Source organism: Oncorhynchus masou, chromosome 1 (genome assembly GCF_036934945.1).
Source record: "Oncorhynchus masou masou isolate Uvic2021 chromosome 1, UVic_Omas_1.1, whole genome shotgun sequence".
Lineage (NCBI taxonomy): Eukaryota > Metazoa > Chordata > Actinopteri > Salmoniformes > Salmonidae > Oncorhynchus > Oncorhynchus masou.
In genome coordinates, this window is record NC_088212.1 from 47716977 (window position 1) to 47861155 (window position 144179).

General features: G+C 43.6%; 2 protein-coding genes across 4 annotated transcripts in view; both read left to right on the forward strand.

Moving 5' to 3' along the window:
- The first annotated feature begins 10759 nt into the window (after positions 1-10759).
- On the forward strand, positions 10760-117117 carry LOC135545638 (tight junction protein ZO-2-like). 3 transcript variants are annotated; one of them, XM_064973413.1, is made up of 23 exons: positions 10760-11080; positions 81814-81867; positions 87800-87924; positions 88086-88188; positions 88804-89437; positions 92659-92762; positions 93093-93246; positions 97771-97867; positions 98124-98272; positions 98520-98583; positions 99233-99383; positions 99666-99774; positions 102420-102639; positions 103448-103632; positions 104438-104533; positions 104624-104703; positions 106178-106388; positions 106993-107093; positions 111732-111956; positions 112681-112788; positions 113695-114069; positions 114297-114382; positions 114574-117117. In XM_064973413.1, the coding sequence occupies exons 1-23, from the start codon at positions 11021-11023 to the stop codon at positions 114740-114742; spliced, it is 3660 nt and encodes a 1219-aa protein (XP_064829485.1). In that variant the 5' UTR covers positions 10760-11020; the 3' UTR covers positions 114743-117117. The 3 variants fall into 3 exon arrangements, with proteins under 3 accessions (XP_064829485.1, XP_064829477.1, XP_064829470.1); XM_064973405.1 differs by lacking the exon at positions 10760-11080 and adding an exon at positions 63920-64045; XM_064973398.1 differs by lacking the exon at positions 10760-11080 and adding an exon at positions 64460-64602.
- A 9377-nt stretch (positions 117118-126494) lies between these two features.
- LOC135545675 (endosomal transmembrane epsin interactor 1-like) overlaps positions 126495-144179 on the forward strand; it is a 73620-nt gene continuing 55935 nt past the window's right edge. The window contains 2 exon segments of the mRNA XM_064973461.1: positions 126495-126791; positions 143127-143183. Of these exon segments, the coding sequence (XP_064829533.1) occupies positions 126495-126791; positions 143127-143183 (354 nt within the window).

The window sequence follows — 144179 nt, forward strand, 5'->3', positions numbered from 1 at the left end:
TGGTGAGAGGGGAGAAGAGGCCATAGTTAAGCCCACTGCAGGATGTTAGAGGAGACTAGAGGGCTGCGTCTCAAATTCCACCGATTCACCACATAGGGCGCTAATCAAAAGTAGTGCACTATATAGAGAATAGGGTACCATTTGGGACACAACCTACTGTAGGAGTTATGAGAAACCCTCCAACTGTCAATCAGAAATGGCTGCTATGCTCAGTGAAGAGGCCAGTCCTCCTCTTTCTGTGCTCTTTCAGGTCATAAAAGACACTAAAGAATGGTATTTAGCCAAACTGTTCTGTGTATGATCCCATCCTCCTGTGCTTTGAAAATAATTTACCTGAGGGGTGAGTTGTGCCAAATTGAGCAGCACCGTGACGGGTTGGATGTCATCATCTGTGACTGTTGATTAACAGTGTTTGTGTAATTACAGCAGAGTGTTGATTAATCATATCGTTTACATGATTCATCTTTTTTTTGTTCCTCTAACGCTCAACCCTCTCTACTCTGTGCCTCTGAATAACCTCTCTCTCTCATTCCCCCTCTCACTCCAGTAGAGATGAGATGAAGGGCAGGGCAGGGTGACTCGCTGATGGCTGCTCTGTGCTCCTCTACTCTTCCCTGGGATCACTCTGCCTTCTATTTATCTCCCTTAATTAGCATGTCCCAGAAAACCGACACCCCAAACTCCCTGTGCTACGTCTGTCGGACAGACAAAACACAGCAAAACACCCCAACTAACACAACGCGGCATTTACATTTGCTAATCAATAGAATGTTTATTGTACTGAGCGAGAACAGAAGACTAGGCTGTATTTGCATCGGGCTCTTCTGCTGCTGCAGTGTGGCATGGTTCTGTTTGTTAACTGTTTCAAAACACCTGACAGAACAAAAACACAACAATAATGTGGAGTAACTTCATCCTATTTTATCTGGGGCAGTATCTATTTATTTTACATACTGTAGACCAGGGATAATCAACGTGATTCAGCCACAAGGCAATTTCTTTCTTGAGCGGATGGTCGGGGGAGCCGGAACATAATTACCAATCATGTGTGGACTGAAAATTGCCTGATGGGAATACAGATTTCGCACTGATTTCCAAAATTAAAATCAATTGGAGTTGATTTCCTGGTGTTTTTACAGTCTTCTATGTCCAGCAATGAAAATGTCTAAAAATACACATTTTTTTCTCAGAAAACTTGTGGGGCCAAATAAAACCACCCGAGGGCCAAATTCGGCTAACAGGCCACCAGTTGTAAAAGCCTGCTGTAGACAGTGTCTCTCCATCACATGTTTATTTAACATGTCAGACAACCGCTCTCTCATGTAACATATTACCACCCATATTTATACATAACTATTTTCATCTATCAGTGTGTGTATTATATAAGGCTCTGCATATTAAATGCTCTCTAATGAATTTAAAAGGCATGATCCGTTAATGATGTGAGTCACACACACACACACATGCACACACATATACACACTTCCTCTCCTGTAATCAACTTACTGTTTGCTAAGGTAATAAGGGCTCATGATTACTCCTTCTCTGTCTTAAATCACAGAGAGATACATCTGTGTGTGTGTGTGTGTGTTGTGATGCATGATAACATGAAGGTGTAAATAACGTCCTTATGCTGATTTATAAACCAGCGTCTGTCAGCAGCTGTCTATCTACTACTATGACAGGCAGACATCTGGATCCTAAATTTGATTTTGAATCTTATAATGTATGCCTGAATATTCAAACGCTTCAAAGTTGTCTGGTATTGTTTTTCATCAGATGGATAAAGGAATGCATACAACGTTGCAGCACATTGAATGAATGATGCATTGACTGGACTGATAAGGGAGCCATTATAGCAGTTAATTTACAATTTTACCGGTGACATAAATACATTCTCACAATCTTGCAAATGTCTGTAATATCTTATCTATTTTTCCCACACAGATATTCTACACTGAGTGTACAAAACATTAAGAAGAGATTTTTCCATGACCTAAACTGACCAGGTGAATCCATGATCCCTTATTGATGTCACTTGTTAAATCCACTTGAAACAGTGTAGATGAAGGGGAGGACACAGGTTAAAGAAGGATTTTTAAGCCTTAAGAGAATTGAGACATGGATTGTGCATGTGTGCCACTCAGAGGGTGAATGGGCAAGACAAAAGATTTAAGTGTCTTTGATTGTGGTATGGTAGGCGGTGTCAGGCGTACCGGTTTGTGTCAAGAACTGCAACACTGCTGGGTATTTCACGCTCAACAGTTTCACGTGTGTATCAAGAATGGATCAACACCCAAATACGTCTAGCCAACTTGATACAACTGTGGGAAGCATGGGAATCATTACATTACATTTACATTTAAGTCATTTGGCAGACGCTCTTATCCAGAGCGACTTACAAATTGGTGAATTCACCTTATGACATCCAGTGGAACAGCCACTTTACAATAGTGCATCTAAATCATTTAAGGGGGGGGGGTGAGAAGGATTACTTTGTCCTATCCTAGGTATTCCTTAAAGAGGTGGGGTTTCAGGTGTCTCCGGAAGGTGGTGATTGACTCCGCTGTCCTGGCGTCGTGAGGGAGTTTGTTCCACCATTGGGGGCCAGAGCAGCGAACAGTTTTGACTGGGCTGAGCGGGAACTGTACTTCCTCAGTGGTAGGGAGGCGAGCAGGCCAGAGGTGGATGAACGCAGTGCCCTTGTTTGGGTGTAGGGCCTGATCAGAGCCTGGAGGTACTGCAGTGCCGTTCCCCTCACAGCTCCGTAGGCAAGCACCATGGTCTTGTAGCGGATGCGAGCTTCAACTGGAAGCCAGTGGAGAGAGCGGAGGAGCGGGGTGACGTGAGAGAACTTGGGAAGGTTGAACACCAGACGGGCTGCGGCGTTCTGGATGAGTTGTAGGGGTTTAATGGCACAGGCAGGGAGCCCAGCCAACAGCGAGTTGCAGTAATCCAGACGGGAGATGACAAGTGCCTGGATTAGGACCTGCGCCGCTTCCTGTGTGAGGCAGGGTCGTACTCTGCGGATGTTGTAGAGCATGAACCTACAGGAACGGGCCACCGCCTTGATGTTAGTTGAGAACAACAGGGTGTTGTCCAGGATCACGCCAAGGTTCTTGGCGCTCTGGGAGGAGGACACAATGGAGTTGTCAACCGTGATGGCGAGATCATGGAACGGGCAGTCCTTCCCCGGGAGGAAGAGCAGCTCCGTCTTGCCGAGGTTCAGCTTGAGGTGGTGATCCGTCATCCACACTGATATGTCTGCCAGACATGCAGAGATGCGATTCGCCACCTGGTCATCAGAAGGGGAAAGGAGAAGATTAATTGTGTGTCGTCTGCATAGCAATGATAGGAGAGACCATGTGAGGTTATGACAGAGCCAAGTGACTTGGTGTATAGCGAGAATAGGAGAGGGCCTAGAACAGAGCCCTGGGGGACACCAGTGGTGAGAGCGCGTGGTGAGGAGACAGATTCTCGCCACGCCACCTGGTAGGAGCGACCTGTCAGGTAGGACGCAATCCAAGCGTGGGCCGCGCCGGAGATGCCCAACTCGGAGAGGGTGGAGAGGAGGATCTGATGGTTCACAGTATCGAAGGCAGCCGATAGGTCTAGAAGGATGAGAGCAGAGGAGAGAGAGTTAGCTTTAGCAGTGCGGAGCGCCTCCGTGATACAGAGAAGAGCAGTCTCAGTTGAATGACTAGTCTTGAAACCTGACTGATTTGGATCAAGAAGGTCATTCTGAGAGAGATAGCGGGAGAGCTGGCCAAGGACGGCACGTTCAAGAGTTTTGGAGAGAAAAGAAAGAAGGGATACTGGTCTGTAGTTGTTGACATCGGAGGGATCGAGTGTAGGTTTTTTCAGAAGGGGTGCAACTCTCGCTCTCTTGAAGACGGAAGGGACGTAGCCAGCGGTCAGGGATGAGTTGATGAGCCAGGTGAGGTAAGGGAGAAGGTCTCTGGAAATGGTCTGGAGAAGAGAGGAGGGGATAGGGTCAAGCGGGCAGGTTGTTGGGCGGCCGGCCGTCACAAGAAGCGAGATTTCATCTGGAGAGAGAGGGGAGAAAGAGGTCAGAGCACAGGGTAGGGCAGTGTGAGCAGAACCAGCGGTGTCGTTTGACTTAGCAAACGAGGATCGGATGTCGTCGACCTTCTTTTCAAAATGGTTGACGAAGTCATCTGCAGAGAGGGAGGAGGGGGGGGGGGGAGGAGGATTCAGGAGGGAGGAGAAGGTGGCAAAGAGCTTCCTAGGGTTAGAGGCAGATGCTTGGAATTTAGAGTGGTAGAAAGTGGCTTTAGCAGCAGAGACAGAGGAGGAAAATGTAGAGAGGAGGGAGTGAAAGGATGCCAGGTCCGCCGGGAGGCGAGTTTTCCTCCATTTCCGCTCGGCTGCCCGGAGCCCTGTTCTGTGAGCTCGCAATGAGTCGTCGAGCCACGGAGCGGGAGGGGAGGACCGAGCCGGCCTGGAGGATAGGGGACATAGAGAGTCAAAGGATGCAGAAAGGGAAGAGAGGAGGGTTGAGGAGGCAGAATCAGGAGATAGGTTGGAGAAGATTTGAGCAAGAGGGAAGAGATGATAGGATGGAAGAGGAGAGAGTAGCGGGGGAGAGAGAGCGAAGGTTGGGACGGCGCGAATCCATCCGAGTAGGGGCAGTGTGGGAAGTGTTGGATGAGAGCGAGAGGGAAAAGGATACAAGGTAGTGGTCGGAGACTTGGAGGGGAGTTGCAATGAGGTTAGTGGAAGAACAGCATCTAGTAAAGATGAGGTCGAGCGTATTGCCTGCCTTGTGAGTAGGGGGAAGGTGAGAGGGTGAGGTCAAAAGAGGAGGGAGTGGAAAGAAGGAGGCAGAGAGGAATGAGTCAAAGGTAGACGTGGGGAGGTTAAGTCGCCCAGGACTGTGAGAGGTGAGCCGTCCTCAGGAAAGGAGCTTATCAAGGCATCAAGCTCATTGATGAACTCTCCGAGGGAACCTGGAGGGCGATAAATGATAAGGATGTTAAGCTTGAAAGGGCTGGTAACTGTGACAGCATGGAATTCAAAGGAGGCAATAGACAGATGGGTAAGGGGAGAAAGAGAGAATGACCACTTGGGAGAGATGAGGATCCCGGTGCCACCACCCCGCTGACCAGAAGCTCTCGGGTGTGCGAGAACACGTGGGCGGACGAAGAGAGAGCAGTAGGAGTAGCAGTGTTATCTGTGGTGATCCATGTTTCCGTCAGTGCCAAGAAGTCGAGGGACTGGAGGGAGGCATAGGCTGAGATGAACTCTGCCTTGTTGGCCGCAGATCGGCAGTTCCAGAGGCTACCGGAGACCTGGAACTCCACGTGGGTCGTGCGCGCTGGGACCACCAGATTAGGGTGGCCGCGGCCACGCGGTGTGGAGCGTTTGTATGGTCTGTGCAGAGAGGAGAGAACAGGGATAGATAGACACATAGTTGACAGGCTACAGAAGAGGCTACGCTAATGCAAAGGAGATTGGAATGACAAGTGGACTACACGTCTCGAATGTTCAGAAAGTTAAGCTTACGTAGCAAGAATCTTATTGACTAAAATGATTGAAATGATACAGTAGTGCTGGAGTAGGCTAGCTGGCAGTGGCTGCGTTGTTGACTTTGTAGGCTAGCTGGCAGTGGCTGCGTTGTTGACACTACACTAATCAAGTCGTTCCGTTGAGTGTAATAGTTTCTACAGTGCTGCTATTCGGGGGCTAGCTGGCTAGCTAGCAGTGTTGATTACGTTACGTTACGTTAAAAGAACGACAATAGCTGGCTAGCTAACCTAGAAAATCGCTCTAGACTACACAATTGTCTTTGATACAAAGACGGCTATGTAGCTAGCTAGCTACGATCAAACAAATCAAACCGTTGTACTGTAATGAAGTGAAATGAAAATGTGATACTACCTGTGGAGCGAAGCGGAATGTTGACCGGGTTGTTGACGTTCTATTCGGTAGACGTTGGCTAGCTGTTGGCTAGCTAGCTAGCAGTATCTCCTACGTTAAGGACGACAAATAGCTGGCTAGCTAACCTCGGTAAATTAAGATAATCACTCTAAGTCTACACACTCTAAACTACACAATTATCTTGGATACGAAGACAGCAAAGACAACTATGTAGCTAGCTAACACTACACTAATCAAGTCGTTCAGTTGAGTGTAATAGTTACTACAGTGCTGGTAATCGGTAGACGGTGGACGTTAGCTAGCTGCTGGGCAGATAGCAGTGTAGACTACGTTAGGACGACGAAATACGATAATTACGCAATTATCTTTGATACAAAGACGGCTATGTAGCTAGCTAAGAAGAAATTGCTAAGGTTAGACAAATCAAACCGTTGTACTATAATGAAATGTAATGAAAAGTTATACTACCTGCGGACCGAAGTGTAGATGCGACCGCTCACTCCAACCCGGAAGAGCTCAGCTCAGCATGGGCCAGCATCCCTGTGGAAAGCTTTCGATGTAGGGTAAGATTTGAATACCCCTGCCCTACAGCATGCTCTGTGAGCTCCCTTCAAGTCCTAACCTTTCCTCTAGAGGTCACTAACACAATAGACAAGCATGGCCAGTCAAGACTAGCTTATTACCACACACACACACACACACACACACACACACACACACACACACACACACACACACACACACACACACACACACACACACACACACACACACACACACACACACACAGTTCTGTGTGTATTGCAAGGGTGGAGAGCAGTGCATACTGAGACCATACACCACGTTGATAGAGCATGGCGCTTTGACGCTTGCAACGCCAGGATTGTGAGTTTGATTCCTGGGACCACCCATAAGTAAAATGTATGCACGCATGACTAAGTTGCTTTGGACAAAAGTGTATTATTTGAACTCTGTGAAGCATTTATTTGGGATGCAATTGGAGTGGCGGTGCTCATGAGAGCCAGTTTCATCATAGCGCTTGATGATTTTTGCGGCTGCACTTTCAATGTTCTTCAAATTTTCCGGATTGACTGACTTTCATGTCTTAAATTGATGATAACTGTCGTTTCTCTTTGTTTATTTCGCTGTTGTTGCCGTTCGGTAGCAGAGAGAACAGTCTATGACTAGGGTGGCTGGAGTCTTTGACAATGTTTAGAGCCTTCCTCTGACACCACCTGGTATAGAGGTCCTGGATGGCACGAAGCTTGGACCCGGTGATGTACTGGGCCATACGCACTACCCTCTGTAGTGACTTGTGGTCGGAGGCTGAGCAGTTGCCATATCAGGCAGTGATGAAACCCGAAACATGTCAAATCTTTTCAGTCTCCTGATGGGAAATAGGTTTTGTCGTGCCCTCTTCACGACTGTCTTGGTGTGCTTGGACCATGTTAGTGTGTTGGTGATGTGGACGACAAGGAACTTGAAGCTCTCAACCTGCTCCACTACAGTCCCATCAATGAGAATGGGGGTGTGCTCGGTCCTCCTTTTCTTGTATTCCACAATAATCTCCTTTGTCTTGATCACTTTGAGGGAGAGGTTGTTATCCTTGCACCACAGGTCTCTGACCTCCTCCCTATAAGCTGTCTCATCATTGTCTGTGATCAGGCCTACCACTGTTGTGTCATCAGCAAACTTAATGATGGTGTTGGAGTTGTGCCTGGTCATGCAGTCATGAGTGAACAGGGAGTACAGGAGGGGACTGAGCACGCATCCCTGAGGGGCCCCCGTGTTGAGGATCAGTGTGGCGGATGTGTTGTTACCTACCCTTACCACCTGGAGGTGGCCCGTCAGGAAGTCCAGGAACCAGTTACAGAGGGAGGTGTTTAGTCCCAGGGTCCTTAGCTTAGTGATGAGCTTTGAGGGCACTATGGTGTTGAACGCTGAGATATAGTCAATGAATAGCATTCTCACATAGGTGTTCATTTTGTCCAGGTGTGAAAGGGCAGTGTGGAGTGCAATAGAGATTGCATCATTTGTGGATCTGTTGGTGGGGTATACAAATTGGAGTAGGTCTGGGGTTTCTGGGATGATGGTATTGATGTGGGCCATGACCAGCCTTTCAAAGCATTTCATGGCTACAGACATGAGTGCTACGGGTTGGTAGTCATTTAGGCAGGTTACCTTAGTGTCCTTGGGCAAAGTGGCTCTGGTGGTCTCCTTAAAACATGTTGGTATTACAGACTCAGACAGGGAGGGGTTGAAAATGTCAGTCAAGACACTTCAAATCAAAGCTTATTTGTCACGTGTGCAGAATACAACTGACCTTACAGTAAATGCTTACTTACAGGCTCTAACCAATAGTGCAAAAATGTGTTATGTGAACAATGGGTAAGTAAAGAAATAAAACAACAGTAAAAAGACAGGCTATATACAGCAGTTAAGAACAAATTCTTATTTTCAATGACGGCCTAGGAACAGTGGGTTAACTGCCTTGTTCAGGGGAAGAACAACACATTTTTACCTTGTCAGCTCAGAGATTCAATCTTGCAACCTTTTGGTTACTAGTCCAACACTCTAACTACTAGGCTACCTGCTGCTCACTTAGTTGGTCAGCGTATGCTCAGAGTACACGTCTTGGTAATACGTCTGGCCCTGTGGCCTTGTGAATGTTGACCTGTTTAAAAGGTCTTACTCACATCGGCTGTGGAGAGCGTGATCACACAGTCGTCCGGAACAGTTGGTGCTCTCATGCATGTTTCAGTGTTATTTGCCTCGAAGCGAGCATAGAAGTTATTTAGCTCGTCTGGTAGGCTCGTGTCACTGGACAGCTCTCGGCTGTGCATCCCTTTGTAGTCTGTAATAGTTTGCAGGCCCTGCCACATCCGACGAGCGTCGGAGCCAGTGTAGTACGATTCAATTTTAGTCCTGTATTGATGCTTTGCCTGTTTGATGGTTCGTCGGAGGGCATGGCGGGATTTCTTATAAGCTTCCAGGTTAGAGTCCCGCTCCATGAAAGCTCCACCCTTTAGCTCAGTGCGAATGTTGCCTGTAATTCATGGCTTCTGGTTGGGGTATGTACGTGCAGTCACTGTGGGGATGATGTCCTCGATGCACTTATTGATAAAGCCAGTGACTGATGTGGTGTACTCCTCAATGCCATCGGAAGAATCCCTGAACATAATTCCAGTCTGTGCTAGCAAAAAAGTCCTGTAGTTTAGCATCTGTTTTATCTGATCACTTTTTTATAGACTGAGCCACTGGTGCTTCCTGCTTTAATTTTTGATTGTAAGCAGGAATCAGGAGGATACAATTAGGGTCAGATTTGCCACATGGAGGGCGAGGGAGAGCTTTGTACGCGTCTCTGTGTGCGGACTATCTAGAATTTATTTCCCCCTCTGGTTGCACATTTAACACGCTGATAGAAATGTTTTAAAATTTCCTGCATTAAAGTCCCTGGTCACTAGATATCGTGCACCAGGTGTTGTTTACATATATGCATAAGCCCCTCCCTCGTGTCTTACCAGAGGCTGCTGTTCTATCCTGCCAATAGAGTGTATAACCCTCCAGCTGTATGTTCTTAATGTCGTTGTTCAGCCACGACTCGGTGAAACATAAGATATTACAGTTTTCAATGTCCCGTTGGTAGGATACATGTGCTTTCAGTTCGTCACATTTATTTTCCAGCGATTGAACCTTAGCTGGCAGGACGGAAGGCAAAGGAAGATTAGCCACTCCTCGCCTGATCCTCACAAGGCATCCTGCTCTTTTTCCGTGAAATCTCTGTTTCCTTCTCCAGCGAATGACCAGGATCTGGGCCTGGTCGGGTGTCTGTAGTATATCCCTCCCGTCTGACTCATTGAAGAAAAGCTCTTTGTCTAATCTGAGTTGAGTAATCGCAGTTCTGATATCCAGAAGCTCTTTTTGGTCATAAGAGACGGTAGCAGCAACATTATGTACAAAACAAGTTACGAACAACGCGAAAAAACAAACAAAATAGCATGGTTGGTTAAGAGCTGATAAGATGGCAGCCATCCTCTCTGGCGCCATCACTGTAAATGGAGCTGTGGAGATAAATAACAGTTTTAGAATCAAATGCAGACTCCAGTTTGCTTAAAAGTATTGTCACAACCCTGCAGTCCAAAGATGCATGAATTGTGTAGGATATATTCTATTCATCCATTCTGGAGGGAAAATTAGAGTTCAATAAGACTGTCTGGCTTACAGGATTTAGTTGAACCTTTTTGAATGATATATTTTCATTATAATGCAGAAGCTTGCGATATTAACTATTCTCCTGTTGTGCTGTATTAGATAGACAGAGGACAGACCACTATGTTTTATCATAAAAAAATACGTATTTATTGAAACTCTACTATTAAACTAGGCTTTCAAGGCCCCCAATTAATTCTTAGAATTTGACTGTCTGTATGTAAATACCGTTTTTTTTCTGTTAACTTTTAGAGAACAGTTAAATCAATGTGTCCAATCCGGAAGAGTTCACTCTGGCAGAGGGGGTTGAATACAATATTATCGTACAAAATAGGTACAAAACGTTCCTATGTCGGAATATGATTACACAAAATAGCCCATTTAACATGTCAGTTATTCAATCCGTTTGTAGACGACCATTGAAATTGAAATAGAAATGGGCAACATTAGTAGAGCCCTCAATTTCATCTCGGTATTCATAAAGTAGGCTAACTGAGTTCAAAGTCTCCTCTGAGGTGCATTTATTCCGCCAAACAGTTGTAAAACGTTTCGTTTTGCAATTAAAACGAGAGTTTGTATAGGACAAATTCAGTTAGGTCCCTCCCCGTTTCGTTCCGTTTGCTTCCGTTTATGAAACATTGATGGATAGAATACGCCCCAGTTGTTGGTAAGAACGTTTCAGTTCCCATCGATATCACAGCAATAATTTTTAAGGATCTCGGGAGTTGACGCCGGAGGAATTGCAGCGAGCTAGGGAAGTCTTTTAGGACCGCAGTCACAAGCCATGTTCCATTTTAGAGACTAGGATAGGGTATATTTTAAGAGATACCAGTTCTACAAGCCATAATTAAGACACTTGTTTTACGGTTTAACATAAGGCCACAGTGTTTCACAACTTTTACAACGCAGAATGCCTGTGAAAGGAGGCGGAAGAGTGGCTGTGTATCCAGGCAAGGGCGAACATGTCGGAGTAAGTCAACTGTAGTTTGTTTTACCATTACAGACTGTAACTTTTAACATACCGTATCGCTGTATCTTAACCCGCTGCGTACCAATAATATGCTGTAGGTATTTGTAATACATATATATTTTTAGGAGTTTTACGGTCATGAGGGGGTGATCGGGTGGCTGTACCTTTGCTACGTATGGAGCAACCAACGTTTATAACCTTGTGAATTCACCTGTTGAGTTTTGCCCTCTCGGCCAATAAGAATGACGCCTGAATTATTCAAATATTGGCACTTGTTGTCAAGTAGTTGTGCATAATTTACACACAGTTTAGATTCCTGTGATATAGAATATTATTTGACTATTTTTATTCTGTCACTTTTAAATCTTTCAAGTTTAAATGTCTATTCATTTGAAAATAAGTGTGTGTGTAGCCTAATTTCATGTTAGGCCACATCAATGCAGACGTGTGTGTGTGGACAGACGCACCCCAAAGGCTCTCTGTACTTGGCTCAGTATTGTCTGTCTGTCTGGCCCCAGCAGGGGATAAGCTTAGGGTACACAGATTGCTATGATGAGGATCGCTGGAGCGGTCAACCATTACGCGTTGGGTGCGTGTGTGTGTGTATGTCGGTGAATATGTATGTATTTACAGTATAGGTGTGTGTGTGTGTAACGGGTTGATGATGATCACATTGCTGACCTCATAAAACCCAGTCCCCTCAACCCTCAATATGGCATTTGTTTACACGGCTACTGTATTAATTCAGTAATAACAGGCTAGTGCTGATGAATATCTTATTCATCAGTCTAGTATTAAATCCTGTCTTTTCAGCATGTGATTATCACTATACTCTAAATCCAATAAAACGTTTTACAGACCCACTTTAAAGAAACTACTTGTGCAGGCTTTATTGCACATTTGTTACGTCTTCACAAGCACTGTCACACATTTCTGAAGAATCCATAGCCTATATGCCTTATAGAGGCTTTTAAAGATGGAACAATTTAGCTATTGAGACAAATCTTGCTTGTTTGTTGAAATAGCTTGTGGTGAGTGGATAGTTGTTATACAGTCACTGTCAACCCTCCACACAGGCTCAATGGGTGCCACTGTTCTATCTGCCCAGCTGTATCGACAAGAACTATCGCTCTATTCTAGAGTGAGTAGCTGTTAAAGTACAGTAGTGTGTTTGTTACAGTAGTGTCTGTTACAGTAGTCACTCTCTATTGGGTGAGGACTTCAGTCATACAGTAGAACTTTATTTGAATTTCCAGGAGGTGATAATACATGTTAACTAGATGCACGTTGATTTTCAATGTGTCCTTCTGAGGGGAAGAGTGTGTGTTACAGTGTGTGTGTGAGTCTGTAGGAGGAGCATGTGAGAGCTTGTGAATGTTTGCACATGTGAGTACAGTATGTAGGCCTACTTTGTGTGTATGTATATATATATGTGTGTGTGTGTGTGTGTGTGTGTGTGTTGCTTCAAGGTCCCACATTTGAGAGATACGTGTTCAGAGCAGACCTAAGGATGGGTGTGTGTGTGTGTGCCAGGGGGGCTCGTGTCTTGCTGACCTCTGTAGCGTGGAGCAGGTGGTCCCAGCAGTAATCCCCCAGAAGGCCATAGGATAGAAACCACCGTGGCAGTTCTAATCTCCCAGGGAGCTGTTTGGCTTCAACCCCCCCCTTCACACACCACTGACCAACACACACACACAATCTGATCAGTCCCCCAGCACTCAATTAGGACTATAATTAGGATGCTCACAAACTGGAGTAGGGTTTCTAAAGGGACAGTTGAAGGAAGAAATTACTGTTGCAATAAATATTACCTGCTACACCGAGTATGTTAGAATGTATTCATGTTACTACATATTACTACCTTTCTAGAGGTTATCATGTAATCAGTGGTGGAAAAAGTACTCAATTGTCAAACTTGAGTAAAAGTAAAGATTAGTGATGCGCCGATATGACATTTTTGGCCGATTCCGATATTGTCCTTGCCAAAAAAAACGATACTGATACTGATGTTTTAGATCATTTTAATTATTGGTTAAGAATAATGAAAATGACTGCAGTTTCTACTGGTCATTGTTTTCAGGCTGGTTGTATTGGTGCTAGCGAGGTACCAAGCTAAAGCTAGCTACCCCATCAGAAGTTGTGGTCGAACAAATAATTCTTTATTACCAACGTGGTATTGTAAACACATTGTTCGTGGTCGGTATTTGCTTGTTTGCAGACTTTTTTTGTACAGCATTGACAGTGCTACAGATATTAGTGGTGACGCTTGGCTTGCACATGCAAATTCAGAACACACAACATTCTATAATAGAACTGTGTTATTTGACGTTCCAAATTAAAAGCCTATTTAATGCGTCAAAGTGTTTTTTTGACTTGTCAAATCGTGTTATTTGATGGATCTTTTTTGACATCCAAGGACCCAAACGGCGTTCCATTGTGTGTCGTAAAGCTAATAGCAGTGACACTATTACCATTACCGTGTAACTCCGGTAGGGCAACGTGTACCGGTGCTCGACCAGTCGGCGAAAGAAAACATCACCCATGACAGAGAGGTTGATTTGTCAAGGGCATTGAATTCCATTATCTTGGTGCTAATGGATTTTGCCTTTGAGTAGTCTCGCTGAAATTTTCTTACTCTTTCGAATGACTGCTCGACTTGGTGACTGCTCGATCCAACAGCAGACATTGTGGGCTAGGTTAAGATTGCTGTGTTGCACTTGTAGCACAACATTTTACATGCCGTCATTACGTTATATAGGTATGCACGTCAGCTTTGACATCGGTTTTGCACATCGGCGTTAAACTAGGCATCAGGTCAACACCACTGTTGGCATTTTTAGCTAATATCGGCCTATTCCGATATGTTGACCGATATATTGTGCATCCCTAGTAAAGATACCTTAATAGAAAATAACTCAAGTAAAAGTCACCCAGTAAAATAGTACTTGAGTAAAAGTTTTAAAGTATCCTGTTTTAAATGTACTTAAGTACAGGGATGGAAAAATTACTCAAGTGTCATAAGTAAAAGTAAATGCTATACATAAAATTCCTTACAATTATGCCGCATGGTTTGCTTAATATATGTTTGTTTTTTTGTTTTTTTTGCAGACAGACGGGCACACTCCAACACTCAGACATCCTTTACAAACGCAGTATGTGTTTAGTGAGTCCGACAGATCAGAGGCAGTAGGGATGACAATGCGTTAAATTGATATGTGCGTGAATTGGACCATATTGCTCTCCTGCCTGAGCATTCAAAATGTAACAAGGACTTTTGGGTGTCAGGGGAAATGTATGGCAGTAAAAAGTACATATTTTTATAGAAATGTAGTGGAGTAAAAGTTGTCAAATATAAATAGAAAAGTATAGATACCCCCAAAAACGACTTAAGTAGTACTTTTTAATTTACATGTGACAAATATAAACGCAACATGTAAAGTGTTGGTCCCATGTTTCATCAGCTGAAATAGAAGATCCCCGAATATTATTTCCCTCAAATTTTGTCAACAAATTTGTTTGCATCGCTGTTATGGAGAATTTCTCCTTTGCCAAGATAACCCATCCACCTGATAGGTGTGGCATATCAAGAAGCTGCTTAAACAGCATGATCATTACTCAGGTGCACCTTGTGCTGGGGACATTTAACGGCAATTCTAAAATATGCAGTTATGTCACACAACACAATGCCACCGATGTCTCAACTTTTGAGGGAGCGTGCAATTGGCATGCTGACTGCAGAAATGTCCACCAGAGCTGTTAATTGAATGTTAACCTCTCTACCATAAGCCACCTCCAACGTCGTTTTAGACAATTTGGCGGTATGTTCAACCGGCCTCACAACCGCAGACCATGGGTAACCACGCCAGCCCAGGACCTCCACATCCGGCTTCTTCACCTGTGGGATTGTCTGAGACCAACCACCTGGACAGCTGATGACACTGGGTTTGCACAACTGAAGAATGTCTGCAGCAACTGTCAGGAATCGTCTCGGGGAAGTGCACGTCATCCTCACCAGGGTCTTGACCTGACTGCATTTCAAGTTCAGCATCGTAACTGACTTCAGTGGGCAAATGCTCACCTTTGATGGCCACTGGAGAAGTGTGCTCTTCACGGACGAGTCCCGGTTTCAATTGGGCAGATGGCAGACAGCGTGTATGGCGTTGTGTGGGCTAGTGGTTTTCTGATGTCAACATTGTGAATAGGGTGTCCCATGGTGGCGGTGGGGTTATGGTATGGGCAGGCATAAACTATAAACAACGAACATAATTACATTTTATTAATGGAAATTTGAATGCACAGAGATACCTTGACGAGATCCATCACCTCATGTTTCAGCCTGATAATGCACGTCCTGATCATTACAAGGATCTTTACAGAATTCCTGGAAGCTGAAAATGTCCCAGTTCTGCATATTCACCAGACATGTCACCCATTGAGAATGTTTAGGATGCTCTGGGTTGACGTGTACCACAGCGTGTTCCAGTACCGGCCAATATCCAGCAACTTCGCATCGGCATTGAAAAATTATATATTTTTTCTGTGTATTTTTGCTTAAGTACATTAGACCACTGCATGTAGTCCAACTTGACACACCCTCCACCACATCATTTCATGGAGAGGGAGTGGACAGAGTTAAAGATTCCTCTGAGTACCAAATGGCACTCTATTCCCTATATAGTGCACTACTTTTGACCAGGGCCCATAGGCAATAGGGTGCTTTGTGGGACATTGCCCACATGTCCTCCCTCCTGTTGCCTTTCAACTCAACTCTCAGCTCCCTCCCTGCTAGGAGAGCTGTTCCTCTTATCTGTGTAAATAATCTGGTGGTGAGTGTATTTTGACTGGAGCTAGCACTCATATACGCTTACTGGTAAGCATTTCTCTTTGGTGAGGCAAAGGACATGGGACAGGGGGCCAAAGGCATGCTGGTGTTGAAATCAAACCCCTCGTGGGGAACACATTTGCACCAAATTGCTCGGAGCCATCTGATCTCTGATTGGCCGGATCTAGTGGTGGTGCAGAATTCTGATTGGATGGTCTGGGGTTGTTGCCATGAAGAGCAGTGCCGTGACTCTCTTATGCCTTAATCACACCGACAACGTCCATTGCATTTTTGTACACCAGAAGTATATTCATTTCCAATGAAACGTTGCGTTTGCCTTGCAGCATTGCGTTGCAGAGGGAGTTGCAGTGCGTTCTGTGTGGGGCATACGTTGGATTCATCTAGATGATGCTGCATACCATTTTGCGTAATGAGGTGTGTAGGTGTGATCGAGGCGTAACAGGATAACAGTTAGTGTCATACGCGCACACACACAGTCAGAGTTGACGGTGTGCCAAGATCAGCTGTTAGGTTTCCACTAACACTCATGGAACTGCCCTATACATACTGGGTGTGTGGGTGTGTCTGTCAGACAGAGTATGCAAGACATTATGAACACCTGCTTTATGAACACCATCATGACCGACTGACCAGGTGAATCCAGGTGAAAGCTATGATCACTTATTGATGTAACTTGTTAAATCCACTTCAGTCAGCTTAGATGGGGAGGAGACAGGTTTAAAGAAGGATTTTTAAGCCTTGAGACAATTGAGACATGGATTGTGTATACAATATGTGTCATTCAGAGGGGGAATGGGCAAGACAAAATATTTGTCTTTTAATGGGGTATGTTAGTTGGTGCCAGGCGCACCGGTTTGTCTCAAGAACTGCAACACTGCTGGGTTTTTCACGCTCAACAGTTTCCCGTCTGGATCAAGAATGGTCCACCACCCACAGGACATCCAGCCAACTTGACACAACTGTGGAAAGCATTGGAGTCAACATGTGCCAGCGTCTCTGTGGAACACTTTCAACACCTTGTAGTCCATGCCCCAATGAATTGAGGCTGTTCTGAGGGCAAAAGGGAGGGGGGTGCAACTCAATATTAGGAAGATGTTCTTCATGTTTACACAAAAGTATGTGGACACCTATTCGTATTAGTGGCTTTGACTACTTCAGCCACAACCGTTGCTGAAAGGTGTATAAAATTGAGCACACAGCCATGCAATCTCCATAGACAAACATTGACTTTCAGTATGGCACTGTCATAGGATGCCACCTTTCCAATATGAGTCAGTTTGTCAAATGTCAACTGTAAGTGCTGTTATTGTGAAGTGGAAACGTCTAAGGGCAACAATGGCCCAGACGCAAAGTGGTAGGCCACATAAGCTCACAGAACGGGACCGCCGAGTGCTGAAGCGCGTAGCGAGTAAAACTTGTCTGTCCTCGGTTGCAACACTCCCTACCAAGTGCCAAACTGCCTCTGGAAGCAACGTCAGCACAAAAACTGTTTGTCGGGAGCTTCATGAAATGGGTTTCCATAGCCGAGCAGCTACACACAAGCCTAAGATCACCATGCGCAATGCCAAGCTTTGGCTAGTTGTGTAAAGCTCGCCGCCATTGGAATCTGGAGCAGCGGAAACACTGAATCACACTTCACCATTTGGCAGTTCAACGGATTCATCTGGGTTTGTCAGATGCTAGGAGAACGCTACCTGCCCGACTGCATAGTGCCAACTATAAAGTTTGGTGGAGTAGGAATAATGGTTTGGGGCAGAAGTGTTGTGATTTTATTATTATGATGTATTTACCCTGACATCACTTCCTCCTAAGAGCAGCTAGAACAATAGACAGACCTAGTCTACTGATGGGGCAGAAGATAGGATCAGAGGATGTAGGCAGAGGAAGGATACAGAAGGGAGAGGAATAGAAGAAGAAAGATGGAGGGAAGGCCAGTGTCTGACGTGGTTGTTTACTGATTGACGATATCCCAGTGATCAAAAGCCTAATAATAATCAGTCTCTGCACTCTGCACTCCGATGCTCTGTCCTAGTTCTGCTCTGCCCTCTGCTACTTTCCGAATGCACTGTATATACACACACACACACACACACACGTGCGCCTTTACCACCCTTGCCCTCGTGCCAGGGATGAGAAGGTTCAATTTACATTGCAGTAGCAGATTATCTTGGACAACAACTGCACTTCTTCCCCCCTGCATTCCAACCCGAAGCTTCCCTCTCTTCCTCCTCCTCCTTCCACACGTTAGTTCACACACCTAAAATACCCTCAGAGAGGACAGGAATGACCAAATGGCGAGCCCAGCTCAAGACCTTTTTGCTCAACCTGTTGAGTAAGAACCCTGTAATTGGTTTACAGTAGCCATTGTTTGCATCACAAATTGCACCCTATTCACTAAATAGTGCACTGTAAAGGAAATAGGGTGCCATTTGGGACTCATTATTCTTACTTCCTGGTGGGACATTCAGGGACAGTGGAATTGTTAGTGGGTTGACTGGGTTTTGGGGGAAAGCCCCCCTTCGTCTATATGCCACTGAATACCATGGCATGCAGTTGGCCTATATGTGCAGCTGTGTTGAACGAATGTTGAACAAAGAAGTCCAAACTGGCACCTTATTTCCCAAATAGTGCACTACTTTTGAACATGGCTCTGATCAAAAGTAGTGCACTATATAGGCACATTTTGTTTTTCATTTAACCTTTATTTAACTAGTCAAGCTAGTTAAGAACAAAATCTTATTTACAATCACGGCCTACCCCAGCAAAACCCGGACAACACTGGGCCAATTGTGAGCCGCCCTATGGGACTCCCAATTATGGCTGGATGTGATGCAGCCTGGATTCGATCCAGGGACTGCAGTGACAACTCTTGCACTGAGATGCGGTGCCTGCTGCACCACTCGGGAGCCCAGAATATGGTGCCATTTGGGACTAATCTATTGTTTTCCAAATAGTGAATGGCTCTCTCTCTCTCTCTGTTCAGTTCAGCTATAATTACATGACATTAATTTCTGTGTTCAACCCATCACCATCCAACAGGAATAAGGGGCAGTTGGCTATTTTAGTGCCGGCACAGAGGATGCAGGCCCTGAACACACACACACACACACACACACTACCCCTGTAATTGTTACTCTGGCAACCACTAATTTTACTGTCTTTGTTTAGATTTCACAACGATGCTGGTGCTCCTTTGAAGGAAAAAACACCTAGCAGCTATTTTACAGCGTTTTCTTGGGGGAAAGAAAAAACACACAGGTTTTATTTGTATCTATAAGTGATTTGAGTGATTCTTTTTATCTGAAGTGTTCAAACACTTTTATTTATTTATGTTAAAGATCCAATACTGCCGTTTTTATCTCAGTATCAAATAATATCTGAGTAGCAATTAAGTCCCTTACTGGTCAAAAAGAAACAAAAATTGCTTCTTTGCAATACATTTCTCAATAACTAATTTCGCTAGGACTGTCTGGGAGTGGTCTGACTAGCAGGAGAAAACTGAACTAGCTGTTATTGGCAGAGGTATAGAACTCTTTCTTATTGGTCTATTAACTAATTAACTGCCTAGTGATGTCACCAGGCAGGCCAAAACTCCATCCCACCACAACTGGTATAAATTTGGGACTGTCTTTTCAAACAGCATAATTTTTTGTGATGCACCTATATGACATTTTTGGGCGATACAATATCCAATATTTTCCTGTGCAAAAACAAAAACGCTAACCGATATTAAAAATGTTTGCAGCCTTTTAAGCATTGTAGTACAGTTAAATAGTTAACACACACACACATGGATGCAGTGGTCTAAGGCACTGCATCACTACAGTCCCTGGTTTGAATCCAGGCTGTATCACATCTGGCCGTGATTGGTAGGCCCATTGGGCGGCGCACAATTGGCCCAGCCTCGTCCGGGTTTGGCTGGGGTAGGCCGTCATTGTAAACAAGAATTTGTTCTTATCTGACTTGCTGAGTTAAATAAAGGTTAGACACACACACCACACCACACGGAACAAAAGTTATTTAGTTGGTATATACATATGTCCCCATTACCAGTAACACATAATCAAAACATATTTATTTCACTTACTTGCTGTGCTGTTTCGTTCATTTGCTCAGTTTCATTCTCAACCAGGATGTCTATGAAACGGCGTTTGGGTCTTTGCTATGGGAACGCCGTTTGGGACGTGTCAATTAAGCTTGTTGACCAATCAAAACCTGAATATGACTGCGCGTCACATAATAATTCAACGCGTTCATGCATTTTTTCCGTAGTAATTACACATTAATTACACTATCACTCGTACTTCATATGTCACAACGATTCATCGGTATGTATGCTATGATGCTGGTAAAGTTGTCTCGCACACCTACAGTGCTGGTCATAAGCAAAAGCTAGATAGGTCATGGATGCTCATGTTCTTCCCCAAAAACATAGCAAAACAACAGTCTGTTTTAGTTGCAATAGTTAGCTAGCTAACTATATAGCTAGGTGTCCTCATTTAAAATAACCCTAATTTATAAGACATTTCTTATTTGGTTAATGCTGGTCAGACCCATCTATGTGAAGCTAGCCACAAATAGGCTTAGCCACAACAGTGGACTTTGTAGTTAGCCTTCAAAATACAAGTCTGGCATTATTCTACTATTTGTATTAATTTGAATCACTGTCAATAACACAGTTTTATTTTGAACGCAAACTGCAAATTCCACTATTGTGCCTAATTCTTATTGTGGTTAGCTTCACATAACCCGGTCCGGTCGAGCGTCACTAACCAGATGAAGCTAGCTGGCTGCTTATAATGTTAGCTTTGGGCAACATGGTTAAGTAGCTTGCTAGCTATTTATTTTCATGAACAACAAGTGCTAATACTAGCTAATACTTACTCACAAGGATTCCTAAATCATTGCTGAGAAAAATAAAAATGACTACAGTTTCTACTGGTCATTGGTTTCAGTCTGGTTGTATTGGTGCTATCTAGGTACCAAGCTAAAGCTAGCTACCCCAGAAGTTAAGGGCGAACAAAATATGCTTTATTACCAACGCGGTATTGAAAACACATCGTTCATAGCCGGTGTTTGCAGACTTTTGTTGTACAGCTTTGATAGTGCTACTGTATCTTTTTTGACACGCAAAGACCCAAATGGCGTTCCATAGTATGTATGTTGTAAAGCTATTACTGTGTAATGCCGGTAGGGCAATATCTGAAAAATAGTGCACTTGGTAGTGTGTACCGGTGCTCGACCAGTAGACGAAGTCAACATCACCCACGATAGAGAACAGTTGATTGTCACGGGCAATGAATTCCAGTATCTTGGCTTTAATAGATTTCACCTTTGCGATGTCTCACTGAAATGTTCTTACTCTTTCAAAAGACTGCTCGACTTGTTGACTGCTCGATCTACACAGCAGACATTGTGGGCTAGGTTAGGAATGCTCTGTAGCGCAACATTTTACGTGCCGTCATTACGTTATATAGGTATGCACCTCAGCTTTGACATCGGTTTTGCACATCGGTGTTAAACTAGACATCAGGCCGATACCGACATTGGCATTTGTAGCTAATATCGACCGATTCTGATATTGTTCACTGACATATCGTGCATCCTTAATAATTTTCACAATTCCGCAGTATTATTCCAACCTCAGTGTGGAATCGTATATAAACATTTGGAAAATGTTTGACTGCACTGCCTTTAATGCAATTTCAGGACTTTAATTTTGTTTTAGATATTAAACAGTAAATAAGTACACGTTTTTATGTTTACAATGATTTGGTCTAACTCCTCAAAGGGAAGAGAGAGAAAGATTTTAAGATATGTACCTAGGGGAGACTACAGTCGGTGTGTGTGTGCATGCGTACGTATGCATGACACCACTCTCCAGTCCCAGTTGTTTGCTACTCATTGGCTTGCTAGTCATTTAACAGTTTGACAAGATAATGTGCTAGCTCGCTGGTTGTGTAAGAATTAGTTTGTGGTTGTGCTAAACAGCTAGTTAGCGATCTTGTCAGATGACTGTTAGCTAGCCAATTATTTTGACATTTAAACGAATTTGCTAGAAAACATGTTCTCGTGAATTCTGTTTTGATCCAACAGCCCATGTCAATATTTTTAACGAAATGTGAATTTTTTTAATGAGCTAGCACGACTTACTACTGATATACGATAGAGTATGTCACAAAACGCAGGCAGAGGGACCGTTTACAGAACACTTCCTGCACGGCTGCTAGGCCGGCAGGCCTTTTTCTCTTTCCACATCACCACACCCCAGTCCACCAGTCCAGAGCACAGTCAGGCCAAGACTGCCAAGACCCAGGCTAACACTGACTGAGAGATGTAGACAATAGAGGACAGGCAGCCAAAACTCAGGTTAACTCCACTTGGCACGGTGAGATCACGGTTCTCTGTGCTCTAATTTCTCTGTTGATCAGAGAAATTAAACATACGTATTAATTAGTAATAGCAAGAAATGCCCTTTGGTAATTAAGGTTTTGTTGAACGGCAGCAGCAGCAGGAAATGGGAAATGTGTACAGTATGTGTCCAAGGAGAAGAGACTTTTTTGCATATTTCAGATCAAACACCCATACAGCCGCACCACATTTGTGGGTACAACTTTAAATAGTGTTGGGCTTCCTTCAAATACTTTGAGAGTTGGAAAGCAATGAATATGTGGTTGGTTTATTTTACCATAACTCATATTTGGGGCAATATGAATGAGGAAACCATTGGAGTGAAGTGTTTTACCATAGCAACCCCAGCGCTACAGTAAAAACAAGTGTGATATTATTATGTATTTACCCTGACATCACTTCCTCCTTAGAGCAGCTAGAACAATAGACGGACCTGGTCTACTGATGGGGCAGTAGATAGGCTCAGCGGATGTAGGGTGAGGAGAGGGGAAGCTGAAGGAGGAAGCAGAAGAGAGGGGGAGAGGAATATATGTAGAGGAAGAAAGATGGAGGGAGGGCCACTGTCTGAAGTGGTTGTTTACTAATTGATGATATCCCAGTGATCAAAAGCGTATTAATCAGTCTGCACTCTGCACTCCGCTGCTCTGGCCTAGTTCCGCTCTGTTCTCTGCTGCTCTGGTCTCTCAGATGTTCTGTACAAAGACACAATCCCAGGTGCTACACTGAAGGGAAAAGGATAGAAATAGAACCACAATTTATTATGAAGAAAAACAGAGATTTAATGACTCATGCCCATATGGCTGAGATTAACATTCTCTCATATGAAAACAAGACAAAGTGTTTTGTGTGAAGTGTTTTATTTTTTTACCCTCCAAAGCAGTCAAGCCTTCACTGTAGATTTATGGAATGTTTTTGGTATTTGTGATTACATTAAGACGAGGTCAATTTATGAATAATTTAGACTAACAATGCTAATGATGCTTATGTGATAATAACAACTTTATTTACAAACAGTAAACAGGCCTCCTAATAATACAATGAGGGATGAGGAATTCAGAATGTGTGAATAGAATGACTCACTAATGAGATGACATCACAATGGAGAGCTCAGACAGTATGGAGAATAGCTGGCACAGTGTAAAGGGAGAGAGAGAGGCGAGGGCGAGAGATTCGTGTGCAAATCCTGGTGCTCCAAAGCGGGCATTGTTTTATAAAACAAAATCAAACAACAAACTGAAACCCGTAGTTGAGGCTAGACCACTTGGCCTTTCTGTTTGGTGTGGAGTGCTGTCTCTAGTGCTCTCTTTGGGGCTGTGAAGAGCTACTGTATGTGTAGGAGAGCTGAGTTGGGTTATAGTCACTGATTAGTAATCACTGACCTCGCATGACTAGGATAGGTGAAAGATGCATACATAGGTTTAAGTGGAGGTTCTATCCAATCTTAAAATAAGGGCTTTGCTTACCCATGGAAAACCATACTGAATCAGACTAGAATGCTCAATCTAAGCTTCCTCAATGTAACATCAGTGATCACTTCAAGGAAAGATTGGTGGGAGGGATGGAAGAGATCCCGCTTACATTTGGTACCTCTTTAGTGTGAGACACAGGGAAGATCTCAATTGTATACTCGCGTCTCCTCCTCAAAACCCATTGGATGAGAAAGCTAGAGGTCCCTCCTCTCTGACCTTCTCCTCCAATGGTTTTTGAGAAGGAGACAAGGATAGAGGGTGGACACGAGGAGTATGCAATTGAGTTCTTCCCTCACTCTGTAGTGGAGCTGACCTTTTCATTCAGCCATCACCGGCCTGCCTGGTGCCCAGAGATGACATGACAGATATCCTGCTGTGACACTTAATAGTAGTGTGATGTCTGATCTTTAACACTTTAACACACAGCTCTGTGGATGGATTAGATAGGTCCGATCTACACTACTGAACATTATACAGAGAAGGAGGGAAAGAGAAGAGACAAAGAGAGTGATGGGGAAGATATTTAATGAGGAGAAGAAGGGGATTGTGAGAGAGGGGGAGAAAGAAAAAGAATGAAGCAGGAGAGGGTGAAAAAGAGGGAGGTGGATGAGGGAGGGTGAAAAAGAGTGGGGTAATGGGCAGCTTATAGTCTGATCGTTTAACAGGAAGTGAATTGTGCATCGCAAACTTGATAGCATCATTAATCATCTTCTGCTTGTCTGATGGACTCTAAAGACATTCATCCCTCCCTCTCTTAGGGGGAATGGGGTTGAGTGAGTCTGCAGGAAGGGTACCACATGGGGAAGGAGGATGTCTTCCCTGTAACGCACAGCATTGAGATTGCCTGCAATGACAACAATTCCGAGGATGCTGTGACACACCGCCCCAGACCATGACGGACCCTCCACCTCCAAATTGATCCCGCTTCAGATTACAGGCCTCGGTGTAAAGCTCATTCAGTTGACAATACACGCGAATCCGACCATCACCCCTGGTGAGACAAAACCACGACTCGTCAGTGAAGAGCACTTTTGGCCAGTCCTGTTTGGTCCAGCAATGGTGGGTTTGCCCATAGGCGACGTTGTTGCTGGTGATGTAAGGCAGGTCCTCACCAGACAACAGGCCTACAAACCCTCAGTCCAACCTCCTCTCAGCCTATTGAAAACAGTAACGATCACTGATGGAGGGATTGTGCATTCCTGGTATAACTTGGGCAGTTGTTGTTGCCATCCTGTACGTGTCCCGCAGGTGTGATGGATGAACCGATCCTGTGCAGGTATGGTTACAAGTGGTCTACCACAGAGAGGACGATCAGCTGTCCGTCCTGTCTCCCTGTAGCGCTGTCTTTGGCGTCTCACAGTACGGGCAATTTTTTGCCCTGGCCACATCTGCAGCCCTCATGCCTCCTTGCATCATGCCTAAGGCACGTTCACACAGATGAGCAGGGACCCTGGGCATCTTTCCTTTGGTGTTTTTCAGAGTCAGGAGAGAAAGGACTCTTTAGTGTCCTAAGTTTTCATAACTGTAACCTTAATTGCCTACCGTCTGTAAGCTGTTAGTGTCTAAACGACCGTTCCACAGGTGCTTGTTCATTAATTGTTTATGGTTCATTGAACAAGCATGGGAAACAGTGTTTAAACCCTTTACAATGAAGATCTGTGACGTTATTTGAATTTTTTTCGAATTATCTTTGAATGACAGTGTCCTGAAAAATGGGCGTTTCTTTTTTTGAAAAAAAAAAAAAAATTCCTCACCTTTTCTGACTGATGGTCTCATACTTGTTGAAGGTAAATAGGCTATTTCGCAAGTTAGGATAGGCTACCATTCCTCCCTTCTCTCTATGGCGCCGGAGAAGAAGGCAGACGTTTTACGTGCCCCCAGCCGATTGTGTTTTTTTGTTCATTTATTTGCATTGTTTGTTTATATTTTTACTTATTTTATACATAATGTTGCCCCTACCGTCTCTTATGACCGAAAATAACTTCTAGACATCAGGACTGCGATTACTCACCACGGACTAGCGGAATACTTTTTTTCCTTTCACAACTCTGACGACCCCGACGCGAAGGATATACTTCTTCCTCGGGAACAGGCCCCGATCCTCATGATCTGCGTGGAGAAAGAGGGGCCGAAGAGTGGTCTGCCTTCTGAGAATTCATAGGTGATCGAATAAACCTCCACTTCACTCCATTCTGCTAGCAAACGTGCAATCCTTGGAGAATAAAATCGACGAGTTACGCAGACATTTAAAAACTGTAACATCTTATGCTTCAAGAAGTCATGGCTGAAAGACGACAATATAAACATACAGCTGGCTGTTTATACAATGTACCGGCAGGATAGAACAGCGGCGGCGGACTGTATTTTTGTAAATAACAGCTGGTGAACGATATCTAAGGAAGTCTCGAGCTATTGCTCGCCAGAGGTAGAGTATCTCATGATAAGCTGTAGACCACACTATCTACAGTGCCTTGCGAAAGTATTCGGCCCCCTTGAACTTTGCGACCTTTTGCCACACTTCAGGCTTCAAACATAAAGATATAAACTGTATTTTTTTAAGCTGAGGTGGGAGACTCTGTCCATAGAACAACAATCAGTCGTATATTGCACAAATCTGGCCTTGATGGAAGAGTGGCAAGAAGAAAGCCATTTCTTAAAGATATCCATAAAAAGTGTTGTTTAAAGTTTGCCACAAGCCACCTGGGAGACACACCAAACATGTGGAAGAAGGTGCTCTGGTCAGATGAAACCAAAATTGAACTTTTTGGCAACAATGCAAAACGTTATGTTTGGCGTAAAAGCAACACAGCGCATCACCCTGAACACATCATCCCCACTGTCAAACATGGTGGTGGCAGCATCATGGTTTGGGCCTGCTTTTCTTCAGCAGGGACAGGGAAGATGGTTAAAATTGATGAGAAGATGGATGGAGCCAAATACAGGACCATTCTGGAAGAAAACCTGATGGAGTCTGCAAAAGACCTGAGACTGGGACGGAGATTTGTCTTCCAACAAGACAATGATCCAAAACATAAAGCAAAATCTACAATGGAATGGTACAAAAATAAACATATCCAGGTGTTAGAATGGCCAAGTCAAAGTCAAGACCTGAATCCAATCGAGAATCTGTGGAAAGAACTGAAAACTGCTGTTCACAAATGCTCTCCATCCAACCTCACTGAGCTCGAGCTGTTTTGCAAGGAGGAATGGGAAAAATTTTCAGTCTCTCGATGTGCAAAACTGATAGACATACCCCAAGCGACTTACAGCTGTAATCGCAGCAAAAGGTGGCGCTACAAAGTATTAACTTAAGGGGGCTGAATAATTTTGCACGCCCAATTTGTTAAAAATGTTTGAAATATCCAATAAATGTCGTTCCACTTCATGATTGTGTCCCACTTGTTGTTGATTCTTCACAAAAAAATACAGTTTTATATCTTTATGTTTGAAGCCTGGAATGTGGCAAAAGGTCGCAAAGTTCAAGGGGGCCGAATACTTTCGCAAGGCACTGTACCTAAAGAGTTTTTATCTGTATTCTTCGTAGATGTTTACATTCCACCACAGTCAGCGGCTGGCACTAATACAGCATTGAATGGAGCTGTATTCCACCATAAGCAAACAAGAAAACGCTCACCTCGAGGCGGCGCTCCTAGTAGCTGGGGACTTTAATTCAGGGAAAATTAAATATGTGCAACCAGAGGAAAAATAACTCTGGACCACCTTTACTCCACACACAGAGACGCATACAAAGCTCTCCCTCGACCTCCATTTGACAAATCTGACCATAATTATATCCTCCTGATTCCTGCTTACAAGCAAAAATTAAAGCAGGAATCACCAGTTACTAGATCAATTAAAAAAAAGAGGTCAGATGAAGCAAATGCTAAGCTACAGGACTGTTTTGTTAGCACATACTGGAATATGTTCAGGGATTCCTCCTATGACATTGAGGAGTACACCACATCAGTCATTGGCTTCATCAATGAGTGCATCAATGACGTCGTCCCCACAGTGACCGTACGTACATACCCTAACCAGAAGCCAAGGATTACAGGCAGCGTCCGCACTGAGCTAAAGGCTCGAGCTGCCACTTTCAAGGAGCGGGACTCTAACCCGGAAGCTTATAAGAAATTCCACTATGCCCTCCGACGAACCATCAAACAGGCAAAGCGTCAATACAGGACTAAGGGAAGCACAGGACAAAGGGAAGCACAGCCGAGAGCTTCCCAGTGACACGAGCTTACCTGACGAGCTAAATAACTTCTATGCTCGCTTCGAGGCAAATATCACTGAAACATGCATGAGAGCACAAGCTGTTTCGGAAGACTTTGTGATCACGCTCTCCGCAGCCGATGTGAGTAAGACCTTTAAACAGGTCAACATTCACAAGACCGCAGGGCCAGACGGATTACCAGGACGTGTACCACGAGCATGCGCTGACCAACTGGCAAGTGTCTTCACTGGCATTTTCAACCTCTCCCTGTCCGAGTCTGTAATACCAACATGTTTTAAGCAGACCACCATAGTCCCTGTGCCCAAGAACACTAAGGTAACCTGCCTAAATTACTACCGACCACTAGCACTCACGTCTGTAGCCATTAAGTGCTTTGAAAGGCTGGTCATGGATCACATCAACACCATCATCCCAGAAACTCTAGACCCACTCCAATTTGCATACCACCCCAACAGATCCACAGATGATGCAATCTCTATTGCCCTCCACACTGCCCTTTCCTACCTGGACAAAAGTAACACCTATGTGAGAACGCTATTCATTGACTACAGCTTAGCGTTCAACACCATAGTGCCCTCAAAGCTCATCAATAAGCTAAGGACCCTGGGACTAAACACCTCCCTCTGCAACTCGATCCTGGACCTCCTGACGGGCCGCCCCCAGCTGATAAGGGTAGGTAACAACACATCTGCCACGCTTATCCTCGACACAGGGGCCCCTCAGGTGTTCGGGCTCAGTCCCCTCCTGAACTCCCTGTTCACTCATGACTGCACAGCCAGGCACGACTCCAACACCATCATTAAGTTTGCCGATGACAACAGTGGTAGGCCTGATCACAGACAACGACGAGAGAGCCCATAGGGAGGAGGTTAGAGACCTGCCTGTGTGGTGCCAGGACAACAACCTCTCCCTCAACGTGATCAAGACAAAGGTGATGATTGTGTTCTACAGGGAAAAAATGACCGAGCACACCCCCATTCTCATCGACGGGCCTGCGGTGGAGCAGGTTGAGAGCTTCAAGTTCCTTGGTGTCCACATCACCAACAAACTAACATGGTCCAAACACACCAAGACAGTCCCAGTACCGGGGCCAAGCTTCCTGCCATCTAGGACCTCTATACCAGGCGGTATCAGAGGAAGGCCCTAAAAATTGTCCAAGTCTCTAGACACTCTTGTCATAGACTGTTCTCTCTGCTACCGCTCGGCAAGCGGTACCGGAGCGCCAAGTCTTGGTCTAGGAGGCTTCTAAACAGCTTCTACCCCCAAGCCATAGACTCCTTAACTTCTAGTCAAATGGCTACCCAGACTATTTGCATTGCCCCCCCCCTCTTTACGCCACTGCTTCTCTCTGTTGTCATCTGTACATAGTCACTTTAACTCTACCTACATGGACATACTACCATCATTTAACCGGTGCCCCCATCACATTGACTCTGTATTTGTACCCTCCTGTATATTGCTATTGTTGTTTTACTGCTGCTCTTTAATTACTTGTTACTTTTATTTCTTTTTTAACTGCATTGTTGGTTAGGGGCTCGTAAGTAAGCATTTCACTGTTTGATCTACACCTATTGTATTCGACGCATGTGACTAATAAAATTACGTTTTATTTGATTAACTATTTCAAATATTTTGTCCTATCCGAACCGAAGCGCAGTTTAACGCTAGAACAGACGGTTCACCTTTTCCATTGACGTTTGTAGGCTAGTCTATATTTGAATACTGTAATGCCAAATTTCTAGAGTAGACAATTCATTCATAGAGGAAGTGCATATACCCATCATATCCATTGCAGAATAAATTCCTCACCTTTTCTGATGAGTTCATATTCCAGAAGTACCAGAAGTACCATGTGCATGTCTCATTTACTTGGGCCCATTAGATAGGCTATTATATTTTTTAAACTTTTTAGTCTATGTATCCCGAAAGAGACCGCGGTTGATAACATACAGGTGAACAGACAGTTTGCATTTTTGAAGTGTGTACTGTAGTTTTCTTTCTTTCATAATCCGTGTGCTGTACAGCCTATTTAGTTTCTGGGAAAAGTTGATGCAAAACATTTATTGAATTCAAACATTCTGTTTATACTGTAGCTCCCCAATAATTTAATTGTTTTTGTCTTTCAGAATCAGTCAGATACAGCAAATGTCACTACGAAAGAGAACAACACCTCCAAAGATATTTGATCAAGTTCGCCATTGATATATTTTTTAGATACCGTCTTGGCCTAATTCCAATACTTCCAAAGTATACAGCAAATAAGGTCGTTATTGTCACCTCGTTCACACGCACACTGTTTTACATCATGTCTGCTTTTAATAATATTTAAGCATGTGTATGTGTGGCGTGCGCCAAGTTAATGAATCTTAATGTTTTTGTGCGTGTGCAGTCTTTTCAGAAATGGCACATGCAGATATTTAGTGTAAAATGTACGCAACGGTTAAATAGTAAATGAGACCCTAGATGTGCATAGATCTTAGACTTACCAAAAAGACTCACAGATCCCCGACCGAAGATGCTTCGACAAAATCTCGACTCAGGGGTTTGAATACTTACGTCAATTATTTCTATATTTCTTTTTTCATAAATCTGCAAACATTTTAAAATAACTAATATCTCACTTTGTCATTATGAAGTATTGTGTGTAGATGGGTGAGAATTCAGGCTGTTACACAATGTGGAATAAGTCGAGGGCTATGAATACTTGAAGGCGCTGTACATATATATTATTTTGTATGGGTTTGCCGGGCCCTAAAGCTTGGGGGGGTACATGCTACACCACTGCTTAACTTTCAACGAAATTGGGATCCTTTTACGTAGATGCAGAAAGTAAACAGCATAGTGGGTCAATTTACACAATAACTTAGAGCATTGAAGAGTAAGGAACATCTTCTTAACTGTTTTGGTGCCCTGGTTTGCTACCACTCTGTGAATACACATTGAGCATATACTGTGTTGCGTCTTGCTCCTCTCTGTATCCTAGCATATTCATTGATGATAGGCCCTGCATGACTGAAGTTGCGAGATATTGTAAGCCAAGAAATTGCAAGATCCAGTATTCCATTGCGAGATACAGCGTTTGATTGTTGATAGATAGACCGAGTGCACTGTTCTGACTGGTGGCCGACCTACCCTATACTGTGCCCCTCCCCTTTCTCTCCATCCCTCGCTAGCTCGCTGTGAAAGATGCTAGTGTTTGTTCTCAGAAGTATGGCAACTAATCAGTCTTCTCAGATCTAAAAATCACTGAATCCTAGGAGTTGAATCTTGACACTCAGAAATGGGTGTCGACACTGAGTTGACGTGCAAGGAGTCAAGGATGAATTATTTTGGAGTCGACTCCACCACTACATCATTGACATAACAATTGGGAAAAAGGCAAGCGACAGCAGTGGTCCTGTATAGCAGTACTTTGAGAAGTTAAATGAGAAGGAAATGCAAACTTTGCAAGGTGGAATTGAGGTACGGTAATGGTAGTACAGGTCCAATGCTTAACCATCTGAAAGGGATCCAAAGCATTGGTGGCAGCAGTACAGGTGCATTGTGAATATCACATGAAATTTTATGAATTTAATTGTAATTGTTTAATTGTAATTTAATTGTAAAATTGTCAATTTGTTTTTCCCCAAAAATGATTTCCTGCTCAGGGCTCCAGCTATGCATTTGCAAGATCAAGCTTCTTGGTGAAAGCAGGGACAATCTATCAAGATCCCTAAAAAAGGGATTAAAAAAATTAATTGGAAAGAAATAGAAACCCTTGTGTACCCTGTTGGTAATACCATATACCCCGGGATATGGTACAGGAACAGTATGAAAATCTGGATACTGCCCAACCCTAGGGTGTGTCTGGATGACTGGTTGAGAGGGTTTGAGGGGTCAGCTTTGTCTGTCTATGACCACAAAACCAGGCATCCACCCACACTGTCTATTTAAAGCACTGTTACCATACAGCACAGTAACAGTACACACGTCTGGCAGGAGAGATTCTGGATGTCTCAATTTCTTATGTGGTGGCTGGCTAGTGTGTCCTTTCTATGTCTCTAGTCCTCTGGTGGCTTGTGTGTCCATGACTGTGTCCAATAACAGGTGGAAGGGATTCTCACATTCACTGTGTGATATTCTGTTCTATCTTGCAAGATCAAGCTTCTTGGTTAAAGCAGAAACAATCAATCGACGTCAAGGTCCTTACTGCCTAAATGTGTTTTTTTTTGCGTCCAAAAAAAGTATACAAATAAAATATGTTTGGAAAGAAATGGCACCCCTTGTGTGGCATGTCGGTAATACCGTAGAGAAGACATGAGAGTAACTCTGTCAAGTAGAATAAAGTATAGTATCAGTATCTATACATTACAATTCTATTTTCTATGTTCTATTGAGTGAGGCCCTGCAGGTCTGAGGTACGTTGCTCTGCTGGTAGGCTCCAGTGACTGTACAGGTATTACCTTTCACACAGGTATGGAGGCTCCTCATTGGCTAGCCGCTAGGGTGGGAGATGCCCTATTTGCCAGCAGCAGTCAGCTGAATAAATGTTGGCGGGCCCAACACAAGCCCCTGGCCACTAGGCTTTTATCAGCAGGCAAAGCATCATGGAAGAGCTAGCTACAGGTATTGATGTAGTCTTTTGGCCAGTTTATATACCTTTTTTTCTCTATTTATTTTTGTATGTTAGCTAAGTCAAGGATATGTGTCTGTGAAAGGGATATACTGGACTAGTGAAATAGAGGTGTGTTGAGGAGAATGGTATTGGGCCTCTCTTTGTCAGCGGGTGTATTTACCTGGTGCGTGTAAACAGTTCTGCTGTATGCTTTGTATACACTCAACCTGAGATGGCAGTCAGATTTGAAGAGCAGGTAAGACGAGGCATCCAAGCTTTTCAACTATGCTAAATGTCCTATTTTCAGTGTTACCGGCCTTGCACAGTACATATCTGTTCCTCTCTCTGTTCTCTCTCTCTGTTCTCTCTCGCTGTTCTCTATGTCTCTGTCTGTAATGGGATGCAACTTGTCAAGGTCACAGGAATGCTACTGATATGTACAACTACCCAGAAGGAAGAACGGGGCTGCTCTTGTTTTGGCACAGTGTTTTGGAGCTGATGATAACTCTTATTACAACTCACATTATAGCATTATTTTTTTTTCTACAAACATAAAGGCCCAGTGCAGTCATAATTGTGATTGTCCTGTGTTGTGTGTGTACATATTTTCACACTGAGGTTTGAATAATACTGCGACATTGTGAATATGATGATTGATAATCTTTTTACTGTAAGATCTGTTTGAAAAGACTGCCTGAAATTTCAGCCTGTTTTGGTGGGATGGAGTTTATATAGTTAATAAAGAGTTCCAAACTTCTCTGCCAATAACACTCATTTTCAGTTTTCCCCTCCACACTCAGACCACTCCCAGGTAGTCCTAGCAAAATTATTTTTGTTTATTTTTGAATCTTTCAACCACCAAGGCTGAATTGTATACTATAATTGCATATTCTGACCATTTGAATTGAAAACATTCACAGTGAGGAAATGTAAGGTATGTTACCCAAAATTCATATATTGTAGTTAAAAACGGGTGCATTGGACCTTTTTAATAGTACTGTATGTCATCATTATGTAATCATCGGTATGTTATTCACATTCCTTTGATAACACTTTATTTTATGTAATAAAACAGTCTCCTACATGAGCAGTTTTCAAATTTATAAACCAAGTTGTTTATTTTAACTGACAGTGCATTCGGAAAGCATTCAGACCTCTTAACTTTTTCCACATTGTTACGTTACAGCCTTATTCTAAAATTGTTTTAATTTAATCTATTTCCCCATCACTCTACACACAATACCCCATAATGACAAAGCGAAAACAGGTTTTTAGAAATGTTAAAAAACTGAAATACCTTATTTACGTAAGTATTCAGACCCTTTGATCTGAGACTCGAAATTGAGCTCGGTGTGTCCTGCTTCCATTGCTCATCCTTGAGATGTTTCTACAACTTGATTGGAGTCCACTTGTGGTCAATTCAATTGATTTGACATGATTTGGAAAGGCAAATACCTGTCTATATAAGGTCCCACAGTGCATGTCAGAGCAAAAACCAAGCCACAAGGTCAAAGGAATGGTCCAAAACATTTCTGCAGCCTTGAAGGTCCCCACGAACACAGTGGCCTCCATCATTCTTAAATGGTAGAAGTTTGCAACCACCAAGACCCTTCCTAGGGCTGTCCGGCCGGCCAAACTGAGCAATTGGGGGAGAAGGGCCTTGGTCAGGGATGTGACAAAGAACCCGATGGTCACTCTGACAGAGCTCCAGAGTTCTTCTGTGGAGATGGGACAACCTTCCAGAAGGAGAACCATCTCTGCAGCACTCCACCAATCAGGCCTTTATGGTACTGTAGAGTGGACAGGCGGAAGCCACTCCTCAGTAAAAGGCACATGACAGCCTGCTTGAAGGACTCTGACCTTGAGAAACAAGACATTCTCTAGTCTGATGAAACCAAGATTGACCTCTTTGGCCTGAATGCCGAGCGTCACGTCTGAAGAAAACCTGGCACCATCCCTACGGTGAAGCATGGTGGCTGCAGCATCATACCGTGGGGATGTTTTTCAGCAGGGATTGGGAGATTAGTCAGGATCGAAGGAAAGATGAACGGAGCAAAGTACAGAGATCCTTGATGAAAACCTGCTCCGGAGCGCTCAGGACCTCCGACTGGGGCGACGGTTCATCTTCCAACAAGGACAACGACCCTAAGCACACAGCCAAGACAACGCAGGAGTGGCTTCGGGACACGTCTCTGAATGTCCTTGAGTGGCCCAGCCAGAGCCCAGACTTGAACCTGATCGAGCATCTCTGGAGAGACCTGAAAATGGCTGTGTATAGACGCCTTCCCATCCAAGCTGACGGGTCTTGAGAAGATCTGCAGAGAAGAATTGGAGAAACTCCAAAAATACAGGTGTATTCAACAAAATACTGAGTCAAGGGTCTGAATACTTATGTAATATTTCATTATTCTGAATACTTTCAGAATGCACTGTACGTGGGCTTAAAAGTTAATAATTTCCCCTCCGATAAAGTGTTAGTGTTATTGTGGATCTTCGCTATTGTGTAGGTTTGCAAAATTCTGGGAACTTTCAATAACTTCCCTATTTTTCCAAAAATACCCATTGGAGGATTCCCGGAATCAGGAGGGAATAAAGAAGGAAATCCCTATTCCTACAAAAAAAAATGTTTGCATCCCTAGTTGTGTGTTTGTGACAGGAGGTCAGTGTAAATTCAGACAGTGAGCGGACCGGTCAGTCCTGCCTGTGAACTGGAGAGAGGTACGTTAACAGTAAACATCAGATCTGTAGATGGTCACAGAACCCATACTACCCTCGGCGACAGCAGACTGGCACTTGGACTGCCTGAAATTTTCTGTCTTCTCACAGTGCAAGGGCTCTGTCTTTGATGTTATCACAATGGACAGAGCTCTGTTTGTGTTGTCACAATGTACTGTATGTGGAGAACATGGAATTCTGTTTTTGTTGGTGCCGAATTGTTATTCGAGGATATTGCTCTTTTTTTCACAATGTTCTTGAAGAGGAAATAATTCTGGGTATTTGTGATGTCACTGTTTGTGGAGGATATGGAATTTTTGTGTATTTGCATTATAAATGCTTTGTTAAGGAAACAAAAATGTTGTGTTTGTGATGTCAAAAAGACCACAGATTGGATGGAGCTGTGTATTTAGAAGATAGTGAGACTCTTTGTTTGTACAGCATGTAATCAGAATGTGTGTAATGCAGTTTGTGTGTGTGTGTGTGTTGTAATAATGGGTGGTGGTGCTGTAGGAGACACACACACACCATGTCACGTGTTATTGAGCGGTGCGTGCCAGTCTGCTGGGTAGTGATGATAAGACCACGAAGAGCAGACTGATTAGTAAAGACAACATTGGCATGTTTTTGTGTAAACAATCAATGGAATAAAAGAGAAATCTTAGTAAATTATTTTGAGAAATCAGGGGGTGGCAGGTAGCCTAGTGGTTAGAGCGTTGGGCCAGTAACTGAAAGGTTGCTCGATCGAATCACCGAGCTGACAAGGTAAACATTTGTCGTTCTGCCCCTGAACAAGGGCAGTTAATCCACTGTTCCTAGGCCATCATTGTAAATAAGAATTTGTTCTTAACTGCTTAGTTAAATAAATAACACTTTGTTGCCAGTGGGACCTCTCTCCCACATATACAGTAGAGCAGCATGGGTGGCAAAACAAGCTCCTTTTGTGGCATCTACAATTTGTTATTTTTTTATTCTTCTGTTCATTATGTGTCTGATTCACTCTGTTAAGAAAATGAAGGCCTGACCCATTTCACAAGTGTAAAGGGGTATTTCCATAGGAAGAGACGAGGTGGGCACAGTTGGTAATGAGCTAAGATGACAGCTGTAACCACAGTGTCATAACAGTCGTAGTCCCAGTATCCAGGGGGAACGTTAACATACAGTAGGACCATGAGCCACTGTCACGACCCCAGATACACCACAACTAAGTCATGGGAAATAAATACTTTGCATTCATATTTTGTGTCCTATTGTGCCAAGGCCACCTTCTTATGGTTATGTAGATGAGGGTAGTGTTGGGAAATGTTTAAATCACTGCATCTATCTAGTCTATATAAAAGGGGAAGTTTCCTTAATTGCTATGTTGCAAATTGTCTATAATGGGACACGAGGTGGGGAATTATGCTCGGTTAAATCATGTTTAAATAGCCTGTTTGAATGTAACTGTACATTTCCACATTACTATTTGAAACATGAATTCTTCATCTCCTTGTGCCTCGTTCAAGCTCGCTCTTTGTGTATCTGATCAGGGCAGGCCCAAGAGTAGCTACAGTAACAGAAGCCTCCAGCAGACAGACGAGCCAACGGGCCCAAACGGCTGGGTATCCCTGGGAGGGAATGCACTAAAAATAACGCCACTCCCTTTGCTCTGCTCCGTTCCCTTGCTGCCGGCGAGCGTACACACACACACACACACACACACACACACACACACACACACACACACACACACACACACACACACACACACACACACATCACAATCCTCCTCAGAATCAGCTCAGTCCCACTCCTCTTGTTCACCACAGACACCAGAGAGACCCCTTGATCCCAGCTCCACTCCCTCACAGAGAAGCAACATGTCTGTCTGAAACTTAAGACCGCTGCTGTGCTGTGTGGCCGAGGAACCGCTGCTGTGTAGCTTTTAAACAAGGTCTAATTTCATTCTCCTTTAGCAGTTGTCTGGAGCAGCAGCGGGTATCTGTTGCCGCGATTCACATCAGAAAACAATGTTCTAGTGACGTTATTCATCAGGAAAAACAACTTGTTTTTCTCCCTAACCTCTGACTGTGTGGTTAATTGCAGTCTACACGGTTAACCTGGGGACTAGTGAGTTGTTATTCATTCATGATTGTGGTGTGAGGCATTATACATGTGTCATAGCTGTGTACTGGATAAGGGTAGATTTGTGGTGGCCTTTGATCTATGGCAGCCTTACGTGACTGTGTTCCTGCCGCTGATTGTCCTCAATTATCCTATAAACACTCTACTGATACACTATACAGTGCATTCTGAAAGTATTCAGACCCATTTTAACTTTTTCCACATTGTTCCACACTGTTTTTCCCTCAATCTGCACACAATACCCCATAATGACAAAGCACAAACTGGTTTAGACATTTTTACAAATGTATTAAATAAATTAAAATTTATCACATTTACATACACTACTGTTCAAAAGTGTGGGGTCACTAAGAAATGTCCTTATTTTTACATTAAATAAGTTGCAAAATTATTAGGAAATATAGTCGACAAGGTTATATATAATAATTGTGTCCTTCAAACTATGCTTTCGTCAAAGAATCCTCCATTTGCAGAAATTACAACCTTGGAGACCTTTGCCATTCTAGTTATCAATTTGTTGAGGTAATCTGAAGAGATTTCACACCACACCATTCCTGAAGCATCTCCCACAAGTTGGATTGGCTTGATGGGCACTTCTTACCTGCTGCTTCCACAACAGCTCAATAGGGTTGAGATCCGGTGACTGTGCTGGCCACTCCATTAGACAGAATACCAGCTGACTGCTTCTTCCCTAAATAGTTATTGCATAGTTTGGAGCTGTGCTTTGGGTCATTGTCCTGTTGTAGGAGGAAATTGGTTCCAATTAAGCGCCGTCCACAGGGCATGGCGTTGCAAAATGGAGTGATAGTCTTCCTCCTTCAAGATCCCTTTTACCTTGTACAAATCTCCCACATTACCACCAATGGACCTCCAGATCATCACATTGCCTCCAAAATGCTTGAAAGATAGTGTCAAGCTCTCTTCCAGCATCTTTATTTTTTCTGCGTCTCACGAATGTTCGTCTGTCCATAACACTTTTTTCCCAATCTTCCTCTGTCCAGTGTCTGTGTTCTTTTACCCGTCTTAATATTTTCTTTTTATTGGCCAGTCTGAGATGTGGCTTTTTCTTTGCAACTCTGCCTAGAAGGCCAGCATCCCGGAGACGCCTCTTCACTGTTGACGTTGAGACTGGTGTTTTGCGGGTCCTATTTAATGAAGCTGCCAGTTGAGGACTTGTGAGGCGTCTGTTTCTCAAACTAGACAGTAATGTACTTGTCCTCTTGCTCAGTTGTGCACCAGGGCCTCCCACTCCTCTTTCTATTCTGGTTAGAGACAGTTTGCGCTGTTCTGTGAAGGGAGTAGTACACAGTGTTGTATCGAGATCTTCATTTCTTGGTCATTTCTTGCATGGAATGGCATTAATTCTTCCGAACAAGAATAGACTGACGAGTTTCAGGGGAAAGTTGTTAGTCCTTTTCTGGCCTTTTTGAGCCTGTAATCAAACCCACAAATGCTGATGATCTAGTCTAAAGGCCAGTTTTATTGCTTCTTTAATCAGAACAACAGTTTTCAGCTGTGCTAACATAATTGCAAAATGGTTTTCTATTGATCAATTAGCCTTTTAAAATTATAAACTTGGATTAGCTAACACAACCTGCCATTAGAACACCAGAGTGATGGTTTCTGATAATGGGCCTCTGTAGACCTATGTACATATTCCATAAAAAATCTGCCGTATTCAGACCCTTTACTCAGTACTTTTGTTGAAGCACCTTTGGCAGTGATTACAGCCTCGAATCTTCTTGAGTATGACGCTACAAGCTTGGCACACCTGTATTTGGGGAGTTTCTCCCATTCTTCTCTGCAGATCCTCTCAAGCTCTGTCGGGTTGGATGGGGAGCGTCGCTGCAATCTGTCCAGAGAAGTTCAATTGGGTTCAAGTCCGGGCTCTGGCTTGGCCACTCTTTCCCTCGATCCTGACTAGTCTCCCAGTCCCTGCCGCTGAAAAACATCCCCACAGTATGATGCTGCCACCAACATTCTTCACCGTAGGGATGGTACCAGGTTTCTTCCAGACGTGACGCTTGGCATTCAGGCCAATGGTCTGAGAGTCTTTACGTGCCTTTTGTCAAACTCCAAGCAGGCTGTCATATCCCTTTTACTGAGGAGTGGCCTCCGTCTGACCCCTCTACCATAAATGCTGATTTGTTGGAGTGCTTCAGAGATGGTTCTCCTTCTGGAAGCTTATCCCATCTCCACACAGGAACTCTGGAGGTCTGTCGGAGTGACCATCGGGATCTTGATCACCTCCCTGACCAAGGAAGGCCCTTCTCCCCTGATTGCTCAGTTTGGCCAGCCGGACAGCTCTAGGAAGCTGGTGGTTCCACACTAATTCAATTTAAGAATGATGGAGGCCACTGTGTTCTTGGGGACCTTCAATGCTGCAGAAATGTTTTGTTACGCTTCCCCAGATCTGTGCATCGACACAATCCTGTCTTGGAGCTAAATGGACTATTCCTTCGACCTTATAGCTTGGTTTTTCCTCTGACATTGACTGTCAACTGTGGGAACTTATAAAGACAGGTGTGTGCCTTTCCAAATCAATTGAATTTACCACAGGTGGACTCCAATCAAGTTGTAGAAACAGCTCAAGGATGATCAATGGAAACAATGTACCTGAGTCTCATAGCAAAGGGTCTGAATACTTATGTAAATAAGGTATTTCTGTTTTTTAATTTTCAATAAATGTGCAAACACTTCTGAAAGCCTGTTTTTAATTTGTCATTATGGGATATTGTGTGTAGATTGAAGGGGGGGGTTGTAATACTTTTTAGAATAAGGCTGTGACGTAACAACGTGTAAAAAGTCAAGAGGTCTGAATACTTACCGAATGCACTGTATATACAGTGCATATGTGAACACCCCTTCAAATTAGTGGATTAAGCTTTTCAGACACACCTGTTGCTGACAGGTATATAAAATCTTTAGGCAAACATTGGTAGCAGAATGGCCTTACTGAAGAGTTCAGTGACTTTCAACATGGCACCATCATAGGATGCAACCTTTGCAACAAGTCAGTTCAGCAAATTTCTGCCCAGCTAGAGTTGCCCCGGTCAACTAAGTGCTGTTATTGTGAAGTAGAAACATCTAGGAGCAACAATGGCTCAGCCGCAAAGTCGTAGGCCACACAAGCTCACAGAACGGGATCACCGAGTGCTGAAGCGTGTAGCACGTTAAAAGCTTCCATCTTCGGTTCAACACTCACTACCGATTTCCAGACTGCCTCTGGCAGCCGCACACAAACCTAAGATCACCATGCGCAATGCCACTCTGGAGCAGTGGAAACTTGTTCTCTGGAGTGATTTTATTTATTTAACCTTTATTTCTCTAGGCATCACACTTCACCACCTGGCAGTCCGACAGACCAATCTGGATTTGGCGGATGCCAGGAGATAGCTACTTGCCTGAATGCATAGTGCGAACTGTAACGTTTGGAAGAGGACTAATGGTCTGGGGCTGTTTTTCATGGTTCAGGCTAGGCCCCTTAGTTCTAGTGAAGGGAAATCTTAATGCTACAGCATACAATGACATTCTAGATGATTCTGTGCTTCCAACTTTGTGGCAACAGTTTGGGAAAGGCCCTTTCCTGCTTCAGCTTGACAATGCCCATGTGCACAAAGCGAGGTCCATGCGGAAGTGGTTTGTCGAGATTGGTGTTGGAAGAACTTGATTGTCCTGCACAGAGCCCTGACCTCAACTCTATCAAACACCTTTGGGATGAACTGGAATGCCGTCTGCAAGCCAGGCCTAATCGCCCAACATCAGTGCCCAACCTCTCTAATGCTCTTGTGCTGAATGGAAGCAAGTCCCCGAAGCAATGTTCCAACATCTAGTGGAACACTTTCCCAGAAGAGTGGAGACTGTGTAGCAGCAGAGGGTGGACCAACTCTATATTAATACCCATGAGTTTGGAATGAGATATTCGAGCAGGTCATGTAGTATATCACCTGCCATGGGGGTGCAGAACTCTGAGGCCAGGGTGGTGTGGGTGGGAAGAGAAACTCTGGATCTCTACTCTCTCTGGTCCTCTGGTGTTGTGGAATAAACTAGGAAGTTGTTTGGGAGGATAGTTGTACTGTAGAATATTTTGGTGGTAGAATAGAATGTGTCTCAGGGTGTCTTTGGAGGCTGAGAAGCAGTGGTTCTAGTTTTAAGGTAGCTCTAGCGGGCTAGATGTGTGGGTGTGTTGTTTTGTGAATAGACTGCTGAAACTGAGGTATCGACATGAACAGCCTGGGGTCCTTAGGGCTAGCTACTAACACTGGAGAAGGATGGGGGAGGCAGAAAACAAGTTCTCTCATCCAGTTTTCACTTTCTCTGTATATCTCTCGCTGGGAATCTTTGTTTTCTACCTCTTCAGGTGCGTGCGTGCATCAAATAAAATACTGTATTTGTCAAATGCTTCATTATACAACAGGTGTGGACTAAAAGTGAAAGGCTTACTTACGGGCCCCTCCCAACAATGCAGAAAGAGAAAAAATTGAAATAATATAAAAATAATAACACAAGAAATATATACACAAAGAGTAACGATAACTTGGCTATATACACGGGGTAGCAGTACTAGTCGATGTGCAGTGTACGAGGTAATTGAGGTAGATATGTACAGTGCCTTGCGAAAGTATTCGGCCCCCTTGAACTTTGCGACCTTTTGCCACATTTCAGGCTTCAAACATAAAGATATAAAACTGTATTTTTTTGTGAAGAATCACCAACAAGTGGGACACAATCATGAAGTGGAACGACATTTATTGGATATTTCAAACTTTTTTAACAAATCAAAAACTGAAAAATTGGGTGTGCAAAATTATTCAGCCCCCTTAAGTTAATACTTTGTAGCGCCACCTTTTGCTGCGATTACAGCTGTAAGTCGCTTGGGGTATGTCTCTATCAGTTTTGCACATCGAGAGACTGAATTTGTTTCCCATTCCTCCTTGCAAAACAGCTCGAGTTCAGTGAGGTTGGATGGAGAGCATTTGTGAACAGCAGTTTTCAGTTCTTTCCACAGATTCTCGATTGGATTCAGGTCTGGACTTTGACTTGGCCATTCTAACACCTGGATATGTTTATTTTTGAACCATTCCATTGTAGATTTTGCCTTATGTTTTGGATCATTGTCTTGTTGGAAGACAAATCTCCGTCCCAGTCTCAGGTCTTTTGCAGACTCCATCAGGTTTTCTTCCAGAATGGTCCTGTATTTGGCTCCATCCATCTTCTCATCAATTTTAACCATCTTCCCTGTCCCTGCTGAAGAAAAGCAGGCCCAAACCATGATGCTGCCACCACCATGTTTGACAGTGGGTATGGTGTGTTCAGGGTGATGAGCTGTGTTGCTTTTACGCCAAACATAACGTTTTGCATTGTTGCCAAAAAGTTCAATTTTGGTTTCATCTGACCAGAGCACCTTCTTCCACGTGTTTGGTGAGTCTCCCAGGTGGCTTGTGGCAAACTTTAAACGACACTTTTTATGGATATCTTTAAGAAATGGCTTTCTTCTTGCCACTCTTCCATAAAGGCCAGATTTGAGCAATATACGACTGATTGTTGTTCTATGGACAGAGTCTCCCACCTCAGCTGTAGATCTCTGCAGTTCATCCAGAGTGATCATGGGCCTCTTGGCTGCATCTCTGATCAGTCTTCTCCTTGTATGAGCTGAAAGTTTAGAGGGACGGCCAGGTCTTGGTAGATTTGCAGTGGTCTGATACTCCTTCCATTTCAATATTATCGCTTGCACGGTGATGTTTAAAGCTTGGGAAATATTTTTGTATCCAAATCCGGCTTTAAACTTCTTCACAACAGTATCTCGGACCTGCCTGGTGTGTTCCTTGTTCGTCATGATGCTCTCTGCGCTTTTAACGGACCTCTGAGACTATCACAGTGCAGATGCATTTATACGGAGACTTGATTACACACAGGTGGATTGTATTTATCATCATTAGTCATTTAGGTCAACATTGGATCATTCAGAGATCCTCACTGAACTTCTGGAGAGAGTTTTCTGCACTGAAAGTAAAGGGGCTGAATAATTTTGCACGCCCAATTTTTCAGTTTTTGATTTGTTAAAAAAGTTTGAAATATCCAATAAATGTCGTTCCACTTCATGATTGTGTCCCACTTGTTGTTGATTCTTCACAAAAAAATGCAGTTTTATATCTTTATGTTTGAAGCCTGAAATGTGGCAAAAGGTCGCAAAGTTCAAGGGGGCCGAATACTTTCGCAAGGCACTGTACATATAGGTATGGATAAAGTGACTAGGTAACAGGATATATAATAAACAGTAACAGCAGCATATGTGAGGAGTCAAGAGTTAGTGCAAAAAGGGTCAATGAAGTCCGGGTAGCTATTGGTTAACTATTTAGCAGTCTTATGGCTTAAAGGCGCTGCATGGTCAATTCGACGTCTGCGTTGGCGATGCAACATTTACGGTGATACGGCATCTGCAGAAGTCAAGGCATTCATACTTCTTGCACTTTGCGGAGCAGCGCAGAGCTGTTGTCAAGGAAGTGAGTTTGTGTTTTATACAGGATCTCCCGCCCCAACCTACCATAAACCAATCATATCAATGCGGAGCCCTCCGCATTTTTTACAACATATTGGATAGAACAAATATTATGGCTGAACTCAAATGTACTGGTTGATAAAATACCTGTTTTTATGGGAAAGGGTTTGAAAAGGGTATTTTGTTTTTAAATGATATTGTACATTTGAATGGCAGAGTTATGTCTTTCATTGAGTTATCAGAATTGTATGGGAAGGTCTGCTCAATCGAAGATTACAACCAATTGATTACAGCATTACCCCAAAAATGGAGGTGGCAGAGGGAGGAGGCAGGGAACTGTTCTGTATGCCCAATATTTAAAGGATCAAAACTGCTGGTGGAATAAAAATGCATAAATAGGAAAGTATACCAGTTCCAATTGAGGACCAGGATGTTGACTGGGGAAGAGATTTTTGATGTACCGATTACATGGTACAGGGTGTATTAGTTGTTGATATATAAAATGACGCAGCGCATGCGCTGAGTGTGCATCCTGTTAATACGTTTGGCCCTTCGGCCTTGTGAATGTTAACCTGTTTTGAAGGTCTTGCTCACATCTGCTACGGAAAGGGTAATCACACAGTTGTCCGGAACAGCTGGTGCTATCATGCATGGTTCAGTGTTGTTTGCCTCGAAGCGAGCATAGAAGGTATTTCACTAATTTGATAGGCTAGTGTCACTGGACAGCTCCCGGCTGGGTATCCCTTTGTAAATCCATGACAGTTTGCAAGCACTACAACATCAGCATCAGAGCTGGTATAGTAGGATTTGATATAGGTCTTGTATTGACGCTTTTCCTGTTTGATGGTTCGTCGGAGGGCATAGCGGGATTTATTATAAGCATCCGGATTAGTGACCCACTCCTTGGAAGGGGCAGCCTTAGCATTTGGCCGCCTTTCAATCCAGTTCTCTGCTGCCAATGACTGGAACGAATAGCAAAAATCTGTGAAGTTGGAGATTTATATCTCCCTCACTAACTTTAAGCGTCAGCTGTCAGAGCAGCTTACTGATCGCTGCAGCTGTACACAGCCCATCTGTAAATAGCCCATCCAACCAACTACCTACCTCATCCCAATATTTGTTTTTTGCTCTTTTACACACCTTTATTTCTACTTGCACATCCTCATCTGCACATATCACTCCAGTGTAAACATTTTAATTACTTCGCCACTATGGCCTATTTATTGCCTTTCCTCCCTTATCTTACCTCATTTGCACACACTGTATATATACTTTTATATTGTGTTATTGACTGTATGTTTGTTTATTCCATGTGTAACTCTGTTGTTTGTGTCACACTGCTTTGCTCTATCTTGGCCAGGTCGCTGTTGTAAATGAGAACCTTGTTAAATAAAGGTGAAATAAATGAAACAAATTTAGCTCAGTGCCGATGTTGCCTGTAATCCATGGCTTCTGGTTGGGATACATATACGGTCACTGTGTACATACATACGGTCACTGTGGGATGTTGTCTATGCACTTATTTATGAAGCTTGTGACTAATGTGGTAAACTCCCCAATGCCATCGAATGAATCCCGGAACATATTTCAGTCTGTCCTAGCGAAACAGTCAGGTAGCTTAGCAACCTCTAGTCACTGCTATTTCCTGTTTTTGAGTTTTTGCTTGTAAGCAGGAATCGGGAGGATAGAGTTATGGTCAGATTTGCCAAATGGAGGGTGAGGGAGAGCTTTGTATGCCTCTCTGTGTGTGGAGTAAAGGTGATCTAGAGTATGTCGCTTATAGTTGCACAGGTGACACTGGTAGGAATTCTGTCAAATACATTTGTTTTCCTGCATTAAAGTCACTGGCCACCTGGAGCACCGCATCTGGATCAACATTTTCTTATTCGTTTATGACCTTATACAGCTTGTTGAGTGTGGTCTTAGTGCCAGCACCAGTGTGTGGTGGTAAATAGACAGCTACAGTACGAAAAATATAGATGAAAACTCTTGGGAAATAGTATGGTCTACAGCTTATGAGGTATTCTAACTCAGGGGAGCAGAACCTCGAGACTTCCTCAATATTAGAGATTGTGCACCAGTTGTTGTTAACAGAGACACACCACCTCCCCTGAGCTTCCCCTAAGCCACTGTTCTGTCCTGCCGATGTATCGAAAAATCTACCCAATTTACATTTACCATATCCTTGTTCAGCCACGACTCGGAGAATCATAGGGTGTTACAGTTCTTTAGACAACGTTGATAGGATAGTCTCCAACAGAGCTCATCCAGTGTTTGCACTATCGCCAATAGGATAGAGGCGATATATCCACTCTCCGATGTGGTCTCGTCAGGTATCCCGTGAGCCGTCTCCTCCGCTTTCGAGTGTCTAGGATTTTTGCCTGGTCCAGGATAATCAGTATGTCTTTCGCCTCCGACTCATTGAAGTAGAAGTCCTCATCCAAGTCGAGACAAGTGATAGCTGTTCTGATGTCCAGAAGCTATTTTCGGTCATAGGAAACAATGGCGGAAACATTATGTAGCAAAAAAATACACAAAATAGCACAATTGGTCAGGATCCTTTAAAATCGTATACATCGCATCTTCTTTCTGAATTGACACTCAGCCGTTCCAGTTTGCTGTAGTGTGTGTGTCATCTCTATTTGATGTTAAGGATATATCGTTGTAATCTTAAGAGTTATAAGAGCGCTAACTGGTATTATTAGCCAGGCTGGTAGTATAGGTGGAATGTGGGACTGCTGCTGTTTACTGTGCAGGAGATGGATGGGAATTAGACATATGCACACACACACACACGCACACGCGCGCACACACACTGCCGCTGTCCAGAGTAATCAGAGTCTCTACAGCAACCTCTCACTGTCACAATATTGGGAGTGTTCAGTGTGAGCTGGTTTCAGGCCACGTCAGTCTCATGAATCGATGTGGAAGGAGAGATATGAGTGTTAGGACATGGGTCAGCTATATCTGCCCTCGTCTCTGCTTCCCTGTCCACCATCGTTCCACTTCCACATTCTCAAATCTTACCTTCAACACCTCTTCTACTTCTCCTTATATCCCCACTAGTCCCTCACCGTCTCTACGCCCCACCTTCCTTGCTCCCTCCCTCCCTCTCCAGTATAAATATCTTCTCTATAGATCAGTCCCTCCATGGACATCTATCCAGTGCTATAGATCTCCTCCCTGCTGTAATCAGGTGGTGGGGCTACATCTGTCATGTCCACTGTGGCCTGATCTCTTCACTTCAGATACTCCTCTCTTCTCTTCACCCCTTCAAACTGGCTTCACTCTGGGGCTGGCCTGGCAGATGTTGCAGCCCTATGGGCATCTTGTCAAAAGTAGTGCACTATAAAAGGGATAGAGTGTCATTTGGGTAACCGACAATGTTTGGGAAGCAGAGACTGTGTTGAGAGATGAACTGGGAGGAGCCGTCAAGTCGATTCAAAGACGTTGCAGTGGTCAAAAAAACTGTGTCAAACACGAGAATAAATCAGTGTTTTGGTATTATCACAGAAGCACAGGGATAGCATGGTGCTAATGGTGAGGAAGGAACATAGAGGAGCTTTCAACCCCTAGAGCAGTCCAAGAGATGTGTTTAGATTCTCAGAAGTCAAGTATAACTCTTGACATACTGAAATATCAAGTCAATGGTCAAAACCTTGTCAGGCGTTTTAGACTAAATCAGTTTGCTGGTATTCCTTATGCATTAAACATATCAGACAATAGGTCTTATTTTTCTCAGCACTAGCATATATCTATGGGTATAGCAGCATGGAATGCATTGACCCAGTCGTAGGATGTGTCGCTTGTCACAGGTTAAGGCAAATACAGGACTCACAGACCGGTCCAGTGAACTCCGACCACATCCAACATGACACACCTACCTACAGTGGCTTGCGAAAATATTTATCCCCCTTGGTATTTTTCCTATATTGTTGCCTTAGAAACTGGAATTAAAATATTTTTTGGGGGGTTGCATCATTTGATTTACACATCATGCCTACTACTTTGAAGATGCAAATACTTTTTTATTGTGAACAAACCAGAAATAAGATGACAAAAACAGAACTTGAGCGTGCATAACTATTCCCAAAGTCAATACTTTGTAGAGCTACCTTTTGCAGCAATTACAGCTGCAAGTCTCTTGGGATAAGCTTGGCATATCTAGCCACTGGGATTTTAATTAGCAAATAAATTCATTAAAAATCCTACAATGTGATTTTCTGGATTTTTTTTCCTCATTTTGTCTGTCATATTTGAAGTGTACCTATGATGAAAATTACAGGCCTCATCTTTTTAAGTGGGAGAACTTGCACAATTGGTGGCTGACTAAATACTTTTTTGCCCCAACATGGAGGGGGTAATGTTTAATTTTTATCAAAGGTACACACACACAGTACTTTCACATGGTTTTATGGGAATTAAGGCAATTGACTTCAATGTCTATATTTCCCTGAACAGGGGGATTACATAGTAAGAAGAAGCAATAATCCAAGTCGCAGCTCCATACTACTTGTCAGACATAGTGAACTGATACTGTATGCTAGTTGTTTGGTTAGGATTATAGTGGGGTCCGTGGGTGACCTTTTGATAATTTCGGGGGGTATAACTCATGTCTTACTCATTGATAATGTTGTGTCTTTGGCTATGCCGGATTAAGTGATATGACATGCTATTCTATAAAATAATTTCTCCGTAATTAATATTACCTGATTGAGCTAGTCATGTAAATGTAATTAACTCGAGAGTCGGGGCACTACGAAATAATATTTATAGAGCTGTTATCTTACGAATAAACTCTTAAAGACCTAGTAATATTTTACATCAATAGCAGTCAATATTAATCGTCACCTTAATTCAGTCTCATCTGAAAGTTGTAAATTCTTTGGTTATCTTCACGAACAAGTTGAATCAGTAATACAAAATTGGGTTTAATTATTTATTTACTAAATAACTAATTAATCACACAGAATTACACATACACATAATTAATCTAAACTTGATTACAAATTATGTCATAAAGGAAAATGTCCCTAGCGGGCGGAACAGATATGACAGCTTGTTACACAAAAGAAAAGGGCTGGGAAGACTGTGGGAAGACTGAGGAACAAAGGGCGAAGCTGTGCTATCGTAAATACAGTATCTTATGCATTCTAAATTACCACCCATTTGGAAAAGGAAAATGCGATAAATATTTACTCTGAGCTACACTTCGGTAGGTTGGTGGTAGATGGAAGGCCGTGTTGCCAAACCGAGTCCTTTTGAAGAATGTCTCTGGTGGTCAATTGTATACGTTGTAGTAACGTTGTTGTGTGATAGACGGGATACTCTGTCTGTTCCTTCCTAACCCTCGTTTGCAGCTGCGGTTGCTAACTCAACTGCTAGGAGGTATCACTTCTGTAGTGAATAATAGTTCAAAGTTCTTACCATTCGCAACCAAAGCTCACGCTGATGTTGGCATCGTTCTGTAGTTATTATCTGAACCATTCTGACATCGGACTGTCGTCCTCACATCCTCGGAACAGGAGGTTATATTGTCGTCAAGGCTTTATATAGGAAGGGAGAAAAGGGGTGTGTTTCATAGTTTACAACCTATGTCTCTTCACGTGGGCGGGCCACTAAGTCAGGCCTAATTCACTCAACCCAAATCTCACATTTTAGAAGCTAAAATCACATTTCATCCCATCACAAATAATTTCAAATTGAACAACAATTCCATGTGATTGCGATAACTCGGATGTGTAGAGTTTGTCATCTTATCATTGATGAGAAGGTCTCAGATGACAACCGAACTTACATCATATTCATTAAGTACCACCGCATATGTTCAATTGGTCGGATTACCAGAATATAGTTAATTTCCCCCCACCTTCTGATGTTCCCAGAATCAACATCAGTAGGGTAGAGAGAGGAAAAATGGGGGGAAGAGGTATTTATGACTGTCATAAACCTAACCCCAGGCCAACGTCATGACCGTAGGTAGAAGTGTGGTCCAAATCAGATTTTGGATACTATATTTATTGAATATTATATGAATCCTATAAATTCAAATGGCCAATTTGGATGCAATCAAATTAGCTGAATTTCTCTGAAGTATTATTTCATAAATTAAGGTTGCAGGCAGGCTTATCTTTTCTGTTTCTAACTGCATAAACCATTTCAGAATAATCTGAGATAGGTGTCATGGCTTGCTGCAATTACATCAGTAATTGTTAGTGGGCTTGTGAGAACACTGTCCGGACTCCTGTCTCATGTGTATCTCTGTTCTGTTAACTATTATACTAGTCTAGTCCTATCCCAGCTCTGCTCTGCTTCCTGCTCTCAAATGCTGTTGGACACATTCTTTATTAATGAGGGAAAGATGATGTCTAAAATATTTACAACAGAAGAGCAGGAAAGAAGGACTTTCAATAAGACATGAGATGCCACAATCAAGAAGTTCCAACTTCCTCACAGCTTTTAAGGATAGGGATCCTTGGAACCTGTCTGGGCCGACTGGTTGAAGTGCCTGCTAAGAAGTGGTCCCAATTTAGACTGAACAATAGTGGATTAACCACAGCTATCAGACCCATATAGACAAGGCCAATTCACGTGGTCACTCCAAGCCCCTCACAGAATAGGATTATGTAAGGAAAATACATATATTCATCTCCATATCCAAGCTACAGTTTGGGATTTGGGAAGCTATTCAATGGTCATTTCAACTCAAGAACACTGCTCATTTTACTGTGTACTATAAAGGTAATTACACATTTTATTCCCTGTCGGTTTATGGCGATTCTGTTATGTAAAGTGTAGTCTCTTCCTACAGAGGCTTACCTCTTAGTCGGGGAAGAGAAACTGTATAGTGTTTCTGTATACAGTGCATTCAAAAAGTATTCAGACCCCTTGACTCTTTCCACATTGTTACGTTACAGCCTTAGTCTAAAATTGATGAGGATTCATTTTTTTTATCCATCTACACACAATAACCCATAATGACAAAGCGAAAAAAGGTTTAGAAATGATTGCACATTTATAAACGATTAACAACAGAAATACCCTATTTAAGTATTCAGGCCTATTGTTATGAGAATCAAAATTAACTATGGTGTTGAACGCTTGAGCTGAAGTCAATGAATAGCGTTCTCACATAAGTGTTCCCTTTGTCCAGGTGGGAAAGGGCAGTGTGGAGTGCAATTGCATCATCGGTGGATCTGTTGGGGCAGTATGCAAATTGGAGTGGGTCTAGGGTTTCTGGGATAATTGTGTTGTGAGCCATAACCAGCCTTTCAAAGCATTTCATGGCTACAGACGTGAGTGCTACGGATCGGTAGTCATTTAGGCAGGTTACCTTACTGTTCTTGGGCACAAGCACTATGGTGGTCTGCTTAAAACATGTTGGTATTACAGACTCGGACAGGGAGAGATTGAAAATGTCAGTGAAGACACTTGCCAGTTGGTCAACGCATGCTTCCAGTACACGTCCTGGTAATCCGTCTGGCCCTGCGGTCTTGTGAATGTTGACCTGTTTAAAGGTCTTACGTCGACTGCGGAGAGCGTGATCACACATTCTTTCGAAACAGCTGGTGCTCTCATGCATGTTTCAGTGTTATTTGCCTCGAAGCGAGCATAGAAGTAGTTTAGCTCGTCTGGTAGGCTCGTGTCACTGGGCAGCTTTGTCACTGTGCTTCACTTTGTAGATTGTAATAGTTTGCAAGCCCTTCCACATCCGACGATCATCAGAGCCGGTGTAGTACGAGTCGATCTTAGCCCTGTATTGACGCTTTGCCTGTTTGATGGTTCGTTGGAGGACATATCAGGATTTCTTATAAGCTTCCGGGTTAGAGTCTCGCTCCTTGAAAGTGGTAACTCTACCCATGGCTTCTGGTTGGGGTATGTACAGTTGAATGTACAGTTGAATTCGGATGTTTACATACACCTTAGCCAAATACATTTAAAAACTCAGTTTTTCACAATTCCTGACATTTAATCCTAGTAAAAATGCCACGTTTTAGGTCAGTTAGGATCACCACTTTATTTTAAGAATGTGAAATGTCAGAATAATAGTAGAGAGAATGATTTCAGCTGTCATTTCTTTCATCACATTCCCAGTGCGTCAGAAGTTTACATACACTCAATTAGTATTTGGTAGCATTGCCTTTAAATTGTTTAACTTGGGTAAAATGTTTTGGGTAGCCTTCCACAAGCTTCCTACAATAAGTTGGGTGAATTTTGTGCCATTCCTCCTGACAGAGCTGGTGTAACCGAGTCAAGTTTGTCGGCCTCCTTGCTCGCACACGCTTTTTCAGTTCTGCCCACAAATTTCCTCTAGGATTGAGGTCAGGGCTTTGTGATGGCCACTCCAAACATGACCATAGTCATTATGGACAAACAGTTATATTTTTGTTTCATCAGATGGTTCGTTGGAGGACATAGCAGGATTTCTCCAAAAAGTACGATCTTTGTCCCCATGTGCAGTTGCAAACCGTAGTCTGGCTTTTTTATGATGGTTTTGGAGCAGTGGCTTCTTCCTTGCTGTGAGGCCTTTCAGGTTATGTGGATATAGATAGTTTTGTACCTGTTTCCTCCAGCATCTTCACAAGATCCTTCGCTGCTGTTCCGGGATAGATTTGCACTTTTCGCACCAAAGTACGTTCATCTCTAGAAGACAGAACGCGTCTCCTTCCTGAGCGGTATGACGGCTGCGTGGTCCCATGGTCTTTAAAATTGTGTACTATTGTTTGTACAGATGAACTTGGTACTTTCAGGCATTTGAAAATTGCTCCCAAGGATGAACCGGACTTGTGGAGGCCTACATTTTTTTTAGGTTTAGTACTCAATGCCGTCGGAGGTATCCGGGAACATATTCCAGTCTGTGCTAGCAAAACAGTCCTGTAGCTTAGCATCTGTTTCATCTGACCACTTTCTTATTATTATCTATTATTATCTAGTCACTGGTGCTTCCTGCTTTAATTTTTGCTTGTAATCGGGAATCAGGAGGATATAATTATGGTCAGATTTGCCAAATGGAGGGCGAGGGAGAGATTTGTATGCGTCTCGGTGTGTGGAGTAAAGGTGGTCAAGGGTTTTTCTCTCTGGTTGCACATTTAACATGCTGATAGAAACTTGGTAAAAACGGATTTAAGTATCCCTGCATTAAAGTCCTTGGCTACTTGGAGCGCCGCCTCTGGGTGAGCATTTTCTTGTTTGCTTATGGCGGAATACAGCTCATTCAATGCTGTCTTAGTGCCAGCCTCTGACTGTGGTGGTATGTAAACAGATACAAAAAAATACAGATGAAAACACTTTAGGTAGATGGTGTGGTCTACAGTTTATCATGAGGTGAGCAATGGTTCGAAACTTCCTTAGATATCATGCACCAGCTGTTATTTCCAAAATACATAGTCTGCCTCCCCTTGTCTTACCAGACGCCGCTGTTCTATTCTGCCGGTGCAGCTTATATATATATAACCAACCTGCTGTATGTTGACAGTGTCGTCCTTCAGCCACGACTCCACTAAGCATAAGATATTATAGTTATGAATGTCCCGTTGGTAGCTTAATCTTCCCCGTAGGTCATCTTTTTTATTGTCCAAAGATTGCTCGTTTGCTAGCAGAATGGGAGGAAGATCTTCCTTTGACTTCGCCTGGTATAGAGGTCCTGGATGGCAGGAAGCTTGGCCCCAGTGTTGTACTGGGCCGTACGCGCTACCCTCTGTAGTGCCTTGCGGTGGGAGGCCGAGCAGTTGCCTTACCAGGAAGTGATGCAACCAGTCAGTATGCTGTTGATGGTGCAGCTGTAGAAATGTTTGAGGATCTGATGACCAATGCCAAATCTTTTCAGTCTCCTGAGGTTGGGAATAGGCTTTGTTGTGCCCTCTTCATGACTGTCTTGGTGTGTTTGGACCATGATAGTTTGTTGGTGATGTGGACACCAAGGAACTTGACACTATCAACTGGCTCCACTACAGCCCGCCGATGAGAATGGTGGTGTGTTCGGTCCTCCTTTTCCTGTAGTCCACAATCATCTCCTTTGTCTTGATCACGTTGCGGGAGAGGTTGTTATCCTGGCACCTTATGGCCAGGTCTCTGACCTCCTCCCTATAGGCTGTGTCATCGTTGTTGTTGATCAGGCCTACCACTGTTGTGTCATCGGCAAACTTAATGACGGTGTTGGAGTCGTGCCTGGCCATGCAGTCATGGGTGAACAGGGATTACAGGAGGGGACTGAGCATCCACCCCTAAAGGGCCCCTGTGTTGAGGATTAGCGTGGCATATTCTCACCTGGGGGCAGAGACGAGGACAGAGTTAAAACATGTATGGGTGTGCAATATACAGTGCATTTGGAAAGTGTTCAGAACCCTTGACATTTTCCACAGTTACATTACAGCCTTTATCATTCTACATAGACTACCCCATAATGACAAAGCAAAAGCAGGTTTGAAGAAATGTATGCAAATGTATAAAAACTGATATCGCATTTACATAAGTATTCAGACCCTTGACACAGTACTTTGTTGAAGCACTTTTGGCAGCGATAACAGACTCGAGTCTTCTTGGGTATGACGCTACAAGCTTGGCACACCTATGTTTGGGGAGTTTCTTCCATTCTTCTCTGCAGATCCTCTCAAGCTCTGTCAGGTTGGATGGGGAGCATCGCTGCACAGAGATGTTAGATCGGGTTCAAGTCTGGCTGGGCCACTCAAGGACATTCAGAGACTTGTCCCGAAGCCACTCCTGCTTTGGTTTGGCTTAGTGCTTAGGGTCGTTGTCCTGTTGGAACGTGAATTATCACCCCAGTCTTAGATCATGAGCGCTTTGGAGCAGGTTTTCATCACGGATCTCTGTACTTTGCTCCGTTCATCTTTGCCTCGATCCTGACTTGTCTCCCAGTCCCTGCCACTTAAAAACATCCCCACAGCATGATGCTTCAACCACCAAGCTTCATTGTAGGTATGGTGCCAGGTTTCCTCCAGACGTCACACTTGGCATTCAGGCCAGAGAGTTGTTTTCATCAGACCAGATAATCTTGTTTCTCATGGTCTGTGAGTCCTTTTGGTTAGTTTTGCCAAACTCCAAGTGGACTGTCATGTGCCTTTTACTGAGGAGTGGCTTCAGTCTGGCCAATCTACCATAAAGGCTTGATTGGTGGAGTGCTGCAGAGATTGTTCTTCTGGAAGGTTCTATCATTTCCACAGAGGAACTCTGCCAGCTCTAGGACAAATCCTGGTGGTTCCAAACGTATTCCATTTAGAATGATTGATGCCACTGAGTTTGGGGGGACCTTCAATGCAGCAGAAATTGGTTGGTACCCTTCCCCAGATCTGTGCCTCCACATAATCCTGAATTGGAGCTCTCGGACAATTCCTTCGGCCTCATGGCTTAGTTTATGCTCTGACATGCACTGTCAATTGAGGGACCTTATATAGACAGGTGTATGCCTTTCCAAATCATGTCCACTCAATTGATTTTACTACAAGTGGACTCCAATCAAGTTGTAGAAACAGGATGCATCGGAGCTCAATTTCAAATCTAATGGCAAAGGGTCTGAATACTTATGTAAATACGGTAGTTTTTTTAAATATATATATATATTTTAAACTGTTCTCTTTTTCATTGTGGCATTGTGTGTAGATCAGTGGTTCCCAAACTTTTTATAGGCTCGTACCCCTTCAAGCAGTCAACCTCCAGCTGCGTACTCCCTCTAGCACCAGGGTCAGCACACTCAAATGTTGTTTTTTGCCATCATTGTAAGCCTGCCTGCCCCACACACACTATACGATACATTTAATAAACATAAGAATGAGTATGAGTTTGTCACAACACGGCTCTTGGGAAGTGACAAAGAGCTCTTATAGGACCAGGGCACGAATAACAATAATTTTGCTCTTTATTTAGCCATCTTACATAAAACCTTATTTGTTCATCAAAAATTGTGAATAACTTCCTTTAATGAGAAGGGTGTGCTTGAAAGGATGCACATAACTCTGCAATGTTGGTTTGTATCCTAAATAATTTTCCACAAACAGTTTGTGCCTGTATTGTTCATGCTAGTGAGAACCGAGAATCCACTCTCACATAGGTACGTGGTTGCAAAGGGCATCAGTGTCTAAACAGCATGATTCGCCAAGGCAAGAAACTCCGAGCGCAGCCCAATCCAGAAATCTGGCAGTAGCTTCTGATTTAAATTCAATTTTCACATAACCGCTTGTTGCAATTTTGATGAGGGTCTCATGTTCAGTAGACTGGTGGCAGGGCATGAAAGGGATAACGAATCCAGTTGTTTGTCGTCCATTTCGGGAAAGTACCTGCGTAATTGCGCACCGAGCTCACTCAGGTGCTTCGCTATATCACATTTGACATTGTCCGTAAGCTTGAGTTAATTTGCACACAAAAAAATCATGGAAAGATCTGTGTGTTGACAGAGAAGAGCTCCAACTTCTTAATCATAGCCTCAATTTTGTCCCACACATTGAATATAGTTGTGGAGAGTCCCTTTAATCCTGGATTCAGATCATTCAGTCGGGAAAAAACATCACCCAGATAGGCCAGTCATGCGAGAAACTCGTCATCAGACAAGTGAAAATGATGGCCAGTTAAGAAAACGTTAAGCTCGTCTCTCAATTAAAAAAAAAACATGTCAGTACTTTGCCCCTTGATAACCCACGCACTTCTGAATGTTGTAAAAGTGTTACATGGTCGCTGCCTATATCATTGCATAATGCAGAAAATACACGAGTGTTCATAACCAGCTCTGAAACCAGATTGCATAGCAGAGAAGGTATGGTGAGATTCGAAATGGTCGGTAATCTGTTTGTTGACTTGGCTTTCAAAGACCTTAGAAAGGCATGGTAGGATAGATATAGGTCTGTAGCAGTTTGAGTCAAGTGTCCTTCCCTTTGAAGAGGGGGATGACCGCAGCTGCTTTCCAATCTTTGGGAATCTCAGATGACACGAAAGAGAGGTTGAACAGGCTAGTAATAGGGGTGGCAACAATTTCGGCAGATAATTTTAGAAAGAAAGGGTCCAGATTGTCTAGCCCGGCTGATTTGTAGGGGTCCAGATTTTGCAGCTCTTTCAGAACATCAGCTGAACGGATTTGGGAGAAGGAGAAATGGGGAAGGCTTGGGCGAGTTGTTGTGGGGGGTGCAGTGCTGTTGACCGGGGTAGGAGTAGCCAGGTGGAAAGCATGGCCAGCCATAGAAAAATGCTTATTGAAATTCTCAATTATGGTGGATTTATCAGTTTTGACAGTGTTTCCTATCTTCAGTGCAGTGGGCAGCTGGGAGGAGGTGTTCTTATTCTCCATGGACTTTACAGTGTCCCAGAACTTTTTTGAGTTTGTGTTGCAGGAAGCAAATTTCTGCTTGAAAAAGCTAGCCTTGGCTTTTCTAACTGCCTGTGTATAATGGTTTCTAGCTTCCCTGAACAGCTGCATATCACGGGGGCTGTTCGATGCTAATGCAGAACGCCATAGGATGTTTTTGTGTTGGTTAAGGGCAGTCAGGTCTGGGGAGAACCAAGGGCTATATCTGTTCCTGGTTCTAAATTTCGTGAAAGGGGCATGTTTATTTAAGATGGTTAGGAAGGCATTTAAAAAAAATATCCAGGCATCCTCTACTAACCGGTTCAGATCATTATCCTTCCAGGATACCCCTGCCTGGTCGATTAGAAAGGCCTGCTCGCTGAAGTGTTTCAGGGAGCGTTTTACAGTGATGAGTGGAGGTCGTTTGACCACTGACCCATTACGGATGCAGGCAATGAGGCAGTGATCGCTGAGATCTTGGTTGAAGACAGCAGAGGTGTATTTAGAGGGCAAGTTGGTTAGGATGATATCTATGAGGGTGCCCGTGTTTAAGGCTTTGGGGAGGTACCTGGTAGGTTCATTGATCATTTGTGTGAGATTGAGGGCATCAAGTTTAGATTGTAGGATGGCTGGGGTGTTAAGCATGTTCCAGTTTAGGTCGCCTAGCAGCACGAGCTCTGAAAATAGATGGGGGGCAATCAGTTCACATATGGTGTCCAGAGCACAGCTGGGGGCAGAGGGTGGTCTCTAGCAGGCGGCAACGGTGAGAGACTTGTTTTTAGAGAGGTGGATTTTTAAAAGTAGAAGTTCAAATTGTTTGGGTACAGACCTGGATAGTAGGACAGAACTCTGCAGGCTATATTTGCAGTAGATTGCAACACCGCCCCCTTTGGCAGTTCTATCTTGTCTGAAAATGTTGTAGTTTGGAATTAAAATTTCAGAATTTTTGGTTGTCTTCTTAAGCCAGGATTCAGACACAGCTAGAACATCCGGGTTGGCAGAGTGTGCTAAAGCAGTGAATAGAACAAACTTAGGGAGGAGGCTTCTAATGTTAACATGCATGAAACCAAGGCTATTGCGGTTACAGAAGTCGTCAAAAGAGAGCGCCTGGGGAATAGGAGTGGAGCTAGGCACTGTAGGGCCTGGATTCACCTCTACATCGCCAGAGGAACAGAGGAGAAGTAGAATAAGGGTGCGGCTAAAAGCAATAAGAATTGGTTGTCTCGAACGTCTGGAACAGAGAATAAAAGGAGGTTTCTGGGGGCGATAAAATAGCATCAAGGTATAATGTACAGACAAAGGTATGGTAGGATGTGAATACAGTGGAGGTAAACCTAGGTATTGAGTGATGAAGAGAGAGATATTGTCTCTAGAAACATCATTGAAACCAGGAGATGTCATTGCATGTGTGGGTGGTGGAACTAATAGGTTGGATAAGGTATAGTGAGCAGGACTAGAGGCTCTACAGTGAAATAAGCCAATAAACACTAACCAGAACAGCAATGGACAAGGCATATTGACATTAAGGAGAGGCATGCTTAGTCGAGTGATCAAAAGGGTCCGGAGAGGGGAGAGGTTGGTTGGGGGTCACGGCGATTTAGACAGCTAGCCAGGCCATCGGTAGCAAGCTAGCATAGGATGGACGTCTGTTATTAGGCACCTCTTGCGTTCCGTCAGTAGATTAGTGGGGTTCCGTGTGGTAGAGGGGATTAATCCAAATCACACAACAACAACAAAAATAAAAAACAATAGATATAGTTAGAGGCCCAAGAAGAAAAAATAAAAATAAATAAATAATAATACAAATAAATAAATAAATAAATTGTCTGACTCCCCGTTCCTGCTTCCGGCATCTGCCCTTACACAAGTGGTCTGAATAATTTCCGAATGCACTGTAGATAAGGGTTTTGTTGGTATGAGCTTGTAATATCCCAATCACTTAGCAAAGTACAGTAGATTGGCCTATACTTTAGATATGTTAGTTTGTTTTGCATCAACTAACAGCTGTTCGATTTCTGGTAAGAGATTGTTGATTCATTTGCACTGTCCCTGTTAAATACAATTAATACATAAACTGTTAGAGTTTCAGAGACTAACTTTTCTTCAAACAACAGAGAAGAAGAAGCTTTATATCTTCAGATGCAGCAGGCTTATGATGCACTTTTTGGTTTCCAGTATAAATTATTTAAAGCCACCTGACAGACTGTAGACTATGATGTGTCATCCATTTTAGAGATGGGAGAAGTGACTCATAAACTTGATGACAGGTCTTGCTCATAGCAAGTCTATGAATGCTTTAAGCAAGTCTTATGGAGCATTTTGCATAAGAGACAATAGAAAAGGTGGTACAAAGAAAGTGAGCTAGACTATTTCTCTGGCTTGCATAGTTAGAGAATATCAAGGATGGGATTAGTTTTACTGTTTGGGTAATGTAATTATGTGTACTGATGGTGCAAAAGCCATGACAGGGAGACATAGTGGAGTGGTAATGCATGTGCAAGCAGTTGCTCCCGACGCCACTTGGGTACACTGCAGCATCCACCGAGAGGCTCTTGCTGCCAAGGGAATGCCTAACAGCTTGAAAGACGTTTGACACTATAGTGAAAATGGTTAACTTCTTTTGGGCAGGTGGGACGGTAATGTCCCACCTGGCCAACATCCAGTGAAATTGCAGAGTACGGAATTCAAACTACAGTATTATAAATATTTACATTTCATAAAATCACAAGGGTAATACATCAAAATAAAGCTAAATGTCTTGTTAATCCAGCCGCTGTGTCAGATTTCAAAAAGGCTTTACGGCGAAAGCAAACCGTGTGATTATCTGAGGACAGCGCCCCGCATACAAACACATGAAAAACATTTCAGCCAGGCAGGTGCGACACGAAAGTCAGAAATAGCGATATAAAAAATGCCTTACCTCAGATGATCGTCTTCTATTGGCAAACTGGGAAAGGTCCCAGTTACATCACAAATGGTCCTTTTGTTTGATAATGTCCTTCTTCATATCCATAAAAACTCAGTTTAGCTGGCGCGCTTCAGTCAAGAATCCATCCAGTTTCCATCCATCAAAATGCATACAAAATTACTCCCAAATGTTACTAATAAATAAGTCAAACAACATTTATAATCAAACCTTAGGTACCCTAATACGTAAATAAACGATCAAATTTAAGACGGAGAATCGTTATGGTCTTTACCGGAGAAAAATACCAAATAACGCTCTCTTCCACACACTTGGAAATACTACAGCCAAAATGGGAGCCACCTAGAAAAACAAACATTTCTGGCTCATTTTCCCAAAAACCAGCCTGAAACTCTTTCTAAAGACTTGTCAACAGTTCTGTTATACATATCAGTTATGTTATACTCAGACATAATTTTGGCAGTTTTAGAAACCTAGAGTTTTCTATCCGAATCTACCAATTATGTGCATATCCTAGTTTCTGGGCCTGAGTAACAGGCAGTTTACTTTGGGCACGCTTTTCATCCGGACATCAAAATACTGCCCCCTACTAGAGGTCGACCTATTAATCGGAATGGCCCATTAATTAGGGCCGATTTCAAGTTTTCATAACAATTGGAAATCGGTATTTTTGGGCTCCGGTTTGACGATTTAAAAAAATAAATAATAATAATAATTGTATACCTTTTATTTAACTAGGCAAGTCAGTTAAGAACACATTCTTATTTTCAATGACGGCCTAGGAACAGTGGGTTAAATGCCTGTTCAGGGGCAGAATGACAGATTTTCACCTTGTCAGCTCGGGGATCCAATCTTCCAACCTTACAGTTAACTAGTTCAATGCAATAATGACCTGCCTGTTATGCGAATGCAGTAAGCCAAGGTAAGTTGCTAGCTAGCATTAAACTTATCTTATAGAAAACAATCAATCAATAATCACTAGTTAACTACACATGGTTGATGATATTACTAGATATTATCTAGCGTGTTCTGCGTTGCATATAATCTGACTGAGCGGTGGTAGGCAGAAGCAGGTGCGTAAACTTTTGTGCGTTTTGCCAGCAGCTCGTCGTTGTGCGTCAAGCATTGCGCTGTTTATGACTTCAAGCCTATCAACTCCCGAGATGAGACTGGTGTAACCGAAGTGAAATGGCCTCCAATAATTGGTATCGGCGTTGAGAAATCATAGTCGGTCGACCTCTACCCCCTACCCAAGAGAGGTTAACTTTAAAGCAAGGCTCCTGAACTCTTGTGTATTTTGCAATGATTCAATGATATGGGCATGTAACACTTTTAAAACAGAGGTACGCTGGTTAGCAAGGGGCAAAATATTGACACATTTTTTAATTGAAAGACGATCTTAACCCTTTCTTTACTGACCTTTTTCACTTGTCTGACTGCTTGCATGATGATGAGTTTCTCAAACGACTGGCCAATCTGTGTGATGTTTTTTCTCGCCTGAATGATCTGAATCTAGGATTACAGGCACTCTCCGCAACTATATTCAAAGTGCGGGACAAAAAAATTGAGGCTATGATTAAGAGGTTGGAGCTCTTCTCTGTCTGCATTAACAAGGACAACACACAGGTCTTTCCATCATTGTATGATTTTGTGTGCAAATGAACTCAAGGTTACGGACAATGTCAAATGTGATAGCGAAGCACCTGAGTGAATTGGGTGCGCAATTACACAGGTACTTTCCCAAAATGGATGACACAAACAACTGGATTCGTTATCCCTTTCATGCCCTGCCTCCAGTCCACTTACCGATATCTGAACAAGAGAGCCTCATTCAAATTGCAACAATCGGTTATGTGATAATTGAATTGAATCAGAAACCACTGCCAGATTTCTGGATTGGGCTGCACTCAGAGTTTCCTGCATTGGCAAATCATGCTGTTTAGACACTGATGGCCTTTGCAACCATGTACCTATGTGAGAGTGGATTCTCGGCATGAACTAAATACAGGCACAGACTGTTTGTGGAAAATTATTTAAGACCGAGACTCTCTCCAATACAACCCAACGATGCAGATTTATGTGCATCCTTTCAAGCACACCCTTCTCATTAACCTGTGGTGAGTAATTCACCATTTCTGATGAACAAATAAGGTTTTATATGTAAGCTGGATAAATAAAGAATAAGAATAATTATATTATATTATTATTTGTGCCCTGGTCCTATAAGAGTTCTTTGTCACTACCCGGCTCGTGGGAAATGACAAACTCACACGCATTCTTATGTGAAATAAATGTATCATACAGTGTGTGTGTGTGTGTGTGTGTGGGGGGCAGGCTTACAATGATGGCAAAAAAAACAACATTTGAGAGTGCGCTCACCCTGGTGTGAGAGGGGGTACTTAATGAAACTCCGGCTGTAAATGTAGGTAATAGATCGCAAAGCAGGGCATCTCCAATTCCCCACTGAGCTAAACTTTGCAAATGGCTGGTTCTTTTTCTCATAACACATCTCAACTGCAGTGCGTTTTTCAGCAGCTCACATCAGCAGGATTGGGAGATTTTTCATTAGCAGGGACATCTACCGTGGATCGCTAAAATAAAGATTATGATCACACTTCCTCAATTTAAATATTATGGGGACACCTACACATTTGGCAGCCAAGCACAAGTTATCAGTGTAGCTTATTACTGTCGAGACATGTTGAATATTTTTACACCTAGAATAAAAACCTCCAGGTTTGTCACTAAAAGTCCTTAAAAGAAAGTTTTTGGAAAAACGATTCCCTTGCAAACAATTTCCTGGAAACACACATGCTGGGGAAATAATTACATAACCAACATCTCTAGTAATACGAATGCCGTTCAAATTTGGCTCATGTCCCTTTAATCCCAGAGTAATTCTTACCAGGTCACTCCTAACCTTCTGTCTAGAGATCCGGACAATAAGACACAAAATCAACAAATGCACACACACATGCAGTGCGCACAGACACACATTCAGTACGCATAGACACACACACACACACACGATCTCTGTCTGTGTGTGTGTGTGTGTGTGTGTGTGTGTGTGTGTGTGTGTGTGTGTGTGTGTGTGTGTGTGTGTGTGTGTGTGTGTGTGTGTGTGTGTGTGTGTGTGTGTGTGTGTGTGTGAGATTTAATTCCTGGTAAGCATTAGTTGCCTCTTACCGTGTGGATCAGAATGGAATATAATTAAAACCCTGTTCATACTATCGTGCCCTCAGACCCGTACCATACTCTGCTTGCTCTGATAGCTTCTAGTTCTATGGTGGATGTAACTAATTAAACCGATTTTATACTAGATCCAGTCTCTCTCTCCAGCACTCCCGCTCTCCCCCTCTCTCTGTTACAGTGTAATTAATTATGTTTTATTCAGCTGTCAGCTCAGTGTTGATCAGATGAGATGAGTTGTAGAGGGTCGGGTCAGCTTGCCCTTAATTTGATTATACTGTGCTTTGCTACCTGCGGGTTTTCTACTGTCACTGTTTTAGTCATGAATATTGCTATCTGACACTGCACAATGAAGTGTTTGATATTCACGACATTACTGGGTGCTGATATTCGTGTGTGTGTTGTATTAGGATTACATAAGCCTGGAGGAAGCCGGTGAATTGGGGGGGGAGCGAGCAAGAGCGAGACGGAGTAGGGAGGGAGAAGAGAATGTGGAGGGAGGGAGGGAGGGAGAGCAGACGGATGGGAGACCCTGGCGCCCTGACTCCCATTCCGACCGCCGACCGCTCGGCTGGTGTTGTGTAGCGAGGCGATTGACATGTCGACAGCTCTCCGCAGGAAGTGGGTGCGTGCAGTGTGCACGCTCAGGACTCTGCGAGCAGGAGGAGGAAGCGTGAGTTGTGTTTATTTTTAGTTCCCCCTGGGCCGACTAATCCGTTCTGCCACTCCGGCTTAATGGGATTGGAGGTCGGCTGACTTCAGTAGGCATTAGACTGTAGGACCATAGGGCTGCTCTGTGTGCTCACTGGGTTGTCTGCTGTACCCCAACCAAACCAGCCTGTGCTGCTCTGGGCCAGGCTTGGCTACTGGGTACTGTACTGGTGCCATACAAACAGTGTTGTGCCAAAACAGGGCTCGAGCTTAGCTTAGCTGAGCCATGGATAAGAAGCGTTCAGCGGGTCGAGATTGCGGGAGATGAGATGAGCCATGAATTTGGATTGCCTGCAGTTGGGGGACTGGTGTTCAGGGGCCCGAGGGGGTCCATGGCTGCGCCACACGGTGGAGGACCAGGGTGGAGGTGGTGGGGGCCGGGGAAATAGGAGCGCAGCAGGAGGTCAACCCAGGCTGGAGGTGCCTCTCCTGGGAGGACCCTGGCTCAACTCGGAGGAACTAAGGAGCAGCGTGGTGGTGCTCTATGCTCCTGCTGGGAACACATGCTTCCTCCGACTGGTACTAGAGACAGAGAGAGAGACCCTCTGCCCTTGCCGCTGATCATCCACCTCCCCAAAAGGATCAACTATCTAGTTCTGATCCCTTGAGGAAAGATCTCACCCTGCTCTCTGCTTTCCCCTTAGAGCTCCCTGGCTTTCTGGCATGTGTTTGACTAGATGTTTGTTTGTAGACTAACATAGTTGTTTGGTTGTAGAACCGAGTGTTGCAACTATGTTAAGTGAAGTTCTGTTTCTGGAAAAGTTATACTGTGGTAGCTAGCTGAACTCAGTATTACAACTTGGTTATTTAGCTGCAGATAGACACTGTACTGTTGCACAGTTCCTCATGGCAATTCTAGTAAATCACAATTGCTAAATTTTGATCCAAAAGGAAATTGCTCGAGCCAAGAACTCTATTTGCCAAGTGGATAATACAGGGTTGAAGAACTGTGCTGCTCCAATAGGCAATTGCTCTGGCTGAGAAATGCTTTTCACTGCTCTTCATTTGAGAGGCGAAGAAACTGTTGATGAATGATGTTGACTCATACTCCCGTATTGGTGCTCGTACTCAGTCAGTGTGTGTGTGTGTAATGAAAAAGCTCTCCCGCTCCATCTCTCATGCTAGCAAAGTGCTTTTGCATGAGTTGGAGGTTGGTAGCATTTAGCTGTGTGATTTGCATGGCAGTCAGTCAGTTGTGGGTGGGTGGGTTGTGGGGAACAATTATTTCCGGGTGGGTAGGGGGGTGTGGTGTCAGTGCAGTCCCTCCTGTGGGTTGAGTAGGTGTGTTCTACACTACATCCAGCTCTCTGGAACAGATAGCAGCCAATACAGATGAGTCCTGATGCCATTCACACTTGAGAGAGGAGTTTACAGAGAGGATAGTACTCAAGGTTGCAGGATAGCTATGCATCTGTGGCGGTTGATCAATTTGTGTCCGTGTGTTTTTGTGTGTTCTGCATGTGTGTCTGTCTGCACATTGTCATCGCAGGTATAGAATTATGTCAGATCAGTGTGTGTGTGTGTGTGTGTGTGTGTTAGGGATGGGTATTTGACATTTGACTGTTTGAGTACTCGCATAAAAAAAAAATCTATTTTTAGAACACAAGGCCCACACTGGAAAAAAAATTGTGCGTATATCTATATGCCAACAGTGCGCAACGATGCCTAATTTATCATAACAATTACAGATAATGAATCCTAATTGCCCCATATACAGTACCAGTCAAAAGTTTGGACACACCAACACATTTTAAGGGTTTTTCTTTATTTTGACTATTTTCTACATTGTAGAATAACAGTGAAGACATCAAAGCTATGAAATAACACAGTAACCAAAAAAGTGTTAAACAAATCAAAATGTATTTTAGATTCTTCAAAGTAGCCACCCTTTGCCTTGACAGGTTTGCACACTCTTGGCATTCTCTCAACCAGCTTCACCTGGAATGCTTTTCCAAACATCTTGAAGGAGTTCCCACATATGATGAGCACTTGATGGCTGCTTTTCCTTCACTCTGCTGGTCCAACTCATCCCAGACCATCTCAATTGGGTTGAGGTTGGCTGATCTTGGAGGCCTGGTCATCTGATACAGCATTCTCCTTCTTGGTCAAATAGCCCTTACACAGCCTGGAGGTGTGTTGGGTCATTGTCCTATTGAAATACAAATGATAGTCCCACTTAGCGCAAACCAGGTGGGATGGTGTTTTGCTGCAGAAGGTTGTGGTAGCCATGCTGGTTAAGTGTACCTTGAATTCTAAATAAATCAGTGACAGTGTCACCAGCAAAGCACCATCACACCACCCCCTTGCTTCATGGTGGGAACCACGCATGCCGCGATCATCCGTTCACCAACTCACAAAGACACCGCGGTTGGAACCAAAAATCTAACATTTGGACTCATCAGACCAAGGACAGATTTCCACCAGTCTAATGTCCATTGCTCGTGTTTCTTGGCCCAAGCAAGTCTCTTCTTATTATTCCTGTCCTTTAGTAGTGGTTTCTTTTCAGTAATTCAACCATCAAGGCCTGATTTTACACAGTCTCCTCTGAACAGTTGATGTGTCTCCTACCGTGTCTCCTACTTGAACTGTGAAACATTTATTTGGGCTGCAATTTCTGATGCTGGTAACTCTAATGAACTTGTCCTCTGCAGCAGAGGTAACTCTGGGTCTTCCTTTCCTTTGGCGGTCCTCATGAGAGCCAGTTTCATCATAGCGCTTGAGGCATTTTGCAACTGCACTTTAAGAAACTTTCAAAGTTATTGACATTTTCCGCATTGACTGACCTTCATGTCTTAAACTAATGATGGACTGTCATTTCTCTTTGCTTATTTGAGCTGTTCTTGCCATAATATGGACTTGGTATTTCACAAAATAGGGCTATCTTCTGTATACCACCCCTACCTTGTTACAACCCAACTGATTGGCTCAGATGCATTATGAAGGAAACATATTCCACAAATGAACTTTTAACAAGGCACACCTATTAATTGAAATGCATTCCAGGTGACTCTCTCATTAAGCTGGTTGAGAGAATGCCAAGAGTGTGCAAAGCTGTCAAGGCAAAGGGAGGCTACTTTGAAGAATCTCAAATATAAGATTTGTTTTGGTTACTACATGATTCCATGTGTTATTTCATAGTTTTGATATCTTCATTATTATTCTAAATTGTAGATAATAGTCAAAATAAAGAAAATACCCTGGAATAAGTAGGTGTGTCCAAACTTTTGACTGGTACTATATATTCAGAAAACAAAAGTGCCATTTAAGATGAATTTTTTAAAACTATAATATCAACCGGTTATTATTATATTGTGGAATACAATCTTCAAAAAAGGTAGTAACCTCAGCAGTGGTGTTCTCTTGTAGAAGCCTATGGCTGTGCAATGCCATAGCCTTGTTTTTGTTAATTTAGCAGACATGACGCTCTTATTTTCCATGCCCTTATCACAGTCAAGACACACTTATTTTCTAGTAAAACATGATCTAATATAACAAAATAAAATAGAACAGAATAGTGCTATGTAATACGCATCTCGCATCTGGAACAGTTATTCTGTAAATGAGAATGTTTTCTCAGTCAACTTGGTAGTCAACCTGGTAAAATAACGGATAAATTAGAAAAATTAAAACATTCCCAAATAGTGATCATTTGAAACAGGGCTCAAGTTGAAAGACAATTTGTTCAGGGTTACAAACCAAATCTAACCTTCTGTTCGATATACAGACATTGTTTATTCTGCCTGCTCTTTGGAATTTTCTAAATGGATGAACAATTCCACATTTGAACACTTCATGGGGATGAATTATGGCCAAAACATATATTTGGTGAGTAGGCCGAGGCTTAGTGATTCTGATAAATACACTGTCTTTATCAAACTAATGTTTTTGCATATTTTCAGTGTGGACCCTTGCCATGTTCAGGGGGGTTATAGGCCAGGGCTGTTCCTGGAGAGCTACCATCCTGTATTTTTTTTTACTCGCACCCTATTCTAGCAGACCGTATTTGAATAATTAGCTGGTTTATAAGCTGAACCAGGTTAGGTACACCTGGCGTTGGAGCGAAAACCTACAGGAGGGTATCTCTCCAGGAACAGGGTTGGAGGCCCTTGGCCTAGGTTAACCAATTCTAAGTGGCACTAGCAGTTTGGCAACGTATGTGTCACTAGTTACCACAGCCACAAAGTCATAAACCTCTCCAATTTCTAAAATGTATCTTCTTCAAATCTGATTTTAAACCTTTAACCACACTGCTAACATTCTGCATAACCCTAAACTTAAATTAAGACCAAAAAGCTAATGTTTGTTTTTAGGATTTTTTTTCTAAATAATGCCAAATCTGCCTTTGTAAATGCAGTTATTAGTGACAACTGCAAAGTAACCTAAATGGAAATTAGACTGGATGCAATTATTCCAAAACTGCAGCTCATTGTTGGAACACATATTTCCCTACTTCAGTCAACCAGCCATTTTGAATTTGTGATAAAACTGTCATCAGTTTGCAAGGAATGTAGCTTGTGTTTGAGGGAGTGGTCGGGATGCGATTTGAATGAGTGAGACAGAGGGGAAAGGGAATTTAGGGAGAAGAACTGTTTGATACTAGGCTTGGTTTAATTTTTGGACCAATACAATGTGAATTGATTTATTTTTTGTTGTGCCCTGCAACTGCACATGCAATTGTAGGAAATTAGCTTGAAAACTGCAACATTTTCATCCAGCCATGCCCTGCTGAAGTTATAGTAAAACTCTTATGCTATGTTTGTCTCGCTCGAGTTGTGTTCTGATTATTATTTTACCTTTATTTAACTAGGCAAGTCTGTTATGAGAGGGTCCCTGATTTAATTTCCTATCACAAAAGGGCTCCCTGTTCCCCCCCAAAAAAGTTTGAGAACCCCTGCTCTTTGTTGTGAGCTGAGGGACACTGGGGAGAAGCAGAGGTGTGACTGACTGTCACTTCAGGGCCTAGCTGCTCTCTCATAGCTACTAGTCCATCTGTGCCCTGTATAACACCAGTCTGCTATACATTACCATACTTAAACCGGCAATCTGCAATTGCTACTTCCATTTTTGGACTTGTTTTGAAGGGGGTCTATGGGCGAGGAGAGACTGCATTGCATACTCTTTTTTTTTCTCACATAGCCACCAACCAATAATTTGTGTGCATGAACAAACTGTGGTCAATAGAAAGCAGTTTGGATTTCACAGCATTGTAAAAGCCAACTGACTGAAACATTAAAAATATGTTGTTGTTTTTACCTGGTCCAACTCAGACTGTGGAGGTTAGTTCCCACGCCCTCAGAAGACGGGCTCTATATCCCAGGATCAACGAGGACGGTGTGCGAGTGCCTTAGGGCTGCACGATTAATCAAATGTTTATCTAAATTGTGATATTGACATGCACAATATCCATATTGCAAAAGGAAGCCGTCTCTAACAACCATTTTCTTTACTTTTGTTTGTTTTGTTTGTTTCTTTATTTGTTGCTTGAGTTGACGGAGTTCAATCCCACACACACCAAGCCCCACCCCCTGTCACTCAAGCGGAGATTCACTCTGCGTGCATTGACCATACAACAGCATTCAGTCAACAGATTTTTCCAAAAAATAACGACACAGCTTTCCACTTTGCTTCTTAATATAATTCCAAATGTTTTCTACATAATACTATTTGCGTAACTTTCTCTCTGCAAAATTCTATTTTTTTTGGTCTTAGCAAGCTGCAAATATGCATTAAAAAAATGTGTTAGGCTCTAATGCTAATCGCTAGCTATCTAGCTGATTATCTAAATTCACTGAGATATGGCAAATCATGCTAGCAAACTATTTCTCTAATACAGTCCGGTACCAGTCGTGGAGTATATCAGCATTGTTTGTGCAGCAGTGCCTTCAGAAAGTAGTCACACGCCTGAATTTAAAATGGATTACATTAAGATTTTGTTAAACTGGCCCGCACACAATATCCCATAATGTTAAAGTTGAAATATATATGTGTTATTATAAATGAATAGCTGAAATGTCTTGAGTCAATAAGTATTCAACCTCTTTGTTATGGCAAGCCTAAATAAGTTCAGGAGTAAAAATGTGCTTAACAAGTCACATAATAAGTTGCATGAACTCACTCTGTGTACAATAAGTGTTTACCATGATTTTTGAATGACTACCTCATCTCTGTACCCCACACATACAGTTCAGTTATCTGTAAGGTCCCTCAGTCAAGCAGTGAATTTCAAAAACAGATTAAACCACAATGACCAGGTTTTCCAATGCCTTTCAAATAAAGCAGACATTGAATATCCCTTTGAGCAAGGTGGAGTTATGAATGACTTTTTGGATGGTGTATCAGTACACCCAGTCACTGCACAGATAGAAACAGAAACGTCCTTCCTAACTCAGTTGTCGGAGAAGAAGGAAACATTTCAGGGGTTTCACAATGAGGCCAATGGTGACTCGAAAACAGTTACAAAGTTGAATGGCTGTGATAGGAGAAAACTGAGGATGGGTCAACATTGTAGTTACTCCACAATACTAACCTAATTGACTGAATGCAAATATGGAAGCCTTTAGTGAAAATATTCCAAAACATGCATGCTGTTTGCAGCAAGGCACTGAAGTAGTACTGTATAAAATGTAGCAAATCAATTCACTATTTGTTCTGAATACAAAGTGTCATGTTTGGGGCACATTACTAAGTACCACTCTCCGTATTTTCAAGAATAGTGGTGGCTGCATCATGTTATGGTATGCTTGTAACCGTTGAGGACTGGGGAGTTTTTCAGGATAACAAAAGCAACACAATGAAGCTAAGCACAGGTAAAATCCTAGAAGAAAACCTGGTTCAGTCTGCTTTCCACCAGACACTGGGAGATTAATTCACATTTCAGCAGAACAATAACATAAAACACAAAGCCAAATCTACACTGGAGTTGTTTACCAAGAAGACAGTGGCCGAGTTACAGTTATGACTTAAATTTGCTTGGAAATCTATGGCAAGACCTGAAAATGGTTGTCTAGCAATGATCAACAACCAATTTGACAAAGCTTGAAGAATTTTGAAAATAATCGAAAAAGCACAATCCAGGTGTAATCGCTGCCAAATGTGATTCTAACATGTATTGACTCAGGCGGTCGAATACTTATCTAATCACGATATATTACTGTTTTATTATTTTATGTATTTATTTATTTTACAAATTTTCTTCCACTTTGACATTAGAGTATTTTGTGTATTACAAAAAATTACAATTAAATTAATTTTTATCCCACTTTGTGGAAAAAGTCAAGGAGTCTGAATACATTCTGAAGGCACTGTACCTATCTATTTTAATCTAATTGGAGTCCCATGGGAAACACTGACCAACACTGTGGTGACTACTCTGTCAACCATCTCCACCCTTCCTTTTTCATTCAGTGTTATTCCAACCGTAAAATTAGAATGATCATTCTATTTCTATGATTCCAACAGTTTATCCAGCTGTTTTGATGTATAATCACAAGTAAAATCGCAATCGCAATATTTGGTACAAAAATCACAATTCTATTTTTTGCCCATATCGTGCAGCCCTAGAGTATGAATGCATGGTTGCGTGTGTGTGCAGGCAGAGGTAGGTCAGTCTCCTACGCTGACCGGTGCCGAGTTAATCACCAAAGAATTGATCCATCCAGATGTGTGTCTGTTTCCACTTTGTCCTGTGTGTGTGTGTGTGTGTGTGTGTGTGTGTGTGTGTGTGTGTGTGTGTGTGTGTGTGTGTGTGTGTGTGTGTGTGTGTGTGTGTGTGTGTGTGTGTGTGTGTGTGTGTGTGTGAGAGAGATTTAGATACTCCTACTCACTTGGATAACACAGAGAGGGTCAGGCCTATTTTAGAGCCTGTGTGGGACAGTGTTTTCAAATTAAAATGTATTTGTCACATGCGCCGAATGAAATGCATATTTACAGGGCCTTTAACCAACAATGCAGTTCAAGAAATAGAGTTAAGAAAATATTTACTAAATAAAATAAAGTAAAAAAATAAACATTAACACAGTAAAATTACATAACAATAACGAGGCTATATACAGGGGCTACCAGTACCGAGTCAGTGTGTGGGGGTACAAGTTAGTCGAGGTAGTTTGTACGTATAGGTTGGGGTAAAGTGACTAGATAATAAACAGCGAGTTGCAGCTGTGTTAAAAACAAGGGTCAGTCAATGTAAATAGTCCGGGTGGCCATTTTTGATTAATTGTTCAGCAGTCTTATAGCTCGGGGGTAGAGGCTGTTAAGAGGCCTTTTGGACCTAGACTTGGCGCTCTGGTACAGTTTGCCATGCGGTAGCAGAGAGAAAAGAAGATCACGTCAGTGACTCAACCCACTCAAGTGACTCACACCTACTAGGGACGGCATGGAAGAGCACCAGTAAGCCAGTGACTCAGCCCCCGTAATAGGCAGAGAATCCCAGTGGAGAGAGGGGAACCGGCCAGGCAGAGACAGCAAGGGTGGTTCGGCCAGACTACACTCAATCATATGACCTACTGAAGAGATGAGTCTCCAGGAAAGACTTAACGGTTGAGACCGAGTCTGCATCTCTCACATGGGTAGGCAGACCATTCCTTAAAAATGGAGCTCTATAGGAGAAAGCCCTGCCTCTAGCTGTTTGCTTAGAAATTCTAGGGACAATTAGGAGGCCTGCGTCTTGTGACCGTAGCGTATGTGTAGGTATGTACGGCAGGACCAAATCGGAAAGATAGGTAGGAGCAAGGTCATTTAATGCTTTGTTGGTTAGCAGTAAAACCTTGAAATCAGCCCTTGCCTTAACAGGAAGCCAGTGTAGGGAGGCTAGCACTGGAGTAATACGATCACATTTTTTGGTTCTCGTCATGGATTCTAGCAGCCGTATTTAGCACTAACTGAAGTTTATTTAGTGCTTTAACTGGGTAGCCGGAAAGTAGAGCATTGCAGTAGTCTAACCTAGAAGTAACAAAAGCATGGATTAATTTTTCTGCATAATTTTGGACAGACATTTTCTGATTTTTTTTCAATGTTACGTAGATGGAAAAAGCGGTCCTTGAAACAGTCTTGATATTTTCGTCAAAAGAGAGATCAGGGTCCAGAGTAACGACAAGGTCCTTCACAGTTTTATTTGAGACAACTGTACAACCATCAAGATTAATTGTCAGATTCAACAGAAGATCTCTTTTTTTTCTTGGGACCTAGAACAAGCATCTCTGTTTTGTCCGAGTTTAAAAGTAGAAAGTTTGCAGCCATCCACTTCCTTATGTCTGAAACACAGGCTTCTAGCGAGGGCAATTTGAGGCTTCACCATGTTTCAATAAAATGTACAGCTGTGTGTCATCTGTAAAAGCTGTGTGTCATCTGCATAGCACTGAAAGTTAACATTATGTTTTCGAATGATATCCCCAAGAGGTAAAATATATAGTGAAAACAATAGTGGTCCTAAAACGGAACCTTGAGAAACACTGAAATTTACAGTTGATTTGTCAGAGGACAAACCATTCACAGAGACAAACTGATATCTCTCCGACAGATAAGATCTAAACCAGGCCAGAACTTGTCCAACCAATTTGGGTTTCCAATCTCTCCAAAAGAATGTGGTGATCAATGGTATCAAAAGCAGCACTAAGGTCTAGGAGCACGAGGACAGATGCAGAGCCTCGGTCTGACACCATTAAAAGATCATTTACCACCTTCACAAGTGCAGTCTCAGTGCTATGATGGAGTCTAAAACCAGACTGAAGCATTTCGTATACATTGTTTGTCTTCAGGAAGGCAGTGAGTTGCTGCGCAACAGCTTTTTCTAACAATTTTGAGAGGAATGGAAGATTCGATATAGGCCGATTTAGTTTTTTATATTTTCTGGGTCAAGGTTTGTTTTTTTCAAGAGAGGCGTTATTACTGCCACTTTTAGTGAGTTTGGTACACATCCAGTGGATAGAGAGCCGTTTATTATGTTCAACATAAGAGGGCCAATCACAGGAAGCAGATCTTTCAGTAGTTTAGTTGGAATAGGGTCCAGTATTCAGCTTGAAGGTTTAGAGGCCATGATTATTTTCATCATTTTGTCAAGAGATATAGTACTAAAACACTTGAGTGTCTCTCTTGATCCTAGGTCCTGGCAGAGTTGTGCAGACTCAGGACAACTGAGCTTTGGAGGAATACCCAGATTTAAAGAAGAGTCCGTAATTTGCTTTCTAATGATCATGATCTTTCCTCAAAGAAGTTCATGAATTTATTACTGCTTAAGTGAAAGCCATCCTCTCTTGGGGAATGCTGCTGCAACACAGCAATGAACAGCATTCTTACATAGGTGTTCTTTTTGTCCAGGTGGGAAAGGGCAGTGTGGAGTGCGATTAAGATTGTGTCATCTGTGGACCTGTTGAGCCTTATGCGATTTGGTGTGGGTCTAGGGTTTCCTGGATGATGGTGTTGGTGTGAGCTATGGCCACCGACATGAGTGCTACTGGGCATTATTCATTTAGGCAGGTTACCTTCACATTTTTAGGCACATGGACTATGGTGGTCTGCTCGAAACGTGTTATTACAGACTCTGTCAGGGAGAGATTGAAAGTGTCAGTGAAGACACTCTGCGCATGCTTGCAGTACACGACCTGGTTATCCGTTTGGCCCCGCAGCCTTGTGAATGTTGACCTGTTTAAATGTCTTGCTCACATTGGCTACGTAGAGCGTGATCACACAGTTGTCCGGAACTGCTGGTGCGCTCATGCATGCTTCAGTGTTGCTTGCCTCGAAGCGAGTATAAAATACCTTTAGCTTGTCTGGTAGACTCGCGGCACTGTGCAGCTCGCGGCTGGGTTTCACTTTGTAGTCCATAATAGTTTGCAAGCCCTGCCACATCCGAAAAGAGCGTCAGAGCCGGTGTAGTAGGATTCAATCTTAGTCCGTATTGATGCTTTGCTTATTCGATGAGGGCATAGTGGGATTTCTTATAAGCGTCCGGATTATTGTCCCACTCCTTGAATGCGGCAGCTCTAGCCTTTAGCTCCGTGTGGATGTAGCCTGTAATAATGGCTTCTGGTTCGGATATGTACGTATGGGGACGATGTCGTCAATACAGTTTTTGATGAAGCCGGTGACTGAGGTGGTATACTCCTCAATGCCATTGGATGAATCACGGGACATATTCCAGTCTCTGCTAGCAAAACAGTCCTGTAGCATAGCATCCGCATCATCTGACCACTTCCGTATTGAGCGAATCAAATTATATTAGTCACATGCGCTGAATACAACAGGTGTTCACCTTACAGTGAAATGCTTGCTTACAAGCCCTTAACCAGCAAGGCAGTAAACAAAAAATAAGTAAAAATAAGAAATAAAACTAACAAGTAATTAAATAGCAGAGTCACTGCTTTAGTTTTTGCTTGTAAGCAGGAATCAGGAGGATAGAAGTATTTGCCAAATGGAGAGCTTTGTATGCTTCTCTGTGGGTGGAGTAAAGGTGGTCTGTTGTATTTTTTCTGGAGTTGTACATGTGACATGCTGGTAGAAATGAGGTAAAACAGATTTTTATTTTATTTCACCGTTTATTTAACCAGGTAGGCCAGTTGAGAACAAGATCTCATTTACAACTGCGACCTGGCCAAGATAGAGCAAAGCAGTGCGACACAAACAACACAGAGTTACACATGGAATAAACAAACGTACAGTCAATAACACAATAGCAAAGTCTATATACATTTTGTGCAAATGTTGTAAGATTAGGGAGGTAAGGCAATAAATAGGCCATAGTGGTGAAATAATTACAATTTAGCAATTAAACACTGGAGGGATAGATGTGCAGAAGATGAATGTACAAGATACTGGGATGCAAAGGAGCAAAACGTTTAGAAATAACAATATTGGGATTAGGTAGTTGGGTGGGCTATTTATCAATGGGCTGTGTGCAGGTGCAATAATCAGTAGGCTGCTATGACAGCTGATGCTTAAAGTTAGTGAGGGAGATATGTCTCCAGCTTCTGTGATTTTTGCAATTCGTTCCAGTCGTTTGCAGCAGAGAACTGGAAGGAAAAGAGGCCAAACGAGGTGTTGACTTTGGGGGTGACCAAGTGAAATATACTTGTTGGAGCGTGTGCTACGGGTGGGTGCTGCTATAGTGACCAGTGAGCTGAGATAATGCGAGGCTTTACCGAGCAAAGACTTATAGATGACCTGGAGCCAGTGGGTTTGGCGGCGAATATGAAGCAAGGGCCAGCCAACGAGACAAAGGGGATGGCACTGTGATATCCAATTTGCTGAGTAGAGTGTTTTCAAGGCTATTTTGTAAATTACATCGCCGAAGTCAAGGATCGGTAGGATAGTCAGTTTTGCGAGGGTATGTTTGGCAGCATGAGTGAAGGATGCTTTGTTGTAAAATAGGTAGCCGATTCTCAATTTAATTTTGGATTGGAGATGCTTGAGTCTGGAAGGAGAGTTTACAGTCTAACCAGACACCGAGTTATTTGTAGTTGTCCACATATTCTAAGTCAGAACCGTCCAGAGTAGTGATGCTAGACGGGCGGGCGGGTGCGGGCAGCGATCGGTTGAAGAGCATGCATTTTGTTTTGCTTGCATTTAAGAGCAGTTGGAGGCCACGGAAGGAGGGTTGTATGGCATTGAAGCTCATCTGGAGGTTTGTTAACACAGTGTCCAAAGAATACAGAATGGTGTCGTCTGTGTAGAGGTGGATCAGAGAATCACCAGCAGCAAGAGCGACATCATTGATCTATACAGAGAAAAGAGTCGGCCCAAGAATTGAACCCTGTGGCACCCCCATAGAGACTGCTAGAGGTCCTGACAACAGGCCCTCCGATTTGACACACTGAACTCTATCTGATAAGTATTTGGTGAACCAGGCGAGTCAGTCATTTGAGAAACCAAGGCTGTTTTGTCTGTCGATAAGAATGCGGTGATTGACGGAGTCGAAAGCCTTGGCTAGGTCGATGAACACGGTTGCACGGTATTGTCTTTTATCGACGGCAGCTATGGTATCGTTTTGGACCTTGAGCGTGGCTAAGGTGCACCCATGGCCAGCTCGGAAACCAGAATGCATAGCGGATTTAAGTTTGCCTGCATAAGTCCCCGGCCACTGGAAGTGCCGCTTCTGGATGAGCATTTTTCTTGTTTGCTTATGACCTTATACAGCTCGTTGAGTGCAGTCTTCGTGCCAGCATCGGTTTGTGGTGGTAAATAGACAGCTACCAATAATATAGATGAGAATTCTCTTGGTAGATATTTTGACTACAGCTTATCATGAGGTACTCTACCTCAGGCGAGCAACACCTCGAGACTTCTTTAACACTGGACCAGAGAGGTAATTTTGTTTTTGTATTGGTTCCCCCATCCATGTCTTTAACATAGAACCATACAGTAAAAATAGTGGTTTTGCATCAAAGCCAAGATGTATCTTCATGACTGAATTCACGGGTCACCAGTACTATATGTCATGGGTCATTTTAATTCGGTGTGAAAATGGAACAAAAATGTCCATAGATGTTTTTTCCAGATTGCAGAAAGAATCTACATTGCCTTCAGAAAGTATTCATACCCCTTGACTTATTCAACACGTTGTGTTACAGCCTGAATTCAAAATGGATTATATTGAGAGAGAAAAATTCTCACTAATCTACACACTATACCCCATAATGACAAAGAGAAAACAACATGTTTTTTGAAATGTTTGCACATTTATTGAAGAATAAATATTGAAATATCGAATTTACATATGTTTTCACACCCCTGAGTCAGTACATGTTTGTACAGTACAGTACACCTTTGGCTGCGATTACAGCAGTGAGTCTTTCTGGATACATCTCTAAGAGCTTCGCACACCTGAATTTTACAATATATATATATATATTCTGTACAGGCTATGTTCTTTTAACACACATTTAGTTTAGTATTGTTGAGTAACTACAGTTTTGTTGATCTATCCTTAGAGTTTCATGGCTGTGATAGGAGAAAACTAATTGCTTTAAAGAACCATTGGCCTCACTGTGACATCCCTGAGCGGTTTCCTTCCTTTCCGGCAACTGAATTAGGAAGGACGCCTGTATCTTTGTTGTGACTGGGTGTATTGATACACCATCCAAAATGTAATTAATATCTTCATCATGCTCAAAGGGACATTCAATGAAGGGCACCTATCTGCCAATAGGTGCCCTTCTTTGCGAGGCATTGGAAAACCTCCCTGGTCTTTGTGGTTGAAACTGTGTTTGAAATTCACTGTTCCACTGAGGGGCCTTACAGATAATTGTATGTGTTTGGTACAGATATCAGGTCATTATTGAAAAATCATGTTCAACACTTTATATTGCACACCGAGTGAGTCAATGCAATTTTATTTTACTTCTGACCTTATTTATTCAATACATTTCAGCTTTTAATTTTCAAAAGTGTATAAAAACACAATTCCACTGACATTATTGGGTATTGTGTGTAGGCCAGTGACACAAAAATCTCATTTTAAAATTAAGGCTGTAACTACAAAATGTGGAAAATGTGAAGATGTGTGAATACTTGCGGACGTTATTGTATTTTCACAGGGAGTGCCTCAAGATAATATGAAGGTAGTTACGGTGTGTGTGATGAGTAGCTCAATGTTGCTTCATCCCCTTCTCTGTAGTGTTAACATGCCTACCCTGTGCTAAATAAATCCTACTCTCCCTAACATTAGGAATTTTTGGTGAATGGTCTTAAGTGGAGACCGACCGATATGGGTTTTTGGTGCCGCCATAGATTTTGATATTTTGGGGAACAAAACTTGCCAATATTGAAATATCTGCCGATATACTGTTTACAGTGACATTTTCTCACAAATTGCCATCCCAAAGAGCAATTGTACAAGAAATATGCTTGCATTGTTGATTTCGTACATTGTGACAATAATGACACATCATAAGAATGGCCGCAAATGTTCAGATGAGCAGGAAATTCCCTTTTTCATCCTATTTATGGAATATCTGTTATCGGTGGAACGAATACATCAGTCGGGCTCTAGTCTTAAGACTTTGATACAAAGTTATACCTATTTCATACTGTGATGATCAGAATCACATCTACTCTGTATTCAGATCATATTCAGTAACTCATGTAGTATTGTGATAAGATGATTGTAGTAAAAAACAGATGTATCTGTTAAAGAAGCATCTACTGTTTGAGGAAGATAATATCCTGTAACTTAAGTTGTTATGTTGTGTTAAAGTAGCGTTCACTAACTATGTCTGTAATGTTCCGTTCACTAACCGTTAGGGCTGTGTATTGCCAGGGACCTCATGACACGATATTATCACCATACTTAGGTGGTGATACGATATGTATTGTGGTTCTCATGATTCTAAATGTATTGCGATTTGATATTCCAAAATTATTGCTCACTATACTGTGTTATGTATGTATGAATGTACGCATGCACAGTACGAGTCAAAGGTTTGGACACACCTACTCATTTTTCTTTATTTTTATTTTTATTCGTTCTACATTGTAGAAGAAGATTGTTAGTGAAGACAAACTATGAAACAACAACATATGGAATCATGTATTAACCAAAAGAAGTGTTAAATAAATCAAAATGTATTTAATATTTTAGATTCTTCAAAGTAGCCACAGGGAGATCATCCTTTTCACAGGGAGATCATCCGTTCACCTACTCTGCGTCTCACAAAGACACGGCGGTTGGAACCAAAAATCTCAAATTTGGACTTATCAAAGACAGATTTCTACCAGTCTAATGTCCATTGCTTGTGTTTCTTGGCCCAAGCAAGTCTCTTCTTCTTATTGATGTCCTTTAGTAGTGGTTTCTTTGCAGCAATTCAACCATGAAGGCCTGATTCACGCAATCTCCTCTGAACAGTTGATGTTGAGATGTGTTTGTTACTTGAACTCTGTGAAGCATTTATTTGGACTGCAATTTCTGAGGCTGGTAACTCTAATGAACTTATCCTCTGCAGCAGAGGTAAATCTGGGTCTTCCTTTCCTGTGGTGGTCCTCATTTTAATTAATTTTAATTAACTAGGCAAGTCAGTTAAGAACAAATTCTTATTTTCAATGACGGCCTAGGAACAGTGGGTTAACTGCTTGTTCAGGGGCAGAACAACAGATTTGTACCTTGTCCGCTCAGTGATTTGATCCAGCAAACTTTCGGTTACTGGCCCAACGCTCTAACCACTAGGCTACCTGCCGCCCCGGCATATTCAAGTTGAATCCCCACTTCTCCTAAAATGAATGTATTATGACGCAACAAAAAAATTGTTGCCGATTATTGTCCATAATTATCATTTACACAATTATACAATAAAAGTCTCACTATTTAAAAATAAGATGGAGAACAAGCTATAGGATGAAAAACCAGAGTTTTGGTGCTGGTACAGCCAACTAGCTTTTGCTAAATTGATTTTTATTTTTTTATTTTTTTACCAATCAATACTAGTAGTCAAAGTATGAATAAACTCAGCAAAAAAAAAGAAATGTCCCTTTTTCAGGACCCTGTCTTACAAAGATAATTTGTAAAAATCCAAATAACTTCACAGATCTTCATTGTAAAGGGTTTAAACGCCTAAGACAGCGCAACAGGGAGACAGGACGGACAGTTGATTGTCTTCGCAGTGGCAGACCACGTGTAACAACACCTCCACAGGATCGGTACATCCGAACATCACACCTGCGGGACAGGTACAGGATGGCAACAACTGTCCGAGTTACACCAGGAACGCACAATCCCTCCATCAGTGCTCAGACTGTCCACAATAGGCTGAGAGAGGCTGGACTGAGGGTTTGTAGACCTGTTGTAAAGGCAGCTCCTCACCAGACATCACTGGCAACAACGTCGCCTATGGGCACAAACCCACCATCGCTTGACCAGACAGGACTGGCAAAAAGTGTTCTCCACTGACGAGTCGCGGTTTTGTCTCACCAAGAGTGATGTTCGGATTCACGTTTATCGTCGAAGGAATGAGCATTTACACGAGGCCTGTACTCTGGAGCGGGATCGATTTAGAGATAGAGGGTCCGTCATGGTCTGGGGCGGTGTGTCACAGCATCATCGGACTGAGCTTTTTGTCATTGCAGGCAATCTCAATGCAGTGCGTTACAGGGAAGACATCCTCCTCCCTCATGTGGTACCCTTCCTGCAGGCTCATCCTGACATTACCCTCCAGCATGACAATGCCACCAGCCATACTGCTCGTTCTGTGCGTGATTTCCTGCAAGATAGGAATGTCAGTGTTCTGCCATGGCCAGCGAAGAGCCCGGATCTCAATCCCATTGAGCACTTCTGGGACCTGTTGGATTGGAGGGTGAGGGCCTGGTCCATTCCCCCCAGAAATATCTGGGAAATTGCTGGTGCCTTGGTGGAAGAGTGGGGTAACATCTCACAGCAAGAACTGGCAAATCTGGTACAGTCCATGAGGAGAAGATGCACTGCAGTAATTAATGCAGCTGATGGCCACACCAGATGCTGACTGTTACTTTTGATTGTGACCCCCCCCCCCCCTTTGTTCAGAGACACATTATTCCATTTCTATTAGTCACATGTCTGTGGAACTTGTTCAGTTTATGTCTCAGTTGCTGAATTCTTGTTTTGTTTATACAAATATTTACACACGTTATGTTTGCTGAAAATAAATGCAGTTGACAGTGAGAGGACATATCTTTTTTTGCTGAGTTTATAATATAGTCCGAAATAATACTGCATTATGTAACTATCTATTTTTTCCCCCCATCACTACTAACTGTTTTGTTCTCGGTCCACAGAGCTCAGGAATGGAGGAGACTGTTTGGGAGCAGTACACTGTGAACCTACAGAGGGTGAGTTGAACTCTCTCCCTCTGTCTATAGACTGCATTCTGGAAATATTCACACCCCTTTACTTTTTCATAAAAAAATGTACGTTCCAGCCTCATTCTAAAATGTATTACAAAAAAAAGTTTTCTCATCAATCTACACACAATACCCCATAATGACAAAGCGAAAACACCTTATTTATGTAAGTATTTAAATCCTTTGCTTTGAAATTGAGCTCAGGTGCATCCTGTTTCCATTGATCATGCTTGATGTTTCTTCAACTTGATTGGAGTCCACTTGTGGTAAATTCAATTGATTGGACATGATTTGGAAAGGCACACACCTGTCTATTTAAGGTCCCACAGTTGACAGTGCATGTCAGAGCAAAAACCAAGCCATGAGGTTGAGGGAATTGTCCGTAGAGCTCCGAAACAGGATTGTGTTGAGGCACAGATCTGGGGAAGGTACCAACTAATTTCTGCAGCATTGAATGTCCCCACAAACACAGTGACCTTCATCATTCTTAAACGGAAGAAGTTTGGAGCCACCAAGACTCTTCCGAGAGTTGGCCGCCCGGCCAAACTGAGCAATAAGGGGAGAAGGGCCTTGGTCAGGGAGGTGACCAATGGTCAAGCCGATGGTCACTCTGACAGAGCTCCAGAGTTCCTTTGTGGAGATGGGAGAAACTTCCAGAAGGACAACCATCTCTGCAGCACTCCACCAATCAGGCCTTTACGGTAGAGTGGCCAGACGGAAGCCAATCCTCAGTAAAAGGCAGTCCGCTTGGAGTTTGCAAAAAGGCACCTAAAGGACTCTCAGACCATGAGAAATATGATTCTCTGGTCTGATGAAACCAATATTGAACTCTTTGGCCTGAATGCCAACTGTCACGTCTGTGGAAAACCAGGCACCATGCTTTTCAGTGGCAGGGACTGGGAAACTAATAATGATCGAGGTATAGATGAACGGAGCAAAGTACAGAGAGATCCTTGATGAAAACCTACTCCAGGGTGCTCATGACCTCAGACTGGGGCAAAGGTTTACCTTCCAACAGGACAATGATCCAAACCACACAGCCAAGACAACGTACGAGTGGCTTAGGGACAAGTCTCTGAATTTCCTTGAGTGGCCCAGCCAGAGCCCGGACTTGAACCTGATCGAACATCTCGAGAGAGACCTGAAAATAGCTGTGTAGCGACGCTCCCCATCCAACCTGACAGAGCTTGAAAATGTGCAGAAAAGATTGGGAAAATTCCCCAAATACAGGTGTGCCAAGCTTGCAGCTTCATACCCAAGAAGACTTGAGGCTGTAATTGCTGCCAATTTCAACAAAGTACTGTAAATGCGATATTTCCGATTTTTGCAAACATTTCTAAACCTAAAATGTAAAATGTAATCCATTTTAGAATAAGGCTGTAACATAACAAAAGTCAAGGGGTCTGAATACATTCCGAATGCTCTATATAATTCTCTGTCTCTCTCGTGTGTGTGCGTGTGCGCGTGTGAGTGAGAGACTACAAAGGGGTAGTTAACCTGTGACTTTTACATGTACTGGCCCTGGATTTCTCCTATGGTTTCTCCCCAGCGGAGGTTCACAGTATTGTGTGGTGTGTGTGTGTGTGTGTGTGTGTGTGTGTGTGTGTGTGTGTGTTTGTGGTGTTTTGCCTTTGCCACCAGCAAAGGACCATAGCAGGTGAGTTTATTCCATTTGAAACCAGGACAAAAAAACACCCTGATTTTGGTGATTTTCATTAAATGTAATCATAGAATTGTCCTTTGAAAGAAGGTTTGTTGACATATTTGACATTTGTATTTGTATCCGAAAGCGTAGTTGAGAATAATGAATCTAGGTTGGCATATTTATGACATATTGGCCTTACCCAGGACTCCTTTAAAGGTAATGAACAGTCAAAATCATGTTTTCATGAAATTGGATGATATTTGAAGGAAACCAGATCAAAGTATGATGACCAAAGTTTGAATAATGACTGTTGCTTCGACATTGATCAAGTTTGATCATAAAGTTACTGGTGTCCTCCCCCATGTTAAACACTTGGATTCATTATTAAGGTGACATCACCTTAACTCTAATTTTAATAGACCAATAGTCTAGCAACCTTTCAGTTTCTGGCCCAATGCTCTAACCACTAGGCTACCTACCGCCCTATATTCCCTATATAGTAGTGCACTACTATAGTAAATGGGGTGCCATTTGGGAAGCAGCCTGTTTGTTGTTGATCTGATAAGGTTGATTAAACGTTGATCCTATCTACTACAGTCAGTGAGCACAGAGACATCCTCTCCTCTGGGGATACTGTGTCTGACTGGAGGCTTCAGTAAAGGGAGTTGAGAGATGCACATGCACGCATGCGTATTTCTCGCACACACACACAGAGCTAGGGCTGGGCGGTATATACTGTATTTGACTATATACACCGGTATTTATGCACGGACCGGTTTGGGTTTTTACTTTCTCTGTGCAGCTTTCCACACAGACATAATCCCACCCCGTCACTCAAGGAGCGCATTTGTTGTTGCCTGACCACGAGACACTTTCACTTCCAACAATGCTGATGACAACGATGTTGTTTCCACTTAATATAAATCCACAAGCATTCTATAATTACAATATTAGTTTGTGTTTCTTACAGTTTGTATTTTGTTAGCAAGTTAAGCTAAATCGTGTTAGCTGGCTAGCTAACTAGCTAATAAAAGTACTGAGTTGGAGCAAACGTAGCTAGCTAATACAGCCTGATACCAGTACTGGTGGGGGCTAAAATCAGCATGTTGTTTGTGCAACAGTATCTTCTAAATCAAAGAGGAATAGGCGAAGCATGATTATGTTAGCTATATCAATAAATATTTAAAGTAGTAAAAGATTATAGGGTCCCCTAGGAAACACTGAACATCACTTGGGTTCCTAGTCTGTCACAATAACTCGGCGTGGCATTTTCATTAGTTGTCATGTCAAACAACACTGTATTCAAAGTGCCCACTATTATTTTTTATTCTAACTATAGAATTATAATAAACATTCAATTTCCATGATTCCAAAAGTTCACCCAAGTGTTTTGATCTAAATCGCACTTGCAACATTTGGTTAAAAATAAGGCCTAGTATTTTTGCCCATATCGTGGCAGTGGGGAAATGATCTCAAATGAGTGCAGGAAATGCAGAATTTCTTTTTAGGGTGAAGTTGAATTGAACATTATAAAATAATTTAGAATATATGTGTTGCCACCCAAGGGTCACACACTACACATAAAGCAAATGTATAACTATTATTAATCAAAAACAACCAGAGAGATTCCATGCGATAACAGGACAAGAAAGAATAGTCCTTTGGAGTAAGTATTGTTCACATATATTCAACATTTTTATCTAAAAGCATAAATGAGAAATGATAATTATGGCATTTTGGCCTTACCCAGGCTTCCTTAAGCCTCCACAATGGTGTTATATGAAGCTTTACTGCTTGCTCTGCACTATGGGTAGTGTTTTTATTTAAATTTAAAAAATTACGTTCATTTATGAATATTGAACCATATCAATATGAATAATATTTTGCAAATGTTTTAATATACTATATTATGAAGAAACGTCCGCTCACTGTCAACAATGTTAATTTTCAGCAAACTTAACATTTGTATGAACATAATAAGATTCAACAAATGAGACAGACATGTGACTAACCGAAATGGAATAATGTGTCCCTGAACAAAGGGGGGCTCAAAATCAAAAGTAACAGTCAGTATCTGGTGTAGCAACCAGCTGCATTAAGTACCCCAGTGCATCTCCTCCTCATTGACTGCACCAGATTTGCCAGTTCTTGCTGTGAGATGTTACCCCACTCTTCCACCAAGGCACCTGCAAGTTCCCGGACATTTCTAGGGAGACTGGCCCTAGCCCTCACCCTCCGATCCAACAGGTCCCAGATGTGCTCAATGGGATTGAGATCCGGGCTCTTCGCCGGCCATGGCAGAACACTGACATTCCTGTCTTGCAGGAAATCACGCACAGAACAAGCAATATGGCTGGTGGCATTGTCATGCTGGAGGGTCATGTCAGGATGAGCCTGCACAACAAGCCGAGACCGATGATGCTGTGACACACCGCCACAGACCATGGCGGACCCTTCACTTCCAAATCGATCCCGCTCCAGAGTACAGGCCTCGGTGTAACGCTCATTCCGTCTACGATTAACACGAATCCGACCATCATCTCTGGTGAGACAAAACCGCGATTCGTCAGTGAAGAGCACTTTTTGCCAGTCCTGTCTGGTCCAGCGACAGTGGATTTGTGCCCATAGGCGACTTTGTTGCCAGTGATGTCTGGTGAGGACCTGCCTTACAACAGGCCTGCAAGCCTTCAGTCCAGCCTCTCTCAGCCTATTGCGGACAGTCTTGAGCACTGATGGAGGGATTGTGCGTTCCTGGTGTAACTCGGACAGTTGTTGCTGCCATCCTGTACCTGTCCCGCAGGTGTGATGTTTAGATGTACCGCCCCTGAACAGGCAGTTAACCTACTGTTCCTAGGCCGTCATTGAAAATAAGAATTTGTTCTTAACTGACTTGCCTAGTAAAATTAAGGTAAAATAAAAAATTTAAAAAAAGGTGTCTCCCTGCAGCGCTGTCTTTGGCGTCTCACAGTATGGACATTGCAATTTATTTCCCTGGCCACATCTGCAGTCCTCAATTTTCCTTGCAGCATGCCTAAGGCACGTTCACGCAGATGAGCATCTTTTTTTTGTGTTTTTCAGAGTCAGTAGAAAGGCCTCTTTAGTGTCCTAAGTTTTCTAACTGACCTTAATTGCGTACCGTCTGTAAGCTGTTAGTTTCTTAATGACCGTTAAGATCTGTGAAGTTATTTTTATTTTTACGAATTATCTTTGAAAGACAGGGTCCTGAAAAAGGGACCTTTTTTGCTGAGTTTATTTGCCACACTAAGGAGGTAAGTGTTGTTAGTGGAAACCACATCGCTGACTAAAACCCTGCTCTCCATATCCCCCATTACTGTGTGTGTGTGTGTGTGTGTGTGTGTGTGTGTGTGTGTGTGTGTGTGTGTGTGTGTGTGTGTGTGTGTGTGTGTGTGTGTGTGTGTGTGTGTGTGTGTGTGTGTTACTACTCCTACAATGCATCTTCCTTTAGACGGACAGGAGATGTCTTGCTTCCCCTTTGATGGCCAAGAGCTCCAAGGTTGACCTGCTTTCTCTATCTTTCAATCCCTCTCTCACGTTCATACTCTCTCGCTTTCACTCTCTCTCTTTCTCTATTCCTCTCTCTTTCTCTATTCCTCTCTCTTTCTCTATCCCTCTCTCTTTCTCTATCCCTCTCTCTTTTGGTGGGAGATTTGTCTGTCTACTACTTGGACGTGACTGTTTTCTTGCTTGAGCGAGTGTGTGTGCGCGTGATTGTTTTCTATCCGTCTTGCACTACTCTCCTGGTCTCTTTCCTTCTCTCCCTCCTCTATGTCCCTCTAAACCTGTGGGTTGTGATACATGTGTCATTCAGTGCAGAGAATGTTAGAGCCAAATTGGAAACGCAAGCTGTCTGCTCCCCCCTCCTCCCTCGCCTCACCAACCGATCTCCTCCCATCTTTCCGATCTATGTGGTTGTCGTCAACCCTTCAACCCAGCCAATGTTACCATGCTCTCTGTCTCTCTGTCTCTCTGTCTCTCTGTCTGTCTCTGTCTGTCTCTGTCTGATTCAATTTCAACCCATTTGTTTGTCTGTCTGTCTGATTCAATTTCAACCCATTTGTTTGTCTGTCTGATTCAATTTCAACCCATTTGTTTGTCTGACCTCCCAATCCGATTCCCCTGTCCAATTTCAACCCTATATCTTTCCATTGCCCAACCCCCAGCTTAATTGTCTGTCTGTCTCTGTCCCTCACACTCTCTCTCTCTCTCTTTCTCTCTCTTTCTCTTTGTCTCTCTGTCTATGTATCCTGCATGTAGGACTCCAAGATGGGGTTTGGTATCGCTGTGTCGGGGGGGCGGGACAACCCCAACGTGGAGAATGGCGAGATGTCAATCATCGTGTCAGATGTCTTGCAGGGAGGACCAGCTGATGGACTACTGTTGTACGTTACACTGCTTTTTTTTTCTCCAAATCAGTACAGATGAAAGAAAGGAAGGACACAATGAGAGGAAGCCATTTTAGACTATTGAGGTGCGCCCCTAGAACCCTTTTATTTGAGGTTTTGTGTAAACTGTGTGTTGTGTTTGTTGTTTCCCTCCCCAGTGAAAATGACCGTGTGATCCAAGTCAACTCCATCCTCATGGACAACGTGCCTCATTCCTTCGCTGTGCAGCAGCTACGCAAATGTGGGAAGACCGCCAAGATAGTGAGTATCACTGTAGTTAGTTAGTTAGTTAGATTGCAGGAGGGAAGCCAACTGAAGAAGGTTGGCAACAATGGCCAATTGTTCAAGAGATTTGTGTTCTTCCATTGGCAATTAGATGGATCATATAATATTAATATTAATATAGGCCAGACTTGGAAAAATAGATTTTCATACCAATGATATAATGATTGACCAGACTTGACCAGAGATGATTTGGCCCAGCAGTTAAAAACAGTTAACCAGACAAGTTCAGCTAGTTCTAGCAGTGTGACAGTGGAGCACCATACAGACACCCACAGTTCTGCCGAGCAAGGTGTCTTACACTCCAATGAGCTGAGCTCATTCTTCCCAGGTGATGCTCCTTTAACACTGCACAGCCAAAAATAATCTTTACTAACCTTACTGTCATGGCCTCTGCTCCTGCCCCGCCTCTGCTCCAGGCTCGGTGTGTGTGTCTCACAGGTGTTTTGTTTTACGTGTTAACTAATGCGATCCTTTTGATCAAAATGCTGCAGTCTAGTGTTCAGCCTCTAAGTAAGTGTGTGTGTGTGTGTGTGTGTGTGTGTGTGTGTGTGTGTGTGTGTGTGTGTGTGTGTGTGTGTGTGTGTGTGTCAGACGGTGAAGAGACCTCGGAAGGTGGCTCTCCACTCCCTGAAACACCCTCCCTCCCCTGGTGCCGAGAGTCGAGACTTCGGCTCCACCCGCTACTACGATGCCGATGACAACCAGAGCGACGGTGGCTGGCATCGTGGCAATGGTGGTCCTGGTTACAACCGCGAGCCTCGCGACCTCACCCCCGACAACAAGAGCTACCTGGACCCCAACTACGGCAGCCGTGGTAACCGGGGGAGAAGCCGGGGGAGGAGCAAAGAGAGGGCGTCGCCAAGCCCAGAGCCTCACCACGACAACAGCAGTGGGCGGGCCTTGGACCGGGAGCCGCCCAGTCCAGAGAGGCCACAGTATTCACGGGAACGCAGCCGGGGGAGGAGCATGGACCGGGAGAGACAAGGGGGAGGAGGAAGTCCAGGTGGGAGGAGCTACAGCCGGGGAGACAGCTACGAGCGAGGAGGGGGGAGGTACGGGGATGGTGGAGGTACCGGTGGGAGGATGGTGAAAAGTAAAAGTAGAGACAACCTCCGTGAGCCGCCCCGTTCACCCTCTCCTGACCTCCCCCGAGGAGGAGCTGGAGACCTGGAGCCCCTGGAGAAACCTGTTAACGTCCTGCTGGTCAAGAACAGACCCAACGAAGGTGAGAAGCTGTGATCATTGATTTTTTAATTGGCAAGATTAGCCAATTTAGGCATGACATACCAGCAACAGGCGCTGACACTGCACATCCAAGTATATCTAACCAAATAATGAAAGACAAGCATTGTAATTTTGAATTCTGTCAAGTGAGTGTGGAAGAGATATAAAAGAATATCAACAATGACAAGCCACCAGTGTCTGACAACTTGTATGGAAAATGACTGAGGATAATAGCGGACGATATTGCCACTTACATAAATTACTGATGATTGGCTGAGAGAAATTGATAATAAGATTGTTTTGTTTTGTTAGACTTCATTGCGACTTTTGACATTAACCTCTTGGAACTCCCCATCCCGGATCCGGGATCGTGACTAAAAGCCTCAGGCTCATTAGCATAACGCAACGTTAACGATTTCTGAAAATCGCAAATAAAATGAAAATAATGCGTCTGCTCTCAAGCTTAGCCTTTTCTTAACAACACTGTCATCTCAGATTTTCAAAATATGCTTTTGAACCATAGAAATTGACTAATTTAAAGAGTATGCAAAGCTAGCATAGCATTTTGAGTAGCATTTAGCACGCAACATTTTCACAAAAACCAGATAACCAAATAAATAAAATCATTTACCTTTGAAGAGCTTCTGATGTTTTCAATGAGGAGACTCTCAGTTACATACCAAATGCGCAGTTTTTCCTGAAAGCGTCTGTGTGTAGGAGAAATCGTTCCGTTTTCTACATTGAGTCTGGCTACCGAAACGAACCGAAAATTCAGTCACCTACAACGTAAAACTTTTTCCGAATTAACTACATAATATCGACCGAAACATGGCAAACGTTGTTTGGAATCAATCCTCAAGGTGTTTTTTCACATATCTCTTCATTGATATGCAGTTCGTGGAAGCTTGCTTTCCTCTCTGTATCCCATGGAAAAATACTGGCAGCTGGCTTTTGCGCACCAATTTCGGCGCAGGACACCGGGCGGACACCTGGTAAATGTGGTCTCTTATGGTCAATCTTCCAATGATCTGCCTACAAATACGTCACAATGCTGCAGACACCTTGGGGAAACGACAGAAAGGGCAGGCTCATTCCTCTCGCCATATAAGGAGACAATGGAAAACAGAGCCTCAAAAATCCTGCTCATTTCCTGGATGCCGTCTCATCTTGGTTTTGCCTGAAGCTCACGTTCTAGGGCACGCACAGAAAATATCTTGGTAGTTCTGGACACGTCAGAGTGTTTTCTTTCGAAAGCTATCAATTATATGCATAGTCGAGCATCTTTTTGTGACAAAATATCTTGTTTAAAACGGGAACGTTTTTCATCCAAAAATGAAATAGCGCCCCCAGAGCATCAACAGGTTAATGATCATTAGTCTGCTGCTGGAAAAATGTGTGTTATGGCTTTACACCCCCTGCTATATTGTGAATAAAGAGTTGCCTGTCTAACAGAACACAGAGGGTGTTCTTTATTGGAAGCCTCTCCAACATAATCAAGGTAGAATCAGGAATTCACAAGGGCAGCTGTCTAGGCCCCTTACTTTTTCAGTCTTTACTATAACGACATGCCACAAGCTTTTAGTAAAGCCGGTGTGTCTAAGTATGCGGATGCCTCAACACTATACACGTCAGTGTAACGGATGTGAAACGGCTAGCTTAGTTAGCGGTGTGCGCTAAATAGCGTTTCAATCGGTGACGTCACTTGCTCTGAGACCTTGAAGTAGTAGTTCGCCCTTGCTCTGCAAGGGCCGCGGCTTTTGTGGAGCGATGGGTAACGATGCTTCGTGGGTGACTGTTGTTGATGTGTGCAGAGGGTCCCTGGTTCGCGCCCGGGTATGGGCGAGGGGACGGTCTAAAGTTATACTGTTACATCAGCTACTACAGCGACTGAAATGACACACTTACACTTAACAAAGAGCTGCAGTTAGTTTCAGAATGGGTGGCAAAGAATAAGTTAGTCCTAAGTATTTCAGAAACTAAAAGCATTGTATTTGGGACAAATCATTCACTAAACCCTAAACCTGAGGTGACTAAACTGCTTGGAGTAACCCTGGATTGTAAACGGTCATGGTCAAAACATATTGATCCAACAGTAGCTAAGATGGGGAGAAGTCTGTCCATAATAAAGCACTGCTCTACCTTAACAGCACAATCAACAAGGTAGGTCCTACAGGCCCTGGTTTTGTCGCACCTGGACTACTGTTCAGTTGTGTGGTCAAGTACCACAAAGAGGGACTGCCTGCAAATGGCTCAGGACAGGGCAGTAAGGCTGGCCCTTGGATGTACACAGAGAGCTAACCTTAATAATATGCATGTCAATCTCTCCTGGCTCAAAGTGGAGGAGAGATTAATCACTACTTGTATTTATGAGAGGTATTCACATATTGAATGCAGCGAACTGTCTATTTGAACTACTGGCACACCGCTCGGACACCCATGCATACCCCACAAGACATGCCACCAGAGGTCTCTTCACAGTCCCCAAGTCCAGAACAGACTATAGAAGGAACACAGTACTACATAGAACCATGACTACATGGAACTCTATTCCACATCATGTAACTGATGCCAGCAGTAAAAATTGATTTAAAAAATACAGCTAAAAATACACCTTATGGAACAGCAGGGACTGTGAAGCAAAACAAACATAGACACAGACACATGCATACACACACACGATGACATACGCATTTACACACACGTACAAATAAAAAAAAATGTTGTAGATATGTGGTAGTGGAGTAGGGGCCTGAGGGCACACAGTGTTTTGTGAAATCTGTTGTGAATGTATTGTAATGTTTTTAAAATGGTTTAACTGCCTTAATTTTGCTGGATCCAGGAAGAGTAGCCTGCTGCCTTGGCAGGATCTAACGGGGAACCATAATAAATACAATTACAAATCATGTCTGGTCCTTTACAATAAGTGGTCGCCCTTAAGAAGGGATGTTGTGCACCTGAAGGAGGGAGCTTATGAATGTCTGAGTCCCAAATGGCACCCTATTGCCTACTGTGTATAGTGTATAGTGCAACACATTTGACCAGGGCACATTTGGGACACAGAAAATATTTACTGCTTTGATTTGGAAGGGTCCGTTTTTATTTGTGCTGTAAGGTTGCAAGGTCAGAGGTGAATGTGGTTTTAAGGTCAGGCTGTGTATATTCGTTCTCTGGTTGCCACAGCTAAGTGTGTGTGTGTGTGTGTGTGTGTTTATGTGTTTCTAGAGTATGGTCTGCGTCTGGGCAGTCAGATATTCATCAAGGAGATGACCAGTACAGGACTGGCTGCCAAGGACGGAAACCTACAGGAGGGAGACATTATCCTCAAGGTAATATACCACACACACACACACACACACACACACACACACACACACACACACACACACACACACACACACACACACACACACACACACACATTTAATATCTTGTTCTTTCCTTTACACACACATACACCCTCAATGTAAGTTCAATCAGTCGTCGTTGGCATGGCTACAAAGAAGGATGCTGCCAAAGATGAACATTTTAAATCCTCCCTCCCACCAAACTGTCAAATCACTACTCATCTAACACTCATTTACACTAATCTCATTTCTCCTTCTCTCTCTCTCCTGTCCTCTCCTCTCCCATCTCGCTCCTCTTCTCCCTCGCTCCAGATCAATGGGACAGTAACAGAGAACCTGTCTCTGAACGATGCAGGGAAGCTCATAGAGAAGTCTAGAGGAAAACTCCAACTGGTCGTCCAGAGAGACCGCCGCCAGATCCTCATCCGTATCCCGCCCCTCGTAGACTCCGACTCCGAACCTGATGGTGAGTGGCTAACTAGGGATTAAGGAGGGATTACGGACACCTGTCCTGATCAATAGCAGTGCAGTATTCAGAATGTAGAGGATGACAGACACATGTCCTGACCAATAGCAAAGCAGTATTCACAGAGTGTAGTGGGCTTTGAGTGGTTTGGATTGCCTGTAGAAGTTGCAGAGGGCTACAGTGCGTGTTAGTGTTCTTTGCTCCCCTGCACTTACAGATCATTGATCACTGTACTGTATAGTGTTGCCACGTCTAATTTGCAACACTATAGAGTGATCATGAAAACCAGCGCCATTCTTTGGCTCAAAACTGGGTCTTTCAGAAGTATGAATAGGTCAAATCACTTCAGTTGATGTAGTAGTGTACATTACATTTGCAGGTTAAAAAGGTCAATTAGGAAACGTATTACATCTGATAGTGATCAGTGTAGGATTTAGGTGAAGATATCTAAGTTTGCTCAGGTTTCATTTCAATAAAAAACGATATTCAAAAGTATCCAATGGCATTATTTCAACATTCCTCCAGAGTAGACAGCCACCAACTCAGGCCACGGCCCTGTTGCAGTAAAAATATCTGGCATTCAACGGGTTAAAAATACAAAATGGGACACGAAATTGGAAAGTCTCACGTTTCTGCTTGCAGCTGCCATATCGCACACACACAGAGGTTATAGAGTCCATTCTTAGTTGACTTAATGTTCTTAATGTACAGACAGGACATAGTGACCTAAAGTGGTTCATTACTAGCCTAAGTACGCTACATTTTGGACGTTTACTCTCATACTAGGAAGTTAAACAGACCATGAATATAAAGTATTGACAACAAAAATAGATTTCCTCAATCGTAACCTACAAAAGAGAAATTATTTTTTGTCTTCTCTCTTCCAGATAAAATGTCATTCTTTTAGATGAAGGACCACCCAAGAGAGTCACAACAGTAATGTTTGCATTGGTTGCCTTTAAACTGTAAAAATGAACTCTGCCAACCACTACACTACTACAAGTTGTAAAGCTTTTACACTTTGCACTTCCTTTTTTGCTATTAAACTTTAACTTTTTAATATTTTCCTAAAAACCAATAAAATATTTTAATCACTATCTATTTTGCACTGTGTGATTTATTAAGGACATTAGGTTGAATAATGCCAATGGAACATTTAGTACAAATATTTTACTGTGGTTATAGTTGTACTTAAAAGTTCACTTAGTACAAGCTTTGTACCACTTTAAGTGATTGTTTTACTCTATCTATAGCTTTGATACATATTTGAGCGTATTCTGTCATTAGTAAAAACATGCAACAACTTAGAAGGGGTAAAAACTTAGCTACATTTCAATTCCAAATAAGATTTGGAATTGCGTGAAAAACCATGCCTTGTACAGTATAAGTGGGTACGATTACTGCATCATTATAACCATTGTAACAACATATTAATATTCTTCTTTCAGTATTAACAGGAGTTGAACACTAGGATTTTAGTGAATAATTGTCAGTATTTTAACCCATAGTTTAACATACAACATTACCATTTCATTAACATTACAGACATGGTATCCTCCTGTCATTGTGACGGTATGTGTGATAAACTGATCTCAGGCCAGCCTATGAAAACAAACCTGATTTCCGTGCCTGTCTCTGATAGGCGGATTACCAGGAAGTAGTGGGTGGCTGAAGGCAGGGAATAGGAGGGCAGTTGAGGATTTGGATAGAGAACAGAGAAGAACATGATCACTGGCTGACCCACTTACTGCCTGCATCCTTACTGCCTGTCTCCTCATAAACCATTAGTTTTGGATGAGGTCTTTCAGTAAATTCCTTATTCCACTATTATCTAGATACCCCTCCACATAAACCAAACATCCCGACGCCATTACTTTCTCACCCCACCCCTCCATATAATCCAGTTGAGATTGTCGGGATGGGATGGGGAGGGGTCCTGGAGGACCTGTGCCTCTGAGAGCGTAATCTCAACCCTTACTCTAAAGTACCCTGCGTGCTTTCCCTCCGGAGTTAAAACCTTCCGACGGTGGATTTTATCGGCCTGTTATTTCTCTTTTAGCTTGGTTTGTTTATATTGCTCTTTCCTCCAAAGTCCGAGCCGCCCAGACTGTGCCCCTGCCAGTGCCTCTGCCAGTACTCTGATTAAAGAGGGGGGAGAGAGAAGAGGGAAAGCAGAGAGGGGAGGGGGGCAGCGCACACAGTACAACAACAGACCACTCTGTTCAGTACATATTAACAAACAGACCCTCAATCTAACAAACAGACCCTCCACTACACAACTGAGGGTATACGCAGGTACAGTGTACACCATATAACCACTTTTTTTGTGGCCATTGCGTATACTCACTTCTTAATCCCTGTGCTGCTTATCAAAGTATTGTAGTGGAGGTATACACTGTATCAAGTAATATGACGGATAGAACAAATGAGAATGTTTAGCTTAAAATGTTGATAAACTTTTATTTATGTTTTAAGCATGCAAATGTTTAAAAATTAAAGGGGGTGGGGGGGTCTGATACTGAACATGTGAATTTCTGACTCAGTTGACAGTCTCATATATCTATTTCAATAATAGGCCAACTATTAAACATTTGCACAGTACTGCTTGGGCTGGCCTGACTGTGAAAGACCAATATGAGATTGATCATTTTAAGAAATTCGGTGTGTCACTGTTTTTAAATTTTTCACACAAGGCGTTTGGGAAATTTTGGTCAAAATTTGAGCATACCCACTTCTCCAGGCACCACTACATCACTGCACACACACATGCACACCGGCTAAACCAACCAACCAATCAACTAGCTGTGTTCATTTTTACCTGTTTGAGACTTTCATGTTTCGATGTTTCAATCCACCCGTCAATAAGCACGCCTGTGACTGTATGTGTGACTCTCCTGCTGGAAATATACCATCTGCTGTTATGAGAGGCATGTCTGTCTGTTCAACCGTCTGTCTGTCTGTCTACCTCGGTGTATGTATGTCTGCCTATCTGTCTCTGTGTCTGTCTGAAGTTCTTTACAGGAGCAGAGGAGTGTTGATGCAACAGGATCATGCACTTTCAGATGCAACACCACCACTCACAGTAACGACTTCCCTCGCCACTCCCTCCCTCTATCGCTCTCTTTCTTTCTCCTTTGCTATCGCTCCTTCACTCCCTCTCTCTTATGGTCTTTTTCCCTCCATATTTCCATCAATCTCCCTCTCTCCCATCTCCCCTCTCTCTCTCTCCCTGATGAGGACCATGGAGTCATCACTTTTTCCCCTCCACTGCTCTTCACTAGACCACCACGTGTTACAGTAACAGTCTGTCTCAATGACTAAACTGTAATTTACTTAATAGAGATTTAATGGACTGTCCCAAGGAAACATCACCATGGTCGGCCCCACTAACAAATTCACTTAAATCACTTTCTAATTGAACAATTAAATGTGAAAAATGTATTTGGTAATGGAGTGAGACTGAATATACTGCTACGCCCGAGACAGTGCTAAAGCCATAGAGCTATGGGGGAATAGTTTAGGGCCCAGGGTTTTATTGACCTGAAAACACTCTGTGCTATGGGCCTGGGGTTTTTCATGGTTAGGTTACAGGGCACTAGATAGACACATCATATCTATCGACCTATGGTATATTTTGAACAGGGCAGTTTTACAGTCTCCTCTTGTCGCCTTCTTTCGCTCTAACACCTGGGTCCTCTCAAAGCCTGTTAAAAGCTCCTCTTTTCCACAGGCTTCTCTGTACTCTCCCTCTTCCCCCTTCCCTCCTCCTACTCTTTAGAACACTGCTCCAAGTCCCACATCTAGGACCGAGACAGTTTTAGAAGATCAAAACCATGACAGACCAATGAAAGGCTTCTCATTGGCAGAGACATCAGAGGGAATGAACAGGAACAGAGATGACAGAACGAAGTGACTGAGGCCTGTTAGATCGCTGTACTGTACAGTGCAGTCTGTCAATGTCAGTAGTGTACTAAGGCCTAGTGTGGAATCTGGTGCTCACTACCTTTTCATTTCACTGTTATGAAACCATACAGACAATCTACTCCATATCTATCTAGTCATAGAATATATAGCAACACAGATCTGGAAACTTAACATCTTTCGTTGTTATGAGTCACAGATATCATATTTGCATACTAAATACTATATGTACTGTATGGCAAATCTTCAGAATTTCCAACAGTCACACTGGTTCAGAATGACAGTATACTGTATACTCTGTTTTAAAATGACATTAATATACTCTACAGTGTTTACTGTGGTTTAGATGGACCGTACAGTATAGTACAGAACTTTGTATATACTGTGAAGTCACTCAGAGCGTGTTGTAAAGAGGCAGAGAATGCTTAATTAACTCTATCTATATCTGACTCCTACACAGCGAGGGGACTGGTGATTCTTCTTGGGGCAACCAATCAGGTTTCCACTGGTGTACAAGTTCTCCTGGTGAAGGGAACACAGTCCATACGATTTCCTTGTCTCTCTAATCTCCTATGTTTCCCTCTCTCTCTGTCTCTCTCTCAGATATCTCAGAGATGGAGTCCTACTCCCCACAGGAGGACCGTAGATCTCGCCAGTCGGACCTATCTTCCCACTCCTCCAACGAGAGAGAGAACCCCAGGTGGGTGGGGGGGGGGGGTGGGGGGGGGGGGAGAACCTGTCTGTTGATGAACATATATTATTAAAGTTGCTGTACCTGTACTGTGTTATATAACCACTACATTGTTACAGTATTGTTCCAGTGTCCAACCTGTCCTGGGAGGGAGGGTGGGTGGGTGGATGGATGTGAGAGGAGAGCTTCAGAATAGGTCAGTGAGGTACTGTTACAGTTCTTGTTACAGTGTCCAACCTATCCAGTTTGTGTCCCTCCCACCCAGACCTCTAACTAGCCTGGAAGACTCTCCCAGGGTAGCCAAGATGTCTGCCATGGCCTCGCCCTTTAGGGTGCCCCCCCTACAGGACCCAAACGCCCCGGGCCCTACCATACTGACCTCAGAGGGGCTGCCACGCCTCGACGAGCAACCAGGTACCCACAATGCATATTTTATCCACAATGCCTCTAGAAAAGTGTCCTCAAATCCTACCTACGCCCTGTTTAAATTAAATCGTATAACATTCGTAACCAGGTGTAAGTCTACAGCTTTTCAGCCTGGCATTATTTAGCCTGTCATTGATTGAGTATGTAATCAACCAGTACGGTTGGTCATTGATGAGAACTCACCCATCAGTATTTGTTTAGATGTGTTCATGTATGTGTGTTTCTTGTTTACCAGCGTCAGCAAAGATTACTCCTAAGATTCTGCTACGCCCCAGCCCAGAGGATGAAGAGCTCTATGGGTGAGTAGATCGCTGTCCAGAGTTATAGTGCCCTATAAGAAACACTGACCAGGCAAGCACATGGAAAGAGGGAGAGTCAGAGGTGGACTCTCCTCTCCTTTCTTTTCCTCTCCTTTCCTCATTCATATTCATGATGCATCCATGGCTCCATCTCTCTGCTGTGTGTGTGCGTGCGTTTATATGTGTGTGTGTGTGTGTGTGTGTGTGTGTGTGTGTGTGTGTGTGTGTGTGTGTGTCCGTAGGGAGGGAGGGTTATTTTTACGTTCTCCTAGCGCTGGGCTGGGTGTGCTGACAGGCACTATTTGTCTGTAGTCTGAGGGAAGGAAGGAGTGTCTCAACCCTCCTCTCTACTGCAGGTGAAACCTAGAATACACAACTAGCTGCAGACTAACTGCCTCGTAGTCTGACCTTGATCAGGACTTCTGTTACCTACAACTAGCTCCATGTAGTCTGAGTTTAAACGCACAGAACTTAAATTGATAATGACATAGGTTTTTTGCATATTTCTTTTGTTTTTTACAAACGGATAGTTCCTAAGCCAGTGTTTCAATTGGGGTAAAGAAAGTTCCACCACCTTCTGTTTCCAAAGCATCTCACCAATTGAGTTGATCCTAATGTAACCACTTGTATAATGTTGCTTTCCATTCAGCGCTGACACAGTGATGGTGAGTTTCCAGAAGGGGGACAGTGTGGGCCTGAGGCTGGCGGGGGGTAATGATGTGGGCATTTTCATCGCTGGCATCCAGGAGGGTAGTCCTGCCGAGGAGGAGGGGCTACGCACAGGAGACCAAATCATGAAGGTAACCATCTTTGGCACCGTGAACGGCATTGGAACATCTGAGTTCAATACAAAACCTGTACACCAAAGGCAAATACTGTACATCTGTAAAGTCAACACCAACTTTCTGAAAGCTGTTGTGTTGATAACTGGAGACTCATATTTTGAATTGTAGTCAATTAAACAACCCTTCATTTCCCCATGAACCCTGTGTGTGTGTGTGTGTGTGTGTGTGTGTGTGTGTGTGTGTGTGTGTGTGTGTGTGTGTGTGTGTGTGTGTGTGTGTGCGTGTGCGTGCTCGCAGGTGAATAGCGTTGACTTCCGAGGTATCGTGAGAGAAGAGGCTGTTCTGTTCCTGTTGGAGATTCCTAAAGGAGAGGACGTCACCATACTGGCCCAGAGTAAACCTGATGGTGAGGCTTCTACAAGGTTCTAGAGTTCTAAAGAGTTCTCTGGTCTTCGTGTTTCACAGGGTTCCCAGAGTTTCCTGGTTCTATAGTACTTCAGAGGGCTCTAGACACAGGTTCCATATACGACATAGGTTCCATATACACTTCTATGGTTCTTGACTTCTATCGTTTTCCAGAGAGTTCCAAAGCGCTAATCTTCCACTGCCCCTCAGTATTCCATAGTTATCCACATAATCTGATTTCATTTCAGGGGATATGGTAGCGTTCACTAAATTATGAAATGTTTCCTGACAAGACAATAATATAATAATAATAGTAACAATATATTCCATTTAGCAGACACGTTTATCCAAGCTGACTTAGTCATGCGTGCACACATTTTACATATGGATGGTCCTGGGAATTGAACCCACTACCCTAGCATTACAATCGCCATGCTCCCTAACGGAGCTACCAAACTTGGGCTGAGTTACAAATGAACAATGTGGAACAGCTTGGTGGAAAAAGAAAAGGGAGAGTGGGTCAGTCCTTTTTCTTAGTCAGTCTAGTTGAATAGGTGCTATATGCAGCAGGATATGAGAGGATTAAAGTGAACAGTGGAATAACCCCGTGAGCAGAGTAGTGCACACTGTCCTCTCCACGCTCCTCTCTACTCATTACACAAACACTGCGGGTCAGACCCCAGGGCTACACGCACTCACGCATGCATGCACAAATCGCACACAAATTCAGACAAGTACACACACACATACACACTTTGTGTCAGTGTGATACAGAGACAGCAGCTTGTTGCCCATCGGCACAGAAACTGGGGCGGCAGGGAAGCCTAGTGGTTCGAGCGTTGGACTAGTAACCGAAAGGTTGCAAGTTCAAATCCCCGAGCTGACAAGGTACAAATCTGTCGTTCTGCCCCTGAACAGGCAGTTAACCCACTGTTCCTAGGCCATCATTGAAAATAAGAATTTGTTCTTAACTGACTTGCCTAGTAAAATAAAGGTAAAATAAATAAATAAAATAAAAAACCAGTTACAGTCAGTCACGCACACACACACACAGAGAGAGAGAGGGACACACAAGTTACGTAATGAGAACATTGCCTCATAAACCCATTGCCCCTGAAATGTGGCATGTAACATGTACAGTACAAACCGAGTCTCTGTATAACTGTGTTAGGGTTTATGTATGTACTATGGACTGCATAACTAACTGTGTTAGTGTGAACTATGTGTATACTACTAGCCTGTAAACCTTATGTCCCTGTTTTTGTGGGTGCTTAGTTGTGTCTGTTTAACTATGATGGCACCCTATTTCATTTTGTAGTGCACTACTTTTGGGATGCATCCTGTGTGTGTGAGAGGGACCAGGGGCCTCATCTGCAGACAGACAAAAAGGCAGGCAGGCAAGCAGGGAGCAGTGAATTGTGGGAGGTGCGGTCTATTAGCCAGCCAGGCTGTGTAAAGCTAGCAGCTGGGTTGTCGGGGAGCGCTGTTATTGAATTTGGAACCCCACCAAATCTTGTACAACAACTCTGCGTACGCGCACACACACTCACTGACAGCAGCCAGCCAGCCAGCCTAGGAGAGGACAGGCATGACTGACCTCTACTGTCACCATCTCTCTCTGCCTTTCTCATCCCTCTCTCTTTTTATCTCACCCCTTTGTCATCTCTTCCTCCCTTTCTCTCTCTCTTCCTCACTGTCCCTCTCCTCTTCCCTCTCTCTCTTTCTCTCCTTGTCGCTCTATCTCTCCTTGTCTCTCTTTCTCTTCTCGGCTCTCTCCTCGTCTCTCTCTCTCTCCTCGGCTCACTCTCTCTCCTCGGCTCTCTTTCTCTCCTCGTCTCTCTTTCTCTCCTCGTCGCTCTCTCTCTCCTCTCCCCTCTTTCTCTCTGTCTCTCTCCTTGGTGTGAGATTGTGCCTCGGGGGTAGTGGTGTTTGCCTGGCTACCTAAACTTCTTGCTCCGGCCAAACGCTATACCACGCCCACGAACGTTAGTTTCTTCTCCACAATGAATCTGCATCGGAGTACCTCTCTGACGATGTCTAGAACGCAAACTCATTCTAACCCTTCTGATTGGTCCCAGAAACCGATGGGTTGAACATATGTGGGTAAAGCTGCATTTTGAAAATTCATCATTGGCTTTGATACTCTGATTGGTTAGAGATAATCCAATCACTGATTACTTTGTTTTGTACAACACCCTACATTTTCACAAACAACTTCAACGATGGCAGTCTCAAACTGAAGTATGTAGTGAACTTAGAGCAGCAGAAAAATTAATTTTGTCATCAGGAAGTAGTGGAGTGCAAGTGTGATCCGTGGAGAATAGGACTGAATGGGCGCACATGGAAAGGAAAAGGGGACATGGAACATTGGTAGTAAGGAACCCTCATTAACCCTTGTCACTGAGAGCTACAGGGTTTTCAGGAAAGTTAGTGCACGGCTTGACCAAAACTCTGCATGCCATTTAGCTCTTCAGAACTAGGGGTTGGTGACTACTGATGTACAGTGCATGCTATTGTACATTTGGAATTGTAGTATGAGCAAGGAGTGAACCCTGATCTCTCTTTCACTTCCTCTCACTCTCTCTCACTTTCTCTCCTCCCCTCCCTCTCTCCTCTCTCTTTCTCTCCTCCCCTCCCTCTCTCCAGTCTACAATGACATCCTGGTATCTGGTCGTGGGGACTCGTTCTTTATCAGGACTCATTTTGAGTATGAGCGGGAGGCTCCCCAGAGCCTGGCCTTCTCCAGAGGGGAGATCTTCAAAGTGGTGGACACTCTCTACGATGGCAAGCTGGGCAACTGGCTGGCCATCCGCACCGGCAAGGACAAACAGCTGCTGGAGAAAGGCATCATCCCCAATAAGAGCAGGTAATCATCCCTAAAGCGACATCCCTAAGAATGGCAGGTAATCATCCCATAAACATCATCTCCAATAAGAGCAGGTAATCATCCCTAAGCCATCATCCCTAGCTAGAGCAGGTGAGATAGAGACAGCGAGGCGCTAGCTACTGTAGCACAGTTAGCTAGGGTCCAAGACATCATCCCTAACTAGAGCAGATGAGATGAGATGGAATGGGAGGGAGTAACCTTAACCATAACAGTTAGCTCAGGTCCAAGACATCGTCCATGGACTAGGAGGAAACTAAGTTAGAATTTCTCAAGTCAGGATTGAACCCTAGTATAGTAACTTTTAGAGGACCGATACGATTCCCTGGCCATCAGTTCACTGTCGGGAGTGTTCGGCCACATCAGTCAAATCAGAGCCATCTCTCTCCCACATTGGGATGAAATACTCCTAGATCACACACTAGGGTTCCCCAACTGGCAGGCCACTACACCAACATCTCCTCCTCTGTTTTAATGTCCTCCTCTCCTCCCCATTTTCCTCCTTCCATGTGCTCTCCCTTCTCTTAGAATAGATCCTCAGACCTTGACTGTGGGAAGTTATTTGAACTGAAACAACTTGAAAGAGTGTTTATTTTCTGTCTTTTATCGTAAACACACTTGTCTTGGTTCATCTTTCTCCCTCTCCTACACCCATTTACCTTTTTTTCACCCCAACACACTGCCCTCACTCTATGCTGACTTCACCATTGCTTTTTCAAAACATATCACCCCTCTTCCCCCCTCATCTCTTATTGCTCCTTTTCTCCCTCCCTCCCCCTCTCTCTCCCAGGGCTGATCAGATGGCGAGCGTACAGAACTCCCATAAGGCTGCTGGCACGGACCGCGCCGACTTCTGGCGTCTGAGAGGTCAAAGGGCAGCCAAGAGGAAAGAGCTGAGGAAGAGCAGAGAGGATGTCAGCGCTACGCCCATCACTACACGTTTCCCTGCGTACGAGAGAGTCGTGCTCAGAGAGGGTGGGTCTGATCAACACAGGGAAACCACACAGGAAATTACACACATGGAGAGGGAGGCTGTATCACATCCGGCCGTGATTGGGAGTCCCATAGTGCGCCGCACAATTGGACCAGCATCATCGGGTTTGGCCGGGGTAGGCCGTCATTGTAAATAAGAATTTGTTCTTAACTGACTTGCCCAGTTAAATAAAGGTTAAATAAAAAAATATATATAATAATTGAAAAAGGGAGGAAAGGGAGGGGCGGGAAGTGTTTCAGAGGAATACAGATTTGAGTGGAGATTTGAGGTGATACAGATGCCGGCCATAATTGGGAAACACACAGGAAACTGGAGGGGGAGTGGGAAGAGAGAGTGGGAGATAGAGTCGAGGAGAAATACATAATTGACGAAGGGAGGAGGGGGTGACAGCGTATTAGGAAGGAATGAGGGGTGAAAGAGAGGCAGGCCAGCATTAGGTAACACGGAAAAACAAAACACACCCACACACAGGAGTGACACAGAAAAGGGAGAAATCGATAGTTAAAGAGAGGGGAGAGGGAGAAGAGTGTGTGTGGGTCGTCACGCTAAACACAGGAAATACACACCACAGGGACAGGGGGAGAGATGGCAAAAGGGATGAGGGGGAGAGGAGAATGTTCCTTAGAGAACATCAACATAACTGTTAGCCACTGTCAGTCCCCGCCACACACACACATTTATACATGGCCCCCAATATTGTGCATGATAAACCCAGTAATGATCGTCATGTTGTACTACTGCAAAGGAGTGACTGTCTAAAGCATCATCTCCTCTCTTGTCCTGTAGCTGGTTTCAGACGTCCTGTGGTTCTGTTTGGTCCTATAGCTGATGCAGCCAATGACAAGCTAGCCAACGAGCTGCCTGACCTGTTTGTCATCGCCAGTGAGTCTCTCACGTTGTCTGTCTCTGTCTCTGTCTGTCTTGAGTCACACTAGTCATTTGTTGAATAACACGGTCTCTGTCCATTGTCAGAAACGGAGCCTAAAGATGCCGGGTCGGAGAAATCCTCAGGAGTGGTGAGACTTAACACCATCCGCCAGATCATCGAGCTGGTAAGAGCTTCTCTCTCCCTTTCTCTATCTATCAATCTATCTATCTATATATCAATCTATCAGTCTATCAATCTGGAACACTGGTGTATCTATCAATCTATTTATCTATCTGGAGCACTAATTTATGGTGTATCTATCAATCTGGAACACTCATTTATGGTGTATCTATCAATCTGGAACACTCATTTATGGTGTATCTATCAATCTGGAACACTCATTTATGGTGAACAACCACAAATAACATGTTTTTGCGCAACATCACCAAATTCCCCCTTAAATAATGCTGACACATTTCAATCACACAGAACTTGATTACATCGCAAGACATGTTGAATAGAAAGTGAAATGCGGTTTTAATCATGACACAGAAAGAAGCTGTTTCCGATGACTAAATGCAAATTTTACAGATTGAGATACCAAGACTGGCAGCGCAATCTATCCCTAGCAATGTTCGTACTGTAGCCTCCTTTCATCTACCTACTTTTGTGCCTGTGTGTAGGCAAGTGGCAGAAATATTCAATTTTTAACGGTCTTTCGATCCCGTGTCGTATCAAAGCAGGGCCGGCTCAAAGGGGATCCAGAGGATTGGCCTCAATAATTGACATATTGCCCACCGAACCAAATCCCGATTTTAGCAACCGATGTATAGCGATGCATTTCTCCGCAACGCTTTATGATAGAAATGAACAGTAATATACACAAGAAAAGACACAACTTTGATGCACATCTTTGATTTGTCACTATGACATTCCGAAGCCTGAGCTAAGATGTGCAGAAGTCAGTCTTAAATCTTTTTCTACTTTGTTCTCAACCGGATTTACAAGTAATCTCATACAATGCTGACTCTGTCGCAATCAATGCTATTAAATTGAGCCATTCACTTGAAAACTGCACAAGAGCATAAAGCATTACTTTTTGTAACTTATTGTCCAGGTGTACTGAATAAGTTGCCGTATAATAATTGATAGTTCATGTTACATATATATTGGAAATATTGTCAAATCGAGGCTAGACTTAATTTTTCCATCATTATTATCATTAAATAGTCTACCATCCAAAATATGTCATGTTTAACAATGCAGGAATTGCAGGAAATTTGCTTTAAACTAGGATGAAAACTAGGATGAAAATGCAGGCCCAAATGCAGTTCATATAAACTCTAGGCTATCTATCAAAAAGCATTTGTGATTGTAAATAGTTTATTCGCAGTACGAGTAAGATGGCAATTACCAGTTAATAAATTGATACAGAAATTTTAGGTGTGCCACAAATGTTAAAATCCCATCAAGGTGTACCACAGTTCAAAAAAGGTTGTGAACCACTGATCGAGCTATCCTTCTCTCTTTCTCTTTCTCTCTCTCTCTCTCTCTCTCTCTCTCTCTCTCTCTTCCTCTTTTCTCTCTCTCGCTCTCACTTTGTCCCCCTCTATCTGTCTCTCTCTCTCTCCATTCAATCACTGTCCCCCATCATGTAGGACAAGCATGCCCTGCTGGATGTGACACCCAAGGCGGTAGACACTCTGAACTACACCCAGTGGTACCCCATCGTCATCTTCTTCAACCCAGACAGTAAACCAGGGGTTAAGGCCATGAGGCAGAGGGTGATACCTGGTTCCAACCGCAGCGCTAGGAAACTATATGAACAGGCTGTCAAACTGAGGAAGACCTGCTCTCACCTATTCACTGGTTAGTCACACATATGGATCCGCTTCACACACACAGTTACACAGAGATACGCAAACAGATACACATGCGTACACACACCATTTACTTTTAGCTACCACCCTCAGGAGTGTCCATGTAGTTGGCCAGTGAGTTGACCTCTCTCCCTCAGTCATATACACACACAGAGAGACAATCTGACACACACAATCCTGTAGTTGGCCAGTGATTTATGTTAAACCCATTTCTGTAGATGACTATCGAGTCTCTAACGTCAATAAACAAATAGTTAAGCAGCCAAATATAGAACACAAGATCTTCCTGCATGAGGGATAATCTGTTGCATCTATTTTTTGTGCTGATACACCCCCTCCCTCTCTCCCCCTCTACTCGTTCTCTTCTCATCCATCGTGCTATTATCTCTCACCCTTTTCTTTCCTTTCTCTTCCATTCTTTCGCTTCTCTCCCACTCTTTCTCTCCCTCTGCCCGCTCTCCCTCTCTTTCCCAATCCTCTCTCTCCACCTCTTTTTTTATTTCTCTCTCAACTTCCTCTATATCCCTTGTATCTCTCTCTCTCTCTTTCTTTACCCCCCTCTCCTCCTCGCCCCGGCGCTCTCATCCCTACAGCTACTATTGATGTGAACTCGGCCAACGATGCGTGGTATGGCAGTGTGAAGGACTCTATCAGGGAGCAGCAGACTCAGGCTGTATGGGTGTCTGAGGGGAAGGTAAACACACTCACCATACAGTGCTAATACACTGGATACTGTACTATAATGTACTGTACCATAATGTACTATACTATACTAGGGATGTGCCAAATTGAAACATTTTTTGTAACATTTAAACTGCCATTTTCTTATCGGTTTTCCGTTAAAACGTTAAGAACATTTTATAAAATTTCACATGAAATCCTATTGCATGGTATGACTGCTAAGGGAAGACGAATTCCTACCAAAGTCATACAGTAGGCTTAGTTATTTGGAATCTGCTTTGTGGCTTCCTGAGTGGGCGGGTGAAATTTTATCCCGAAGTCGATCGTTAATTCACGTTGACTCTAGTGTTCCTTCCATTTCTTATGTGCATGAGTGACTCGTGGCCAAGTGATCACAGTTCTTCTCTTAAATTAACAACCTCATTCTAATCACATTAGCCTACGTTAGCTCAATTCTCTTTTACCTCCATTACGTGTCTCTCACTCAATTTCGACCGCTCCCTATACGCACAAGCGTGCTGCGCACCCAAACTCCCATTAGGCCTACTGTGGACAAGCTACATTACTTGTCAAATCACGATAGCTTTATCATGAATTCAAAATGTACTACTTGATTAAAAGTAAGCTTCACTTTTGAAATAATGGATTTGTCTTGTCTATTTTTTTTTTCACGGACTGCTATAGTGTCGCATTTAGAATAGGTTACAACCCCTCCTAAACCTAGGCAGGTTCCTGACTGAAATATGCAACAAAACATTTTTGATGAAGCCAAATAGAATATTCATTAATGGCCTCCTTTGTTTTATGTTCAGCCTGCCTGCCTAACAAGTTTAAGCTCACAGATTAAACACAGGGCAAAAGAAAACGCGCCAAATGCGGGTATCTACTGGTTAAAAAGGTTAATGCTGTTAACTCTAGGCGATGTCTCAACTCCCATTATAAAGGCGGTATCAAATCAAATGTATTTATGAAGCCCTTTTTACGTGAGAAGATTTCACAAAGTGCTTTACAGAAACCCAGCCTACAACCCCAAACAGAAAGCAACGGAGATGTAACACCCCGTTGAAACGGGACGTAAACGGTGATATGAGAGAAAGACGCACCTGTTCCAGTAGCACGAGTCACGGCTGAAATTGTCTTGCAGTCGTTAATTTAGCTAATTACTTCACAAATTCAAGTAGGCCTTGACAAGGGCTGCATATCAACTGCAATAATTTATGGAATCTGCGCTTTTTTTTTCAACTCTTACTGACGATAAGGTGCGGAGGGCTTTATATATCCATGGCAAATCATTTGAAATATGCATGTCCCCTCTTAATAACATTCCATCGTTGTTGCATTAGGTAGGCCTATTTGTTCAAATGTTTCCCTTTATGATGGTGGTCGGGATCTGTTAGTGCAGTTATCACAAAACTACCACTGTCATTTAAAATATTGTGAACAAAAACAACCACATTTTGTTTTCAGTAAGGGTTTTTTTCTTAGCGTTTTACCATTTGAATTTTAAAAAGTTCACAAGCCTATAATATACTCTACCCTACACATGCTACCCACTGGCACACACTGGTTGAAACAACAGTGTTTCCAGTTCCTTTCAATTAAATGATGTTGAACCAACGTGGAATAGACGTTGAATTGACGTTGCCCAGTGGGTATATTCTGCTACACTCCTATCCTCTAATATACTTATTGTACTATTTCACCCTGTATTATGTACATGTTTCAATCATGTTCTGTAAAATTGTCTTACTGTCTACTTCAAATCTACAGTTGAAGTCCGAAGTTTACATACACTTAGGTTTAGTCATTAAAACTCGTTTTTCAACCACTCCACAAATGTCTTGCTAACAAACTATAGTTTTGGCAAGTCGGTTAGGACATCTGCTTTGTGCATGAGTCATTTTTCCAACAATTGTTTACAGAAAGATTATTTCTCTTATAATTCACTGTATCAAAATTCTAGTGGGTCAGAGGTTTACATAGACTAAGTTGACTGTGCCTTTAAACAGCTTGGAACATTCCAGAAAATGATGTGATGGCTTTAGAAGCTTCTGATAGGCTAATTGACATCATTTGAGTCAGTTGGGGGTGTACCTGTGGATGTATTTTAAGGCCTACCTTCAAACTCGGTGCCTATTTGCTTGACATCATGGGAAAATCAAAAGAAATCAACCAAGACCTCAGAAAAGAATGTGCAGACCTCCACAAGTCTGGTTCATCCTTGGGCGCAATTTCCAAACGCCCGAAGGTACCACATTCTGTACAAACAATAGTACACAAGTATAAACACCATGGGACCATGCAGCCATCATACCGCTCAGGAAGGAGACACGTTCTGTCTCCTAGAGATGAATGTACTTTGGTGCGAAAAGTGCAAATCATCCCAGAACAACAGCAAAGGACCTTGTGAAGATGCAGGTACAAATGTATTTATAGCCACAGTAAAACAAGTCCTATATCAACATAACCTGAAAGGCCGCTCAGCAAGGAAGAAGCCACTGCTCCAAAACCTCCATAAAAGCCAGACTTTGGTTTGCAACTGCACATGGGGACAAATATCGTACTTTTTGGAGAAATGTCCTCTGGTCTGATGAAACAAAAATAGAATGTTTGGAGGAAAAGGGGGGAGGCTTGCAAGCCAAAGAACATCATCCCAACCGTGAAGACCGGGGGTTGCAGCATCATGTGGTGGGGGTGCTTTGCTGCAGGAGGGACTGGTGCACTTCACAAAATTGATGGCAACATGAGGAGGAAAATGATGTAGATATATTGAAGCAACATCTTCGAAATTAAAAATAAAAGAGAGCCGTACACTCTAGGAGATCAGAAGCTAAAATTTAATTACCAACGTTTCGACAGCCAAGCTGTCTTCATCAGGGTATAATCACAAACACTGCGGGATGACTCATTTATGTAGTGTCAAAAGACACAGGTGTCTGTAATCATGGCCAAGAGTGGCCTAATATCATTGGTTAATTAGCAAATATTAAAATGGCGTACAAAGAACAGTATACAAACAACAAATGGATAGCATACGATCATAAATTAATTTTCCACTACACAAGCTTACAAACAATTACAATGGCAAAGTCACAATAATCACAAGAATGGCTTCAGATCAAAGTCTACGTTGAGACCAAAGGGAGCAAGGGTCTTTAAGTTAAAGATCCAGGCAGCCTCTCGTTTTAACAATAAATTATCAAGGTCACCCCCTCTCCTAGGGAGGGTGACATGTTCGATGCCAATATAACGCAGAGACAAAATCGAGTGGCCTGCCTCCACGAAGTGGGCCTCAACTGGGTAAGTAAAGTTTTTACACCTAATGGTGCTACGATGCTCTGAGATACGTACTTTTAATTCGCGCTTTGTTTTATCCACATAATTTTTCCCACAAGGACAAGTTATAAGATAAATAACTGCCTTAGTGGAGCACATAATAACCCCTTTGATTGGGATCGATTTCCCTGTTTGTGGATGTTTGAATTATCTACATTTATAAGTGCCATTACATTTGTAATTTCCATCCAGTAGGGGCGCAAATAGACGTTGTTCAGGAATATCTTGGGGTGGTAAATCAGAGAGTACAAATTGGTCTCTGAGATTTCTGCCCCGCGAGAATACGGCCAAGGGAAGGTCCGAAAACAAATTACCGAGACTTTAATCGGATTTTAGAATGTGCCAATGTTTGTGACCGATTCCCTTAATTTGTTCAGAATGCTTTGAATAGCGGGTAGTTAGAACACAAGAATACGTCTTTTTGCGAGACTGACCTTGAAAAGAAATGGATCTTCCAAATGGACAATGACCACAAGCATACTTCCAAAGTTGTGGAAAAATGGCTCCAGGAAAACAAAGTCAAGGTATTGGAGTGGCCATCACAAAGCCCTGACCTCAATCCCATAGAAAATGTATGGGCAGAACTGAAAAAGCGTGTGTGCGCAAGGAGGACAACAAACCTGACTCAGTTACACCAGCTCTGTCAGGAGGAATGGGCCAAAATTCACTCAACTTATTGTGGAAAGCTTGTGGAAGGCTACCCGAAACATTTGACCCAAGTTAGACAATTTATAGGCAATGCTACCAAATACTAATTGAGTGTATGTAAACTTCTGACCCACTGGGAATGTGATGAAAGAAATAAAAGCTGAAATAAATCACTCTCTACTATTATTCTGACATTTCACATTCTTAAAATAAAGTGGTGACCTTAAAGTGGTGACCTTAAATTGACCTTAAAGAGGGAATTTTTACTAGGATTAAATGTCAGGAATTGTGAAAAACTGAGTTTAAATGTATTTGGCTAAAGTGTATGTGAACTTCCAACTTCAACTGTATAGCATATTCACCGTTCTTTCCTTTCAAGCTATTTCTGTATACTTCTGTGTACTAGTCAATCTTAACTATTTGCCTTGGTACTACTATACTTAGTCTAGTTTCTTCATACTGTACTCTGCCTTTTCTATCACTTTTAAGATGGTGAAAAGTGTTTTGCTCTATTTCCTGAGTCCTGTGTTGTGAGCATGCTCACTGTGTGTGAATCCTTCTACCACTGGTGCTCTACAGCTCGGTTCTTCTTTCTTTTCTTTCTTTGTTTTTGTTTTTGTTTCTGCTTCTTCTCTGTACACCAAGATCCATCATGTGTCTCTTTTAGCTGGACTGGACGGAGATGGACCTTGATCTCCATGACGACCGCATGTCATACCTGTCAGCCATGTCAGCCGACTACCTGAGCATGGACAGCCGATTGGCCAGCGACTACGATGACACGGCGGATGAGGGTGGGGCTTACACGGATAACGAGCTGGACAACGAGCCGGCTGACCAACTGCACGTGTCCGCTATCAGCCGCTCCTCTGAGCCAGTGCTGGCAGAGGAGGTTAGAGATACATAGCGATACACACACACACACACACACACACACACACACACACACACATGCATAGTTAACAACACGCACATACAGCCCATAAGCAGCCCATGTAGCCCATGTATTGTGATGTCCTAACCTCACAGCCTTGTTAGTTGTAAGAATCTATTCTGCCCTCTACAGTTCAAACACATCATTACACCTATGATATCCCCAGTCCAATCTAGGCCGACATGACCAACATCAATACCATCTGGTTAGCATTTGTTTGGGTTGTTTCAGGAATACCCAATGTGTCAGATGCACTTTAGCAAAACAGTTTTCTAAATAGAGGCCATTCAGCACTATAATAGCCCCCCCAAAGGCCTGTGGCCAGTTTCTCTCTAGTACAGTAGTTAAAAACAGACTGGAAACACAAGGGAACTGTATGATTTTAAGATTCTCGCACAGCTATAAAAAAAATCTGTTTGTGTGTCCCAGGGTAGGAGTGTATAACAGTGTTACATAGGCTACTAACTGCATGTACAGTATTACTTCCTCTTCCGCTTCTATGCACCTGGTTTATGCAGATGTCACCTCTTGGCCCTTTTGAATGCAAAGAGACACAACCCCTCTATAATTAAAACATGACCCTTCAATAATCAGCATGGTTGACCCTTGACCCAGCCTGTGAACCTGCATGGTACTTCCTGTTGACCCTGTCCTATGTGTGTATATGTGTTTTTGGGGTCAGATCCTGCGCAGGTGTAGTCCAGAGATCCGTGGTCATGTCAGGAGGGTGGGCAGCAGGGAGGTGCTCAGCGCCAGCCCACCCCCAGCGTTTGTACCTGACCCCCCCAAGGTGAGGGACAGACACACACACACACACATATACAAATTCCTCTTATATTCACTTTTACCATCTTTCGAACATAAAGTCAACCGGTAGTGAGCATCAGATTTTTAGGCAACTGCGTGGTTTTTGGCGTAGATAAGTACAAGATCTCTGGTGGCTTTCAAACATCCACTTACATTTGAATGTTTGAAACTAACCACCACCCCTTAGCTTTTTAACTAAATCAGAACTAGCAAACTCCACTTCTCTCTGAAGAATGGTCTGATCTGGAGAAACCACACCCACCACGGCTTGGATTCCTCCAACGGCAGACCACTCTGGTACCTAATTAGCAATAAGTAACTTCCAATATTGTAAGTCGCTCTGGATAAGAGCGTCTGCTAAATGACTTAAATGTAAATGTAATGCAATATTCCTTGTGGGGATAGAAGGGTCCTGCGTTCGTGAAACCTCATGGTCATTAATAGTATTGTGAACCTTTGTCTGTTGAACAGATATTCTAGAGTAATATAGGCTACCTGTGTTTTGAACTCTTACAGTGTTGTAGAGAAATAGGTGTCCGTGGTTTTGGTCAGTGTTGTCTATCAAAATGTGGTATTCAACATTGTCTTCTGTTATGAATGTGTTTGGGAAAGTACAACTTGAAGCTTCTTTTATGTTGTAAATCAATAGTGAGGTAATGAGGGCGGAAGCCTAAAGTTAATGATTTATTGTTTCAAGTGTTTTTCTAGTCACAAATCTACTATTCACGTACAGAAATGTTTGGTGTGCGGATCTGTGACTAACCCTGTTTGGTCCCCATAGAAATAGAATGATTTCATTGACTGAATCGAATCAAAATGATTTGATTCATTCTAATTCTATGCTGGTCCACCCCCACCCCACCCCCCGCCTCCCTCCCTCCCCCTCAAGGTAAAACTGCTGTTCAGGGATGAGGTAGTCCCTCCCATAGGGTCATACGAGCCCCCCCCCAGCCGAGGCTATGACTCCCACTCCTCCAGCCCTGCCAGCGATCCCCCTCCTCTCCCTCGCACCCTTAACTCATTTGGCAAGGCCAAGCCACTGGCACCTCCCCCCATCGCCATCAAACCTTCCTATAATACCCAGGACACCACCCGCAGCACGGCCCCAAACACAGCGGCCTTTAGGGGCCCGGAGGAGCCAGGGGAGAGCCCTGAGGACCCCAGCCTCAAGTCGTTCCTGGGGAAGATCAAGGCCTTTGAGAAGATGGACCACTTTGCACGCACTCAGAGGATGCTGGAGCTGCAGGAGGCCCAGAACGCCAGGGTGGGTGGATGTGTGTGCGTGCATGCGCCTCTGAATGTGTGTGTGTGTGTGTGTGTGTGTGTGTGTGTGTGTGTGTGTGTGTGTGTGTGTGTGTGTGTGTGTGTGTGTGTGTGTGTGTGTGTGTGTGTGTGTGTGTGTGTGTGCACCTCTGAATGTGTGTGTGAGAGAGAAAGAGTGTGTGCCTGTGTTGTCATCAAAACATCATACTAATATCTGTCTCTGGCCAGTTGGAGATAGCTCAGAAGCACCCAGACATCTATGCTGTCCCTGTGAAGACCCAGAAACTGGATCACAGCCGGCCTCAGCCTATAGGGTAGGAACTCAACATGGGAGGGTTTTTACCCATTGTGTTACGTCTGTCCGCTCTCCGTTGTACTCTATATTCATCTGCATGTGGGGATTTTCACTGAATATATTGTGTCTTTGTGTATTGTACATTAATGTGTGTGTGTCTGTGTGTTCATGCGTGTGTGTGTGTGTGTGTGCGCCTGTGTGTGTGTTCAGTTCCAGCTCGCGTCCTGAGCCCCAGACCCCTCCCTCCAAGCTGCCATACTCTGAGAGTTGTGGGTTCTACCCCAGCGAAGAGGAAGAGTACCGACGCCAGCTGGCAGACCACACCAAGAGAGGCTACTACCAGACCAACAACCAGAAATACCAGGACACAGAACTTTAGACTATGCTACCAACAGCCATAAAATACCAGGACACTGAATGAAGTGTAGCACTACTACGTGCCCACCTACCTACCCTACCACACCCACCTACCTACCCTACCACACTAAACTGTAGTGCCTCTTCTGTCCTGGACCCCCGACTACCCTTAACACCCTAAAGTAACAAGACACAGGGCTGGTAGACAGAGACACCCCACACACTGCTGAGCCTTGCTCTGATTGACTTAGTTCAGCTCACACAAACGCACACTCTCAATTCCACCGGGACTCTGCCCCCCTCCCCTGACCCTGCACCAATACGCTGCTGACTCGGAAGCTGGCCAGTTTTAAGTTTTTCTTAAAACCGCTTTTTTGCTTCAAAAAGTGGATAGTTACCTCACTGTTATTATTCTTGTTTAATTTCTATTTGCTTGTTTGGTTTAGTTCTTTTTTGTTACACCGATCTGTGTTATTGTTATCCCGATCTGAGTTATTGTTATCCCGATCTGAGTTATTGTTATCCCGATCTGTGTTATTGTTATACCGATCTGTGTTATTGTTATCCCGATCTGTGTTATTGTTATCCCGATCTGTGTTATTGTTATACCGATCTGTGTTATTGTTATACCGATCTGTGTTATTGTTATCCCGATCTGTGTTATTGTTATACCGATCTGAGTTATTGTTATCCCGATCTGTGTTATTGTTATACCGATCTGTGTTATTGTTATACCGATCTGTGTTATTGTTATACCGATCTGTGTTATTGTTATACCGATCTGTGTTACTGTTACACCAATCTGTGTTATTGTTACACCGATCTGTGTTATTGTTATGATCCATTTAATCAGGATGTTATTTCTTGCCTATGCAACTCCTTCAGTTTGCTGCCTGCAGAGCAACTGAAACCTATTACCATGAGTCCCTCTCTGCACTCCACAAGAACCTTAAACCTTACGAGTCCTCCAAACTGTATCTTCTTCTCGTTACTCCTTTCCTTTTGTACTATATCCAACATTATAACCAGCTGTCTCCAAACTATTTTAAAAGGTCACATATATATTATTATATATACAATGTCTGGTGTTTATACTCCTCCATCTTTGCATTCCTTCCTATATGATCATGTGTGTGTGTGTGTGTGTGTATACATACTAACTATATATATATATGAGAGCGAACGAAAGAGGCAATATATTATATATACAATACACTGGAATGTAAGATTTTTGTAAGTGCCTTTTACTTTATGAATAACATAATGAGGTTTGGGGACATCTGACCATGCATGGCACCCCTGTCCCCTGGACCACACCACTCTGCTGCTCTCAAGCTTTTAGGGAAAACAGGGAACAAGAGACACCAAAACCTTAATACTGTCCCCACTGTACCGTCCCTCCATCCGTCCCTTTGTCCCTTCCTCCACAACGATAATATCCGTGACCAGTCCTGTCCCCCAGAGACATGTCCAACATGGGAACAGCATTTAATCAAAACCGCCTCCTGAGTGGCGCAGCGGTCTAAGGCACTGCATCGCAGTGCTAGAGGTGTCACTACAGACCCGGGTTCGATTCCAGGCTGTGTCGCAGCCTGCCGCGACTGGGAAACCCATGAGACGGCGCACATTGGCCTAGTGTCGTCCGGGTTAGGGGAGGGTTTGGCCAGCCGGGATGTCCTTGTCCCATCTTGCTCTAGCGACTCCTGGTGGCGGGCCGGGCGCATGCATGCTGACTTCGCCAGTTGTACGGTGTTTCCTCCGACACATTGGTGCGGCTGGCTTCCGGATTAGCGAGGAGTGTGTCAAGAAGCAGTGCGGCTCAGAGGTCGCATGGCTCTCGACCTCCTCCGTACGGGAGTTGCAGCAATGGGACAAGACTGTAACTACTAATTGGTTATCACAAAATTGGGGGGATGTTTTCCGAGTTTCCTGGGTATGATAAAATGTATGAGAATAAATTCACTGTGCGGAACAAAAAGAAACTGATCAGTAATATAACACAAACATGATCTTTCAAAAGAGGAAGGTAATTTTTGTTTTAACCACGGAAACCTGGATAACGGTTTTGATTGAATAGCAACGCAGATCAAGTGGTTTCAGAGAAGAGGTTTGATGTAGGAGGCGTGTGATTGGTTGTTATGTATGTTAGTCATTTCTGTTGTGGCGTCTGTCGTGGTCTCTGTTACACTGTTGATGTGTTTCTACATGTTATTACATGCTTGATTGTATCTCAGTTCACACTATACCTCCAGTGGGTTATAAGTGCTTATGATTGAACACACAGTATTAAAGAGAGAGAAACAGAGAGAGAGAGGAATGACTGGACAATGTCTGCTTTGGGTCTTTCATGTAGTTTTATCTTACAACACCAAATAAAAAAGTATTTCATTGACCGAGTGGAGAAAACAAACTGTGCTGGCTTTATTTTCTGTTCACATTGTCCTTTTCAACATGGTTCATGCAGCTATGGTGGATGTTTAACCCGGCCAGTACAGCTTGGGTCTGATTGGCTCAGTCATGTTAAGGTTTTATGTGTGTGATACTGTGGCTACCGATTCCTGACATTTAATCCAAGTAAAACTTCTCTGGTCAGTTAGGATCAACACTTTATTTAAAGAATGTGAAATGTCAGAATAAAAGTAGCGAGAGAATGATTTATTTCAGCTTTTATTTCTTTCATCACATTCCCAAACATAACGATGGTCATTATGGCCAAAACAGTTCTATTTTTGTTTCATCAGACCAGAGGACATTTCTCCAAAATGTACCATCTTTGTCCCCATGTGCAGTTGCAAACCAAAGTCTGGCTTGTTTATGGCGGTTTTGGAGCAGTGGCTTCTTCCTTGCTGAGTGGCCTTTCAGGTTATGTCGATATAGGACTCATTTTACTGTGGGTATAGATACTTTTGTACCTGTTTCCTCCAGCATCTTTACAAGGTCCTTTGCTGTTGTTCTGGGATTGATTTGCACATTTCGCACCAAGGTACGTTAATCTCTAGGAGACAGAACGCGTCTCCTTCCCGAGCGGTATGACGGCTGCCTGATCCCATGGTGTTTATACTTGTGTACTATTGGTTGTACAGATGAATGTGGTACCTTCAGAATTTGGAAATTGCTCCCGAGGATGAACCAGACTTGTGGAGGTCTACATTTTGTTCTGAGGTCTTGGCTGATTTTTATTTATTTTTTCCCATGATGTCAAGCAAGTAGGCACTGAGTTTGAAGGTAGGCCTTGAAATACATCCACAGGTACACCTCCAATTGACTCAAATGATGCCAATTAGCCTATTAAAAGCTTCTAAAGCCATGACATCATTTTCTGGAATTTTTCAAACTGTTTAAAGGCACAGTCAACTTAGTGTATGTAAACTCCTAACCGACTGGAATTGTGATAACAGTGAAATAATCTTTCTGTAAACAATTGTTGGAAAAATGACTTGTCATGCACAAAGCAGGTGTCCTAACCCACTTGCCAAAACTATACTTTGTGAACAAGAAATTTGTGGAGTGGTTGAAAAACAAGTTTTAATGACTCCAACCGAAGTGTATGTAAACCTCCAACTTCAACTGTAGACATATAGATATACACAGTGGCAAGAAAAAATATGTGAACCCTTTGAAGTTACTTGGATTACTGTATAAATTAGTCATAAATCTTAGTAACAACAATAGACAAAAACATAGTGTGCTTAAACTAATAACACACAAATTATTGTATTTTTGTTGTCTATATTGAATACATCATTTAAACATTCACACTGTAGGTCAAATCTACACTAGAGTTGCTTACCAAGAAGACAGTGAATGTTCCTGAGTGGCCGAGTTACAGTTTTGACTTTAATCTACTTGAAAACCTAACCGTTTGTGAAGCCACCGAGTCATCAACTCTTGTTCGAGCCATATTTGGAGCTGCTTAAGAAAGTGTGTGATGTGGAAGATGGATGTGTGCAGGATGCATTCCACCAGACATGTCAGCCACAAGTCCTCGGATAACTCCTCCCTGAGTGTGTCTGCGGATGTGTCCTTGTCTGAGGATGGCGTGTCAGCCTTACTCTCCTCTCATGAAGACTGGGAGTCTGCGTCTCAACAGAGAGCTGCTTTGTTAGTGGACCACATGAGCACCCAGCTAGCCAATACACAATCCCCTCCTTGTCCGTAGAAGAGCTCAAGCCCCACCAACAACATGATGCCTCCATCTCCACAGTGATCCACTATGTTGAGAGGAAGTGCAGACCAGCCAAACGTAAGCATCACAATGACAACCAGCTCGCTCGGAAGAATCTGAAACAATGGGAAATGCTCACACTGGTGAATGATATATTGTACAGAGTTTCCAATGATCCACTTAACAAGAGCAAGCGATTCCATACGTCCTACCTGAGACTCTGAGGAAGGAGGCTTTGCCTGGTGGCCAGCCACGCACCGTCTCCCTCGCCCGTCAGAGGTTTTTATGGCACTTAATGGAGAAAGCAGTCCGCAACTATGTCAAGACCTGTCAAAGGTATGTCCTCAGCAAGACCCCAGAGCCCACAGCAAGAGCCCCACCGGAGAGCATCAAGACCACTGCCCCACTGGAACTTGTATACATCGACTTCTGGTCTGCTGATGACAACCAGAACAAGTCTGTGGATGTCCTAGTGATTAGTGATCACTTCACCAAGATGGCACATGCATTCCCCTGCTGGGACCAGACAGCAACGGAAGTTTGAAGAAGCTTTGGGACAACTTCTGTGTCTATGGATTTCCTACCCATCTCCACTCAGACCAGAGAGCAAATTTCCAAAGTGAATTCATTGTCGAACTCCTGGAGTTGGCCTGTGTCAAGAAGTCTTGTACCTCCGCCAATCATCCTACAGAGGGCAGTGGCATGGAGAGGTGAAACAGAACACTAGGCAACATGCTGATATCCTTGCCCCCAAAGTCAAAGCAAAAGTGGCCCCAGATGATCCAGAACATGACCTTTGTGTACAATTGTACTGCTCATGAGACCACTGGCTGTTGACCAGATCTTCAAGAACTTCTTTCAGGACAAGACTGTCTGTGGCTACGATGTCTATGTGAAGACCCTGGTGAGCAACCTCCAGTCTGTTATGCTCCAAGCTCAGAAGAACTCTGCAGTGGAACAGAGACAACAGTCTGACCAGCACAACAAGAAAGTCAAAGCCAGCCTCACTCCATTGGTGACCAAGTTCTTGTGGATAACAAGGGATGCAGATGAAAACGCAAGCTTGCCGACAAGTGGGAACCAGACGTCTACACTGTTGTGGCTTCAAAGCCTGGACTCCACATCTGCAAGATCTGGGGTCATAGTGGAAATGGGAAGGTGGTGCAGAGAAACCTCCTGACACAGGATATGTCAGACCCCAGCTTCAAGAGCGACAACAGTATGGGAAGTGACACCCATGTGACTGATGTGCCTGATGTATTGATGTGGTTTTGAGCAATGTATTATGACACCCTTTTGGTATATGTGTGGCAATGGCGGAACAACATAAAAACTTGTTGACCATGATTTGTGGCCATGTTTGTCTCTGCTCGCTGTAACCTAAGACTGAAGCTTCTGGTGTTCAACAGTGCAGTCATCAGCTGAAGACACTGGCAGCCTCAGCCCAAGTAACCCACAGATGACACATTCACCTCAGATGAGCTTCCTGTGGCTGGTGCTACTGGTGCTGGTGACCCTTCATCCCCCTCCTCTTTCCTTGCCCCTCAATGCCCTCCTGCTCAAGAACAACCTAGGAAGAACCCCATGCAGGCAGTCACCCCCCTTCTAAGTTTGGGAGGGTTATCAAGCCAGTGTGTAAACTGATAGTCTATGGTAGAACAAATTGTAGACACTAAAGGACAATGGTAGGGAAAAGTACCCCGTTATTGATAAGGGAATAAACTTAGATGTTGAGAAGTTTTAGTTCACAACAAAAGTATAGGTTTGGCCTTAGTCCTCATTTTTTAAGAGAGAGTGCTTAGACCTGCACAATCTCTATTCTCTCAACCTTTTATTAGGTAGCTATTTAGCTGATATATTCCAGTGGTGGTTTGGTAAAACGTAGGGCCTGAATATAGGAAGTCATTACAAGTATTTTTATTTTATTTTCATATTCTCCAGAAGTTTGCGTAATTCAACATGTTGTAATTATATGTTGTATAATTACACAACATTTCAATAGTTCCATGCCTGATATTACTGTACATTCCTTTTGTTGTTGTAAGCGCCCTTTTTAACATTGCACACTCCCTTCTGCATTCCCCCTCAAACATCCCCTGCCCCCCTTAACTCTTCGCTGTCTACTACTGTACCCACGTGGAAGGTAGGGTAGTGAAAAATTGTCCCATGAAAATCATAATCAGGCCTATATGTTAAAACACTTACAAGACAGCTTCCACCACGTGGACTGGGACATGTTTCGTATTGCATCAGGCAACAACATTGACGAATACGCTGATTCGGTGTGCGAGTTCATTAGAACGTGCGTTGAAGATGACGTTCCCATAGCAACGATTAAAACATTCCCTAACCAGAAACCGTGGATTGATGGCAGCATTCGCGTGAAAGTGAAAGCGCGAACCACTGCTTTTAATCAGAGCAAGGTGACTGGTAACATGACCGAATACAAACAGTGCAGCTATTTCCTCCGTAAGGCTATCAAACAAGCTAAGCGTCAGTATAGAGATAAAGTAGAATCTCAATTCAACGGCTCAGACACAAGAGGTATGTGGCAGGGTTTACAGTCAATCACGGACTACAACATGAAATCCAGCTCAGTCAAGGACCAGGATGTCTTGCTCCCAGGCAGACTAAATAACTTTTTTGCCGGCTTTGAGGACAATACAGTGCCACTGACACGGCCTGCAACGGAAACATGCGGTCTCTCCTTCACTGCAGCCGAGGTGAGTAAAACATTTAAACGTGTTAACCCTCGCAAGGCTGCAGGCCCAGACGGCATCCCCAGCCGCGCCCTCAGAGCATGCGCAGACCAGTTGGCTGGTGTGTTTACGGACATATTCAATCAATCCCTATACCAGTCTGCTGTTCCCACATGCTTCAAGAGGGCCACCATTGTTCCTGTTCCCAAGAAAGCTAAGGTAACTGAGCTAAACGACTACCGCCCCGTAGCACTCACTTCCGTCATCATGAAGTGCTTTGAGAGACTAGTCAAGGACCATATCACCTCCACCCTACCTGACACCCTAGACCCACTCCAATTTGCTTACCGCCCAAATAGGTCCACAGACGACGCAATCTCAACCACACTGCACACTGCCCTAACCCATCTGGACAAGAAGCATACCTATGTGAGAATGCTGTTCATCGACTACAGCTCGGCATTTAACACCATAGTACCCTCCAAGCTCGTCATCAAGCTCGAGACCCTGGGTCTCGACCCCGCCCTGTGCAACTGGGTACTGGACTTCCTGACGGGCCGCCCCCAGGTGGTGAGGGTAGGCAACAACATCTCCACCCCGCTGATCCTCAACACTGGGGCCCCACAAGGGTGCGTTCTGAGCCCTCTCCTGTACTCCCTGTTCACCCACGACTGCGCGGCAACGCACGCCTCCAACTCAATCATCAAGTTTGCGGACGACACAACAGTGGTAGGCTTGATTACCAACAACGACGAGACGGCCTACAGGGAGGAGGTGAGGTCCCTCGGAGTGTGGTGTCAGGACAATAACCTCACACTCAACGTCAACAAAACTAAGGAGATGATTGTGGACTTCAGGAAACAGCAGAGGGAACACCCCCCTATCCACATCGATGGAACAGTAGTGGAGAGGGTAGTAAGTTTTAAGTTCCTCGGCATACACATCACAGACAAACTAAATTGGTCCACTCACACAGACAGCATCGTGAAGAAGGCGCAGCAGCGCCTCTTCAACCTCAGGAGGCTGAAGAAATTCGGCTTGTCACCAAAAACACTCACAAACTTCTACAGATGCACAATCGAGAGCATCCTGGCGGGTTGTATCACCGCCTTGTACGGCAACTGCTCCGCCCACAACCGTAAGGCTCTACAGAGGGTAGTGAGGTCTGCACAACGCATCACCGTGGGCAAACTACCTGCCCTACAGGACACCTACACCACCCGATGTTACAGGAAGGCCATAAAGATCATCAAGGACAACACCCACCCGAGCCACTGCCTGTTCACCCCGCTATCATCCAGAAGGCGAGGTCAGTACAGGTGCATCAAAGCTGGGACCGAGAGACTGAAAAACAGCTTCTATCTCAAGGCAATCAGACTGTTAAACAGCAACAACTAACATTGAGTGGCTGCTGCCAACACACTGACTCAACTCCCGCCACTTCAATAATGGGAATTGATGGGAAAGGATGTAAAATATATCACTAGCCACTTTAAACAATGCTACCTAATATAATGTTTACATACCCTACATTATTCATCTCATATGTATACGTATATACTGTACTCTATCATCTACTGCATCCTTATGTAATACATGTATCACTAGTCACTTTAACTATGCCACTTTGTTTACATACTCATCTCATATGTATATACTGTACTCGATACCATCTACTGTATCTTGCCTATGCTGCTCTGCACCATCACTCATTCATATCTTTATGTACATATTCTTTATCCCCTTACACTGTGTATAAGATATTAGTTTTGGAATTGTTAGTTAGATTACTTGTTGGTTATTACTGCATTGTCGGAACTGGAAGCACAAGCATTTCGCTACACTCACATTAACATCTGCTAACCATGTGTATGTGACAAATAAAATTTGATTTGATTTGATATGGTCACTGACAGTGTATTATAATGGTCTCCCACCAATATATTGAGATATTCATGTATTTCGGTCATTTATTCCAATTGTATCTGTTGATTTGTGAATGTTGTACATGCTAGCTAGCTACTGTACTTTCTACTGTAGGCTACATGTCGTCATTGGGCTTGCATGTCTATTCATGTCCCCTTTTGTTGTTAAAGGGGGAGCACAGCATTTGTTTATGAAAGTTATTCCTGTCATTAAATATGCCATGTGTTTTTGTTGAAGATATTTTGACCATATTTTACTGTTAGTAGTTTGCAAGTGCACGTCACGTACTGTACATAACACCAGGACTTTGGCATATAAGGACAGCATTTGTTTATGGATATTTTTCCTGTCATTATCAGAGAATAAAAGATCAACACCAACCCTGATCCTTTGGTCATATGTATGCTGATCAAAACACAATGCAGATAGAGTAGATTGTTGTTTTTATAAGAGGATATACAGTGGGGCAAAAAAGTATTTAGTCAGCCACCAATTGTGCAAGTTCTCCCACTTAAAAAGATGAGAGAGGCCTGTAATTTTCATCATAGGTACACTTCAACTATGACAGACAAAATGAGAAAAAAAATCCAGAAAATCACATTGTAGGATTTGTAATGAATTGATTTGCAAATTATGGTGGAAAATAAGTATTTGGTCAATAACAAAAGTTTATCTCAATACTTTGTTATATACCATTTTTTGGCAATGACAGAGGTAAAACGTTTTCTGTAAGTCTTCACAAGTTTTTCACACACTGTTGCTGGTATTTTGGCCCATTCTTCCATGCAGATCTCCTGTAGAGCAGTGATGTTTTGGGGCTGTTGCTGAGTAACACGGACTTTCAACTCCCTCCAAAGATTTTCTATGGGGTTGAGATCTGGAGACTGGCTAGGCCACTCCAGGACCTTGAAATGCTTCTTATGAAGCCACTCCTTCGTTGCCCGGGCGGTGTGTTTGGGATCACCGTCATGCTAAAAGACCCAGCCACGTTTCATCTTCAATGCCCTTGCTGATGGTAGGCGTTTGTTACTTTGGTCCCAGCTCTCTGCAGGTCATTCACTAAGTCCCCCTGTGTGGTTCTGGGATTTTTGCTCACCATTCTTGTGATCATTTTGACCCCACGCGGTGAGATCTTGCGTGGAGCCCCAGATCGAGGGAGATTATCAGTGGTCTTGTATGTCTTCCATTTCCTAATAATTGCTCCCACCGTTGATTTCTTCAAACCAAGCTGCTTACCTATTGCAGATTCAGTCTTCCCAGCCTGGTGCAGGTCTACAATTTTGTTTCTAGTGTCCTTTGACAGCTCTTTGGTCTTGGCCATAGTGGAGTTTTGAGTGTGACTGTTTGAGGTTGTGGACAGGTGTCTTTTATACTGATAACAAGTTCAAACAGGTGCCATTAATACAGGTAACGAGTGGAGGACAGATGAGCCTCTTAAAGAAGAAGTTACAGGTCTGTGAGAGCCAGAAATCTTGCTTGTTTGTAGGTGACCAAATACTTATTTTCCACCATAATTTGCAAATAAATTCATTAAAAATCCTACAATGGGATTTTGGGGATTTTTTTTCTCATTTTGTCTGTCATAGTTGAAGTGTACCTATGATGAAAAATACAGGCCTCATCTTTTTAAGTGGGAGAACTTGCACAATTTGTGACTGACTAAATACTTTTTTGCCCCACTGCACATTTGCATAACCTACTACAGTCAGCTGTTATCAAACACATCTAAACAAGACATTTAGGCTAGTGAATTACGTTTATCAATTTATTTTTGTGCAAATAATGACGGCGGCCTGACTCAAAATAAAAATCTACCTGAAGAAATCCTTGAATACTTTCACACCTAAATATTGCAAATGACAGTTGGGGACATGTGGCCAAATCTCACCCGCAGGGCCGAGCCTAGCTTTTTGGTGGCCCTAATCAAGATTTAGTTTGGGGGCCTCACCACCTTGTGGATAAAACATTTTTGTGCTCCCCCTTTTGACATCAGTTAATTTCTTGCAATTGTATGCATTTTGCTATAGGGCGTAGAGAAAATGTTGTGGTTTTAAAGCACATTTTCTGCAATTCTACACATTTTTCAATGGGGCGGAGAGAAAATCTTGCCATTTTAAATTGAATTTCATGCAATTCTACTCATGCCATGGGGCGGACAGAACATTTTGTAGTTAAAAGCTAATTTCCTGCAATTCCCAAAATGTTGTGATGCGTGGATGGAACATTTAGCCCTTTTAAAGCTAATTTCCTGCAATTCTGACTGTCATCACTGAAGTCATTTGTGGTGACGAGGCACACAAGGGTTGCTGTACAAAACAAAGTAATTACCGGTTTGATCGTCTCTAACCAATCAGAGTATCAAAGCCAATGGGGGGGGGAGCTGGAGGTTAGGGCCCCTGGTCAAATGCCATGCATGGTAATGTGTAAGGTGTAGATAACTGGCTAGACTAATTTACCAATTTAAACATTTTTCGCTGACATGGGCTAATTGAGTGACTGTCAGTGACTGACATTACAAGAAGAAAAACTGCTGATGCACTGCCAATTTCAAAATTGCATCTTATGTATTCTACCGTTCTAACTCTCAACAGTAAATTGAGACCATGACTGAGTTCCTAAAAAAGGGGGGTTGGGGGCACCCTAGCGGCTTGGGTCCCTGCCGTTTATGCCCAGGGCCGGGACACATGGGTCCCTGCCGTTTATGCCCAGAGGGCTGCACACGCGCCCTCTCCTGCGCCCTTCTTGTGCCTCTGACAAAAAATGTGAAACGCAATCCTAGCCCCTTGTCACAAACAGCAGTTATTTTAAAACTTCAAACTCCGCCACCTCGAGACGACCATGGCAGTAGTAACGACGCTAAGATCGACCAAACCCAACTGACGGATCTCTTCTTTAATTTAGGAATAAAACTAAAACGATCACCCGCCTCCTCGCGCTGAGTCTCATCCAGGTTCAGTTGTTCTCCTCCTGGTGGCGCGTATCCAATGTCTATACCGGTAGTTCTCCCCGGATCGTGTTACCCTGTAACTAGGGTTTCTTTGGGTTCTCAGTTGGCAGACTCGTCGTTCAGGAGCCGGCCGCCCCGTTGTATATCTAGCTCTCGCATGCCTGGTTCTCAGTCGCAGCTGCTACCAGCGCTTCTCCCCGGCGGCCCACTGCTCTCCCTCGGATTACTGCAGCTGGTTCTCGGCTGCTCCATGGTCGCGCTCTCCTTCTCAGCTCTCTCCCTCAGCAGCTCGCCACCCATCCAAAACTCATGCCCTTTCTGGGTCGGATCTTCAGTGAGTAGCCTCAGGTTTATTATTAACATCTCACACATAATTAATAAGATGGCAGTCATTTTTTTTTGACTCCATATTCTTAAACTATGATAGCAAGTCGACTATATCAACAGGTTGTGTAGTGCTTATCAATTATGCAACTATTACCCAAATCACACTCTTGTTAGGGGATTAGATCATATCCACCAGAACCAAAAGACATGGCAGAGCGATGGACTATTTGTCAGCTGTCGTTTCCTGGTGTCATATCTAGATGCTGTTTAAGAGTCCAGTGGTATTAGGTGACTTGTGTGCTGACAAATACATTATTATTATGGGGTGACTTATATTGGTAGCCCCTACAGTTGGATACTAGCCCATCTTTGAGTGAACTGGATTGGAGCACATACTGTACAGTTGAAGTTGGAAGTCTACATACACCTTAAGCAAATACATTTAAACTCAGTTTTTCACAATTCCTGACATTTAATCCTAGTAAAAATTCCCTGTTTTAGGTCAATTAGGATCACCACTTTATTTTAAGAATGTGAAATGTCAGAATAATAGTAGAGAGAATGATTTATTTCAGCTTTTATTTCTTTCATCACATTCCCAGTGGGTCAGAAGTTTACATACACTCAATTAGTATTTGGTAGCTTTGCCTTTAAATTGTTTAACTTGGGTCAAACATTGTGGGTGGCCATCCACAAGCTTCCCACAATAAGTTGAGTGAATTTTGGCCCATTCCTCCTGATAGAGCTGGTGTAACCGAGACAGTTTGTAGGCCTCCTTGCTCACACACGCTTTTTCAGTTCTGCCCACAAATTTTCTATTGGATTGAGGTCAGGGCTTTGTGGTGGCCACTCCAATACCTTGACTTTGTTGTCCTTAAGCTATTTTGCCACATCTTTGGAAGTATGCTTGGGGTCATTGTCCATTTGGAAGATCCATTTGCTACCAAGCTTTAATTTCCGGACTGATATCTTGAGATGTTCCTTCAATATATCCACATCATTGTCCTTCCTCATGTTGCCATCTATTTTGTGAAGTGCACCAGTCCCTCCTGCAGCAAAGCACCCCCACAACATGATGCTGCAACCCCGGTCTTCACGGTTGGGATGGTGTTCTTCGGCTTGCAAGCCTCCCCCTTTTTCCTCCAAACATAACGATGGTCATTATGGCCAAGCAATTCTATTTTTGTTTCATCAGACCAGAGGACATTTCTACAAAAAGTACGATATTTGTCCCCATGTGCAGTTGCAAACCGAAGTCTGGCTTGTTTATGGCGGTTTTGGAGCAGTGGCTTCTTCCTTGCTGAGCGGCCTTTCAGGTTATGTTGATATAGGACTCGTTTTACTGTGGCTATAGATACTTTTGTACCTGTTTCCTCCAGCATCTTCACAAGGTCCTTTGCTGTTGTTCTGGGATTGATTTGCACATTTCGCACAAAAGTACGTTCATCTCTAGGAGACAGAACGCGTCTCTTTCCTGAGCGGTATGATGGCTGCATGGTCCCATGGTGTTTATACTTGCGTACTATTGTTTGTACAGATGAACGTGGTACCTTCAGGCGTTTGGAAATTGCTCCCAAGGATGAACCAGACTTGTGGAGGTCTACACATCCTTTTCTGAGGTCTTGGCTGATTTTATTTATTTTCCCATGATGTCAAGCAAAGAGGCAGTGAGTTTGAAGGTAGGCCTTGAAATGCATCCACAGGTATACCTCCAATTGACTCAAATGATGTCAATTAGCCTATCAAAAGCTTCTAAAGCCATGACATCATTTTCTGGAATTTTCCAAGCTGTTTAAAGGCACAGTCAACTTAGTGTATGTACACTTTGAACCCACTGGAATTGTGATACAGTGAATTATAAGTGAAATAATCTTTCTGTAAACAATTGTTGGAAAAATTACTTGTGTCATGCACAAAGTAGATGTCCTAACCAACTTGCCAAAGCTCTAATTTGTTAGCAAGACATTTGTGGAGTGGTTGAAAAACGAGTTTTAATGACTCCAACCTAAGTGTATATAAAATTTCCGACTTCAACTGTATATCTGAAAGGACTGGGTAGAAATGAAGTTGATATCCAAAGCTATGTCTTTATAAATCAATCACACCAAATAAGGGACGATACAATCCTTTGGCAAAATAAGCTGTATTGTTATGAGTAATCAGGGTCAGGGGTAATAACCTAGTAATTTACCTCAGGAAGCACATTGTGATTAAAGTTCTTATAAAACAGGCAGTTTCTTATTGGAAAACACTGAACTAGAATTTGATATTGAATGTTTCTCGATCTAAGGTGTCCATCTTGGGCCGAGTCCTAAATGGCACCCTATTGAATTAAATTGCACCCTATTTTCAATTTATTGCTTTACTTTTGACCAAGGCCCATAGAGCTTGCACTGTGTAGGGAATAGAGCCTATTCCTGACATATTGCAAATCCTATGTGCCCTGGTCAAAAGTAGTGCACTAAATTGGGACTAGGGTGCATTGTGGAGTGCAGCCCTGGTATTTCTCCATCTTGGTTTATAAAAAAAATTAAATGTAAAAGAAAAGTGCAGGTTTCACTTTTATTTAGTTACCACATTATTTCCATGCACCTGCAACAGCTCAGATGTGCAAGTGCTTTTAAAAAAAAAACATAGTAGTGTAATAAAAGGCCATAATGCATGTTGAGGACCCTCCTTGTTGCCTGAGACTAATCTCCTCTCCTCTCAGACACATTGATTCTGACCTGGTTTATGGTGAAACCTTATCGCTTTTAACAACCCCCCCCCCCCAAACGTAAGGACATGTTATAACACATTTCACAGAGGCCTAGTATGGATTCACTTATATAATTTGTGAAGCATCTATGTAGGCCTTATAAAGGGTTTGCGAAGCCTTTAGAGTTGTTGTTCTTTTAACGTGGGACTGTGCATTGTGAAATGACTTTTGTGCATGTTTGGCAGACCATCTCATAATCTCTTACACAGGTGTTACATGATTGTCAAGCTTACTACAGCTGCTGCTCAGACAATACTATGGAGGCTGCCAGGGTTGTCAAACCTCAAAATAATGGCCCTGTTAAGTCTTAATCAGTCCAGCCACGTTAACTGCCCACTTCCTTTAGAGTATTAGACTAAAAGTGTTTCATAAGACTATTGGGCCTTTTCAGCTTAATCAGAAACTACCACTGGAGAGAAATCAACCTTTTACAGACACTAATGTTACCACACACTAATGTAACCACACAGTACAATTTGTTTTTGTGTTCTTATGTGGTGAAAAACCCCTTCATAAGGCAGTCCAATCTCAATATACAAAAGCTTTATTTCAGCATGCAATTGGAAAATCAAATAAATTCGCTTTTTGTTTTCACAGACATCTTATACAGACCGAAGATGGGTGGGGTGTTTCACATGCCCTTCAAATGAGTCCAGTGCTTCTGCTTATCACCACAGATATTAGGTCCAGACAGAGACGAATCATATCAAGGACATGTCCACTCTCCCACACACCCTGGAATAACAGGAACCATGAACAATTGTTTTACAGAAAGTTAGAAACAGTTGTAAAACAGACTACAAAAACTTACAGGGCAACTTGTAACAATCTTACAGAAATTAAGAGGAACAGGATTACCTATCTCTTCTTCAAGCCATATAAGATAACAAATTACATTTTCCTCTTTGACACCACATTATACGGGTTTCACATTGATCTATAAGGGCTTGGGGTGTTGCAGGCTTCTTTTGGCCTTTGTACAAGTCTGTTTTAATGTCCACTGGCAAATCACTCCTCACCAAAACACAGCAACTCACTCGGCATACATAGCTTTCCTGGAACATGGGTGGGTGTAAGGGAGATAAGGCCTATTGAGCAACTAACTCTCTAGTTATGAAGTGTGGCGCAATGGCCTACAAAGGAAGATCGCTGCTTTAGTTCATTATGTCAGACAACGTTCACATAACCTTTGACAACATTCACACAACCTTAAACAACATCCACACACCATGTGTGACTGACCGGCTGGATTCGGTCTTATGTAGCAACGTTCGAAATTGTGTTTTTTACATTGGATAACAGTAGAGACTGTGCTAGAACATGGTATATCATACACTGCAGTTGAGGAACAATTGGAAAGTCATTCTGCTTTGAAAGTTGATAAACTTGTAACCTCACTTTAGAGAAAATGGCCCTTGAATGTTTTGATACACCTACTGGAGAGCTCTTCTTAGTCTACACCCATTCAGCATCATTCACACCCTCTTAAGCTTTAGCCCAACCCAGCTCTTTAGATATTCACATGTGAGGCCTGGTACTAAACAACCAAAGAGTTCAAGACTAAAGGCTGGTTTATACTACGGGCGTGTTCGTAAATTCAATCTGGAGTGCCAGAGTGCGCTCTGGGCGTTCGTAAACTCAGCGTTGTCAGATTGTCCATTTGTAAATTCAAAGCGGGTTCGCTCTCAGAGTGTTCAGAGTGCACACTGGCCACTCTGGCCGAGGAGTAGGGTTGATCTGAGCATTCGCACCTAACAACAGCAGTCAAGCACCCAAGCTAATTGGCTAACGTTGGCTAGCTACTTCCAGACACAAATGAGTGAACAGCTCACTCTTACCATTTTACTTGCTCTAGTAGAGCTGGTTAGGCTGTTTTCATGTTATCCAGAGCGTTGGTGACTGCAACTGTGCTGCTGGCAACAATTTATTACGCTTTTTTGCTAATGTTTACTGACACCGGCCAAATTCAACGGGTGATGAGCGTTCGTAAATTCGTCACTTATTCTGCACTCTGACACACTCAGACGAGTGCTCTGAAAACGGAGTAGATAGCCAGAGGGAATTTACCAGCTACGTCTAGTTTACCAGCTACTTGAGAAACAGATGCTCCTCAAGTCCTCAACTGGCAGCTTTATTAAATAGTACCCGCAAAACACTAGTCTCAACGTCAACAGTGAAGAGGCGACTCCGGGATGCTGGCCTAAAGCTGCCAGTTGAGGACTTGTGAGACGTCTGTTTCTCAAACTAGACACTCTAAAGTGCTTGTCCTCTTGCTCAGTTGTGCACCGGGGGCCTCCCACTCATCTTTCTATTCTGGTTAAAGCCAGTTTGCGCTGTTCTGTGAAGGGAGTAGTACACAGCGTTGTAGGGGATCTTCAGTTTCTTGGCAATTTCTCTCATGGAATAGCCTTAATTTCTCAGAACAAGAATAGACTGATGAGTTTCAGAAGAAAGGTCTTTGTTTCTGTCCATTTTGAGCCTGTAATCGAACCCACAAATGCTGATGCTCCGGATACTCAACTAGTCTAAAGAAGGCAAGTTTTACTGCTAATTTAATGAGCACAACAGTTTTCTGCTGTGCTAACATAATTGCAAAAGGGTTTTCTAATGATCAATTAGCCTATATAAACAAAAAGACGGGCCTCCTCTGGAAACGGTTATCATAGCCACCTACAGGCTGCTGTGGCATCACCCTCACGTTAATTGGCTTCTGAAGGTTACTAGCGTAACAGCACAATTACATCACTAAATAATCACAACACCACAGACAACTAATAAACAGTATATTATATTCCCCACTCACTCATGCTACCAGAAGCTCCCTGATAATTCCACTTGTGCAGAATGCGAAACCTAGGCCTCTGGCGTGCATCAGCAACCACAGTACTTCTTGAAGCCGGGTCTCCGATCCCTCCACGTGACGTCCGGCAAAGACAGGAAGACGAGTCACGGCACCAGTGTAACATATGTATAATGTACTCTCCATGCGTTGTGTTTTCTCAAAATAAATCACTTCGGCCAGTGGTCCCAGTTGAGCATTTATTTCTGTTGTTAAATGGGAAACAGCACGTTAGTTGTTTAGGGCTTAATGGTATTGATGGCTGTCGATGGCAAAATCCCTTGCATCACATTTTCATACTGGGCGAACAAAATACAAAAATACAATACAAAATATAACATGTGTAAATACCTGTTGTTAAATGGGAAACAGCACGTTAGTTGTGCAGGGCTTAATGGTATTGATGGCTGTCGATGGCAAAATCTGTAGCATGAAGTCAACTGTGTTAGCAGTGGCTTATGTGACCATTACGTCGGTGTATGCTAGCTAACACACTTATTTACAGCAATCATATGCCAAAGCACATACCAGAAAGCCCCTCAATCCCTAACAGGTACCATATACCCACACATGTATAAATCAGTAACGTACAGCAAACTTGTACACATTGTAAAATAGAAAATAGAAAACAGTATTCAGAACGTGACCTACCCCTTGCATCACATTTTCATACTGGGGAGACCTGACGTTCGCGATCTCCCCCTATTTGCAAGTGGGGCCAATCCCAACACACCTTATTGTCATCAGAGTTGAACTAACCAATAAGAATGCTTGAACATTAAATACACATTTCTTTAGAGGCAAGTGGAAACATAACCAACCCTGTTACATTCTCCCCTGCTGAATTACACTTGTATACTATAAAGAAACAAAATGAGGTATGCAATACCTTGCAATACATATGTCACCAAACATTCCAGTGCAAAGACTATTCTCTAAAGAGAATTAGGGGAATTCAAAGACCCCGTAGGAAAACATGCCTGTTACATGTTCAGTACACTCAGTGACAATAAGAACCTCAGACAGAAAAACCTTGGCCTTGGTCTCTTGAAAGTCAAGTAAAAAAAATGTTGGGGGGGCCACAGACTTGGATTCTAATCCTACACCCACACAGGTACTCTAATGAATTCTGTATGAAACACCCTCTGTGTCTGCATAGTCTCAATGAGTCTCACTGGGCGTTTCCTAACCCAACCAGCCCCTGACCTGACAGTGCTAACAGAGTTATCATTACGTTTAACCTGTTCAACTACAACCAACATTGGTGGGTCACTATCCACAGTCGATGGGTAGTCAAGGTCAAGGGTTCTGTGACTGTTGCTGGAACTTGTGCCACCAGCGGCATCTTCAGAATGCCTTTCTTCCTCAGAGGGTTCGGACATTTCTTCTCCAAAGGTTAGCTCTGACATGCTTGTGCCACCAGTGGCACCCTCAGAATGTGGTGAGTTCTGAGGGCCCCTCGCCAGTGGCCCATCTTCCAGCAAATCTGTGGTCTCTCTTTCAGAGGGCTCCGACTGTGTTTCCTCCGAGGTCTGTCCTGATACCCACACACTAGTCCTCTCACCGATGTCCATTTCCGGTATATCGTTCATGGATGAGTCCTCCATCTCCTCACTCTGATCCTCACGGTCTCCTGTATTAGGTGTCTCCAAGGCAGTGTCAGGGAGAGGCAAGAAGTTTACAGGCATTATCAGATTACGGTGGACCGTTTTCTCCTGGCCAGTTGACATGTTTTGGATCTTGAAGATGTGGATGTCACTATTCTTCTCCGTAACAATATAGAGGTTGTTCTCCCAACGATCCGCCAGCTTCCTCTTTCCACGCTCACCCTTATTCGCCAGTAGCACCCGATCACCGACCTCCACTGGAGCTCCTCTGATCTTCCTGTTGTATAGGCCCGCATACCTCTTCAGCTGTTTGGTTGCCGACACCTGTACCATCTCCATGGCCTCCCTCAGGTCTCTTGTCAGGGACTTGATGTACTCGTGATAGTCTACAACATCTGAGTCTTGTAGCACCGTACCAAACATCATGTCGACAGGCAGACGTGGGGTTCTCCCAAACATCAACTGAAAGGGGCGTGGCCCGTGGTTTCATGGACTGTACAGTTGTAGGCGAAGGTCAATGACTTCAGCTTCTGGGGCCACCTGTGCTTCACTCTCGTAGGTAAAGCCCTGATCATGTTTCCCAGTGTTCTATTGAACCTTTCGACTCCCCCGTTCCCCATCGGATGGTAGGGTGTTGTGTGCGACTTCTGGACTCCTGCAGCACTCAACAACTCAGCAATCAATTTACTTTCAAAGTTGGCCCCTTGGTCAGAGTGGATACGACGAGGAAAACCATACACACAGAAGATGTTGTTCCACAGCTGAAGGGCCACTGCTTTAGCTGATTGGTTCAGACACAAGAAGGCATGGGCCATCTTAGTAAAATGATCAGTGACGACCAGAACATCCAATGACTTGTTGTTGGAGTCTTCAGCAGACCAGAAGTCCACACACACCAACTCGAGGGGCTCAGTCGTGATAATGTTCTCCAGTGGAGCTCTGGCCTCTGGCTCGGGGGCCTTACTGAACACACACCTCTTGCAGGGTTTGATATACTCTCTCACATCCGACTCCAGACCATGCCTGAAGAACCTCTGTCTTGTCAAGTACAACATCCGCTGTTGCCATTGATGACGGGCTTCATTGTGGACACCCTTCAAAACTGTCGCCCTCATGGAGGTGGGTACTACATACTGGTACGTCTTCTTCTTTGACAGCAAACTTTTGGTAACGCGATATAGTACAACCATTTTCAGAGTGAGCTTCTCCCAGGTCTTCAGAATCCGCAGAGCCTTGATTGGTTCATGGCCACGTTCTCTCCTAGAAGGTCTACGTCCCCTTTCCACGTAGAAGACAACTCTGGCGAGTGCATCATCCTGGCGCTGCTTTGATATCAGGTCGTCACGGGACAGCACTCTCACATCTGACATCTCAGATGGCATCAGTGACTGAGTGAGCTGAGGCAGTAGCAGCGCACTGTTCTGTAGACCAGCCTCCTCTTGTGACCTCAGGACTGCTGACACCGCTTCCTTTGACAGAGAACCAGGAGAAGGATAGGAGGTAGTTTGGCAGTCCATGACAATTTCACAGGCATCTGCCTCAATTGACGGTGAGCAGCTTTCGAGGTCGAATGGGTGGTTCGACCAGCAGAACACATCTTGCACCTTCTCAGCACGTACTCCCGCAGCTTCTTCCAGCAAGGCCTTGTATGGAACCCAAATGGCTGTCTACTGAGTGCATCAGCAATGACATTTTTGGGACCGGGGATGTAATTTATGTCAAACTCGAATGGAGCAAGTTTAGCAACCCATCTCTGTTCACAGGCGTCCAATTTGGGCTTTGACAGGATGTACGTTAATGGGTTGTTGTCTGTCCATACAGTAAAAGGCTTGCCACTTAGCCAATGACTAAACTTCTCACAGACGGCCCAGCGTAAAGCAAAAAAACTCTAACCTATGGGCAGGATACTTTGACTGTGCATAAGTAAGAGATTTGCTAGCGAATGCTACGGGCCTGGCTGCAGACCCATCCTTTGGCACTTGGGAGAGGACAGCACCTAATCCATTACTAGATGTCTCTACAGACAGCAAGAAAGGTCTACTAAAATCAGGGTGGGCTAGCATGACCTGATCGAGGAGAGCTTGTTTCAACTGACTAAAGGCCTGTTTGCACTCACCAGTCCAGTCTCCTGCTGTAAGTTTCCTATGTATTCCTCTTTTCCTCTTGCCTTTCCCATGGCGTGGTGCCTTCGTCCCAGTTGTCAGCCCATGCAGCGGCTTAGCGATGGTGGAGCACCCCTCAATGAATTGCTGGTAATAGAATCTTCCTCTGGGAGGGCATGTCCGTGTTATCCTCCATGAGATCCTTCTCAGTCATCCCTGTAATAGCCTCCACTTTTTCTGGGTCTGTGGCCACACCTCCTTCACTGATGACATGCCCCAAGAACCGCACTGACCTCTTCATGAAATGGCATTTCTTTGGAGACAGTTTCAGATTATGGGCCTTGAGACGCTCAAAAACTGACTCCAGGCGTTGCAATCCAAGTTCTTCAGTCGGGGAAAAAACCAGCACATCGTCCAGGTAGCATAGAAGGCTAGAAAAATTTTGATCCTCAAAAATGCTCAACATCATCCTCATGAATGTAGCTGGGCCGTTGCATAGTCCTTGTGGAAGACGGTTATATTCATATAACCCAAAAGGAGAAGTGAAGGCTGTAAACTTCTTGTCTTCTTCATGTACCTCCACATTGTAGTAGCCTGAGGTCAAATCCATTGTAGAGAAGAAGGCATTGCCACCTAGGGCCGCCAGAGCATCAGCTTGGTGAGGTAGAGGGTGTGCATCCTTTACAGTGCGAGCATTGAGCCATCGGAAGTCTGTACACAGTCTCAGATCGCCAGACTTCTTCCAGACCAGCACGAGCGGGGAGGCATACTCACTGCTGGATTTCCTGATTATCTCTCGCTCTTCCATCTCATCCAAGGCCTGCCTGAGCTTGTCATAATGGTTAGGGGAGAGCCTACGGTAAGGTAGCCTAAAAGGTTTAGTGTCACTGAGTCTGATGCGATGGACATATCCAGTAGCCTTCCCGCAATCTAGTTTGTTCCGGGAGAAGATACACTCGTATCGGGCTATTAGCTGAACTAGCCTGGCCTTACACTGTTGCGACAACTGAGTGGACTCAATGTCAATGTCACCTAGCCCTAACTCGTGCAACATCTCACTTGTCACTCTGTGCGGTTTTGCGACACTGTCAACAGTCAAGCTATCTCCACTACCATTGTCAAAGTCTTGATTGTCATCCATTTTGTGTACCTGCTGCACCAGGGGGACCGGTTTGGCAGTGGGCCCATCTATGTAGTCAGTGTCAAAGTCCTCTAATGCCATGCAAGGAAAAACGTCCGCTATCTTGGCATTGCGTCTCGCTGTTATCGGCTTTGGTGAGGGATGGATAGCTTTGACAGGGACCCAGCCATCGCTCCACAATGTCGCTACTGTTCTCCCCACTAGAATGTTTTTCGGTCTTGAGCGTGCCCTCGTAGGCTCAATAACGACTGCACTGCCCGCGGATACATTTTGAGGCGTACACAACCGGCCCCAGACTAAATGTTCCTGCATGGGCTCCAATGTGACCGCCCGCTTCAGCCTTACTGTGCCCACTCTTTCCGGCACTTCTGTCCCTTTCCATCTCTCTACATTAGCCAGCAGACGGAACAGTTTGTCATCTCCATTGTGTTCAGATGATGACATCTTCTCCCAGAAGTCACCGGTCGTCTTCAGCTCCCTGATGAGGTGTTTTATCACGTTGCTGCCTAGGATGAGCTCATCACGTTGGCCATCCACTACTAGAACAGGGACAGAGACACTGCTGCCATACACAGATATTCAATTCACCCACACCTACAGACTTTGTCTTCAACCCCCCGCAGTCAAACAACACCACTTCAGTCGGACTGAGGGAGCCACTCTTGAGCACCCCAGCTTTCTCAAGGCGTGGCACCACTGTTGAGCTCAATGTGCATGCCATAGAACCGCTGTCAATCATAACGCTCACCTCTATAACATCCTCCAGTAACACACTAGTATAGAAGAGTTCATCGTTGTGGACCACTCTCTGTGTATTTTGCATAATTACTTTTTCGTTCGACTTGACTTCATCACAAACACTTGAATATATTGACTCTAAATCTACAACACTATCGGATTGGGGCACCTCACAAGGCCCAGCACTTCCCCCACCCCATGCGGGCCAGCTAGTTTTCCTGCCGGTGTGACGTGTTGCCGCTTGATGGAGCGACGGGAGTTACCGATGAAGTGCGAGGACATTCCTGACGCGTGTGCCCAGCTGCATAAGAGGAAGCATAGGTGGTTAGAATAACAATGATCCATTGTGCTGTGATTCGCATCCCCACACACTTTGCATTGCAAAGACGGGTTTTCCCTTCTCCTGGGCCTCCTCTGGAAACGGTTATCATAGCCACCTACAGGTTGCTGTGGACTCTGCTCCAAGTGCCGTTCAAGCATGCCCATCACACGATCCAATGCCTCGGATGAGCATTTTGTGGGCTGCTGCAAGTGGTCCGGGCAGTTTGCAACAGCCGACACTGGCCTACTTACTTCCTGCGTCAGTGTGGTGACCAGTGGGGCCACCCGCAAGGGACGTGGAGCCTTACACTTCCTCTGGTACTCCTCCAGCCTGCCGTGGACCTCAGCAGCCGTCCACTCATGCAATGGTTTGCACATGAATATCAATGACAGCTTTGGGTTTGGACAGTGCTTGATGAACATGACAGTCAGAACACGTGATGGATTGTCTAGCTCCTTGTTCTGCCTCTTCAAACAGTCCTTTGCCACCTCTATGGCTCTGTTCAGTCTGATCCAGTAATCAAATGGAGTCTCCCCTTCCATTGGCAATGTAGAATAAACATCAGCTAGGGGCATGTCAGAGTTGATTGTGTCGCTAAAGTGATGCTTCAGAATGTCAAAAACCGGTCTAGGGCCCTGGCTTAAGTCAACTGGGTTACTGCGTAGGCTTACTCTTACCACATCACGTGCCCTCCCCGTCAGCTTAACCAAAACTTCATCTGACCTCTCCTGCCCACCATAGCCCTTCTTCTGCATGTACACTAACATGGTCTCCTCCCCCTCATGCACTGTGCATTCCTCTGAACCATCCCCCCTGAAACACACTGGTTCCCTGACATAATTTTTCACCACTACATTTAGACTAGAGCTGGCCCCAACCTTGGTACCACCAACATTATCAACCTTCTGTCCCATCCCATCTCCCATAACCTTTGATTCCAAACAAGAGGCAATATTTTCACCTATGGAGTACCCTTTCTGCTTAACAATGCTGCCAGGAAATCCATAGACACATCCTCATTCCTAGGATTAGGTGAAACTGGCTCAAATGCACTGAGTTGAGGTAGCTCTAAATCATGTGGAAAGCACACACTTGCCTGCGTAGTTGGCCTGACCAGAGGTGTGGAAGTAACCGGAGAAATAGCTGCCCCCCTACCCACTGGCGGTGAAGGGTTAAACATTAAAACTCCCCTACCTCTCCCAAAACTTTCAATTTTTAAAATAAATTATATATATTGTTTTTGTTGTAAATATTAACAGTGCTCCGGGCAGCCGAGCGGAAATGGAGGAAAACTCGCCTCCCTGCGGACCTGGCATCCTTTCACTCCCTCCTCTCTACATTTTCCTCCTCTGTCTCTGCTGCTAAAGCCACTTTCTTCCACTCTAAATTCCAAGCATCTGCCTCTAACCCTAGGAAGCTCTTTGCCACCTTCTCCTCCCTCCTGAATCCTCCTCCCCCTCCCCCCCCTCCTCCCTCTCTGCAGATGACTTCGTCAACCATTTTGAAAAGAAGGTCGACGACATCCGATCCTCGTTTGCTAAGTCAAACGACACCGCTGGTTCTGATCACACTGCCCTACCCTGTGCTCTGACCTCTTTCTCCCCTCTCTCTCCAGATGAAATCTCGCTTCTTGTGACGGCCGGCCGCCCAACAACCTGCCCGCTTGACCCTATCCCCTCCTCTCTTCTCCAGACCATTTCCGGAGACCTTCTCCCTTACCTCACCTCGCTCATCAACTCATCCCTGACCGCTGGCTACGTCCCTTCCGTCTTCAAGAGAGCGAGAGTTGCACCCCTTCTGAAAAAACCTACACTCGATCCCTCCGATGTCAACAACTACAGACCAGTATCCCTTCTTTCTTTTCTCTCCAAAACTCTTGAACGTGCCGTCCTTGGCCAGCTCTCCCGCTATCTCTCTCAGAATGACCTTCTTGATCCAAATCAGTCAGGTTTCAAGACTAGTCATTCAACTGAGACTGCTCTTCTCTGTATCACGGAGGCGCTCCGCACTGCTAAAGCTAACTCTCTCTCCTCTGCTCTCATCCTTCTAGACCTATCGGCTGCCTTCGACACTGTGAACCATCAGATCCTCCTCTCCACCCTCTCCGAGTTGGGCATCTCCGGTGCGGCCCACGCTTGGATTGCGTCCTACCTGACAGGTCGCTCCTACCAGGTGGCGTGGCGAGAATCTGTCTCCTCGCCACGCGCTCTCACCACTGGTGTCCCCCAGGGCTCTGTTCTAGGCCCTCTCCTATTCTCGCTATACACCAAGTCACTTGGCTCTGTCATAACCTCACATGGTCTCTCCTATCATTGCTATGCAGACGACACACAATTAATCTTCTCCTTTCCCCCTTCTGATGACCAGGTGGCGAATCGCATCTCTGCATGTCTGGCAGACATATCAGTGTGGATGACGGATCACCACCTCAAGCTGAACCTCGGCAAGACGGAGCTGCTCTTCCTCCCGGGGAAGGACTGCCCGTTCCATGATCTCGCCATCACGGTTGACAACTCCATTGTGTCCTCCTCCCAGAGCGCTAAGAACCTTGGCGTGATCCTGGACAACACCCTGTCGTTCTCAACTAACATCAAGGCGGTGGCCCGTTCCTGTAGGTTCATGCTCTACAACATCCGCAGAGTACGACCCTGCCTCACACAGGAAGCGGCGCAGGTCCTAATCCAGGCACTTGTCATCTCCCGTCTGGATTACTGCTACTCGCTGTTGGCTGGGCTCCCTGCCTGTGCCATTAAACCCCTACAACTCATCCAGAACGCCGCAGCCCGTCTGGTGTTCAACCTTCCCAAGTTCTCTCACGTCACCCCGCTCCTCCGCTCTCTCCACTGGCTTCCAGTTGAAGCTCGCATCCGCTACAAGACCATGGTTCTTGCCTACGGAGCTGTGAGGGGAACGGCACCGCAGTACCTCCAGGCTCTGATCAGGCCCTACGCCCAAACAAGGGCACTGCGTTCATCCACCTCTGGCCTGCTCGCCTCCCTACCACTGAGGAAGTACAGTTCCCGCTCAGCCCAGTCAAAACTGTTCGCTGCTCTGGCCCCCCAATGGTGGAACAAACTCCCTCACGACGCCAGGACAGCGGAGTCAATCACCACCTTCCGGAGACACCTGAAACCCCACCTCTTCAAGGAATACCTAGGATAGGATAAAGCAATCCTTCTCACCCCCCTTAAATGATTTAGATGCACTATTGTAAAGTGGCTGTTCCACTGATGTCAGAAGGTGAATTCACCAATTTGTAAGTCGCTCTGGATAAGAGCGTCTGCTAAATGACTTAAATGTAAAAATTAAGTGCAAAAAAATAAATAATAATAAATTAAAATTATCACAATAAATATGAACACTTCTATAAAATCAGCTGGAACATAATGCACTCAAAATAAAAGTTCAGAAGTAATTGTCTAACAAGACCAAGAATCAACACAGAAAAGTAACAAGAAACGCCTTAATAAATAGTTGTCGCCACCGTGTGGTAGAAAATGGCATCACCCTCACGTTAATTGGCTTCCGAAGGTTACTAGAGTAACAGCACAATTACATCACTAAATAATCACAACACCACAGAGAACTAATAAACAGTATATTATATTCCCCACTCACTCATGCTACCAGAATCTCCCTGATAATTCCACTTGTGCAGAATGCGAAACCTAGGCCTCTTGCGTGCATCAGCAACCACAGTACTTCTTGAAGCCGGGTCTCCGATCCCTCCACGTGACGTCCGGCAAAGACAGGAAGACGAGTCACGGCACCAGTGTAACAGATGTATAATGTACTCTCCATGCGTTGTGTTTTCTCAAAATAAATCACTTCGGCCAGTGGTCCCAGTTGAGCATTTATTTCTGTTGTTAAATGGGAAACAGCACGTTAGTTGTGCAGGGCTTAACGGTATTGATGGCTGTCGATGGCAAAATCTGTAGCATGAAGACAACTGTGTTAGCAGTGGCTTATGTGACCATTACGTCGGTGTATGCTAGCTAACACACTTATTTACAGCAATCATATGCCAAAGCACATACCAGAAAGCCCCTCAATCCCTAACAGGTACCATATACCCACACATATATAAATCAGTAACGTACAGCAAACTTGTACACATTGTAAAATAGAAAATAGAAAACAGTATTCAGAACGTGACCTACCCCTTGCATCACATTTTCATACTGGGGAGACCTGACGTTCGCGATCTCCCCCTATCTGCAAGCGGGGCCAATCACAACACACCTTATTGTCATCAGAGTTGAACTAACCAATAAGAATGCTTGAACATTAAATACACATTTCTTTAGAGGCAAGTGGAAACATAACCAACTCTGTTACACCTAGTAAAAATAAAGGTATAATAAAAATAATATACTGTATTTCTAAAAAAATTGATGTGATTTTAAAATGGCTTTTCTTTATAAAAAAACAAGGACATTTCTAAGTGACCCCAAACTTTTGGGCGGTAGTGTATGTAATACGTTGTTGGGATACAACTGTGATATGTGGTTGTCTCACCTTTCCATCTTGATATGAATGCACTAGCTGTGGGTCGCTCTGGATGGGAGTGTCTGCTGAATGGCTAAATTGTAATGTAAATGTAGTTCTATGTATGTATATTTATGTATATTATGTATTTTATTTGTTGTTTCCTGTTTGGACCCAAGGAGGAGTAGCCACTGCCTTGGCAACAGCTAAATAGGGGTCCTAATAAATACAAAATACTTTAATGGAGACAAAAATGTGTGTGGGGGGGGTTGCTGTCTGTGTATGCACATAGTATACAGTATGTAACATTGCGGATTTCTGTATCTGTTTTTCTTCTTCTTCTCCAGGTGATCCTGTCAGGGATCGTTGGCCTCACAACATGGAGGAGACCCATGCTGCTGCTGGTAGGTCATATATCACAGAACTGTTCTTTTTATACATGAGGGATCTGTACTTGCTTACTGTATGAGGGAACCGACCTAAGTACTGTATGAAGGCCAGGGGTATTCAACCATTTTTTCCATATTTTTGTTTGAATATCTCTAGCAACAACAGAAAAAACACATTTTGAATTAAGTACCTGCCAGTAGCGACTCCTGGTTGGCTAAGTAGGTGGGGGGGAGCAGAGTGCAGGCAGGTTTTTTTCAATTTCAACAGGCCACGCACATTGCTGTCAGGTGTATAAATTTGAGCACACAGCCGTGCAATCTCAATAGACCAACATTGGCAGTAGAATGGCCCTTACTGAAGAGCTCAGTGACTTTCAAGGTGGCACCGTCATAGGATACCACCTATCCAACCAGTCAGTTCATCACATTTTCCCTGCTAGAGCTCCCTGGTCAACTGTAAGTGCTGTTATTGTGAAGTGGAAACGTTTAGGAACAACAATGGCTCAGCCACACAAGCTCACTGAATGAGACTGCCAAGTGCAGATGCGTGTAGCGCGTAAAAATCGTCTGTCTACGTTTGCAACACTCATTACCAAGATCCAAATTGCCTTTGGAAGCAACGTCAGCATAATAACTATTAGTTGGGAGCTTCATGAAATGGGTTTCCATGGCCGAGCAGCTGCACACGAGCCTAAGATCACCATGCGCAATGCAAAGCATTGGCTGGAGTGGTGCAAAGCTCGACGCCATTGGACTCTGGAGCAGTGATGATGAAAGTGAGTGATGAAACACGCTTCACCATCTGGCAGTCCGATGGACAAATCTGGGTTTGGAGGAGAACATTACCTGCCCAAATGCGTAGTGCCAACTGTAAAGTTTGGTGGAGTATGAATAATGGTCTGGGTGTTACGACTTCTAGAAGTAGTGGGTGGAGGAGCAGGCGCAGAGAGCAGGGTAGTTCGATACGTGAATATTTATTTCCAAACAACAGAGTGTCGGTCAACGCCACAC

Excerpts from the sequence above, each read along its gene's own strand:
- LOC135545638 (XM_064973405.1), top strand. The coding sequence starts at position 63,971 with ATGTCGACAGCTCTCCGCAGGAAGTGGGTGCGTGCAGTGTGCACGCTC. Across the intron at positions 64,046-81,813 it reads TGCGAGCAGGAGGAGGAAGC|AGCTCAGGAATGGAGGAGAC; the intron begins GTGAGTTGTGTT and ends CTCGGTCCACAG. Across the intron at positions 98,584-99,232 it reads GAGGATGAAGAGCTCTATGG|CGCTGACACAGTGATGGTGA; the intron begins GTGAGTAGATCG and ends CTTTCCATTCAG.